We start from the raw sequence: 138,612 nt of genomic DNA on the forward strand, positions 1-138,612 counted from the left end.
AGCGGCTGCCAAAGAGCTTTCCAACGAGGCACGGCTTTCCATCCTGGCTCTTCGAGCGTGGGAGCTGTGGCCAGAGCAGCGGCCCTACCGGAAAATGCTTCGCGGGCTGTCACGGCCGCGCCAGGTGGGCTCCGGTGGCGCCGAGGCTGACGACCGCCGCAAAGCCCGCAGCCCCACGGGCTGTGGGGCCACGCGAGCAGCTGCCAAAGAGCTTTCCAACGAGGCACGGCTTTCCCTCTTGGCCCTTCGGGCGTGGGAGCTGTGGCCAGAGCCGCGGCCCTACCGGAAAATGCTTCGCGGGCTGGCGCGGCGGCGCCACGTGGGCGCCGGTGGCGCCGAGGCTGACGGCCGCCGCAAAGCCCGCAGCCCCACGGGCTGTGGGGCCACGCGAGCGGCTGCCAAAGAGCTTTCCAATGAGGCACGGTTTTCCCTCCTGTCTCTTCGGGCGTGGGAGCTGTGGCCAGAGCCGCGGCCCTACCGGAAAATGCTTCGCAGGCTGGCGCAGCGGCGCCACGTGGGCGCCGGTGGCGCCGAGGCTGACGGCCGCCGCAAAGCCTGCAGCCCCATGGGCTGTGGGGCCACGCGAGCAGCTGCCAAAGAGCTTTCCAACGAGGCACGGCTTTCCATCCTGGCTCTTCGAGCGTGGGAGCTGTGGCCAGAGCAGCGGCCCTACCGGAAAATGCTTCGCGGGCTGTCACGGCCGCGCCAGGTGGGCTCCGGTGGCGCCGAGGCTGACGACCGCCGCAAAGCCCGCAGCCCCACGGCCTGTGGGGCCACGCGAGCAGCTGCCAAAGAGCTTTCCAACGAGGCACGGCTTTCCCTCTTGGCCCTTCGGGCGTGGGAGCTGTGGCCAGAGCCGCGGCCCTACCGGAAAATGCTTCGCGGGCTGGCGCGGAGGCGCCAGGTGGGCGCCAGTGGCGCCGAGTCTGACGGCCGCCGCAAAGCCCGCAGCCCCACGGGCTGTGGGGCCACGCGAGCGGCTGCCAAAGAGCTTTCCAATGAGGCACGGCTTTCCCTCCTGGCTCTTCGGGCGTGGGAGCTGTGGCCAGAGCCGCGGCCCTACCGGAAAATGCTTCGCGGGCTGGCGCGGCCGCGCCACGAGGGCGCCGGTGGCGCCGAGGCTGACGGCCGCCGCAAAGCCCGCAGCCCCACGGGCTGTGGGGCCACGCGAGCGGCTGCCAAAGAGCTTTCCAACGAGGCACGGCTTTCCCTCCTGGCTCTTCGGGCGTGGGAGCTGTGGCCAGAGCCGCGGCCCTACCGGAAAATGCTTCGCAGGCTAGCACAGCGGTGCCATGTGGGCGCCAGTGGCGCCGAGGCTGAAGGCCGCCGCAAAGCCCGCAGCCCCACGGGCTGTGGGGCCATGGGAGCGGCTGCCAAAGAGCTTTCCAACGAGGCACGGTTTTCCCTCCTGTCTCTTCGGGCGTGGGAGCTGTGGCCAGAGCCGCGGCCCTACCGGAAAATGCTTCGCAGGCTGGCGCAGCGGCGCCACGTGGGCGCCGGTGGCGCCGAGGCTGACGGCCGCCGCAAAGCCTGCAGCCCCATGGGCTGTGGGGCCACGCGAGCGGCTGCCAAAGAGCTTTCCAACGAGGCACGGCTTTCCATCCTGGCTCTTCGAGCGTGGGAGCTGTGGCCAGAGCAGCGGCCCTACCGGAAAATGCTTCGCGGGCTGTCACGGCCGCGCCAGGTGGGCTCCGGTGGCGCCGAGGCTGACGACCGCCGCAAAGCCCGCAGCCCCACGGGCTGTGGGGCCACGCGAGCAGCTGCCAAAGAGCTTTCCAACGAGGCACGGCTTTCCCTCTTGGCCCTTCGGGCGTGGGAGCTGTGGCCAGAGCCGCGGCCCTACCGGAAAATGCTTCGCGGGCTGGCGCGGCGGCGCCACGTGGGCGCCGGTGGCGCCGAGGCTGACGGCCGCCGCAAAGCCCGCAGCCCCACGGGCTGTGGGGCCACGCGAGCAGCTGCCCAAGAGCTTTCCAACGAGGCACGGCTTTCCCTCCTGGCTCTTCGGGCGTGGGAGCTGTGGCCAGAGCCGCGGCCCTACCGGAAAATGCTTCGCGGGCTGGCGCGGCGGCGCCACGTGGGCGCCGGTGGCGCCGAGGCTGACGGCCGCCGCAAAGCCCGCAGCCCCACGGGCTGTGGGGCCACGCGAACGGCTGTCAAAAAGCTTTCCAACAAGGCACGGCTTTCCCTCCTGGCTCTTCGGGCGTGGGAGCTGTGGCCAGAGCCGCGGCCCTACCGGAAAAAGCTTCGCAGGCTGGCGCGGCGGCGCCACGTGGGCGCTGGTGGCGCCGAGGCTGAAGGCCGCCGCAAAGCCCGAAGCCCCACGGGCTGTGGGGCCACGCGAGCAGCTGCCAAAGAGCTTTCCAACGAGGCACGGCTTTCTCTCCTGGCTCTTCGGGCGTGGGAGCTGTGGCCAGAGCCGCGGCCCTACCGGAAAATGCTTCGCGGGCTGGCGCGGAGGCGCCAGGTGGGCGGCGGTGGCGCCGAGGCTGACGGCTGCCGCAAAGCCCGCAGCCCCACGGGCTGTGGGGCCACGCGAGCGGCTGCCAAAGAGCTTTCCAACGAGGCACGGCTTTCCCTCCTGGCTCTTCGGGCGTGGGAGCTGTGGCCAGAGCCGCGGCCCTACCGGAAAATGCTTCGCAGGCTGACGCAGCGGAGCAAGGTGGGCGCCGGTGGCGCCGAGGCTGACGGCCGCCGCAAAGCCCGCATCCCCACGGGCTGTGGGGCAACGCGAGCGGCTGCCAAAGAGCTTTCCAACGAGGCACGGCTTTCTCTCCTGGCGCTTCGGGCGTGGAAACTGTGGCCAGAGCCACGGCCCTACTAGAAAATGCTTCGCAGCCTGGCGCGGAGGTGCCAGGTGGGCGCCGGTGGGGCCGAGGCTGACGGTCGCCGCACAGCCTGCAGCCCCACGGGCTGCGGGGCCACGCGAGCGGCTGCCAAAGAGCTTTCCAACGAGGCATGGCTTTCCCTCCTGGCTCTTCGGGCGTGGGAGCTGTGGCCAGAGCCGCGGCCCTACCGGAAAATGCTTCGCGGGCTGGCGCGGAGGCGCCAGGTCGGCGCCAGTGGCGCCGAGGCTGACGGCCGCCGCAAAGCCCGCAGCCCCACGGGCTGTGGGGCCACGCGAGCAGCTGCCAAAGAGCTTTCCAACGAGGCACGGCTTTCCCTCCTTGGTCTTCGGGCGTGGGAGCTGTGGCCAGAGCCGCGGCCCTACCGGAAAATGCTTCGCGGGCTGGCGCGGAGGCGCCAGGTAGGCGCCAGTGGCGCCGAGGCTGATGGCCGCCGTAAAGCCCGCAGCCCCACGGGCTGTGGGGCCACGCGAGCGGCTGCCAAAGAGCTTTCAAACGAGGCATGGCTTTCCCTCCTGGCTCTTCGGGCGTGGGAGCTGTGGCCAGAGCCGCGGCCCTACCGGAAAATGCTTCGCGGGCTGGCGCGGCCGTGCCACGAGGGCGCCGGTGGCGCCGAGGCTGACGGCCGCCGCAAAGCCCGCAGCCCCACGGGCTGTGGGGCCATGCGAGCGGCTGCCAAAGAGCTTTCCAATGAGGCACGGCTTTCCCTCCTGGCTCTTCGGGCGTGGGAGCTGTGGCCACAGCCGCGGCCCTACCGGAAAATGCTTCGCAGGCTAGCACAGCGGCGCCAGGTGGGCGCCGGTGGCGCCGAGGCTGAAGGCCGCCGCAAAGCCCGCAGCCCCACGGGCTGTGGGGCCATGGGAGCGGCTGCCAAAGAGCTTTCCAACGAGGCACGGCTTTCCCTCCTGGCTCTTCGGGCTTGGGAGCTGTGGCCAGAGCAGCGGCCCTACCGGAAAATGCTTCGCGGGCTGTCACGGCCGCGCCAGGTGGGCTCCGGTGGCGCAGAGGCTGACGGCCGCCGCAAAGCCCGCAGCCCCACGGGCTGTGGGGCCACGCGAGCGGCTGCCAAAGAGCTTTCCAACGAGGCACGGCTTTCCCTCCTGGCTCTTCGGGCGTGGGAGCTGTGGCCAGAGCCGCGGCCCTACCGGAAAATGCTTCGCAGGCTGGCGCGGCGGCGCCAAGTGGGCGCCGGTGGCGCCGAGACTGACGGCCGCCGCAAAGCCCGCAGCCCCACGGGCTGTGGGGCCACGCGAACAGCTGCCAAAGAGCTTTCCAACGAGGCATGGCTTTCCCTCCTGCCTCTTCGGGCGTGGAAGCTGTGGCCAGAGCCACGGCCCTACCGGAAAATGCTTCGCAGCCTGGCGCGGCCGCGCCAGGTGGGCGCCGGTGGTTCCGAGGCTGACGGCCGCCGCAAAGCCCGCAGCCCCACGGGCTGTGGGGCAACGCGAGCGGCTGCCAAAGAGCTTTCCAACGAGGCACGGCTTTCTCTCCTGGCTCTTCGGGCGTGGGAGCTGTGGCCAGAGCCACGGCCCTACTAGAAAATGCTTCGCAGCCTGGCGCGGAGGTGCCAGGTGGGCGCCGGTGGGGCCGAGGCTGACGGCCGCCGCACAGCCTGCAGCCCCACGGGCTGTGGGGCCACGCGAGCGGCTGCCAAAGAGCTTTCCAGCGAGGCATGGCTTTCCCTCCTGGCTCTTCGGGCGTGGGAGCTGTGGCCAGAGCAGCGGCCCTACCGGAAAATGCTTCGCGGGCTGTCACGGCCGCGCCAGGTGGGCTCCGATGGCGCAGAGGCTGACGACCGCCGCAAAGCCCGCAGCCCCAAGGGCTGTGGGGCCACGCGAGCAGCTGCCAAAGAGCTTTCCAACGAGGCACGGCTTTCCCTCCTGGCTCTTTGGGCGTGGGAGCTGTGGCCAGAGCCGCGGCCCTACCGGAAAATGCTTCGCAGGCTGGCGAGGCAGCGCCAGGTGGGCGCCGGTGGCGCCGAGGCTGACGGCCGCCGCAAAGCCCGCAGCCCCACGGGCTGTGGGGCCACGCGAGCGGCTGCCAAAGAGCTTTCCAACGAGGCACGGCTTTCCCTCCTGGCTCTTTGGGCGTGGGAGCTGTGGCCAGAGCCGCGGCCCTACCGGAAAATGCTTCGCGGCCTGGCGCGGAGTCGCCAGGTGGGCGCCGGAGGCGCCGAGGCTGACGGCCGCCGCAAAGCCCGCAGCCCCACGGGCTGTGGGGCCACGCGAGCGGCTGCCAAAGAGCTTTCCAACGAGGCACGGCTTTCCCTCCTGGCTCTTCGGGCGTGGGAGCTGTGGCCAGAGCCGCGGCCCTACCGGAAAATGCTTCGCAGGCTGGCGCGGCCGCGCCAGGTGGGCGCCGGTGGCGCCGAGGCTGACGGCCGCCGCAAAGCCCGCAGCCCCACGGGCTGTGGGGTTACGCGAGCAGCTGCCAAAGAGCTTTCCAACGAGGCACGGCTTTCCCTCCTGGCTCTTCGGGCGTGGGAGCTGTGGCCAGAGCCGCGGCCCTACCCGAAAATGCTTCGCGGCCTGTCGCGGAGGCGCCAGGTGGGCGCCGGAGGCGCCGAGGCTGACGGCCGCCGCAAAGCCCGCAGCCCCACGGGCTGTGGGGCCACGCGAGCAGCTGCCAAAGAGCTTTCCAACGAGGCACGGCTTTCCCTCCTGGCTCTTCGGGCGTGGGAGCTGTGGCCAGATCCGCGGCCCTACCAGAAAATGCTTCGCAGGCTGGCGCGGCCGCGCCACGTGGGCGCCGGTGGCGCCGAGGCTGACGGCCGCCGCAAAGCCCGCAGCCCCACGGGCTGTGGGGCCACGCGAGTAGTTGCCAAAGAGCTTTCCAACGAGGCACGGCTTTCCCTCCTGGCTCTTCGGGCGTGGGAGCTGTGGCCAGAGCCGCGGCCCTACCGGAAAATGCTTCGCAGGCTGGCGCAGCTGCGCCAGGTGGGCGCCGGTGGCGCCGAGGCTGACGGCCGCCGCAAAGCCCGCAGCCCCACGGGCTGTGGGGCCACGCGAGCGGCTGCCAAAGAGCTTTCCAACGAGGCATGGCTTTCCCTCCTGGCTCTTCGGGCGTGGGAGCTGTGGCCAGAGCCGCGGCCCTACCGGAAAATGCTTCGCGGGCTGGCGCGGCCGTGCCACGAGGGCGCCGGTGGCGCCGGGGCTGACGGCCGCCACAAAGCCCGCAGCCCCACGGGCTGTGGGGCCATGCGAGCGGCTGCCAAAGAGCTTTCCAATGAGGCACGGCTTTCCCTCCTGGCTCTTCGGGCGTGGGAGCTGTGGCCAGAGCCGCGGCCCTACCGGAAAATGCTTCGCGGGCTGGCGCGGCCGCGCCACGAGGGCGCCGGTGGCGCCGAGGCTGACGGCCGCCGCAAAGCCCGCAGCCCCACGGGCTGTGGGGCCACGCGAGCGGCTGCCAAAGAGCTTTCCAACGAGGCACGGCTTTCCCTCCTGGCTCTTCGGGCGTGGGAGCTGTGGCCAGAGCCGCGGCCCTACCGGAAAATGCTTCGCAGGCTAGCACAGCGGCGCCAGGTGGGCGCCGGTGGCGCCGAGGCTGAAGGCCGCCGCAAAGCCCGCAGCCCCACGGGCTGTGGGGCAACGCGAGCGGCTGTCAAAGAGCTTTTCAACGAGGCACGGCTTTCTCTCCTGGCTCTTCGGGCGTGGAAACTGTGGCCAGAGCCACGGCCCTACTAGAAAATGCTTCGCAGCCTGGCGCGGAGGTGCCAGGTGGGCGCCGGTGGGGCCGAGGCTGACGTCCGCCGCACAGCCTGCAGCCCCACGGGCTGTGGGGCCACGCGAGCGGCTACCAAAGAGCTTTCCAACGAGGCATGGCTTTCCCTCCTGGCTCTTCGGGCGTGGGAGCTGTGGCCAGAGCCGCGGCCCTACCGGAAAATGCTTCGCAGGCTGGCGCGGCCCCGCCAGGTGGGCGCCGGTGGCGACGAGGCTGACGGCCGCCGCAAAGCCCGCAGCCCCACGGGCTGTGGGGCCACGCGAGCGGCTGCCAAAGAGCTTTCCAACGAGGCACGGCTTTCCCTCCTGGCTCTTCGGGCGTGGGAGCTGTGGCCAGAGCCGCGGCCCTACCGGAAAATGCTTCGCAGGCTGGCGCGGCGGCGCCAAGTGGGCGCCGGTGGCGCCGAGACTGACGGCCGCCGCAAAGCCCGCAGCCCCACGGGCTGTGGGGCCACGCGAACAGCTGCCAAAGAGCTTTCCAACGAGGCATGGCTTTCCCTCCTGCCTCTTCGGGCGTGGAAGCTGTGGCCAGAGCCACGGCCCTACCGGAAAATGCTTCGCAGCCTGGCGCGGCCGCGCCAGGTGGGCGCCGGTGGTTCCGAGGCTGACGGCCGCCGCAAAGCCCGCAGCCCCACGGGCTGTGGGGCAACGCGAGCGGCTGCCAAAGAGCTTTCCAACGAGGCACGGCTTTCTCTCCTGGCTCTTCGGGCGTGGGAGCTGTGGCCAGAGCCACGGCCCTACTAGAAAATGCTTCGCAGCCTGGCGCGGAGGTGCCAGGTGGGCGCCGGTGGGGCCGAGGCTGACGGCCGCCGCACAGCCTGCAGCCCCACGGGCTGTGGGGCCACGCGAGCGGCTGCCAAAGAGCTTTCCAGCGAGGCATGGCTTTCCCTCCTGGCTCTTCGGGCGTGGGAGCTGTGGCCAGAGCAGCGGCCCTACCGGAAAATGCTTCGCGGGCTGTCACGGCCGCGCCAGGTGGGCTCCGATGGCGCAGAGGCTGACGACCGCCGCAAAGCCCGCAGCCCCAAGGGCTGTGGGGCCACGCGAGCAGCTGCCAAAGAGCTTTCCAACGAGGCACGGCTTTCCCTCCTGGCTCTTTGGGCGTGGGAGCTGTGGCCAGAGCCGCGGCCCTACCGGAAAATGCTTCGCAGGCTGGCGAGGCAGCACCAGGTGGGCGCCGGTGGCGCCGAGGCTGACGGCCGCCGCAAAGCCCGCAGCCCCACGGGCTGTGGGGCCACGCGAGCGGCTGCCAAAGAGCTTTCGAACGAGGCACGGCTTTCCCTCCTGGCTCTTTGGGCGTGGGAGCTGTGGCCAGAGCCGCGGCCCTACCGGAAAATGCTTCGCGGCCTGGCGCGGAGTCGCCAGGTGGGCGCCGGAGGCGCCGAGGCTGACGGCCGCCGCAAAGCCCGCAGCCCCACGGGCTGTGGGGCCACGCGAGCGGCTGCCAAAGAGCTTTCCAACGAGGCACGGCTTTCCCTCCTGGCTCTTCGGGCGTGGGAGCTGTGGCCAGAGCCGCGGCCCTACCGGAAAATGCTTCGCAGGCTGGCGCGGCCGCGCCAGGTGGGCGCCGGTGGCGCCGAGGCTGACGGCCGCCGCAAAGCCCGCAGCCCCACGGGCTGTGGGGTTACGCGAGCAGCTGCCAAAGAGCTTTCCAACGAGGCACGGCTTTCCCTCCTGGCTCTTCGGGCGTGGGAGCTGTGGCCAGAGCCGCGGCCCTACCCGAAAATGCTTCGCGGCCTGTCGCGGAGGCGCCAGGTGGGCGCCGGAGGCGCCGAGGCTGACGGCCGCCGCAAAGCCCGCAGCCCCACGGGCTGTGGGGCCACGCGAGCAGCTGCCAAAGAGCTTTCCAACGAGGCACGGCTTTCCCTCCTGCCTCTTCGGGCGTGGGAGCTGTGGCCAGATCCGCGGCCCTACCAGAAAATGCTTCGCAGGCTGGCGCGGCCGCGCCACGTGGGCGCCGGTGGCGCCGAGGCTGACGGCCGCCGCAAAGCCCGCAGCCCCACGGGCTGTGGGGCCACGCGAGTAGTTGCCAAAGAGCTTTCCAACGAGGCACGGCTTTCCCTCCTGGCTCTTCGGGCGTGGGAGCTGTGGCCAGAGCCGCGGCCCTACCGGAAAATGCTTCGCAGGCTGGCGCAGCTGCGCCAGGTGGGCGCCGGTGGCGCCGAGGCTGACGGCCGCCGCAAAGCCCGCAGCCCCACGGGCTGTGGGGCCACGCGAGCGGCTGCCAAAGAGCTTTCCAACGAGGCATGGCTTTCCCTCCTGGCTCTTCGGGCGTGGGAGCTGTGGCCAGAGCCGCGGCCCTACCGGAAAATGCTTCGCGGGCTGGCGCGGCCGTGCCACGAGGGCGCCGGTGGCGCCGGGGCTGACGGCCGCCGCAAAGCCCGCAGCCCCACGGGCTGTGGGGCCATGCGAGCGGCTGCCAAAGAGCTTTCCAATGAGGCACGGCTTTCCCTCCTGGCTCTTCGGGCGTGGGAGCTGTGGCCAGAGCCGCGGCCCTACCGGAAAATGCTTCGCGGGCTGGCGCGGCCGCGCCACGAGGGCGCCGGTGGCGCCGAGGCTGACGGCCGGCGCAAAGCCCGCAGCCCCACGGGCTGTGGGGCCACGCGAGCGGCTGCCAAAGAGCTTTCCAACGAGGCACGGCTTTCCCTCCTGGCTCTTCGGGCGTGGGAGCTGTGGCCAGAGCCGCGGCCCTACCGGAAAATGCTTCGCAGGCTAGCACAGCGGCGCCAGGTGGGCGCCGGTGGCGCCGAGGCTGAAGGCCGCCGCAAAGCCCGCAGCCCCACGGGCTGTGGGGCCACGCGAGCGGCTGTCAAAGAGCTTTTCAACGAGGCACGGCTTTCTCTCCTGGCTCTTCGGGCGTGGAAACTGTGGCCAGAGCCACGGCCCTACTAGAAAATGCTTCGCAGCCTGGCGCGGAGGTGCCAGGTGGGCGCCGGTGGGGCCGAGGCTGACGTCCGCCGCACAGCCTGCAGCCCCACGGGCTGTGGGGCCACGCGAGCGGCTACCAAAGAGCTTTCCAACGAGGCATGGCTTTCCCTCCTGGCTCTTCGGGCGTGGGAGCTGTGGCCAGAGCCGCGGCCCTACCGGAAAATGCTTCGCAGGCTGGCGCGGCCCCGCCAGGTGGGCGCCGGTGGCGACGAGGCTGACGGCCGCCGCAAAGCCCGCAGCCCCACGGGCTGTGGGGCCACGCGAGCCGCTGCCAAAGAGCTTTCCAACGAGGCACGGGTTTCCCTCCTTGGTCTTCGGGCATGGGAGCTGTGGCCAGAGCCGCGGCCCTACCGGAAAATGCTTCGCGGGCTGGCGCGGAGGCGCCAGGTGGGCGCCAGTGGCGCCGAGGCTGACGGCCGCCGCAAAGCCCGCAGCCCCACGGGCTGTGGGGCCACGCGAGCAGCTGCCAAAGAGCTTTCCAACGAGGCATGGCTTTCCCTCCTGGCTCTTCGGGCGTGGGAGCTGTGGCCAGAGCCGCGGCCCTACCGGAAAATGCTTCGCGGGCTGGCGCGGCCGTGCCACGAGGGCGCCGGTGGCGCCGAGGCTGACGGCCGCCGCAAAGCCCGCAGCCCCACGGGCTGTGGGGCCATGCGAGCGGCTGCCAAAGAGCTTTCCAATGAGGCACGGCTTTCCCTCCTGGCTCTTCGGGCGTGGGAGCTGTGGCCAGAGCCGCGGCCCTACCGGAAAATGCTTCGCGGGCTGGCGCGGCCGCGCCACGAGGGCGCCGGTGGCGCCGAGGCTGACGGCCGCCGCAAAGCCCGCAGCCCCACGGGCTGTGGGGCCACGCGAGCGGCTGCCAAAGAGCTTTCCAACGAGGCACGGCTTTCCCTCCTGGCTCTTCGGGCGTGGGAGCTGTGGCCAGAGCCGCGGCCCTACCGGAAAATCATAGAATCATAGAATCATAGAATTGTTGAGGTTGGAAGGGACCTTTAAGATCATCGAGTCCAACCTTTAGCCTACCCTGACAAGAGCCACTTCTAAACCATGTCCCTCAGTGCCCCATCTACCCTTTTTTTAAACACCTCCAGAGATGGTGAATCCACCACCTCCCTGGGCAGCCTATTCCAATGTTTAATAACCCTTTCAGTGAAAAAATGTCTCCTAATATCTAATCTAAACCTCCCCTGACGTAACTTGAACCCGTTTCCCCTCGTCCTATCACTTGTCACCAGGGAGAAGAGGTCAGCCCCCATCTCTCTACAACCTCCTTTCACGTAGTTGTAGAGGGTGATAAGGTCTCCCCTCAGCCTCCTCTTCTCCAGGCTAAACAACCCCAGCTCCCTCAGTCGTTCCTCATAAGGTTTGTCCTCCAGGCCCCTCACCAGCTTTGTAGCCCTTCTCTGGACACGCTCCAACACCTCAATGTCCCTCCTGTAGCGAGGGGCCCAAAACTGAACGCAGTACTCGAGGTGGGGCCTCACCAGTGCCGAGTACAGGGGGATGATCACTTCCCTAGTCCGGCTCACCACACTATTCCTGATACAGGCTAGGATGCTGTTGGCCTTCTTGGCCACCTGGGCACACTGCTGGCTCATATTCAGCCGGCTGTCAACCAACACTCCCAAGTCCTTTTCTGTCGAGCTGCTTTCAAGCCATTCTGCCCCAATCCTGTAGCGCTGCATGGGGTTGTTGTGACCCAAGTGCAGGACCCGGCACTTGGCCTTGTTGAACCTCATACCATTGGTCACAGCCCATCGGTCCAGCCTGTCCAGATCCCTCTGCAGAGCTAACCTACCCTCAAGCAGATCAACACGCCCGCCCAGTTTAGTGTCATCTGCGAACTTACTGAGGGTGCATTCAATCCCTTCATCCAGATCATTGATAAAGATATTAAAGAGAACCGGCCCCAGCACCGAACCCTGGGGGACACCACTTGTGACTGGACACCAACTGGATTTAACTCCATTTACCACCACTCTCTGGGCACGGCCATCCAGCCAGTTTTTTACCCAGCGCAGAGTACACCTGTCCAGGCCATGAGCAGCCAGTTTCTCCAGGAGAATGCTGTGGGAAACAGTGTCAAAAGCTTTGCAAAAATCCAAGTAGATAACATCCACAGCTTTTCCCTCATCCACTAAGTGGGTCACCTTATCATAGAAGGATATTAGGTTTGATAGGCATGACCTGCCCTTCACAAACCCATGCTGACTGGGCCTGATCACCCTGTTCTCCTGCATGTGCCGTGTAATGGCACTGAGGAGGATCTGTTCCATGACCTTCCCAGGCACCGAGGTCAGACTGACTGGCCTGTAGTTCCCCGGATCCTCCTTCCGGCCCTTCTTGTGGATGGGTGTCACATTTGCTAACCTCCAGTCAGCTGGGACCTCTCCGGTTGTCCAGGACTGCTCATAAATGATACCAAGTGGCCCGGCGAGCACCTCCGCCAGCTCTTTCAATACCCTTGGGTGGATCCCATCCGGCCCCATAGATTTGTTCACCTCCAGGTGCTGAAGCAGGTCCCTCACCATTTCCCTTTGGATTAGAGGGGCTTCAGTCTGCTCCCCATCCCTGTCTTCTAGTTCAGGGGTCTGGGTGCTCAGGGAACAACTGGTCCTACTGCTAAAGACTGAGGCAAAGACTTCATTAAGTACCTCAGCCTTTTCCTCATCCTTGGTCACTATGTTGCCGGCCCCATCTACTAGAGGACAGAGATAATCCTTAGTCCTCTTCCTATTGCTTTCCCTCCTGGCTCTTCGGGCGTTGAAGCTGTGGCCAGAGCCGCGGCCCTACCGGAAAATGCTTCGCAGGCTGGCACAGCGGCGCCAGGTGGGCGCTGGTGGCGCCGAGGCTGACGGCCGCCGCAAAGCCCGCAGCCCCACGGGCTGTGGGGCCACGCGAGCGGCTGCCAAAGAGCTTTCCAACGAGGCACGGCTTTCCCTCCTGGCTCTTTGGGCGTGGGAGCTGTGGCCAGAGCCGCGACCCTACCGGAAAATGCTTCGCAGGCTGGCGCGGCGGCGCCGGGTGGGCGCCGGTGGCGCCGAGGCTGACGGCCACCGCAAAGCCCGCAGCCCCACGGGCTGTGGGGCCACGCGAGCGGCTGCCAAAGAGCTTTCCAACGAGGCACGGCTTTCCCTCCTGGCTCTTCGGGCGTGGGAGCTGTGGCCAGAGCCGCGGCCCTACCGGAAAATGCTTCGCAGGCTGGCACAGCGGCGCCAGGTGGGCGCCGGTGGCGCCGAGGGTGACGGCCGCCGCAAGGCCCGCAGCCCCACGGGCTGTGGGGCCACGCGAGCGGCTGCCAAAGAGCTTTCCAACGAGGCACGGCTTTCCCTCCTGGCTCTTCGGGCGTGGGAGCTGTGGCCAGAGCCGCGGCCCTACCGGAAAATGCTTCGCAGGCTGGCGCGGCGGCGCCAGGTGGGCGCCGGTGGCGTCGAGGCTGACGGCCACCGCAAAGCCCGCAGCCCCACGGGCTGTGGGGCCACGCGAGCGGCTGCCAAAGAGCTTTCCAACGAGGCACGGCTTTCCCTCCTGGCTCTTCGGGCGTTGAAGCTGTGGCCAGAGCCGCGGCCCTACCGGAAAATGCTTCGCAGGCTGGCACAGCGGCGCCAGGTGGGCGCTGGTGGCGCCGAGGCTGACGGCCGCCGCAAAGCCCGCAGCCCCACGGGCTGTGGGGCCACGCGAGCGGCTGCCAAAGAGCTTTCCAACGAGGCACGGCTTTCCCTCCTGGCTCTTTGGGCGTGGGAGCTGTGGCCAGAGCCGCGACCCTACCGGAAAATGCTTCGCAGGCTGGCGCGGCGGCGCCGGGTGGGCGCCGGTGGCGCCGAGGCTGACGGCCACCGCAAAGCCCGCAGCCCCACGGGCTGTGGGGCCACGCGAGCGGCTGCCAAAGAGCTTTCCAACGAGGCACGGCTTTCCCTCCTGGCTCTTCGGGCGTGGGAGCTGTGGCCAGAGCCGCGGCCCTACCGGAAAATGCTTCGCAGGCTGGCGCGGCAGCGCCACGTGGGCGCCGGTGGCGCCGATGCTGACAGCCGCCGCAAAGCCCGCAGCCCCACGGGCTGTGGGGCCACGGTAGCAGCTGCCAAAGAGCTTTCCAACCAGGCACGGCTTTCCCTCCTGGCTCTTCGGGCGTTGGAGCTGTGGCCAGAGCCGCGGCCCTACCGGAAAACACTTCGCAGTCTGGCGCGGCGGCGCCAGGTGGGCGCCGGTGGCGCCGAGGCTGACGGCCGCCGCAAAGCCCGCAGCCCCACGGGCTGTGGGGCCACGCGAGCGGCTGCCAAAGAGCTTTCCAACGAGGCACGGCTTTCTCTCCTGGCTCTTCGGGCGTTGCAGCTGTGGCCAGAGCCGCGGCCCTACCGGAAAATGCTTCGCAGGCTGGCGCAGCAGCGCCACGTGGGCGCCGGTGGCGCCGATGCTGACGGCCGCCGCAAAGCCCGCAGCCCCACGGGCTGTGGGGCCACACGAGCAGCTGCCAAAGAGCTTTCCAACGAGGTACGGCTTTCTCTCCTGGCTCTTCGGGCGTGGGAGCTGTGGCCAGAGCCGCGGCCCTACCGGAAAATGCTTTGCAGGCTGGCGCAGCCGCGCCAGGTGGGCGCCGGTGGCGCCGAGGCTTACGGCTGCCGCAAAGCCCGCAGCCCCACGGGCTGTGGGGCCACGCGAGCAGCTGCCAAAGAGCTTTCCAACGAGGCACAGCTTTCCCTCCTGGCTCTTCGGGCGTGGGAGCTGTGGCCAGAGTTGCGGCCCTACCAGAAAATGCTTCGCAGGCTGGCGCGGCCGCGCTAGGTGGGCACCGGTGGCGCTGAGGCTGACGGACGCCGCAAAGCCCGCAGCCCCACGGGCTGTGGGGCCACGCGAGCAGCTGCCAAAGAGCTTTCCAACGAGGCACGGCTTTCCCTCCTGGCTCTTCGGGCGTGGGAGCTGTGGCCAGAGCCGCGACCCTACCGGAAAATGCTTCGCAGGCTGGCGCGGCGGCGCCAGGTGGGCGCCGGTGGCGCCGAGGCTGACGGCCACCGCAAAGCCCGCAGCCCCACGGGCTGTGGGGCCACGCGAGCGGCTGCCAAAGAGCTTTCCAACGAGGCACGGCTTTCTCTCCTGGCTCTTCGGGCGTGGGAGCTGTGGCCAGAGCCGCGGCCCTACCAGAAAATGCTTCGCAGGCTGGCGCGGCAGCGCCACGTGGGCGCCGGTGGCGCCGATGCTGACGGCCGCCGCAAAGCCCGCAGCCCCACGGGCTGTGTGGCCACGGTAGCAGCTGCCAAAGAGCTTTCCAACGAGGCACGGCTTTCTCTCCTGGCTCTTCGGGCGTTGCAGCTGTGGCCAGAGCCGCGGCCCTACCGGAAAATGCTTCGCAGGCTGGCGCAGCAGCGCCACGTGGGCGCCGGTGGCGCCGATGCTGACGGCCGCCGCAAAGCCCGCAGCCCCACGGGCTGTGGGGCCACACGAGCAGCTGCCAAAGAGCTTTCCAACGAGGCACGGCTTTCTCTCCTGGCTCTTCGGGCGTGGGAGCTGTGGCCAGAGCCGCGGCCCTACCGGAAAATGCTTTGCAGGCTGGCGCAGCCGCGCCAGGTGGGCGCCGGTGGCGCCGAGGCTTACGGCTGCCGCAAAGCCCACAGCCCCATGGGCTGTGGGGCCACGCGAGCAGCTGCCAAAGAGCTTTCCAACGAGGCACAGCTTTCCCTCCTGGCTCTTCAGGCGTGGGAGCTGTGGCCAGAGTTGCGGCCCTACCAGAAAATGCTTCGCAGGCTGGCGCGGCCGCGCTAGGTGGGCACCGGTGGCGCTGAGGCTGACGGCCGCCGCAAAGCCCGCAGCCCCACGGGCTTTGGGGCCACGCGAGCAGCTGCCAAAGAGCTTTCCAACGAGGCACGGCTTTCCCTCCTGGCTCTTCGGGCGTGGGAGCTGTGGCCAGAGCCGCGGCCGTACCGGAAAATGCTTCGCAGGCTGGCACAGCGGCGCCAGGTGGGCGCCGGTGGCGCCGAGGCTGACGGCCGCCGCAAGGCCCGCACCCCCACGGGCTGTGGGGCCACGCGAGCGGCTGCCAAAGAGCTTTCCAACGAGGCACGGCTTTCCCTCCTGGCTCTTCGGGCGTGGGAGCTGTGGCCAGAGCCGCGGCCCTACCAGAAAATGCTTCGCAGGCTGGCGCGGTGGCGCCAGGTGGGCGCCAGTGGCGCCGAGGCTGACGGCCGCCGCAAAGCCCGCAGCCCCACGGGCTGTGGGGCCACACGAGCAGCTGCCAAAGAGCTTTCCAACGAGGCACGGCTTTCTCTCCTGGCTCTTCGGGCGTGGGAGCTGTGGCCAGAGCCGCGACCCTACCGGAAAATGTTTCGCAGGCTGGCGCGGCCGCGCCAGGTGGGCGCCGGTGGCGCCGAGGCTGACGGCCGCCGCAAAGCCCGCAGCCCCACGGGCTGTGGGGCCACACGAGCAGCTGCCAAAGAGCTTTCCAACGAGGCACGGCTTTCCCTCCTGGCTCTTCGGGCGTGGGAGCTGTGGCCAGAGCCGCGACCCTACCGGAAAATGCTTCGCAGGCTGGCGCGGCCGCGCCAGGTGGGCGCCGGTGGCGCCGAGGCTGACGGACGTCGCAAAGCCCGCAGCCCCACGGGCTGTGGGGCCATGCGAGCGGCTGCCAAAGAGCTTTCCAACGAGGCACGGCTTTCCCTCCTAGCTCTTCGGGCGTGGGAGCTGTGGCCAGAGCCGCGGCCCTACCAGAAAATGCTTCGCAGGCTGGCGCGGCAGCGCCACGTGGGCGCCGGTGGCGCCGATGCTGACGGCCGCCGCAAAGCCCGCAGCCCCACGGGCTGTGGGGCCACGGTAGCAGCTGCCAAACAGCTTTCCAACTAGGCACGGCTTTCCCTCCTGGCTCTTCGGGCGTGGGAGCTGTGGCCAAAGCCGCGGCCCTACCGGAAAATGCTTCGCAGGCTGGCGCGGCGGCGACACGTGGGCGCCGGTGGCGCCGAGGCTGACGGCCGCCGCAAAGCCCGCAGCCCCACGGGCTGTGGGGCCATGCGAGCGGCTGCCAAAGAGCTTTCCAACTAGGCACGGCTTTCCCTCCTGGCTCTTCGGGCGTTGCAGCTGTGGCCAGAGCCGCGGCCCTACCGGAAAATGCTTCGCAGGCTGGCGCGGCGGCGCCAAGTGGGCGCCGGTGGCGCCGAGGCTGACGGCCGCCGCAAAGCCCGCAGCCCCACAGGCTGTGGGGCCACGCGAGCGGCTGCCAAACAGCTTTCCAACGAGGCACGGCTTTCCCTCCTGGCTCTTTGGGCGTGGGAGCTCTGGCCAGAGCCGCGACCCTACCGGAAAATGCTTCGCAGGCTGGCGCGGCCGCGCCAGGTGGGCGCCGGTGGCGCCGAGGCTGACGGCCACCGCAAAGCCCGCAGCCCCACGGGCTGTGGGGCCACGCGAGCGGCTACCAAAGAGCTTTCCAACGAGGCACGGCTTTCCCTCCTGGCTCTTTGGGCGTGGGAGCTGTGGCCAGAGCCGCGACCCTACCGGAAAATGCTTCGCAGGCTGGCGCGGTGGCGCCACGTTGGCGCCGGTGGCGCCGAGGCTGACGGCCGCCGCAAAGCCCGCAGCCCCACGGGCTGTGGGGCCACGCGAGCGGCTGCCAAAGAGCTTTCCAACGAGGCACGGCTTTCCCTCCTGGCTCTTCGAGCGTGGGAGCTGTGGCCAGAGCCGCGGCCCTACCGGAAAATGCTTCGCAGGCTGGCACAGCGGCGCCAGGTGGGCGCCGGTGGCGCCGAGGCTGACGGCCGCCGCAAGGCCCGCAGCCCCACGGGCTGTGGGGCCACGCGAGCGGCTGCCAAAGAGCTTTCCAACGAGGCACGGCTTTCCCTCCTGGCTCTTCGGGCGTGGGAGCTGTGGCCAGAGCCGCGGCCCTACCGGAAAATGCTTCGCAGGCTGGCGCGGTGGCGCCACGTGGGTGCCGGTGGTGCCGAGGCTGACGGCCGCCGCAAAGCCCGCAGCCCCACGGGCTGTGGGGCCACGCGAGCAGCTGCCAAAGAGCTTTCCAACGAGGCACGGCTTTCCCTCCTGGGTCTTCGGGCGTGGGAGCTGTGGCCAGAGCCGCGGCCGTACCGGAAAATGCTTCGCAGGCTGTCACGGCCGCGCCAGGTGGGCGCCGGTGGCGCCGAGGCTGACGGCCGCTGCAAAGCCCGCAGCCCCACGGGCTGTGGGGCCACGCGAGCAGCTGCCAAAGAGCTTTCCAACGAGGCACGGCTTTCCCTCCTGGCTCTTCGGGCGTGGGAGCTGTGGCCAGAGCCGCGACCCTACCGGAAAATGCTTTGCAGGCTGGCGCGGCCACGCGAGTTGGGCGCCGGTGGCGCCGATGCTGAAGGCCGCCGCAAAGCCCGCAGCCCCACGGGCTGTGGGGCCACGCGAGCAGCTGCCAAAGAGCTTTCCAACGAGGCACGGCTTTCCCTCCTGGCTCTTCGGGCGTGGGAGCTGTGGCCAGAGCCGCGACCCTACCGGAAAATGCTTCGCAGGCTGGCGCGGCCACGCGAGTTGGGCGCCGGTGGCGCCGATGCTGAAGGCCGCCGCAAAGCCCGCAGCCCCACGGGCTGTGGGGCCACGCGAGCGCCTGCCAAAGAGCTTTCCAACAAGGCACGGCTTTCCCTCCTGGCTCTTCGGGCATGGGAGCTGTGGCCAGAGCCGCGGCCCTACCGGAAAATGCTTCGCAGGCTGGCACAGCGGCGCCACGTGGGCGCCGGTGGCGCCGAGGCTGACGGCCGCCGCAAAGCCCGCAGCCCCACGGGCTGTGGGGCCACGCGAGCAGCTGCCAAAGAGCTTTCCAACGAGGCACGGCTTTCCCTCCTGGCTCTTTGGGCGTGGGAGCTCTGGCCAGAGCCGCGACCCTACCGGAAAATGCTTCGCAGGCTGGCGCGGCCGCGCCAGGTGGGCGCCGGTGGCGCCGAGGCTGACGGCCACCGCAAAGCCCGCAGCCCCACTGGCTGTGGGGCCACGCGAGCGGCTACCAAAGAGCTTTCCAACGAGGCACGGCTTTCCCTCCTGGCTCTTCGGGCGTGGGAGCTGTGGCCAGAGCCGCGACCCTACCGGAAAATGCTTCGCAGGCTGGCGCGGCCGCGCGAGTTGGGCGCCGGTGGCGCCGATGCTGAAGGCCGCTGCAAAGCCCGCAGCCCCACGGGCTGTGGGGCCACGCGAGAAGCTGCCAAAGAGCTTTCCAACGAGGCACGGCTTTCCCTCCTGGCTCTTCGGGCGTGGTAGCTGTGGCCAGAGCCGCGGCCCTACCGGAAAATGCTTTGCAGGCTGGCGCGGCGGCGCCAGGTGGGCGCCGGTGGCGCCGAGGCTGACGGCCGCCGCAAAGCCCGCAGCCCCACGGGCTGTGGGGCCACGCGAGCGGCTGCCAAAGAGCTTTCCAACGAGGCACGGCTTTCTCTCCTGGCTCTTCGTGCGTTGCAGCTGTGGCCAGAGCCGCGGCCCTACCGGAAAATGCTTCGCAGGCTGGCGCAGCAGCGCCACGTGGGCGCCGGTGGCGCCGATGCTGACGGCCGCCGCAAAGCCCGCAGCCCCACGGGCTGTGGGGCCACACGAGCAGCTGCCAAAGAGCTTTCCAACGAGGCACGGCTTTCTCTACTGGCTCTTCGGGCGTGGGAGCTGTGGCCAGAGCCGCGGCCCTACCGGAAAATGCTTTGCAGGCTGGCGCAGCCGCGCCAGGTGGGCGCCGGTGGCGCCGAGGCTTACGGCTGCCGCAAAGCCCGCAGCCCCACGGGCTGTGGGGCCACGCGAGCAGCTGCCAAAGAGCTTTCCAACGAGGCACAGCTTTCCCTCCTGGCTCTTCGGGCGTGGGAGCTGTGGCCAGAGTTGCGGCCCTACCAGAAAATGCTTCGCAGGCTGGCGCGGCCGCGCTAGGTGGGCACCGGTGGCGCTGAGGCTGACGGCCGCCGCAAAGCCCGCAGCCCCACGGGCTGTGGGGCCACGCGAGCAGCTGCCAAAGAGCTTTCCAACGAGGCACGGCTTTCCCTCCTGGCTCTTCGGGCGTGGGAGCTGTGGCCAGAGCCGCGGCCCTAGCGGAAAATGCTTCGCAGGCTGGCACAGCGGCGCCAGGTGGGCGCCGGTGGCGCCGAGGCTGACGGCCGCCGCAAGGCCCGCAGCCCCACGGGCTGTGGGGCCACGCGAGCGGCTGCCAAAGAGCTTTCCAACGAGGCACGGCTTTCCCTCCTGGCTCTTCGGGCGTGGGAGCTGTGGCCAGAGCCGCGGCCCTACCAGAAAATGCTTCGCAGGCTGGCGCGGTGGCGCCAGGTGGGCGCCGGTGGCGCCGAGGCTGACGGCCGCCGCAAAGCCCGCAGCCCCACGGGCTGTGGGGCCACACGAGCAGCTGCCAAAGAGCTTTCCAACGAGGCACGGCTTTCTCTCCTGGCTCTTCGGGCGTGGGAGCTGTGGCCAGAGCCGCGGCCCTACCGGAAAACACTTCGCAGTCTGGCGCAGCGGCGCCAGGTGGGCGCCGGTGGCGCCGAGGCTGACGGCCGCCACAAAGCCCGCAGCCCCACGGGCTGTGGAGCCACGCGAGCGGCTGCCAAAGAGCTTTCCAACGAGGCACGGCTTTCCCTCCTGGCTCTTCGGGCGTGGGAGCTGTGGCCAGAGCCGCGACCCTACCGGAAAATGCTTCGCAGGCTGGCGCGGCGGCGCCAGGTGGGCGCCGGTGGCGCCGAGGCTGACGGCCACCGCAAAGCCCGCAGCCCCACGGGCTGTGGGGCCACGCGAGCGTCTGCCAACGAGCTTTCCAACGAGGCACGGCTTTCCCTCCTGGCTCTTCGGGCGTGGGAGCTGTGGCCAGAGCCGCGGCCCTACCGGAAAATGCTTCGCAGGCTGGCGCGGCGGCGACATGTGGGCGCCGGTGTCGCCGAGGCTGACGGCCGCCGCAAAGCCCGCAGCCCCACGGGCTGTGGGGCCACGCGAGCAGCTGCCAAAGAGCTTTCCAACGAGGCACGGCTTTCCCTCCTGGCTCTTCGGGCGTGGGAGCTGTGGCCAGAGCCGCGGCCCTACCAGAAAATGCTTCGCAGGCTGGCGCGGCAGCGCCACGTGGGCGCCGGTGGCGCCGATGCTGACGGCCGCCGCAAAGCCCGCAGCCCCACGGGCTGTGGGGCCACGGTAGCAGCTGCCAAAGAGCTTTCCAACGAGGCACGGCTTTCTCTCCTGGCTCTTCGGGCGTTGCAGCTGTGGCCAGAGCCGCGGCCCTACCGGAAAATGCTTCGCAGGCTGGCGCAGCAGCGCCACGTGGGCGCCGGTGGCGCCGATGCTGACGGCCGCCGCAAAGCCCGCAGCCCCACGGGCTGTGGGGCCACACGAGCAGCTGCCAAAGAGCTTTCCAACGAGGCACGGCTTTCTCTCCTGGCTCTTCGGGCGTGGGAGCTGTGGCCAGAGCCGCGGCCCTACCGGAAAATGCTTTGCAGGCTGGCGCAGCCGCGCCAGGTGGGCGCCGGTGGCGCCGAGGCTTACGGCTGCCGCAAAGCCCACAGCCCCACGGGCTGTGGGGCCACGCGAGCAGCTGCCAAAGAGCTTTCCAACGAGGCACAGCTTTCCCTCCTGCCTCTTCGGGCGTGGGAGCTGTGGCCAGAGTTGCGGCCCTACCAGAAAATGCTTCGCAGGCTGGCGCGGCCGCGCTAGGTGGGCACCGGTGGCGCTGAGGCTGACGGCCGCCGCAAAGCCCGCAGCCCCACGGGCTGTGGGGCCACACGAGCAGCTGCCAAAGAGCTTTCCAACGAGGCACGGCTTTCCCTCCTGGCTCTTCGGGCGTGGGAGCTGTGGCCAGAGCCGCGACCCTACCGGAAAATGCTTCGCAGGCTGGCGCGGCCGCGCCAGGTGGGCGCCGGTGGCGCCGAGGCTGACGGACGTCGCAAAGCCCGCAGCCCCACGGGCTGTGGGGCCATGCGAGCGGCTGCCAAAGAGCTTTCCAACGAGGCACGGCTTTCCCTCCTAGCTCTTCGGGCGTGGGAGCTGTGGCCAGAGCCGCGGCCCTACCAGAAAATGCTTCGCAGGCTGGCGCGGCAGCGCCACGTGGGCGCCGGTGGCGCCGATGCTGACGGCCGCCGCAAAGCCCGCAGCCCCACGGGCTGTGGGGCCACGGTAGCAGCTGCCAAAGAGCTTTCCAACTAGGCACGGCTTTCCCTCCTGGCTCTTCGGGCGTGGGAGCTGTGGCCAAAGCCGCGGCCCTACCGGAAAATGCTTCGCAGGCTGGCGCGGCGGCGACACGTGGGCGCCGGTGGCGCCGAGGCTGACGGCCGCCGCAAAGCCCGCAGCCCCACGGGCTGTGGGGCCATGCGAGCGGCTGCCAAAGAGCTTTCCAACTAGGCACGGCTTTCCCTCCTGGCTCTTCGGGCGTTGCAGCTGTGGCCAGAGCCGCGGCCCTACCGGAAAATGCTTCGCAGGCTGGCGCGGCGGCGCCAGGTGGGCGCCGGTGGCGCCGAGGCTGACGGCCGCCGCAAAGCCCGCAGCCCCACAGGCTGTGGGGCCACGCGAGCGGCTGCCAAACAGCTTTCCAACGAGGCACGGCTTTCCCTCCTGGCTCTTTGGGCGTGGGAGCTCTGGCCAGAGCCGCGACCCTACCGGAAAATGCTTCGCAGGCTGGCGCGGCCGCGCCAGGTGGGCGCCGGTGGCGCCGAGGCTGACGGCCACCGCAAAGCCCGCAGCCCCACGGGCTGTGGGGCCACGCGAGCGGCTACCAAAGAGCTTTCCAACGAGGCACGGCTTTCCCTCCTGGCTCTTCGGGCGTGGGAGCTGTGGCCAGAGCCGCGACCCTACCGGAAAATGCTTCGCAGGCTGGCGCGGCCGCGCGAGTTGGGCGCCGGTGGCGCCGATGCTGAAGGCCGCCGCAAAGCCCGCAGCCCCACGGGCTGTGGGGCCACGCGAGCGGCTGCCAAAGAGCTTTCCAACGAGGCACGGCTTTCCCTCCTGGCTCTTCGGGCGTGGGAGCTGTGGCCAGAGCCGCGGCCCTACCGGAAAATGCTTCGCAGGCTGGCGCGGTGGCGCCACGTGGGTGCCGGTGGCGCCGAGGCTGACGGCCGCCGCAAAGCCCGCAGCCCCACGGGCTGTGGGGCCACGCGAGCGGCTGCCAAAGAGCTTTCCAACGAGGCACGGCTTTCCCTCCTGGCTCTTCGGGCGTGGGAGCTGTGGCCAGAGCCGCGGCCCTACCGGAAAATGCTTCGCAGGCTGGCGCGGCCGCGCCAGGTGGGCGACGTTGGCGCCGAGGCTGACGGCCACCGCAAAGCCCGCAGCCCCACGGGCTGTGGGGCCACGCGAGCGGCTGCCAAAGAGCTTTCCAACGAGGCACGGCTTTCCCTCCTGGCTCTTCGGGCGTTGAAGCTGTGGCCAGAGCCGTGGCCCTACCGGAAAATGCTTCGCAGGCTGGCGCGGCCGCGCCAGGTGGGCGCCGGTGGCGCCGAGGCTGACGGCCGCCGCAAGGCCCGCAGCCCCACGGGCTGTGGGGCCACGCGAGCGGCTGCCAAAGAGCTTTCCAACGAGGCACGGCTTTCCCTCCTGGCTCTTCGGGCGTGGGAGCTGTGGCCAGAGCCGCGGCCCTACCAGAAAATGCTTCGCAGGCTGGCGCGGCAGCGCCACGTGGGCGCCGGTGGCGCCGATGCTGACGGCCGCCGCAAAGCCCGCAGCCCCACGGGCTGTGGGGCCACGGTAGCAGCGGCCAAAGAGCTTTCCAACTAGGCACGGCTTTCCCTCCTGGCTCTTCGCGCGTGGGAGCTGTGGCCAGAGCCGCGGCCCTACCGCAAAACGCTTCGCAGGCTGGCGCGGCGGCGACATGTGGGCGCCGGTGTCGCCGAGGCTGACGGCCGCCGCAAAGCCTGCAGCCCCACGGGCTGTGGGGCCACGCGAGCAGCTGCCAAAGAGCTTTCCAACGAGGCACGGCTTTCTCTCCTGGCTCTTCGGGCGTGGGAGCTGTGGCCAGAGCCGCGGCCCTACCAGAAAATGCTTCGCAGGCTGGCGCGGCAGCGCCACGTGGGCGCCGGTGGCGCCGATGCTGACGGCCGCCGCAAAGCCCGCAGCCCCACGGGCTGTGGGGCCACGGTAGCAGCTGCCAAAGAGCTTTCCAACGAGGCATGGCTTTCTCTCCTGGCTCTTCGGGCGTTGCAGCTGTGGCCAGAGCCGCGGCCCTACCGGAAAATGCTTCGCAGGCTGGCGCGGTGGCGCCACGTGGGTGCCGGTGGTGCCGAGGCTGACGGCCGCCGCAAAGCCCGCAGCCCCACGGGCTGTGGGGCCACACGAGCAGCTGCCAAAGAGCTTTCCAACGAGGCACGGCTTTCTCTCCTGGCTCTTCGGGCGTGGGAGCTGTGGCCAGAGTTGCGGCCCTACCAGAAAATGCTTCGCAGGCTGGCGCGGCCGCGCTAGGTGGGCACCGGTGGCGCTGAGGCTGACGGCCGCCGCAAAGCCCGCAGCCCCACGGGCTTTGGGGCCACTCGAGCAGCTGCCAAAGAGCTTTCCAACGAGGCACGGCTTTCCCTCCTGGCTCTTCGGGCATGGGAGCTGTGGCCAGAGCCGCGGCCCTAGCGGAAAATGCTTCGCAGGCTGGCACAGCGGCGCCAGGTGGGCGCCGGTGGCGCCGAGGCTGACGGCCGCCGCAAGGCCCGCACCCCCACGGGCTGTGGGGCCACGCGAGAGGCTGCCAAAGAGCTTTCCAACGAGGCACGGCTTTCCCTCCTGGCTCTTCGGGCGTGGGAGCTGTGGCCAGAGCCGCGGCCCTACCAGAAAATGCTTCGCAGGCTGGCGCGGTGGCGCCAGGTGGGCGCCGGTGGCGCCGAGGCTGACGGCCGCCGCAAAGCCCGCAGCCCCACGGGCTGTGGGGCCACACGAGCAGCTGCCAAAGAGCTTTCCAACGAGGCACGGCTTTCTCTCCTGGCTCTTCGGGCGTGGGAGCTGTGGCCAGAGCCGCGGCCCTACCGGAAAATGCTTCGCAGGCTGGCGCGGCCGCGCCAGGTGGGCGCCGGTGGCGCCGAGGCTGACGGCCGCCGCAAAGCCCGCAGCCCCACGGGCTGTGGGGCCACGCGAGCGGCTGCCAAAGAGCTTTCCAACGAGGCACGGCTTTCCCTCCTGGCTCTTCGGGCGTGGGAGCTGTGGCCAGAGCCGCGGCCCTACCGGAAAATGCTTCGCAGGCTGGCGCGGCGGCGCCAGGTGGGCGCCGGTGTCGCCGAGGCTGACGGCCGCCGCAAAGCCCGCAGCCCCACGGGCTGTGGGGCCACGCGAGCAGCTGCCAAAGAGCTTTCCAAGGAGGCACGGCTTTCCCTCCTGGCTCTTCGGGCGTGGGAGCTGTGGCCAGAGCCGCGACCCTACCGGAAAATGCTTCGCAGGCTGGCGCGGCCGCGCCAGGTGGGCGCCGGTGGCGCCGAGGCTGACGGACGTCGCAAAGCCCGCAGCCCCACGGGCTGTGGGGCCATGCGAGCGGCTGCCAAAGAGCTTTCCAACGAGGCACGGCTTTCCCTCCTAGCTCTTCGGGCGTGGGAGCTGTGGCCAGAGCCGCGGCCCTACCAGAAAATGCTTCGCAGGCTGGCGCGGCAGCGCCACGTGGGCGCCGGTGGCGCCGATGCTGACGGCCGCCGCAAAGCCCGCAGCCCCACGGGCTGTGGGGCCACGCGAGCAGCTGCCAAAGAGCTTTACAACTAGGCACGGCTTTCCCTCCTGGCTCTTCGGGCGTGGGAGCTGTGGCCAAAGCCGCGGCCCTACCGGAAAATGCTTCGCAGGCTGGCGCGGCGGCGACACGTGGGCGCCGGTGGCGCCGAGGCTGACGGCCGCCGCAAAGCCCGCAGCCCCACGGGCTGTGGGGCCATGCGAGCGGCTGCCAAAGAGCTTTCCAACTAGGCACGGCTTTCCCTCCTGGCTCTTCGGGCGTTGCAGCTGTGGCCAGAGCCGCGGCCCTACCGGAAAATGCTTTGCAGGCTGGCGCGGCGGCGCCAAGTGGGCGCCGGTGGCGCCGAGGCTGACGGCCGCCGCAAAGCCCGCAGCCCCACAGGCTGTGGGGCCACGCGAGCGGCTGCCAAAGAGCTTTCCAACGAGGCACGGCTTTCCCTCCTGGCTCTTCGGGCGTGGGAGCTGTGGCCAGAGCCGCGGCCCTACCAGAAAATGCTTCGCAGGCTGGCGCGGCCGCGCCAGGTGGGCGACGTTGGCGCCGAGGCTGACGGCCACCGCAAAGCCCGCAGCCCCACGGGCTGTGGGGCCACGCGAGCGGCTGCCAAAGAGCTTTCCAACGAGGCACGGCTTTCCCTCCTGGCTCTTCGGGCGTTGAAGCTGTGGCCAGAGCCGTGGCCCTACCGGAAAATGCTTCGCAGGCTGGCGCGGCCGCGCCAGGTGGGCGCCGGTGGCGCCGAGGCTGACGGCCGCCGCAAGGCCCGCAGCCCCACGGGCTGTGGGGCCACGCGAGCGGCTGCCAAAGAGCTTTCCAACGAGGCACGGCTTTCCCTCCTGGCTCTTCGGGCGTGGGAGCTGTGGCCAGAGCCGCGGCCCTACCAGAAAATGCTTCGCAGGCTGGCGCGGCAGCGCCACGTGGGCGCCGGTGGCGCCGATGCTGACGGCCGCCGCAAAGCCCGCAGCCCCACGGGCTGTGGGGCCACGGTAGCAGCTGCCAAAGAGCTTTCCAACTAGGCACGGCTTTCCCTCCTGGCTCTTCGGGCGTGGGAGCTGTGGCCAGAGCCGCGGCCCTACCGCAAAACGCTTCGCAGTCTGGCGTGGCGGCACCAGGTGGGCGCCGGTGGCGCCGAGGCTTACGGCCGCCGCAAAGCCCGCAGCCCCACGGGCTGTGGGGCCACGCGAGCGGCTGCCAAAGAGCTTTCCAACGAGGCACGGCTTTCCCTCCTGGCTCTTCGGGCGTGGGAGCTGTGGCCAGAGCCGCGGCCCTAGCGGAAAATGCTTCGCAGGCTGGCGCGGTGGCGCCACGTGGGTGCCGGTGGTGCCGAGGCTGACGGCCGCCGCAAAGCCCGCAGCCCCACGGGCTGTGGGGCCACGCGAGCGGCTGCCAAAGAGCTTTCCAACGAGGCATGGCTTTCCCTCCTGGCTCTTCGGGCGTGGGAGCTGTGGCCAGAGCCGCGGCCCTACCAGAAAATGCTTCGCAGGCTGGCGCGGCAGCGCCACCTGGGCGCCGGTGGCGCCGATGCTGACGGCCGCCGCAAAGCCCGCAGCCCCACGGGCTGTGGGGCCACGGTAGCAGCTGCCAAAGAGCTTTCCAACTAGGCACGGCTTTCCCTCCTGGCTCTTCGGGCGTTGGAGCTGTGGCCAGAGCCGCGGCCCTACCAAAAAACGCTTCGCAGTCTGGCGCGGCGGCGCCAGGTGGGCGCCGGTGGCGCCGAGGCTGACGGCCGCCGCAAAGCCCGCAGCCCCACGGGCTGTGGGGCCACGCGAGCTGCTGCCAAAGAGCTTTCCAACGAGGCACGGCTTTCCCTCCTGGCTCTTCGGGCGTGGGAGCTGTGGCCAGAGCCGCGGCCCTACCGGAAAATGCTTCGCAGGCTGGCGCGGCAGCGCCACGTGGGCGCCGGTGGCGCCGATGCTGACAGCCGCCGCAAAGCCCGCAGCCCCACGGGCTGTGGGGCCACGGTAGCAGCTGCCAAAGAGCTTTCCAACTAGGCACGGCTTTCCCTCCTGGCTCTTCGGGCGTGGGAGCTGTGGCCAGAGCCGCGGCCCTACCGGAAAACACTTCGCAGTCTGGCGCGTCGGCGCCAGGTGGGCGCCGGTGGCGCCGAGGCTGACAGCCGCCGCAAAGCCCGCAGCCCCACGGGCTGTGGGGCCACGCGAGCGGCTGCCAAAGAGCTTTCCAACGAGGCACGGCTTTCCCTCCTGGCTCTTCGGGCGTGGGAGCTGTGGCCAGAGCCGCGGCCCTACCGGAAAATGCTTCGCAGGCTGGCGCGGCGGCGCCAGGTGGGCCACGGTGGCGCCGAGGCTGACGGCCGCCGCAAAGCCCGCAGCCCCACGGGCTGTGGGGCCACGCGAGCGGCTGCCAAAGAGCTTTCAAACGAGGCACGGCTTTCCCTCCTGGCTCTTCGGGCGTGGGAGCTGTGGCCAGAGCCGCGGCCCTACCGGAAAATGCTTCGCAGGCTGGCGCGGCGGCGACACGTGGGCGCCGGTGTCGCCGAGGCTGACGGCCGCCGCAAAGCCCGCAGCCCCACGGGCTGTGGGGCCACGCGAGCAGCTGCCAAAGGGCTTTCCAACGAGGCACGGCTTTCTCTCCTGGCTCTTCGGGCGTGGGAGCTGTGGCCAGAGCCGCGGCCCTACCGGAAAATGCTTCGCACGCTGGCGCGGCGGCGCCAGGTGGGCGCCGGTGGCGGCGAGGCTGACGGCCGCCGCAAGGCCCGCAGCCCCACGGGGTGTGGGGCCACGCGAGCGGCTGCCAAAGAGCTTTCCAACGAGGCACGGCTTTCCCTCCTGGCTCTTCGGGCGTGGGAGCTGTGGCCAGAGCCGCGGCCCTACCAGAAAATGCTTCGCAGGCTGGCGCGGCAGCGCCACGTGGGCGCCGGTGGCGCCGATGCTGACGGCCGCCGCAAAGCCCGCAGCCCCACGGGCTGTGGGGCCACGGTAGCAGCTGCCAAAGAGCTTTCCAACTAGGCACGGCTTTCCCTCCTGGCTCTTCGGGCGTTGGAGCTGTGGCCAGAGCCGCGGCCCTACCAAAAAACGATTCGCAGTCTGGCGCGGCGGCGCCAGGTGGGCGCCAGTGGCTCCGAGGCTGACGGCCGCCGCAAAGCCCGCAGCCCCACGGGCTGTGGGGCCACACGAGCAGCTGCCAAAGAGCTTTCCAACGAGGCACGGCTTTCTCTCCTGGCTCTTCGGGCGTGGGAGCTGTGGCCAGAGCCGCAACCCTACCGGAAAATGCTTCGCAGGCTGGCGCGGCCGCGCCAGGTGAGCGCCGGTGGCGCCGAGGCTGACGGCCGCCGCAAAGCCCGCAGCCCCACGGGCTGTGGGGCCACGCGAGCGGCTGCCAAAGAGCTTTCCAATGAGGCACGGCTTTCCCTCCTGGCTCTTCGGGCGTGGGAGCTGTGGCCAGAGCCGCGGCCCTACCGGAAAATGCTTCGCAGGCTGGCGCGGCGGCGCCAGGTGGGCGCCGGTGGCGCCGAGGCTGACGGCCGCCGCAAAGCCCGCAGCCCCACGGGCTGTGGGGCCACACGAGCAGCTGCCAAAGAGCTTTCCAACGAGGCACGGCTTTCCCTCCTGGCTCTTCGGTCGTGGGAGCTGTGGCCAGAGCCGCGACCCTACCGGAAAATGCTTCGCAGGGTGGCGCGGCGGCGCCAGGTGGGCGCCGGTGGCGCCGAGGCTGACGGACGTCGCAAAGCCCGCAGCCCCACGGGCTGTGGGGCCATGCGAGCGGCTGCCAAAGAGCTTTCCAATGAGGCACGGCTTTCCCTCCTGGCTCTTCGGGCGTGGGAGCTGTGGCCAGAGCCGCGGCCCTACCAAAAAAAGCTTCGCAGTCTGGCGCGGCGGCGCCAGGTGGGCGCCGGTGGCGCCGAGGCTGACGGCCGCTGCAAAGCCCGCAGCCCCACGGGCTGTGGGGCCACGCGAGCAGCTGCCAAAGAGCTTTCCAACGAGGCACGGCTTTCCCTCCTGGCTCTTCGGGCGTGGGAGCTGTGGCCAGAGCCGCGGCCCTACCGGAAAATGCTTCGCAGGCTGGCGCGGCAGCGCCACGTGGGCGCCGGTGGCGCCGATGCTGACAGCCGCCGCAAAGCCCGCAGCCCCACGGGCTGTGGGGCCACGGTAGCAGCTGCCAAAGAGCTTTCCAACTAGGCACGGCTTTCCCTCCTGGCTCTTCGGGCGTTGGAGCTGTGGCCAGAGCCGCGGCCCTACCGGAAAACACTTCGCAGTCTGGCGCGTCGGCGCCACGTCGGCGCCGGTGGCGCCGAGGCTGACGGCCGCCGCAAAGCCCGCAGCCCCACGGGCTGTGGGGCCACGCGAGCGGCTGCCAAAGAGCTTTCCAACGAGGCACGGCTTTCCCTCCTGGCTCTTCGGGCGTGGGAGCTGTGGCCAGAGCCGCGACCCTACCGGAAAATGCTTCGCAGGCTGGCGCGGCGGCGCCAGGTGGGCGCCGGTGTCGCCGAGGCTGACGGCCGCCGCAAAGCCCGCAGCCCCACGGGCTGTGGGGCCACGGTAGCAGCTGCCAAAGAGCTTTCAAACGAGGCACGGCTTTCCCTCCTGGCTCTTCGGGCGTGGGAGCTGTGGCCAGAGCCGCGGCCCTACCCGAAAATGCTTCGCAGACTGGCGAGGCGGCGACACGTGGGCGCCGGTGTCGCCGAGGCTGACGGCCGCCGCAAAGCCCGCAGCCCCACGGGCTGTGGTGCCACGCGAGCAGCTGCCAAAGAGCTTTCCAACGAGGCACGGCTTTCTCTCCTGGCTCTTCGGGCGTGGGAGCTGTGGCCAGAGCCGCGGCCCTACCGGAAAATGCGTCGCACGCTGGCGCGGCGGCGCCAGGTGGGCGCCGGTGGCGCCGAGGCTGACGGCCGCCGCAAGGCCCGCAGCCCCACGGGGTGTGGGGCCACGCGAGCGGCTGCCAAAGAGCTTTCCAACGAGGCACGGCTTTCCCTCCTGGCTCTTCGGGCGTGGGAGCTGTGGCCAGAGCCGCGGCCCTACCAGAAAATGCTTCGCAGGCTGGCGCAGCAGCGCCACGTGGGCGCCGGTGGCGCCGATGCTGAAGGCCGCCGCAAAGCCCGCAGCCCCACGGGCTGTGGGGCCACGGTAGCAGCTGCCAAAGAGCTTTCCAACGAGGCACGGCTTTCCCTCCTGGCTCTTCGGGCGTTGGAGCTGTGGCCAGAGCCGCGGCCCTACCAAAAAACGCTTCGCAGTCTGGCGCGGCGGCGCCAGGTGGGCGCCGGTGGCGCCGAGGCTGACGGCCGCCGCAAAGCCCGCAGCCCCACGGGCTGTGGGGCCACGCGAGCAGCTGCCAAAGAGCTTTCCAACGAGGCACGGCTTTCCCTCCTGGCTCTTCGGGCGTGGGAGCTGTGGCCAGAGCCGCGGCCCTACCGGAAAATGCTTCGCAGGCTGGCGCGGTGGCGCCAGGTGGGCGCCAGTGGCGCCGAGGCTGACGGCCGCCGCAAAGCCCGCAGCCCCACGGGCTGTGGGGCCACACGAGCAGCTGCCAAAGAGCTTTCCAACGAGGCACGGCTTTCTCTCCTGGCTCTTCGGGCGTGGGAGCTGTGGCCAGAGCCGCGACCCTACCGGAAAATGCTTCGCAGGCTGGCGCGGCCGCGCCAGGTGGGCGCCGGTGGCGCCGAGGCTGACGGACGTCGCAAAGCCCGCAGCCCCACGGGCTGTGGGGCCATGCGAGCGGCTGCCAAAGAGCTTTCCAACGAGGCACGGCTTTCCCTCCTAGCTCTTCGGGCGTGGGAGCTGTGGCCAGAGCCGCGGCCCTACCAGAAAATGCTTCGCAGGCTAGCGCGGCAGCGCCACGTGGGCGCCGGTGGCGCCGATGCTGACGGCCGCCGCAAAGCCCGCAGCCCCACGGGCTGTGGGGCCACGGTAGCAGCTGCCAAAGAGCTTTCCAACTAGGCACGGCTTTCCCTCCTGGCTCTTCGGGCGTGGGAGCTGTGGCCAGAGCCGCGGCCCTACCGGAAAATGCTTCGCAGGCTGGCGCGGCGGCGACACGTGGGCGCCGGTGGCGCCGAGGCTGACGGCCGCCGCAAGGCCCGCAGCCCCACGGGCTGTGGGGCCATGCGAGCGGCTGCCAAAGAGCTTTCCAACTAGGCACGGCTTTCCCTCCTGGCTCTTCGGGCGTTGCAGCTGTGGCCAGAGCCGCGGCCCTACCGGAAAATGCTTCGCAGGCTGGCGCGGCGGCGCCAAGTGGGCGCCGGTGGCGCTGAGGCTGACGGCCGCCGCAAAGCCCGCAGCCCCACGGGCTGTGGGGCCACGCGAGCGGCTGCCAAAGAGCTTTCCAACAAGGCACGGCTTTCCCTCCTGGCTCTTCGGGCGTGGGAGATGTGGCCAGAGCCACGGCCCTACCAGAAAATGCTTCGCAGGCTGGCGCGGCCGCGCCAGGTGGGCGCCGTTGGCGCCGAGGCTGACGGCCACCGCAAAGCCCGCCGCCCCACGGGCTGTGGGGCCACGCGAGCGGCTGCCAAAGAGCTTTCCAACGAGGCACGGCTTTCCCTCCTGGCTCTTCGGGCGTTGAAGCTGTGGCCAGAGCCGTGGCCCTACCGGAAAATGCTTCGCAGGCTGGCGCGGCCGCGCCAGGTGGGCGCCGGTGGCGCCGAGGCTGACGGCCGCCGCAAGGCCCGCAGCCCCACGGGCTGTGGGGCCACGCGAGCGGCTGCCAAAGAGCTTTCCAACGAGGCACGGCTTTCCCTCCTGGCTCTTCGGGCGTGGGAGCTGTGGCCAGAGCCGCGGCCCTACCGGAAAGTGCTTCGCAGGCTGGCGCGGTGGCGCCACGTGGGTGCCGGTGGCGCCGAGGCTGACGGCCGCCGCAAAGCCCGCAGCCCCACGGGCTGTGGGGCCACGCGAGCGGCTGCCAAAGAGCTTTCCAACGAGGCACGGCTTTCCCTCCTGGCTCTTCGGGCGTGGGAGCTGTGGCCAGAGCCGCGACCCTACCGGAAAATGCTTCGCAGGCTGGCGCGGCCGCGCCAGGTGGGCGCCGGTTGCGCCGAGTCTGACGGACGTCGCAAATCCCGCAGCCCCACGGGCTGTGGGGCCACGGTAGCAGCTGCCAAAGAGCTTTCCAACTAGGCACGGCTTTCCCTCCTGGCTCTTCGGGCGTGGGAGCTGTGGCCAGAGCCGCGGCCCTACCGCAAAACGCTTCGCAGTCTGGCGCGGCGGCACCAGGTGGGCGCCGTTGGCGCCGAGGCTGACGGCCGCCGCAAAGCCCGCAGCCCCACGGGCTGTGGGGCCACGCGAGCGGCTGCCAAAGGGCTTTCCAACGAGGCACGGCTTTCCCTCCTGGCTCTTCGGGCGTGGGAGCTGTGGCCAGAGCCGCGGCCCTACCAGAAAATGCTTCGCAGGCTGGCGCGGCCGCGCCAGGTGGGCGCCGTTGACGCCGAGGCTGACGGCCACCGCAAAGCCCGCAGCCCCACGGGCTGTGGGGCCACGCGAGCGGCTGCCAAAGAGCTTTCCAACGAGGCACGGCTTTCCCTCCTGGCTCTTCGGGCGTTGAAGCTGTGGCCAGAGCCGTGGCCCTACCGGAAAATGCTTCGCAGGCTGGCGCGGCCGCGCCAGGTGGGCGCCGGTGGCGCCGAGGCTGACAGCCGCCGCAAGGCCCGCAGCCCCACGGGCTGTGGGGCCACGCGAGCGGCTGCCAAAGAGCTTTCCAACGAGGCATGGCTTTCCCTCCTGGCTCTTCGGGCGTGGGAGCTGTGGCCAGAGCCGCGGCCCTACCGGAAAATGCTTCGCAGGCTGGCGCGGTGGCGCCACATGGGTGCCGGTGGCGCCGAGGCTGACGGCCGCCGCAAAGCCCGCAGCCCCACGGGCTGTGGGGCCACGCGAGCGGCTGCCAAAGAGCTTTCCAACGAGGCACGGCTTTCCCTCCTGGCTCTTCGGGCGTGGGAGCTGTGGCCAGAGCCGCGACCCTACCGGAAAATGCTTCGCAGGCTGGCGCGGCCGGGCCAGGTGGGCGCCGGTGGCGCCGAGGCTGACGGACGTCGCAAATCCCGCAGCCCCACGGCCTGTGGGGCCACGGTAGCAGCTGCCAAAGAGCTTTCCAACTAGGCACGGCTTTCCCTCCTGGCTCTTCGGGCGTGGGAGCTGTGGCCAGAGCCGCGGCCCTACCGCAAAACGCTTCGCAGTCTGGCGCGGCGGCACCAGGTGGGCGCCGGTTGCGCCGAGGCTGACGGCCGCCGCAAAGCCCGCAGCCCCACGGGCTGTGGGGCCACGCGAGCGGCTGCCAAAGAGCTTTCCAACGAGGCACGGCTTTCCCTCCTGGCTCTTCGGGCGTGGGAGCTGTGGCCAGGCCGCGGCCCTAGCGGAAAATGCTTCGCAGGCTGGCGCGGTGGCGCCACGTGGGTGCCGGTGGCGCCGAGGCTGACGGCCGCCGCAAAGCCCGCAGCCCCACGGGCTGTGGGGCCACGCGAGCGGCTGCCAAAGAGCTTTCCAACGAGGCACGGCTTTCCCTCCTGGCTCTTCGGGCGTGGGAGCTGTGGCCAGAGCCGCGACCCTACCGGAAAATGCTTCGCAGGCTGGCGCGGCCGCGCCAGGTGGGCGCCGGTGGCGCCGAGGCTGACGGCCGCCGCAAAGCCCGCAGCCCCACGGGCTGTGGGGCCACGCGAGCGGCTGCCAAAGAGCTTTCCAACGAGGCACGGCTTTCCCTCCTGGCTCTTCGGGCGTGGGAGCTGTGGCCAGAGCCGCGGCCCTACCGGAAAATGCTTCGCAGGCTTGCGCGGCCGCGCCAGGTGGGCGCCGGTGGCGCCGAGGCTGACGGCCGCCGCAAAGCCCGCAGCCCCACGGGCTGTGGGGCCACGCGAGCGGCTGCCAAAGAGCTTTCCAATGAGGCACGGCTTTCCCTCCTGGCTCTTCGGGCGTGGGAGCTGTGGCCAGAGCCGCGGCCCTACCGGAAAATGCTTCGCAGGCTGGCGCGGCGGCGCCAGGTGGGCGCCGGTGTCGCCGAGGCTGACGGCCGCCGCAAAGCCCGCAGCCCCACGGGCTGTGGGGCCACGGTAGCAGCTGCCAAAGAGCTTTCAAACGAGGCACGGCTTTCCCTCCTGGCTCTTCGGGCGTGGGAGCTGTGGCCAGAGCCGCGGCCCTAGCGGAAAATGCTTCGCAGACTGGCGAGGCGGCGACACGTGGGCGCCGGTGTCGCCGAGGCTGACGGCCGCCGCAAAGCCCGCAGCCCCACGGGCTGTGGTGCCATGCGAGCAGCTGCCAAAGAGCTTTCCAACGAGGCACGGCTTTCTCTCCTGGCTCTTCGGGCGTGGGAGCTGTGGCCAGAGCCGCGGCCCTACCGGAAAATGCGTCGCACGCTGGCGCGGCGGCGCCAGGTGGGCGCCGGTGTCGCCGAGGCTGACGGCCGCCGCAAGGCCCGCAGCCCCACGGGGTGTGGGGCCACGCGAGCGGCTGTCAAAGAGCTTTCCAACGAGGCACGGCTTTCCCTCCTGGCTCTTCGGGCGTGGGAGCTGTGGCCAGAGCCGCGGCCCTACCGGAAAATGCTTCGCAGGCTGGCGCAGCAGCGCCACGTGGGCGCCGGTGGCGCCGATGCTGACGGCCGCCGCAAATCCCGCAGCCCCACGGGCTGTGGGGCCACGGTAGCAGCTGCCAAAGGGCTTTCCAACGAGGCACGGCTTTCCCTCCTGGCTCTTCGGGCGTTGGAGCTGTGGCCAGAGCCGCGGCCCTACCAAAAAACGCTTCGCAGTCTGGCGCGGCGGCGCCAGGTGGGCGCCGGTGGCGCCGAGGCTGACGGCCGCCGCAAAGCCCGCAGCCCCACGGGCTGTGGGGCCACGCGAGCAGCTGCCAAAGAGCTTTCCAACGAGGCACGGCTTTCCCTCCTGGCTCTTCGGGCGTGGGAGCTGTGGCCAGAGCCGCGGCCCTACCGGAAAATGCTTCGCAGGCTGGCGCGGTGGCGCCAGGTGGGCGCCAGTGGCGCCGAGGCTGACGGCCGCCGCAAAGCCCGCAGCCCCACGGGCTGTGGGGCCACACGAGCAGCTGCCAAAGAGCTTTCCAACGAGGCACGGCTTTCTCTCCTGGCTCTTCGGGCGTGGGAGCTGTGGCCAGAGCCGCGACCCTACCGGAAAATGCTTCGCAGGCTGGCGCGGCCGCGCCAGGTGGGCGCCGGTGGCGCCGAGGCTGACGGACGTCGCAAAGCCCGCAGCCCCACGGGCTGTGGGGCCATGCGAGCGGCTGCCAAAGAGCTTTCCAACGAGGCACGGCTTTCCCTCCTAGCTCTTCGGGCGTGGGAGCTGTGGCCAGAGCCGCGGCCCTACCAGAAAATGCTTCGCAGGCTAGCGCGGCAGCGCCACGTGGGCGCCGGTGGCGCCGATGCTGACGGCCGCCGCAAAGCCCGCAGCCCCACGGGCTGTGGGGCCACGGTAGCAGCTGCCAAAGAGCTTTCCAACTAGGCACGGCTTTCCCTCCTGGCTCTTCGGGCGTGGGAGCTGTGGCCAGAGCCGCGGCCCTACCGGAAAATGCTTCGCAGGCTGGCGCGGCGGCGACACGTGGGCGCCGGTGGCGCCGAGGCTGACGGCCGCCGCAAGGCCCGCAGCCCCACGGGCTGTGGGGCCATGCGAGCGGCTGCCAAAGAGCTTTCCAACTAGGCACGGCTTTCCCTCCTGGCTCTTCGGGCGTTGCAGCTGTGGCCAGAGCCGCGGCCCTACCGGAAAATGCTTCGCAGGCTGGCGCGGCGGCGCCAAGTGGGCGCCGGTGGCGCCGAGGCTGACGGCCGCCGCAAATCCCGCAGCCCCACGGGCTGTGGGGCCACGCGAGCGGCTGCCAAAGAGCTTTCCAACGAGGCACGGCTTTCCCTCCTGGCTCTTCGGGCGTGGGAGATGTGGCAAGAGCCGCGGCCCTACCAGAAAATGCTTCGCAGGCTGGCGCGGCCGCGCCAGGTGGGCGCCGTTGGCGCCGAGGCTGACGGCCACCGCAAAGCCCGCAGCCCCACGGGCTGTGGGGCCACGCGAGCGGCTGCCAAAGAGCTTTCCAACGAGGCACGGCTTTCCCTCCTGGCTCTTCGGGCGTGGGAGCTGTGGCCAGAGCCGCGGCCCTACCGGAAAATGCTTCGCAGGCTGGCGCGGCGGCGCCACGTGGGTGCCGGTGGCGCCGAGGCTGACGGCCACCGCAAAGCCCGCAGCCCCACGGGCTGTGGGGCCACGGTAGCAGCTGCCAAAGAGCTTTCCAACGAGGCACGGCTTTCCCTCCTGGCTCTTCGGGCGTTGGAGCTGTGGCCAGAGCCGCGGCCCTACCAAAAAACGCTTCGCAGTCTGGCGCGGCGGCGCCAGGTGGGCGCCGGTGGCGCCGAGGCTGACGGCTGCCGCAAAGCCCGCAGCCCCACGGGCTGTGGGGCCACGCGAGCAGCTGCCAAAGAGCTTTCCAACGAGGCACGGCTTTCCCTCCTGGCTCTTCGGGCGTGGGAGCTGTGGCCAGAGCCGCGGCCCTACAGGAAAATGCTTTGCAGGCTGGCGCGGCAGCGCCACGTGGGCGCCGGTGGCGCCGATGCTGACAGCCGCCGCAAAGCCCGCAGCCCCACGGGCTGTGGGGCCACGGTAGCAGCTGCCAAAGAGCTTTCCAACCAGGCACGGCTTTCCCTCCTGGCTCTTCGGGCGTTGGAGCTGTGGCCAGAGCCGCGGCCCTACCGGAAAACACTTCGCAGTCTGGCGCGGCGGCGCCAGGTGGGCGCCAGTGGCGCCGAGGCTGACGGCCGCCGCAAAGCCCGCAGCCCCACGGGCTGTGGGGCCACGCGAGCGGCTGCCAAAGAGCTTTCCAACGAGGCACGGCTTTCCCTCCTGGCTCTTCGGGCGTGGGAGCTGTGGCCAAAGCCGCGACCCTACCGGAAAATGCTTCGCAGGCTGGCGCGGCAGCGCCAGGTGGGCGACGGTGGCGCCGAGGCTGACGGCCACCGCAAAGCCCGCAGCCCCACGGGCTGTGGGGCCACGCGAGCGGCTGCCAAAGAGCTTTCAAACGAGGCACGGCTTTCCCTCCTGCCTCTTCGGGCGTGGGAGCTGTGGCCAGAGCCGCGGCCCTACCGGAAAATGCTTCGCAGGCTGGCGCGGCGGCGACATGTGGGCGCCGGTGTCGCCGAGGCTGACGGCCGCCGCAAAGCCCGCAGCCCCACGGGCTGTGGGGCCACGGTAGCAGCTGCCAAAGAGCTTTCCAACTAGGCACGGCTTTCCCTCCTGGCTCTTCGGGCGTTGCAGCTGTGGCCAGAGCCGCGGCCCTACCGGAAAATGCTTCGCAGGCTGGCGCAGCAGCGCCACGTGGGCGCCGGTGGCGCCGATGCTGACGGCCGCCGCAAAGCCCGCAGCCCCACGGGCTGTGGGGCCACACGAGCAGCTGCCAAAGAGCTTTCCAACGAGGCACGGCTTTCTCTCCTGGCTCTTCGGGCGTGGGAGCTGTGGCCAGAGCCGCGGCCCTACCGGAAAATGCTTTGCAGGCTGGCGCAGCCGCGCCAGGTGGGCGCCGGTGGCGCCGAGGCTTACGGCTGCCGCAAAGCCCGCAGCCCCACAGGCTGTGGGGCCACGCGAGCAGCTGCCAAAGAGCTTTCCAACGAGGCACAGCTTTCCCTCCTGGCTCTTCGGGCATGGGAGCTGTGGCCAGAGTTGCGGCCCTACCAGAAAATGCTTCGCAGGCTGGCGCGGCCGCGCTAGGTGGGCACCATTGGCGCTGAGGCTGACGGCCGCCGCAAAGCCCGCAGCCCCACGGGCTGTGGGGCCACGCGAGCAGCTGCCAAAGAGCTTTCCAACGAGGCACGGCTTTCCCTCCTGGCTCTTCGGGCGTGGGAGTTGTGGCCAGAGCCGCGGCCCTAGCGGAAAATGCTTCGCAGGCTGGCACAGCGGCGCCAGGTGGGCGCCGGTGGCGCCGAGGCTGACGGCCGCCGCAAGGCCCGCAGCCCCACGGGCTGTGGGGCCACGCGAGCGGCTGCCAAAGAGCTTTCCAACGAGGCACGGCTTTCCCTCCTGGCTCTTCGGGCGTGGGAGCTGTGGCCAGAGCCGCGGCCCTACCAGAAAATGCTTCGCAGGCTGGCGCGGTGGCGCCAGGTGGGCGCCAGTGGCGCCGAGGCTGACGGCCGCCGCAAAGCCCGCAGCCCCACGGGCTGTGGGGCCACACGAGCAGCTGCCAAAGAGCTTTCCAACGAGGCACGGCTTTCTCTCCTGGCTCTTCGGGCGTGGGAGCTGTGGCCAGAGCCGCGACCCTACCGGAAAATGCTTCGCAGGCTGGCGCGGCCGCGCCAGGTGGGCGCCGGTGGCGCCGAGGCTGACGGCCGCCGCAAAGCCCGCAGCCCCACGGGCTGTGGGGCCACGCGAGCGGCTGCCAAAGAGCTTTCCAACGAGGCACGGCTTTCCCTCCTGGCTCTTCGGGCGTGGGAGCTGTGGCCAGAGCCGCGGCCCTACCGGAAAATGCTTCGCAGGCTGGCGCGGCCGCGCCAGGTGGGCGCCGGTGGCGCCGAGGCTGACGGCCGCCGCAAAGCCCGCAGCCCCACGGGCTGTGGGGCCACACGAGCAGCTGCCAAAGAGCTTTCCAACGAGGCACGGCTTTCCCTCCTGGCTCTTCGGGCATGGGAGCTGTGGCCAGAGCCGCGGCCCTACCGGAAAATGCTTCGCAGGCTGGTGCGGCCGCGCCAGGTGGGCGCCGGTGGCGCCGAGGCTGACGGACGTCGCAAAGCCCGCAGCCCCACGGGCTGTGGGGCCATGCGAGCGGCTGCCAAAGAGCTTTCCAACGAGGCACGGCTTTCTCTCCTGGCTCTTCGGGCGTGGGAGCTGTGGCCAGAGCCGCGGCCCTACCAGAAAATGCTTCGCAGGCTGGCGCGGCAGCGCCACGTGGGCGCCGGTGGCGCCGATGCTGACGGCCGCCGCAAAGCCCGCAGCCCCACGGGCTGTGGGGCCACGGTAGCAGCTGCCAAAGAGCTTTCCAACGAGGCACGGCTTTCCCTCCTGGCTCTTCGGGCGTGGGAGCTGTGGCCAGAGCCGCGGCCCTACCGGAAAATCCTTCGCAGGCTGGCGCGGCAGCGCCACGTGGGCGCCGGTGGCGCCGATGCTGACAGCCGCCGCAAAGCCCGCAGCCCCACGGGCTGTGGGGCCACGGTAGCAGCTGCCAAAGAGCTTTCCAACCAGGCACGGCTTTCCCTCCTGGCTCTTCGGGCGTTGGAGCTGTGGCCAGAGCCGCGGCCCTACCGGAAAACACTTCGCAGTCTGGCGCGGCGGCGCCAGGTGGGCGCCAGTGGCGCCGAGGCTGACGGCCGCCGCAAAGCCCGCAGCCCCACGGGCTGTGGGGCCACGCGAGCGGCTGCCAAAGAGCTTTCCAACGAGGCACGGCTTTCCCTCCTGGCTCTTCGGGCGTGGGAGCTGTGGCCAGAGCCGCGACCCTACCGGAAAATGCTTCGCAGGCTGGCGCGGCCGCGCCAGGTGGGCGACGGTGGCGCCGAGGCTGACGGCCACCGCAAAGCCCGCAGCCCCACGGGCTGTGGGGCCACGCGAGCGGCTGCCAAAGAGCTTTCAAACGAGGCACGGCTTTCCCTCCTGGCTCTTCGGGCGTGGGAGCTGTGGCCAGAGCCGCGGCCCTACCGGAAAATGCTTCGCAGGCTGGCGCGGCGGCGACATGTGGGCGCCGGTGTCGCCGAGGCTGATGGCCGCCGCAAAGCCCGCAGCCCCACGGGCTGTGGGGCCACGGTAGCAGCTGCCAAAGAGCTTTCCAACTAGGCACGGCTTTCCCTCCTGGCTCTTCGGGCGTGGGAGCTGTGGCCAGAGCCGCGGCCCTACCGGAAAATGCTTCGCAGGCTGGCGCAGCAGCGCCACGTGGGCGCCGGTGGCGCCGATGCTGACGGCCGCCGCAAAGCCCGCAGCCCCACGGGCTGTGGGGCCACGCGAGCAGCTGCCAAAGAGCTTTCCAACGAGGCACAGCTTTCCCTCCTGGCTCTTCGGGCATGGGAGCTGTCGCCAGAGTTGCGGCCCTACCAGAAAATGCTTCGCAGGCTGGCGCGGCCGCGCTAGGTGGGCACCATTGGCGCTTAGGCTGACGGCCGCCGCAAAGCCCGCAGCCCCACGGGCTGTGGGGCCACGCGAGCAGCTGCCAAAGAGCTTTCCAACGAGGCACGGCTTTCCCTCCTGGCTCTTCGGGCGTGGGAGCTGTGGCCAGAGCCGCGGCCCTAGCGGAAAATGATTCGCAGGCTGGCACAGCGGCGCCAGGTGGGCGCCGGTGGCGCCGAGGCTGACGGCCGCCGCAAGGCCCGCAGCCCCATGGGCTGTGGGGCCACGCGAGCGGCTGCCAAAGAGCTTTCCAACGAGGCACGGCTTTCCCTCCTGGCTCTTCGGGCGTGGGAGCTGTGGCCAGAGCCGCGGCCCTACCAGAAAATGCTTCGCAGGCTGGCGCGGTGGCGCCAGGTGGGCGCCAGTGGCGCCGAGGCTGACGGCCGCCGCAAAGCCCGCAGCCCCACGGGCTGTGGGGCCACACGAGCAGCTGCCAAAGAGCTTTCCAACGAGGCACGGCTTTCTCTCCTGGCTCTTCGGGCGTGGGAGCTGTGGCCAGAGCCGCGACCCTACCGGAAAATGCTTCGCAGGCTGGCGCGGCCGCGCCAGGTGGGCGCCGGTGGCGCCGAGGCTGACGGCCGCCGCAAAGCCCGCAGCCCCACGGGCTGTGGGGCCACGCGAGCGGCTGCCAAAGAGCTTTCCAACGAGGCACGGCTTTCCCTCCTGGCTCTTCGGGCGTGGGAGCTGTGGCCAGAGCCGCGGCCCTACCAGAAAATGCTTCGCAGGCTGGCGCGGCGGCGCCAGGTGGGCGCCGGTGTCGCCGAGGCTGACGGCCGCCGCAAAGCCCGCAGCCCCACGGGCTGTGGGGCCACACGAGCAGCTGCCAAAGAGCTTTCCAACGAGGCACGGCTTTCCCTCCTGGCTCTTCGGGCGTGGGAGCTGTGGCCAGAGCCGCGACCCTACCGGAAAATGCTTCGCAGGCTGGTGCGGCCGCGCCAGGTGGGCGCCGGTGGCGCCGAGGCTGACGGACGTCGCAAAGCCCGCAGCCCCACGGGCTGTGGGGCCATGCGAGCGGCTGCCAAAGAGCTTTCCAACGAGGCACGGCTTTCCCTCCTAGCTCTTCGGGTGTGGGAGCTGTGGCCAGAGCCGCGGCCCTACCAGAAAATGCTTCGCAGGCTGGCGCGGCAGCGCCACGTGGGCGCCGGTGGCGCCGATGCTGACGGCCGCCGCAAAGCCCGCAGCCCCACGGGCTGTGGGGCCACGGTAGCAGCTGCCAAAGAGCTTTCCAACTAGGCACGGCTTTCCCTCCTGGCTCTTCGGGCGTGGGAGCTGTGGCCAGAGCCGCGGCCCTACCGCAAAACGCTTCGCAGTCTGGCGCGGCGGCACCAGGTGGGCGCCGGTGGCGCCGAGGCTGACGGCCACCGCAAAGCCCGCAGCCCCACGGGCTGTGGGGCCACGCGAGCGGCTGCCAAAGAGCTTTCCAACGAGGCACGGCTTTCCCTCCTGGCTCTTCGGGCGTTGAAGCTGTGGCCAGAGCCGTGGCCCTACCGGAAAATGCTTCGCAGGCTGGCGCGGCCGCGCCAGGTGGGCGCCGGTGGCGCCGAGGCTGACGGCCGCCGCAAGGCCCGCAGCCCCACGGGCTGTGGGGCCACGCGAGCGGCTGCCAAAGAGCTTTCCAACGAGGCACGGCTTTAGCTCCTGGCTCTTCGGGCGTGGGAGCTGTGGCCAGAGCCGCGACCCTACCGGAAAATGCTTCGCAGACTGGCGCGGCCGCGCCAGGTGGGCGCCGGTGGCGCCGAGGCTGACGGACGTCGCAAATCCCGCAGCCCCACGGGCTGTGGGGCCACGGTAGCAGCTGCCAAAGAGCTTTCCAACTAGGCACGGCTTTCCCTCCTGGCTCTTCGGGCGTGGGAGCTGTGGCCAGAGCCGCGGCCCTAGCGGAAAATGCTTCGCAGGCTGGCGCGGTGGCGCCACGTGGGTGCCGGTGGCGCCGAGGCTGACGGCCGCCGCAAAGCCCGCAGCCCCACGGGCTGTGGGGCCACGCGAGCGGCTGCCAAAGGGCTTTCCAACGAGGCACGGCTTTCCCTCCTGGCTCTTCGGGCGTGGGAGCTGTGGCCAGAGCCGCGGCCCTACCAGAAAATGCTTCGCAGGCTGGCGCGGCCGCGCCAGGTGGGCGCCGTTGGCGCCGAGGCTGACGGCCACCGCAAAGCCCGCAGCCCCACGGGCTGTGGGGCCACGCGAGCGGCTGCCAAAGAGCTTTCCAACGAGGCACGGCTTTCCCTCCTGGCTCTTCGGGCGTTGAAGCTGTGGCCAGAGCCGTGGCCCTACCGGAAAATGCTTCGCAGGCTGGCGCGGCCGCGCCAGGTGGGCGCCGGTGGCGCCGAGGCTGACGGCCGCCGCAAGGCCCGCAGCCCCACGGGCTGTGGGGCCACGCGAGCGGCTGCCAAAGAGCTTTCCAACGAGGCACGGCTTTCCCTCCTGGCTCTTCGGGCGTGGGAGCTGTGGCCAGAGCCGCGACCCTACCGGAAAATGCTTCGCAGGCTGGCGCGGCCGCGCCAGGTGGGCGCCGGTGGCGCCGAGGCTGACGGACGTCGCAAATCCCGCAGCCCCACGGCCTGTGGGGCCACGGTAGCAGCTGCCAAAGAGCTTTCCAACTAGGCACGGCTTTCCCTCCTGGCTCTTCGGGCGTGGGAGCTGTGGCCAGAGCCGCGGCCCTACCGCAAAACGCTTCGCAGTCTGGCGCGGCGGCACCAGGTGGGCGCCGGTTGCGCCGAGGCTGACGGCCGCCGCAAAGCCCGCAGCCCCACGGGCTGTGGGGCCACGCGAGCGGCTGCCAAAGAGCTTTCCAACGAGGCACGGCTTTCCCTCCTGGCTCTTCGGGCGTGGGAGCTGTGGCCAGAGCCGCGGCCCTAGCGGAAAATGCTTCGCAGGCTGGCGCGGTGGCGCCAGGTGGGTGCCGGTGGCGCCGAGGCTGACGGCCGCCGCAAAGCCCGCAGCCCCACGGGCTGTGGGGCCACGCGAGCGGCTGCCAAAGAGCTTTCCAACGAGGCACGGCTTTCCCTCCTGGCTCTTCGGGCGTGGGAGCTGTGGCCAGAGCCGCGGCCCTACCGGAAAATGCTTCGCAGTCTGGCGCGGAGGCGCCACGTGGGTGCCGGTGGCGCCGAGGCTGACGGCCACCGCAAAGCCCGCAGCCCCACGGGCTGTGGGGCCACGGTAGCAGCTGCCAAAGAGCTTTCCAACGAGGCACGGCTTTCCCTCCTGGCTCTTCGGGCGTTGGAGCTGTGGCCAGAGCCGCGGCCCTACCAAAAAACGCTTCGCAGTCTGGCGCGGCGGCGCCAGGTGGGCGCCGGTGGCGCCGAGGCTGACGGCTGCCGCAAAGCCCGCAGCCCCACGGGCTGTGGGGCCACGCGAGCAGCTGCCAAAGAGCTTTCCAACGAGGCACGGCTTTCCCTCCTGGCTCTTCGGGCGTGGGAGCTGTGGCCAGAGCCGCGGCCCTACAGGAAAATGCTTTGCAGGCTGGCGCGGCAGCGCCACGTGGGCGCCGGTGGCGCCGATGCTGACAGCCGCCGCAAAGCCCGCAGCCCCACGGGCTGTGGGGCCACGGTAGCAGCTGCCAAAGAGCTTTCCAACCAGGCACGGCTTTCCCTCCTGGCTCTTCGGGCGTTGGAGCTGTGGCCAGAGCCGCGGCCCTACCGGAAAACACTTCGCAGTCTGGCGCGGCGGCGCCAGGTGGGCGCCAGTGGCGCCGAGGCTGACGGCCGCCGCAAAGCCCGCAGCCCCACGGGCTGTGGGGCCACGCGAGCGGCTGCCAAAGAGCTTTCCAACGAGGCACGGCTTTCCCTCCTGGCTCTTCGGGCGTGGGAGCTGTGGCCAAAGCCGCGACCCTACCGGAAAATGCTTCGCAGGCTGGCGCGGCAGCGCCAGGTGGGGGACGGTGGCGCCGAGGCTGACGGCCACCGCAAAGCCCGCAGCCCCACGGGCTGTGGGGCCACGCGAGCGGCTGCCAAAGAGCTTTCAAACGAGGCACGGCTTTCCCTCCTGCCTCTTCGGGCGTGGGAGCTGTGGCCAGAGCCGCGGCCCTACCGGAAAATGCTTCGCAGGCTGGCGCGGCGGCGACATGTGGGCGCCGGTGTCGCCGAGGCTGACGGCCGCCGCAAAGCCCGCAGCCCCACGGGCTGTGGGGCCACGGTAGCAGCTGCCAAAGAGCTTTCCAACTAGGCACGGCTTTCCCTCCTGGCTCTTCGGGCGTTGCAGCTGTGGCCAGAGCCGCGGCCCTACCGGAAAATGCTTCGCAGGCTGGCGCAGCAGCGCCACGTGGGCGCCGGTGGCGCCGATGCTGACGGCCGCCGCAAAGCCCGCAGCCCCACGGGCTGTGGGGCCACACGAGCAGCTGCCAAAGAGCTTTCCAACGAGGCACGGCTTTCTCTCCTGGCTCTTCGGGCGTGGGAGCTGTGGCCAGAGCCGCGGCCCTACCGGAAAATGCTTTGCAGGCTGGCGCAGCCGCGCCAGGTGGGCGCCGGTGGCGCCGAGGCTTACGGCTGCCGCAAAGCCCGCAGCCCCACAGGCTGTGGGGCCACGCGAGCAGCTGCCAAAGAGCTTTCCAACGAGGCACAGCTTTCCCTCCTGGCTCTTCGGGCATGGGAGCTGTGGCCAGAGTTGCGGCCCTACCAGAAAATGCTTCGCAGGCTGGCGCGGCCGCGCTAGGTGGGCACCATTGGCGCTGAGGCTGACGGCCGCCGCAAAGCCCGCAGCCCCACGGGCTGTGGGGCCACGCGAGCAGCTGCCAAAGAGCTTTCCAACGAGGCACGGCTTTCCCTCCTGGCTCTTCGGGCGTGGGAGTTGTGGCCAGAGCCGCGGCCCTAGCGGAAAATGCTTCGCAGGCTGGCACAGCGGCGCCAGGTGGGCGCCGGTGGCGCCGAGGCTGACGGCCGCCGCAAGGCCCGCAGCCCCACGGGCTGTGGGGCCACGCGAGCGGCTGCCAAAGAGCTTTCCAACGAGGCACGGCTTTCCCTCCTGGCTCTTCGGGCGTGGGAGCTGTGACCAGAGCCGCGGCCCTACCAGAAAATGCTTCGCAGGCTGGCGCGGTGGCGCCAGGTGGGCGCCAGTGGCGCCGAGGCTGACGGCCGCCGCAAAGCCCGCAGCCCCACGGGCTGTGGGGCCACGCGAGCGGCTGCCAAAGAGCTTTCCAACGAGGCACGGCTTTCTCTCCTGGCTCTTCGGGCGTGGGAGCTGTGGCCAGAGCCGCGACCCTACCGGAAAATGCTTCGCAGGCTGGCGCGGCCGCGCCAGGTGGGCGCCGGTGGCGCCGAGGCTGACGGCCGCCGCAAAGCCCGCAGCCCCACGGGCTGTGGGGCCACGCGAGCGGCTGCCAAAGAGCTTTCCAACGAGGCACGGCTTTCCCTCCTGGCTCTTCGGGCGTGGGAGCTGTGGCCAGAGCCGCGGCCCTACCGGAAAATGCTTCGCAGGCTGGCGCGGCGGCGCCAGGTGGGCGCCGGTGTCGCCGAGGCTGACGGCCGCCGCAAAGCCCGCAGCCCCACGGGCTGTGGGGCCACACGAGCAGCTGCCAAAGAGCTTTCCAACGAGGCACGGCTTTCCCTCCTGGCTCTTCGGGCGTGGGAGCTGTGGCCAGAGCCGCGGCCCTACCGGAAAATGCTTCGCAGGCTGGTGCGGCCGCGCCAGGTGGGCGCCGGTGGCGCCGAGGCTGACGGACGTCGCAAAGCCCGCAGCCCCACGGGCTGTGGGGCCACACGAGCGGCTGCCAAAGAGCTTTCCAACGAGGCACGGCTTTCCCTCCTAGCTCTTCGGGCGTGGGAGCTGTGGCCAGAGCCGCGGCCCTACCAGAAAATGCTTCGCAGGCTGGCGCGGCAGCGCCACGTGGGCGCCGGTGGCGCCGATGCTGACGGCCGCCGCAAAGCCCGCAGCCCCACGGGCTGTGGGGCCATGCGAGCGGCTGCCAAAGAGCTTTCCAACGAGGCACGGCTTTCCCTCCTGGCTCTTCGGGCGTGGGAGCTGTGGCCAGAGCCGCGGCCCTACCGGAAAATCCTTCGCAGGCTGGCGCGGCAGCGCCACGTGGGCGCCGGTGGCGCCGATGCTGACAGCCGCCGCAAAGCCCGCAGCCCCACGGGCTGTGGGGCCACGGTAGCAGCTGCCAAAGAGCTTTCCAACCAGGCACGGCTTTCCCTCCTGGCTCTTCGGGCGTTGGAGCTGTGGCCAGAGCCGCGGCCCTACCGGAAAACACTTCGCAGTCTGGCGCGGCGGCGCCAGGTGGGCGCCAGTGGCGCCGAGGCTGATGGCCGCCGCAAAGCCCGCAGCCCCACGGGCTGTGGGGCCACGCGAGCGGCTGCCAAAGAGCTTTCCAACGAGGCACGGCTTTCCCTCCTGGCTCTTCGGGCGTGGGAGCTGTGGCCAGAGCCGCGACCCTACCGGAAAATGCTTCGCAGGCTGGCGCGGCCGTGCCAGGTGGGCGACGGTGGCGCCGAGGCTGACGGCCACCGCAAAGCCCGCAGCCCCACGGGCTGTGGGGCCACGCGAGCGGCTGCCAAAGAGCTTTCAAACGAGGCACGGCTTTCCCTCCTGGCTCTTCGGGCGTGGGAGCTGTGGCCAGAGCCGCGGCCCTACCGGAAAATGCTTCGCAGGCTGGCGCGGCGGCGACATGTGGGCGCCGGTGTCGCCGAGGCTGATGGCCGCCGCAAAGCCCGCAGCCCCACGGGCTGTGGGGCCACGGTAGCAGCTGCCAAAGAGCTTTCCAACTAGGCACGGCTTTCCCTCCTGGCTCTTCGGGCGTTGCAGCTGTGGCCAGAGCCGCGGCCCTACCGGAAAATGCTTCGCAGGCTGGCGCAGCAGCGCCACGTGGGCGCCGGTGGCGCCGATGCTGACGGCCGCCGCAAAGCCCGCAGCCCCACGGGCTGTGGGGCCACGCGAGCAGCTGCCAAAGAGCTTTCCAACGAGGCACAGCTTTCCCTCCTGGCTCTTCGGGCATGGGAGCTGTCGCCAGAGTTGCGGCCATACCAGAAAATGCTTCGCAGGCTGGCGCGGCCGCGCTAGGTGGGCACCATTGGCGCTGAGGCTGACGGCCGCCGCAAAGCCCGCAGCCCCACGGGCTGTGGGGCCACGCGAGCAGCTGCCAAAGAGCTTTCCAACGAGGCACGGCTTTCCCTCCTGGCTCTTCGGGCGTGGGAGCTGTGGCCAGAGCCGCGGCCCTAGCGGAAAATGATTCGCAGGCTGGCACAGCGGCGCCAGGTGGGCGCCGGTGGCGCCGAGGCTGACGGCCGCCGCAAGGCCCGCAGCCCCATGGGCTGTGGGGCCACGCGAGCGGCTGCCAAAGAGCTTTCCAACGAGGCACGGCTTTCCCTCCTGGCTCTTCGGGCGTGGGAGCTGTGGCCAGAGCCGCGGCCCTACCAGAAAATGCTTCGCAGGCTGGCGCGGTGGCGCCAGGTGGGCGCCAGTGGCGCCGAGGCTGACGGCCGCCGCAAAGCCCGCAGCCCCACGGGCTGTGGGGCCACACGAGCAGCTGCCAAAGAGCTTTCCAACGAGGCACGGCTTTCTCTCCTGGCTCTTCGGGCGTGGGAGCTGTGGCCAGAGCCGCGACCCTACCGGAAAATGCTTCGCAGGCTGGCGCGGCCGCGCCAGGTGGGCGCCGGTGGCGCCGAGGCTGACGGCCGCCGCAAAGCCCGCAGCCCCACGGGCTGTGGGGCCACGCGAGCGGCTGCCAAAGAGCTTTCCAACGAGGCACGGCTTTCCCTCCTGGCTCTTCGGGCGTGGGAGCTGTGGCCAGAGCCGCGACCCTACCGGAAAATGCTTCGCAGGCTGGCGCGGCCGCGCCAGGTGGGCGCCGGTGGCGCCGAGGCTGACGGCCGCCGCAAAGCCCGCAGCCCCACGGGCTGTGGGGCCACGCGAGCGGCTGCCAAAGAGCTTTCCAACGAGGCACGGCTTTCCCTCCTGGCTCTTCGGGCGTGGGAGCTGTGGCCAGAGCCGCGGCCCTACCGGAAAATGCTTCGCAGGCTGGCGCGGCGGCGCCAGGTGGGCGCCGGTGTCGCCGAGGCTGACGGCCGCCGCAAAGCCCGCAGCCCCACGGGCTGTGGGACCACACGAGCAGCTGCCAAAGAGCTTTCCAACGAGGCACGGCTTTCCCTCCTGGCTCTTCGGGCGTGGGAGCTGTGGCCAGAGCCGCGGCCCTACCGGAAAATGCTTCGCAGGCTGGTGCGGCCGCGCCAGGTGGGCGCCGGTGGCGCCGAGGCTGACGGACGTCGCAAAGCCCGCAGCCCCACGGGCTGTGGGGCCACACGAGCGGCTGCCAAAGAGCTTTCCAACGAGGCACGGCTTTCCCTCCTAGCTCTTCGGGCGTGGGAGCTGTGGCCAGAGCCGCGGCCCTACCAGAAAATGCTTCGCAGGCTGGCGCGGCAGCGCCACGTGGGCGCCGGTGGCGCCGATGCTGACGGCCGCCGCAAAGCCCGCAGCCCCACGGGCTGTGGGGCCATGCGAGCGGCTGCCAAAGAGCTTTCCAACGAGGCACGGCTTTCCCTCCTGGCTCTTCGGGCGTGGGAGCTGTGGCCAGAGCCGCGGCCCTACCGGAAAATCCTTCGCAGGCTGGCGCGGCAGCGCCACGTGGGCGCCGGTGGCGCCGATGCTGACAGCCGCCGCAAAGCCCGCAGCCCCACGGGCTGTGGGGCCACGGTAGCAGCTGCCAAAGAGCTTTCCAACCAGGCACGGCTTTCCCTCCTGGCTCTTCGGGCGTTGGAGCTGTGGCCAGAGCCGCGGCCCTACCGGAAAACACTTCGCAGTCTGGCGCGGCGGCGCCAGGTGGGCGCCAGTGGCGCCGAGGCTGATGGCCGCCGCAAAGCCCGCAGCCCCACGGGCTGTGGGGCCACGCGAGCGGCTGCCAAAGAGCTTTCCAACGAGGCACGGCTTTCCCTCCTGGCTCTTCGGGCGTGGGAGCTGTGGCCAGAGCCGCGACCCTACCGGAAAATGCTTCGCAGGCTGGCGCGGCCGCGCCAGGTGGGCGACGGTGGCGCCGAGGCTGACGGCCACCGCAAAGCCCGCAGCCCCACGGGCTGTGGGGCCACGCGAGCGGCTGCCAAAGAGCTTTCAAACGAGGCACGGCTTTCCCTCCTGGCTCTTCGGGCGTGGGAGCTGTGGCCAGAGCCGCGGCCCTACCGGAAAATGCTTCGCAGGCTGGCGCGGCGGCGACATGTGGGCGCCGGTGTCGCCGAGGCTGATGGCCGCCGCAAAGCCCGCAGCCCCACGGGCTGTGGGGCCACGGTAGCAGCTGCCAAAGAGCTTTCCAACTAGGCACGGCTTTCCCTCCTGGCTCTTCGGGCGTTGCAGCTGTGGCCAGAGCCGCGGCCCTACCGGAAAATGCTTCGCAGGCTGGCGCAGCAGCGCCACGTGGGCGCCGGTGGCGCCGATGCTGACGGCCGCCGCAAAGCCCGCAGCCCCACGGGCTGTGGGGCCACGCGAGCAGCTGCCAAAGAGCTTTCCAACGAGGCACAGCTTTCCCTCCTGGCTCTTCGGGCATGGGAGCTGTCGCCAGAGTTGCGGCCCTACCAGAAAATGCTTCGCAGGCTGGCGCGGCCGCGCTAGGTGGGCACCATTGGCGCTGAGGCTGACGGCCGCCGCAAAGCCCGCAGCCCCACGGGCTGTGGGGCCACGCGAGCAGCTGCCAAAGAGCTTTCCAACGAGGCACGGCTTTCCCTCCTGGCTCTTCGGGCGTGGGAGCTGTGGCCAGAGCCGCGGCCCTAGCGGAAAATGATTCGCAGGCTGGCACAGCGGCGCCAGGTGGGCGCCGGTGGCGCCGAGGCTGACGGCCGCCGCAAGGCCCGCAGCCCCATGGGCTGTGGGGCCACGCGAGCGGCTGCCAAAGAGCTTTCCAACGAGGCACGGCTTTCCCTCCTGGCTCTTCGGGCGTGGGAGCTGTGGCCAGAGCCGCGGCCCTACCAGAAAATGCTTCGCAGGCTGGCGCGGTGGCGCCAGGTGGGCGCCAGTGGCGCCGAGGCTGACGGCCGCCGCAAAGCCCGCAGCCCCACGGGCTGTGGGGCCACACGAGCAGCTGCCAAAGAGCTTTCCAACGAGGCACGGCTTTCTCTCCTGGCTCTTCGGGCGTGGGAGCTGTGGCCAGAGCCGCGACCCTACCGGAAAATGCTTCGCAGGCTGGCGCGGCCGCGCCAGGTGGGCGCCGGTGGCGCCGAGGCTGACGGCCGCCGCAAAGCCCGCAGCCCCACGGGCTGTGGGGCCACGCGAGCGGCTGCCAAAGAGCTTTCCAACGAGGCACGGCTTTCCCTCCTGGCTCTTCGGGCGTGGGAGCTGTGGCCAGAGCCGCGACCCTACCGGAAAATGCTTCGCAGGCTGGCGCGGCCGCGCCAGGTGGGCGCCGGTGGCGCCGAGGCTGACGGCCGCCGCAAAGCCCGCAGCCCCACGGGCTGTGGGGCCACGCGAGCGGCTGCCAAAGAGCTTTCCAACGAGGCACGGCTTTCCCTCCTGGCTCTTCGGGCGTGGGAGCTGTGGCCAGAGCCGCGGCCCTACCGGAAAATGCTTCGCAGGCTGGCGCGGCGGCGCCAGGTGGGCGCCGGTGTCGCCGAGGCTGACGGCCGCCGCAAAGCCCGCAGCCCCACGGGCTGTGGGGCCACACGAGCAGCTGCCAAAGAGCTTTCCAACGAGGCACGGCTTTCCCTCCTGGCTCTTCGGGCGTGGGAGCTGTGGCCAGAGCCGCGACCCTACCGGAAAATGCTTCGCAGGCTGGTGCGGCCGCGCCAGGTGGGCGCCGGTGGCGCCGAGGCTGACGGACGTCGCAAAGCCCGCAGCCCCACGGGCTGTGGGGCCATGCGAGCGGCTGCCAAAGAGCTTTCCAACGAGGCACGGCTTTCCCTCCTAGCTCTTCGGGTGTGGGAGCTGTGGCCAGAGCCGCGGCCCTACCAGAAAATGCTTCGCAGGCTGGCGCGGCAGCGCCACGTGGGCGCCGGTGCTGACGGCCGCCGCAAAGCCCGCAGCCCCACGGGCTGTGGGGCCACGGTAGCAGCTGCCAAAGAGCTTTCCAACTAGGCACGGCTTTCCCTCCTGGCTCTTCGGGCGTGGGAGCTGTGGCCAGAGCCGCGGCCCTACCGCAAAACGCTTCGCACGCTCGCGCGGCGGCGCCAGGTGGGCGCCGGTGGCGCCGAGGCTGACGGCCGCCGCAAGGCCCGCAGCCCCACGGGGTGTGGGGCCACGCGAGCGGCTGCCAAAGAGCTTTCCAACGAGGCACGGCTTTCCCTCCTGGCTCTTCGGGCGTGGGAGCTGTGGCCAGAGCCGCGGCCCTACCGGAAAATGCTTCGCACGCTGGCGCGGCGGCGCCAGGTGGGTGCCGGTGGCGCCGAGGCTGACGGCCGCCGCAAGGCCCGCAGCCCCACGGGGTGTGGGGCCACGCGAGCGGCTGCCAAAGAGCTTTCCAACGAGGCACGGCTTTCCCTCCTGGCTCTTCGGGCGTGGGAGCTGTGGCCAGAGCCGCGGCCCTACCAGAAAATGCTTCGCAGGCTGGCGCGGCAGCGCCACGTGGGCGCCGGTGGCGCCGATGCTGACGGCCGCCGCAAAGACCGCAGCCCCACGGGCTGTGGGGCCACGGTAGCAGCTGCCAAAGAGCTTTCCAACTAGGCACGGCTTTCCCTCCTGGCTCTTCGGGCGTTGGAGCTGTGGCCAGAGCCGCGGCCCTACCAAAAAACGCTTCGCAGTCTGGCGCGGCGGCGCCAGGTGGGCGCCGGTGGCGCCGAGGCTGACAGCCGCCGCAAAGCCCGCAGCCCCACGGGCTGTGGGGCCACGCGAGCAGCTGCCAAAGAGCTTTCCAACGAGGCACGGCTTTCCCTCCTGGCTCTTCGGGCGTGGGAGCTGTGGCCAGAGCCGCGGACCTACCGGAAAATGCTTCGCAGGCTGGCGCGGTGGCGCCAGGTGGGCGCCAGTGGCGCCGAGGCTGACGGCCGCCGCAAAGCCCGCAGCCCCACGGGCTGTGGGGCCACACGAGCAGCTGCCAAAGAGCTTTCCAACGAGGCACGGCTTTCCCTCCTGGCTCTTCGGGCGTGGGAGCTGTGGCCAGAGCCGCGACCCTACCGGAAAATGCTTCGCAGGCTGGCGCGGCAGCGCCAGGTGGGCGCCGGTGGCGCCGAGGCTGACGGCCGCCGCAAAGCCCGCAGCCCCACGGGCTGTGGGGCCACGCGAGCGGCTGCCAAAGAGCTTTCCAACGAGGCACGGCTTTCCCTCCTGGCTCTTCGGGCGTGGGAGCTGTGGCCAGAGCCGCGGACCTACCGGAAAATGCTTCGCAGGCTGGCGCAGCAGCGCCACGTGGGCGCCGGTGGCGCCGATGCTGACGGCCGCCGCAAAGCCCGCAGCCCCACGGGCTGTGGGGCCACACGAGCAGCTGCCAAAGAGCTTTCCAACTAGGCACGGCTTTCCCTCCTGGCTCTTCGGGCGTTGCAGCTGTGGCCAGAGCCGCCGCCCTACCGGAAAATGCTTCGCAGGCTTGAGCAGCAGCGCCACGTGGGCGCCGGTGGCGCCGATGGTGACGGCCGCCGCAAAGCCCGCAGCCCCACGGGCTGTGGGGCCACGGTAGCAGCTGCCAAAGAGCTTTCAAACGAGGCATGGCTTTCCCTCCTGGCTCTTCGGGCGTGGGAGCTGTGGCCAGAGCCGCGGCCCTAGCGGAAAATGCTTCGCAGACTGGCGAGGCGGCGACACGTGGGCGCCGGTGTCGCCGAGGCTGACGGCCGCCGCAAAGCCCGCAGCCCCACGGGCTGTGGGGCCACGCGAGCAGCTGCCAAAGAGCTTTCCAACGAGGCACGGCTTTCTCTCCTGGCTCTTCGGGCGTGGGAGCTGTGGCCAGAGCCGCGGCCCTACCGGAAAATGCTTCGCACGCTGGCGCGGCGGCGCCAGGTGGGCGCCGGTGGCGCCGAGGCTGACGGCCGCCGCAAGGCCCGCAGCCCCACGGGGTGTGGGGCCACGCGAGCAGCTGCCAAAGGGCTTTCCAACGAGGCACGGCTTTCCCTCCTGGCTCTTCGGGCGTGGGAGCTGTGGCCAGAGCCGCGGCCCTACCGGAAAACGCTTCGCAGGCTGGCGCGGCGGCACCAGGTGGGCGCCGGTGGCGCCGAGGCTGACGGCCGCCGCAAAGCCCGCAGCCCCACGGGCTGTGGGGCCACGCGAGCGGCTGCCAAAGAGCTTTCCAACGAGGCACGGCTTTCCCTCCTGGCTCTTCGGGCGTGGGAGCTGTGGCCAGAGCCGCGGCCCTAGCGGAAAATGCTTCGCAGGCTGGCGCGGTGGCGCCACGTGGGTGCCGGTGGTGCCGAGGCTGACGGCCGCCGCAAAGCCCGCAGCCCCACGGGCTGTGGGGCCACGCGAGCGGCTGCCAAAGAGCTTTCCAACGAGGCACGGCTTTCCCTCCTGGCTCTTCGGGCGTGGGAGCTGTGGCCAGAGCCGCGGCCCTACCAGAAAATGCTTCGCAGGCTGGCGCGGCAGCGCCACGTGGGCGCCGGTGGCGCCGATGCTGACGGCCGCCGCAAAGCCCGCAGCCCCACGGGCTCTGCGGCCACGGTAGCAGCTGCCAAAGAGCTTTCCAACTAGGCACGGCTTTCCCTCCTGGCTCTTCGGGCGTTGGAGCTGTGGCCAGAGCCGCGGCCCTACCAAAAAACGCTTCGCAGTCTGGCGCGGCGGCGCCAGGTGGGCACCGGTGGCGCCGAGGCTGACGGCCGCCGCAAAGCCCGCAGCCCCACGGGCTGTGGGGCCACGCGAGCAGCTGCCAAAGAGCTTTCCAACGAGGCACGGCTTTCCCTCCTGGCTCTTCGGGCGTGGGAGCTGTGGCCAGAGCCGCGGCCCTACCAGAAAATGCTTCGCAGGCTGGCGCGGCAGCGCCACGTGGGCGCCGGTGGCGCCGATGCTGACGGCCGCCGCAAAGCCCGCAGCCCCACGGGCTGTGGGGCCACGGTAGCAGCTGCCAAAGAGCTTTCCAACTAGGCACGGCTTTCCCTCCTGGCTCTTCGGGCGTTGGAGCTGTGGCCAGAGCCGCGGCCCTACCAAAAAACGCTTCGCAGTCTGGCGCGGCGGCGCCAGGTGGGCACCGGTGGCGCCGAGGCTGACGGCCGCCGCAAAGCCCGCAGCCCCACGGGCTGTGGGGCCACGCGAGCAGCTGCCAAAGAGCTTTCCAACGAGGCACGGCTTTCCCTCCTGGCTCTTCGGGCGTGGGAGCTGTGGCCAGAGCCGCGGCCCTACCGGAAAATGCTTCGCAGGCTGGCGCGGCCGCGCCAGGTGGGCGACGGTGGCGCCGAGGCTGACGGCCGCCGCAAAGCCCGCAGCCCCACGGGCTGTGGGGCCACACGAGCAGCTGCCAAAGAGCTTTCCAACGAGGCACGGCTTTCTCTCCCGGCTCTTCGGGCGTGGGAGCTGTGGCCAGAGCCGCGACCCTACCAAAAAATGCTTCGCAGGCTGGCGCGGCAGCGCCAGGTGGGCGCCGGTGGCGCCGAGGCTGACGGCCGCCGCAAAGCCCGCAGCCCCACGGGCTGTGGGGCCACGCGAGCGGCTGCCAAAGAGCTTTCCAACGAGGCACGGCTTTCCCTCCTGGCTCTTCGGGCGTGGGAGCTGTGGCCAGAGCCGCGGACCTACCGGAAAATGCTTCGCAGGCTGGCGCAGCAGCGCCACGTGGGCGCCGGTGGCGCCGATGCTGACGGCCGCCGCAAAGCCCGCAGCCCCACGGGCTGTGGGGCCACACGAGCAGCTGCCAAAGAGCTTTCCAACTAGGCACGGCTTTCCCTCCTGGCTCTTCGGGCGTTGCAGCTGTGGCCAGAGCCGCCGCCCTACCGGAAAATGCTTCGCAGGCTTGAGCAGCAGCGCCACGTGGGCGCCGGTGGCGCCAAGGCTGACGGCCGCCGCAAAGCCCGCAGCCCCACGGGCTGTGGGGCCACGGTAGCAGCTGCCAAAGAGCTTTCCAACGAGGCACGGCTTTCCCTCCTGGCTCTTCGGGCGTTGGAGCTGTGGCCAGAGCCGCGGCCCTACCAGAAAATGCTGCGCAGGCTGGCGCGGCGGCGCCACGTGGGCGCCGGTGGCGCCGAGGCTGACGGCCGCCGCAAAGCCCGCTGCCCCACGGGCTGTGGGGCCACGGTAGCAGCTGCCAAAGAGCTTTCCAACGAGGCACGGCTTTCCCTCCTGGCTCTTCGGGCGTTGGAGCTGTGGCCAGAGCCGCGGCCCTACCGGAAAACACTTCGCAGTCTGGCGCGTCGGCGCCAGGTGGGCGCCGGTGGCGCCGAGGCTGACAGCCGCCGCAAAGCCCGCAGCCCCACGGGCTGTGGGGCCACGCGAGCGGCTGCCAAAGAGCTTTCCAACGAGGCACGGCTTTCCCTCCTGGCTCTTCGGGCGTGGGAGCTGTGGCCAGAGCCGCGGCCCTACCGGAAAATGCTTCGCAGGCTGGCGCGGCCGCGCCAGGTGGGCGACGGTGGCGCCGAGGCTGACGGCCGCCGCAAAGCCCGCAGCCCCACGGGCTGTGGGGCCACGGTAGCAGCTGCCAAAGAGCTTTCAAACGAGGCATGGCTTTCCCTCCTGGCTCTTCGGGCGTTGCAGCTGTGGCCAGAGCCGCCGCCCTACCGGAAAATGCTTCGCAGGCTGGAGCAGCGGCGCCACGTGGGCGCCGGTGGCGCCGATGCTGACGGCCGCCGCAAAGCCCGCAGCCCCACGGGCTGTGGGGCCACACGAGCAGCTGCCAAAGAGCTTTCCAACGAGGCACGGCTTTCTCTCCCGGCTCTTCGGGCGTGGGAGCTGTGGCCAGAGCCGCGGCCCTACCGGAAAATGCTTTGCAGGCTGGCGCAGCCGCGCCAGGTGGGCGCCGGTGGTGCCGAGGCTGACGGCTGGCGCAAAGCCCGCAGCCCGACGGGCTGTGGGGCCACTCGAGCAGCTGCCAAAGAGCTTTCCAACGAGGCACAGCTTTCCCTCCTGGCTCTTCGGGCGTGGGAGCTGTGGCCAGAGTTGCGGCCCTACCAGAAAATGCTTCGCAGGCTGGCGCGGCCGCGCTAGGTGGGCACCGGTGGCGCTGAGGCTGACGGCCGCCGCAAAGCCCGCAGCCCCACGGGCTGTGGGGCCACGCGAGCGGCTGCCAAAGAGCTTTCCAACGAGGCACGGCTTTCCCTCCTGGCTCTTCGGGCGTGGGAGCTGTGGCCAGAGCCGCGGCCCTACCGGAAAATGCTTCGCAGGCTGGCGCGGCCGCGCCAGGTGGGCGCCGGTGGCGCCGAGGCTGACGGACGCCGCAAGGCCCGCAGCCCCACGGGCTGTGGGGCCACGCGAGCGGCTGCCAAAGAGCTTTCCAACGAGGCACGGCTTTCCCTCCTGGCTCTTCGGGCGTGGGAGCTGTGGCCAGAGCCGCGGCCCTACCGCAAAACGCTTCGCAGTCTGGCGCGGCGGCGCCAGGTGGGCGCCGGTGGCGCCGAGGCTGACGGCCGCCGCAAAGCCCGCAGCCCCACGGGCTGTGGGGCCACGCGAGCGGCTGCCAAAGAGCTTTCCAACGAGGCACGGCTTTCCCTCCTGGCTCTTCGGGCGTGGGAGCTGTGGCCAGAGCCGCGGCCCTAGCGGAAAATGCTTCGCAGGCTGGCGCGGTGGCGCCACGTGGGTGCCGGTGGTGCCGAGGCTGACGGCCGCCGCAAAGCCCGCAGCCCCACGGGCTGTGGGGCCACGCGAGCGGCTGCCAAAGAGCTTTCCAACGAGGCACAGCTTTCCCTCCTGGCTCTTCGGGCGTGGGAGCTGTGGCCAGAGCCGCGGCCCTACCAGAAAATGCTTCGCAGGCTGGCGCGGCAGCGCCACGTGGGCGCCGGTGGCGCCGATGCTGACGGCCGCCGCAAAGCCCGCAGCCCCACGGGCTGTGGGGCCACGGTAGCAGCTGCCAAAGAGCTTTCCAACTAGGCACGGCTTTCCCTCCTGGCTATTCGGGCGTGGGAGCTGTGGCCAGAGCCGCGGCCCTACCGGAAAATGCTTCGCAGGCTGGCGCAGCAGCGCCACGTGGGCGCCGGTGGCGCCGATGCTGACGGCCGCCGCAAAGCCCGCAGCCCCACGGGCTGTGGGGCCACACGAGCAGCTGCCAAAGAGCTTTCCAACTAGGCACGGCTTTCCCTCCTGGCTCTTCGGGCGTTGCAGCTGTGGCCAGAGCCGCCGCCCTACCGGAAAATGCTTCGCAGGCTGGAGCAGCGGCGCCACGTGGGCGCCGGTGGCGCCGATGCTGACGGCCGCCGCAAAGCCCGCAGCCCCACGGGCTGTGGGGCCACACGAGCAGCTGCCAAAGAGCTTTCCAACGAGGCACGGCTTTCTCTCCCGGCTCTTCGGGCGTGGGAGCTGTGGCCAGAGCCGCGGCCCTACCGGAAAATGCTTTGCAGGCTGGCGCAGCCGCGCCAGGTGGGCGCCGGTGGTGCCGAGGCTGACGGCTGGCGCAAAGCCCGCAGCCCGACGGGCTGTGGGGCCACTCGAGCAGCTGCCAAAGAGCTTTCCAACGAGGCACAGCTTTCCCTCCTGGCTCTTCGGGCGTGGGAGCTGTGGCCAGAGTTGCGGCCCTACCAGAAAATGCTTCGCAGGCTGGCGCGGCCGCGCTAGGTGGGCACCGGTGGCGCTGAGGCTGACGGCCGCCGCAAAGCCCGCAGCCCCACGGGCTGTGGGGCCACGCGAGCGGCTGCCAAAGAGCTTTCCAACGAGGCACGGCTTTCCCTCCTGGCTCTTCGGGCGTGGGAGCTGTGGCCAGAGCCGCGGCCCTACCGGAAAATGCTTCGCAGGCTGGCGCGGCCGCGCCAGGTGGGCGCCGGTGGCGCCGAGGCTGACGGACGCCGCAAGGCCCGCAGCCCCACGGGCTGTGGGGCCACGCGAGCGGCTGCCAAAGAGCTTTCCAACGAGGCACGGCTTTCCCTCCTGGCTCTTCGGGCGTGGGAGCTGTGGCCAGAGCCGCGGCCCTACCGCAAAACGCTTCGCAGTCTGGCGCGGCGGCGCCAGGTGGGCGCCGGTGGCGCCGAGGCTGACGGCCGCCGCAAAGCCCGCAGCCCCACGGGCTGTGGGGCCACGCGAGCGGCTGCCAAAGAGCTTTCCAACGAGGCACGGCTTTCCCTCCTGGCTCTTCGGGCGTGGGAGCTGTGGCCAGAGCCGCGGCCCTAGCGGAAAATGCTTCGCAGGCTGGCGCGGTGGCGCCACGTGGGTGCCGGTGGTGCCGAGGCTGACGGCCGCCGCAAAGCCCGCAGCCCCACGGGCTGTGGGGCCACGCGAGCGGCTGCCAAAGAGCTTTCCAACGAGGCACAGCTTTCCCTCCTGGCTCTTCGGGCGTGGGAGCTGTGGCCAGAGCCGCGGCCCTACCAGAAAATGCTTCGCAGGCTGGCGCGGCAGCGCCACGTGGGCGCCGGTGGCGCCGATGCTGACGGCCGCCGCAAAGCCCGCAGCCCCACGGGCTGTGGGGCCACGGTAGCAGCTGCCAAAGAGCTTTCCAACTAGGCACGGCTTTCCCTCCTGGCTATTCGGGCGTGGGAGCTGTGGCCAGAGCCGCGGCCCTACCGGAAAATGCTTCGCAGGCTGGCGCAGCAGCGCCACGTGGGCGCCGGTGGCGCCGATGCTGACGGCCGCCGCAAAGCCCGCAGCCCCACGGGCTGTGGGGCCACACGAGCAGCTGCCAAAGAGCTTTCCAATGAGGCACGGCTTTCCCTCCTGGCTCTTCGGGCGTTGCAGCTGTGGCCAGAGCCGCCGCCCTACCGGAAAATGCTTCGCAGGCTGGAGCAGCGGCGCCACGTGGGCGCCGGTGGCGCCGATGCTGACGGCCGCCGCAAAGCCCGCAGCCCCACGGGCTGTGGGGCCACACGAGCAGCTTCCAAAGAGCTTTCCAACGAGGCACGGCTTTCTCTCCCGGCTCTTCGGGCGTGGGAGCTGTGGCCAGAGCCGCGGCCCTACCGGAAAATGCTTTGCAGGCTGGCGCAGCCGCGCCAGGTGGGCGCCGGTGGTGCCGAGGCTGACGGCTGGCGCAAAGCCCGCAGCCCCACGGGCTGTGGGGCCACTCGAGCAGCTGCCAAAGAGCTTTCCAACGAGGCACAGCTTTCCCTCCTGGCTCTTCGGGCGTGGGAGCTGTGGCCAGAGTTGCGGCCCTACCAGAAAATGCTTCGCAGGCTGGCGCGGCCGCGCTAGGTGGGCACCGGTGGCGCTGAGGCTGACGGCCGCCGCAAAGCCCGCAGCCCCACGGGCTGTGGGGCCACGCGAGCGGCTGCCAAAGAGCTTTCCAACGAGGCACGGCTTTCCCTCCTGGCTCTTCGGGCGTGGGAGCTGTGGCCAGAGCCGCGGCCCTACCGGAAAATGCTTCGCAGGCTGGCGCGGCCGCGCCAGGTGGGCGCCGGTGGCGCCGAGGCTGACGGACGCCGCAAGGCCCGCAGCCCCACGGGCTGTGGGGCCACGCGAGCGGCTGCCAAAGAGCTTTCCAACGAGGCACGGCTTTCCCTCCTGGCTCTTCGGGCGTGGGAGCTGTGGCCAGAGCCGCGGCCCTAGCGGAAAATGCTTCGCAGGCTGGCACAGCGGCGCCACGTGGGCGCCGGTGGCGCCGAGGCTGACGGCCGCCGCAAGGCCCGCAGCCCCACGGGCTGTGGGGCCACGCGAGCGGCTGCCAAAGAGCTTTCCAACTAGGCACGGCTTTCCCTCCTGGCTCTTCGGGCGTGGGAGCTGTGGCCAGAGCCGCGGCCCTAGCGGAAAATGCTTCGCAGGCTGGCGCGGTGGCGCCACGTGGGTGCCGGTGGTGCCGAGGCTGACGGCCGCCGCAAAGCCCGCAGCCCCACGGGCTGTGGGGCCACGCGAGCGGCTGCCAAAGAGCTTTCCAACGAGGCACGGCTTTCCCTCCTGGCTCTTCGGGCGTGGGAGCTGTGGCCAGAGCCGCGGCCCTACCGGAAAATGCTTCGCAGGCTGGCGCGGTGGCGCCACGTGGGTGCCGGTGGCGCCGAGGCTGACGGCCGCCGCAAAGCCCGCAGCCCCACGGGCTGTGGGGCCACGCGAGCGGCTGCCAAAGAGCTTTCCAACGAGGCACGGCTTTCCCTCCTGGCTCTTCGGGCGTGGGAGCTGTGGCCAGAGCCGCGACCCTACCGGAAAATGCTTCGCAGGCTGGCGCGGCCGCGCCAGGTGGGCGCCGGTGGCGCCGAGGCTGACGGACGTCGCAAATCCCGCAGCCCCACGGGCTGTGGGGCCACGGTAGCAGCTGCCAAAGAGCTTTCCAACTAGGCACGGCTTTCCCTCCTGGCTCTTCGGGCGTGGGAGCTGTGGCCAGAGCCGCGGCCCTACCGCAAAACGCTTCGCAGTCTGGCGTGGCGGCACCAGGTGGGCGCCGGTGGCGCCGAGGCTGACGGCCGCCGCAAAGCCCGCAGCCCCACGGGCTGTGGGGCCACGCGAGCGGCTGCCAAAGAGCTTTCCAACGAGGCACGGCTTTCCCTCCTGGCTCTTCGGGCGTGGGAGCTGTGGCCAGAGCCGCGGCCCTACCGGAAAATGCTTCGCAGGCTGGCGCAGCAGCGCCACGTGGGCGCCGGTGGCGCCGATGCTGACGGCCGCCGCAAAGCCCGCAGCCCCACGGGCTGTGGGGCCACGGTAGCAGCTGCCAAAGAGCTTTCCAACTAGGCACGGCTTTCCCTCCTGGCTCTTCGGGCGTTGGAGCTGTGGCCAGAGCCGCGGCCCTACCAAAAAACGCTTCGCAGTCTGGCGCGGCGGTGCCAGGTGGGCGCCGGTGGCACCGAGGCTGACGGCCGCCGCAAAGCCCGCAGCCCCACGGGCTGTGGGGCCACACGAGCAGCTGCCAAAGAGCTTTCCAACGAGGCACGGCTTTCCCTCCTGGCTCTTCGGGCGTGGGAGCTGTGGCCAGAGCCGCGGCCCTACCAGAAAATGCTTCGCAGGCTGGCGCGGCAGCGCCACGTGGGCGCCTGTGGCGCCGATGCTGACGGCCGCCGCAAAGCCCGCAGCCCCACGGGCTGTGGGGCCACGGTAGCAGCTGCCAAAGAGCTTTCCAACGAGGCACGGCTTTCCCTCCTGGCTCTTCGGGCGTTGCAGCTGTGGCCAGAGCCGTGGCCCTACCGGAAAATGCTTCGCAGGCTGGCGCGGCCGCGCCAGGTGGGCGCCGGTGGCGCCGAGGCTGACGGCCGCCGCAAAGCCCGCAGCCCCACGGGCTGTGGGGCCACGCGAGCGGCTGCCAAAGAGCTTTCCAACGAGGCACGGCTTTCTCTCCTGGCTCTTCGGGCGTGGGAGCTGTGGCCAGAGCCGTGGCCCTACCGGAAAATGCTTCGCAGGCTGGCGCGGCCGCGCCAGGTGGGCGCCGGTGGTGCCGAGGCTGAAGGCCGCCGCAAGGCCCGCAGCCTCACGGGCTGTGGGGCCACGCGAGCGGCTGCCAAAGAGCTTTCCAACGAGGCACGGCTTTCCCTCCTGGCTCTTCGGGCGTGGGAGCTGTGGCCAGAGCCGCGGCCCTACCGGAAAATGCTTCGCAGGCTGGCGCGGTGGCGCCACGTGGGTGCCGGTGGCGCCGAGGCTGACGGCCGCCGCAAAGCCCGCAGCCCCACGGGCTGTGGGGCCACGCGAGCGGCTGCCAAAGAGCTTTCCAACGAGGCACGGCTTTCCCTCCTGGCTCTTCGGGCGTGGGAGCTGTGGCCAGAGCCGCGACCCTACCGGAAAATGCTTCGCAGGCTGGCGCGGCCGCGCCAGGTGGGCGCCGGTGGCGCCGAGGCTGATGGACGTCGCAAATCCCGCAGCCCCACGGGCTGTGGGGCCACGGTAGCAGCTGCCAAAGAGCTTTCCAACGAGGCACGGCTTTCCCTCCTGGCTCTTCGGGCGTGGGAGCTGTGGCCAGAGCCGCGACCCTACCGGAAAATGCTTCGCAGGCTGGCGCGGCAGCGCCACGTGGGCGCCGGTGGCGCCGATGCTGACGGCCGCCGCAAAGCCCGCAGCCCCACGGGCTGTGGGGCCACGGTAGCAGCTGCCAAAGAGCTTTCCAACTAGGCACGGCTTTCCCTCCTGGCTATTCGGGCGTGGGAGCTGTGGCCAGAGCCGCGGCCCTACCGGAAAATGCTTCGCAGGCTGGCGCAGCAGCGCCACGTGGGCGCCGGTGGCGCCGATGCTGACGGCCGCCGCAAAGCCCGCAGCCCCACGGGCTGTGGGGCCACACGAGCAGCTGCCAAAGAGCTTTCCAACGAGGCACGGCTTTCCCTCCTGGCTCTTCGGGCGTTGCAGCTGTGGCCAGAGCCGCCGCCCTACCGGAAAATGCTTCGCAGGCTGGAGCAGCGGCGCCACGTGGGCGCCGGTGGCGCCGATGCTGACGGCCGCCGCAAAGCCCGCAGCCCCACGGGCTGTGGGGCCACACGAGCAGCTTCCAAAGAGCTTTCCAACGAGGCACGGCTTTCTCTCCCGGCTCTTCGGGCGTGGGAGCTGTGGCCAGAGCCGCGGCCCTACCGGAAAATGCTTTGCAGGCTGGCGCAGCCGCGCCAGGTGGGCGCCGGTGGTGCCGAGGCTGACGGCTGGCGCAAAGCCCGCAGCCCCACGGGCTGTGGGGCCACTCGAGCAGCTGCCAAAGAGCTTTCCAACGAGGCACAGCTTTCCCTCCTGGCTCTTCGGGCGTGGGAGCTGTGGCCAGAGTTGCGGCCCTACCAGAAAATGCTTCGCAGGCTGGCGCGGCCGCGCTAGGTGGGCACCGATGGCGCTGAGGCTGACGGCCGCCGCAAAGCCCGCAGCCCCACGGGCTGTGGGGCCACGCGAGCGGCTGCCAAAGAGCTTTCCAACGAGGCACGGCTTTCCCTCCTGGCTCTTCGGGCGTGGGAGCTGTGGCCAGAGCCGCGGCCCTACCGGAAAATGCTTCGCAGGCTGGCGCGGCCGCGCCAGGTGGGCGCCGGTGGCGCCGAGGCTGACGGACGCCGCAAGGCCCGCAGCCCCACGGGCTGTGGGGCCACGCGAGCGGCTGCCAAAGAGCTTTCCAACGAGGCACGGCTTTCCCTCCTGGCTCTTCGGGCGTGGGAGCTGTGGCCAGAGCCGCGGCCCTAGCGGAAAATGCTTCGCAGGCTGGCACAGCGGCGCCAGGTGGGCGCCGGTGGCGCCGAGGCTGACGGCCGCCGCAAGGCCCGCAGCCCCACGGGCTGTGGGGCCACGCGAGCGGCTGCCAAAGAGCTTTCCAACGAGGCACGGCTTTCCCTCCTGGCTCTTCGGGCGTGGGAGCTGTGGCCAGAGCCGCGGCCCTAGCGGAAAATGCTTCGCAGGCTGGCGCGGTGGCGCCACGTGGGTGCCGGTGGTGCCGAGGCTGACGGCCGCCGCAAAGCCCGCAGCCCCACGGGCTGTGGGGCCACGCGAGCGGCTGCCAAAGAGCTTTCCAACGAGGCACGGCTTTCCCTCCTGGCTCTTCGGGCGTGGGAGCTGTGGCCAGAGCCACGGCCCTACCAGAAAATGCTTCGCAGGCTGGCGCGGTGGCGCCACGTGGGCGCCGGTGGCGCCGAGGCTGACGGCCGCCGCAAAGCCCGCAGCCCCACGGGCTGTGGGGCCACGGTAGCAGCTGCCAAAGAGCTTTCCAACTAGGCACGGCTTTCCCTCCTGGCTCTTCGGGCGTGGGAGCTGTGGCCAGAGCCGCGGCCCTACCGGAAAATGCTTCGCAGGCTGGCGCGGCGGCGACACGTGGGCGCCGGTGGCGCCGAGGCTGACGGCCGCCGCAAGGCCCGCAGCCCCACGGGCTGTGGGGCCATGCGAGCGGCTGCCAAAGAGCGTTCCAACTAGGCACGGCTTTCCCTCCTGGCTCTTCGGGCGTTGCAGCTGTGGCCAGAGCCGCGGCCCTAGCGGAAAATGCTTCGCAGGCTGGCGCGGCGGCGCCAAGTGGGCGCCGGTGGCGCCGAGGCTGACGGCCGCCGCAAAGCCCGCAGCCCCACGGGCTGTGGGGCCACGCGAGCGGCTGCCAAAGAGCTTTCCAACGAGGCACGGCTTTCCCTCCTGGCTCTTCGGGCGTGGGAGCTGTGGCCAGAGCCGCGGCCCTACCGGAAAATGCTTCGCAGGCTGGCGCGGTGGCGCCACGTGGGTGCCGGTGGCGCCGAGGCTGACGGCCGCCGCAAAGCCCGCAGCCCCACGGGCTGTGGGGCCACGCGAGCGGCTGCCAAAGAGCTTTCCAACGAGGCACGGCTTTCCCTCCTGGCTCTTCGGGCGTGGGAGCTGTGGCCAGAGCCGCGGCCCTACCGGAAAATGCTTCGCAGGCTGGCGCGGTGGCGCCACGTGGGTGCCGGTGGCGCCGAGGCTGACGGCCGCCGCAAAGCCCGCAGCCCCACGGGCTGTGGGGCCACGCGAGCGGCTGCCAAAGAGCTTTCCAACGAGGCACGGCTTTCCCTCCTGGCTCTTCGGGCGTGGGAGCTGTGGCCAGAGCCGCGACCCTACCGGAAAATGCTTCGCAGGCTGGCGCGGCCGCGCCAGGTGGGCGCCGGTGGCGCCGAGGCTGACGGACGTCGCAAATCCCGCAGCCCCACGGGCTGTGGGGCCACGGTAGCAGCTGCCAAAGAGCTTTCCAACTAGGCACGGCTTTCCCTCCTGGCTCTTCGGGCGTGGGAGCTGTGGCCAGAGCCGCGGCCCTACCGCAAAACGCTTCGCAGTCTGGCGTGGCGGCACCAGGTGGGCGCCGGTGGCGCCGAGGCTGACGGCCGCCGCAAAGCCCGCAGCCCCACGGGCTGTGGGGCCACGCGAGCGGCTGCCAAAGAGCTTTCCAACGAGGCACGGCTTTCCCTCCTGGCTCTTCGGGCGTGGGAGCTGTGGCCAGAGCCGCGGCCCTACCAGAAAATGCTTCGCAGGCTGGCGCAGCAGCGCCACGTGGGCGCCGGTGGCGCCGATGCTGACGGCCGCCGCAAAGCCCGCAGCCCCACGGGCTGTGGGGCCACGGTAGCAGCTGCCAAAGAGCTTTCCAACGAGGCACGGCTTTCCCTCCTGGCTCTTCGGGCGTTGGAGCTGTGGCCAGAGCCGCGGCCCTACCAAAAAACGCTTCGCAGTCTGGCGCGGCGGTGCCAGGTGGGCGCCGGTGGCGCCGAGGCTGACGGCCGCCGCAAAGCCCGCAGCCCCACGGGCTGTGGGGCCACACGAGCAGCTGCCAAAGAGCTTTCCAACGAGGCACGGCTTTCCCTCCTGGCTCTTCGGGCGTGGGAGCTGTGGCCAGAGCCGCGGCCCTACCAGAAAATGCTTCGCAGGCTGGCGCGGCAGCGCCACGTGGGCGCCTGTGGCGCCGATGCTGACGGCCGCCGCAAAGCCCGCAGCCCCACGGCCTGTGGGGCCACGGTAGCAGCTGCCAAAGAGCTTTCCAACGAGGCACGGCTTTCCCTCCTGGCTCTTCGGGCGTGGGAGCTGTGGCCAGAGCCGCGGCCCTACCGGAAAATGCTTCGCAGGCTGGCGCGGCGGCGCCATGTGGGCGCCGGTGGCGCCGAGGCTGACGGCCGCCGCAAGGCCCGCAGCCCCACGGGCTGTGGGGCCATGCGAGCGGCTGCCAAAGAGCTTTCCAACTAGGCACGGCTTTCCCTCCTGGCTCTTCGGGCGTTGCAGCCGTGGCCAGAGCCGCGGCCCTACCGCAAAATGCTTCGCAGGCTGGTGCGGCGGCGCCAAGTGGGCGCCGGTGGCGCCGAGGCTGACGGCCGCCGCAAAGCCCGCAGCCCCACGGGCTGTGGGGCCACGCGAGCGGCTGCCAAAGAGCTTTCCAACGAGGCACGGCTTTCTCTCCTGGCTCTTCGGGCGTGGGAGCTGTGGCCAGAGCCGTGGCCCTACCGGAAAATGCTTCGCAGGCTGGCGCGGCCGCGCCAGGTGGGCGCCGGTGGTGCCGAGGCTGAAGGCCGCCGCAAGGCCCGCAGCCTCACGGGCTGTGGGGCCACGCGAGCGGCTGCCAAAGAGCTTTCCAACGAGGCACGGCTTTCCCTCCTGGCTCTTCGGGCGTGGGAGCTGTGGCCAGAGCCGCGGCCCTACCGGAAAATGCTTCGCAGGCTGGCGCGGTGGCGCCACGTGGGTGCCGGTGGCGCCGAGGCTGACGGCCGCCGCAAAGCCCGCAGCCCCACGGGCTGTGGGGCCACGCGAGCGGCTGCCAAAGAGCTTTCCAACGAGGCACGGCTTTCCCTCCTGGCTCTTCGGGCGTGGGAGCTGTGGCCAGAGCCGCGACCCTACCGGAAAATGCTTCGCAGGCTGGCGCGGCCGCGCCAGGTGGGCGCCGGTGGCGCCGAGGCTGATGGACGTCGCAAATCCCGCAGCCCCACGGGCTGTGGGGCCACGGTAGCAGCTGCCAAAGAGCTTTCCAACTAGGCACGGCTTTCCCTCCTGGCTCTTCGGGCGTGGGAGCTGTGGCCAGAGCCGCGGCCCTACCGCAAAACGCTTCGCAGGCTGGCGCGGCGGCACCAGGTGGGCGCCGGTGGCGCTGAGGCTGACGGCCGCCGCAAAGCCCGCAGCCCCACGGGCTGTGGGGCCACGCGAGCGGCTGCCAAAGAGCTTTCTAACGAGGCATGGCTTTCCCTCCTGGCTCTTCGGGCGTGGGAGCTGTGGCCAGAGCCGCGGCCCTAGCGGAAAATGCTTCGCAGGCTGGCGCGGTGGCGCCACGTGGGTGCCGGTGGTGCCGAGGCTGACGGCCGCCGCAAAGCCCGCAGCCCCACGGGCTGTGGGGCCACGCGAGCGGCTGCCAAAGAGCTTTCCAACGAGGCACGGCTTTCCCTCCTGGCTCTTCGGGCGTGGGAGCTGTGGCCAGAGCCGCGGCCCTACCAGAAAATGCTTCGCAGGCTGGCGCGGCGGCGCCAGGTGGGCGCCGGTGGCGCCGAGGCTGACGGCCGCCGCAAAGCCCGCAGCCCCACGGGCTGTGGGGCCACGCGAGCAGCTGCCAAAGAGCTTTCCAACGAGGCACGGCTTTCCCTCCTGGCTCTTCGGGCGTGGGAGCTGTGGCCAGAGCCGCGGCCCTACCGGAAAATGCTTCGCAGGCTGGCGCGGTGGCGCCAGGTGGGCGCCAGTGGCGCCGAGGCTGACGGCCGCCGCAAAGCCCGCAGCCCCACGGGCTGTGGGGCCACACGAGCAGCTGCCAAAGAGCTTTCCAACGAGGCACGGCTTTCTCTCCTGGCTCTTCGGGCGTGGGAGCTGTGGCCAGAGCCGCGACCCTACCGGAAAATGCTTCGCAGGCTGGCGCGGCCGCGCCAGGTGGGCGCCGGTGGCGCCGAGGCTGACGGCCGCCGCAAAGCCCGCAGCCCCACGGGCTGTGGGGCCACGCGAGCGGCTGCCAAAGAGCTTTCCAACGAGGCACGGCTTTCCCTCCTGGCTCTTCGGGCGTGGGAGCTGTGGCCAGAGCCGCGGCCCTACCGGAAAATGCTTCGCAGGCTGGCGCGGCGGCGCCAGGTGGGCGCCGGTGGCGCCGAGGCTGACGGCCGCCGCAAAGCCCGCAGCCCCACGGGCTGTGGGGCCACACGAGCAGCTGCCAAAGAGCTTTCCAACGAGGCACGGCTTTCCCTCCTGGCTCTTCAAGCGTGGGAGCTGTGGCCAGAGCCGCGACCCTACCGGAAAATGCTTCGCAGGCTGGCGCGGCCGCGCCAGGTGGGCGCCGGTGGCGCCGAGGCTGACGGACGTCGCAAATCCCGCAGCCCCACGGGCTGTGGGGCCACGGTAGCAGCTGCCAAAGAGCTTTCCAACTAGGCACGGCTTTCCCTCCTGGCTCTTCGGGTGTGGGAACTGTGGCCAGAGCCGCGGCCCTACCGCAAAACGCTTCGCAGTCTAGCGCGGCGGCACCAGGTGGGCGCCGGTGGCGCCGAGGCTGACGGCCGCCGCAAAGCCCGCAGCCCCACGGGCTGTGGGGCCACGCGAGCAGCTGCCAAAGAGCTTTCCAACGAGGCACGGCTTTCCCTCCTGGCTCTTCGGGCGTGGGAGCTGTGGCCAGAGCCGCGGCCCTACCGGAAAATGCTTCGCAGGCTGGCGCGGTGGCGCCAGGTGGGCGCCAGTGGCGCCGAGGCTGACGGCCGCCGCAAAGCCCGCAGCCCCACGGGCTGTGGGGCCACACGAGCAGCTGCCAAAGAGCTTTCCAACGAGGCACGGCTTTCTCTCCTGGCTCTTCGGGCGTGGGAGCTGTGGCCAGAGCCGCGACCCTACCAGAAAATGCTTCGCAGGCTGGCGCGGCAGCGCCACGTGGGCGCCGGTGTCGCCGATGCTGACGGCCGCCGCAAAGCCCGCAGCCCCACGGGCTGTGGGGCCACGGTAGCAGCTGCCAAAGAGCTTTCCAACTAGGCACGGCTTTCCCTCCTGGCTCTTCGGGTGTGGGAGCTGTGGCCAGAGCCGCGGCCCTACCGGAAAATGCTTCGCAGGCTGGCGCGGCGGCGACACGTGGGCGCCGGTGGCGCCGAGGCTGACGGCCGCCGCAAGGCCCGCAGCCCCACGGGCTGTGGGGCCACACGAGCAGCTGCCAAAGAGCTTTCCAACTAGGCACGGCTTTCCCTCCTGGCTCTTCGGGCGTTGCAGCTGTGGCCAGAGCCGCGGCCCTACCGGAAAATGCTTCGCAGGCTGGCGCGGCCGCGCCAGGTGGGCGCCGGTGGCGCCGAGGCTGACGGCCGCCACAAAGCCCGCAGCCCCACAGGCTGTGGGGCCACGCGAGCGGCTGCCAAAGAGCTTTCCAACGAGGCATGGCTTTCCCTCCTGGCTCTTCAGGCGTTGAAGCTGTGGCCAGAGCCGTGGCCCTACCGGAAAATGCTTCGCAGGCTGGCGCGGCCGCGCCAGGTGGGCGCCGGTGGCGCCGAGGCTGACGGTCGCCGCAAGGCCCGCAGCCCCACGGGCTGTGGGGCCACGCGAGCGGCTGCCAAAGAGCTTTCCAACGAGGCACGGCTTTCCCTCCTGGCTCTTCGGGCGTGGGAGCTGTGGCCAGAGCCGCGGCCCTACCGGAAAATGCTTCGCAGGCTGGCGCGGTGGCGCCACCTGGGTGCCGGTGGCGCCGAGGCTGACGGCCGCCGCAAAGCCCGCAGCCCCACGGGCTGTGGGGCCACGCGAGCGGCTGCCAAAGAGCTTTCCAACGAGGCACGGCTTTCCCTCCTGGCTCTTCGGGCGTGGGAGCTGTGGCCAGAGCCGCGGCCCTACCGGAAAATGCTTCGCAGGCTGGCGCGGCGGCGCCAGGTGGGCGACGGTGGCGCCGAGGCTGACGGCCGCCGCAAAGCCCGCAGCCCCACGGGCTGTGGGGCCACGCGAGCGGCTGCCAAAGAGCTTTCCAACGAGGCACGGCTTTCCCTCCTGGCTCTTCAGGGGTGGGAGCTGTGGCCAGAACCGCGACCCTACCGGAAAATGCTTCGCAGGCTGGCGCGGCCGCGCGAGTTGGGCGCCGGTGGCGCCGATGCTGAAGGCCGCCGCAAAGCCCGCAGCCCCACGGGCTGCGGGGCCACGCGAGCAGCTGCCAAACAGCTTTCCAAAGAGGCACGGCTTTCCCTCCTGGCTCTTCGGGCGTGGGAGCTGTGGCCAGAGCCGCGGCCCTACCGGAAAATGCTTCGCAGGCTGGCGCGGCAGCGCCACGTGGGCGCCGGTGGCGCCGATGCTGACGGCCGCCGCAAGGCCCGCAGCCCCACGGGCTGTGGGGCCACGGTAGCAGCTGCCAAAGAGCTTTACAACTAGGCACGGCTTTCCCTCCTGGCTCTTCGGGCGTTGGAGCTGTGGCCAGAACCGCGGCCCTACCGCAAAACGCTTCGCAGTCTGGCGCGGCGGCGCCAGGTGGGCGCCGGTGGCGCCGAGGCTGACGGCCGCCGCAAAGCAGGCAGCCCCACGGGCTGCGGGGCCATGCGAGCGGCTGCCAAAGAGCTTTCCAACGAGGCACGGCTTTCCCTCCTGGCTCTTCGGGCGTGGGAGCTGTGGCCAGAGCCGCGGCCCTACCGGAAAATGCTTCGCAGGCTGGCGCGGCCGCGCCACGTGGGTGCCGGTGGCGCCGAGGCTGACGGCCGCCGCAAAGCCCGCAGCCCCACGGGCTGTGGGGCCACGCGAGCGGCTGCCAAAGAGCTTTCCAACGAGGCACGGCTTTCCCTCCTGGCTCTTCGGGCGTGGGAGCTGTGGCCAGAGCCGCGGCCCTACCGGAAAATGCTTCGCAGGCTGGCGCGGTGGCGCCACGTGGGTGCCGGTGGCGCCGAGGCTGACGGCCGCCGCAAAGCCCACAGCCCCACGGGCTGTGGGGCCACGGTAGCAGCTACCAAAGAGCTTTCCAACGAGGCACGGCTTTCCCTCCTGGCTCTTCGGGCGTGGGAGCTGTGGCCAGAGCCGCGGCCGTACCGGAAAATGCTTCGCAGGCTGGCGCGGCCGCGCGAGTTGGGCGCCGGTGGCGCCGATGCTGACGGCCGCCGCAAAGCCCGCAGCCCCACGGGCTGTGGGGCCACGCGAGCAGCTGCCAAAGAGCTTTCCAACGAGGCACGGCTTTCCCTCCTGGCTCTTCGGGCATGGGAGCTGTGGCCAGAGCCGCGGCCCTACCGGAAAATGCTTCGCAGGCTGGCACAGCGGCGCCACGTGGGAGCCGGTGGCGCCGAGGCTGACGGCCGCCGCAAAGCCCGCAGCCCCACGGGCTGTGGGGCCACGCGAGCAGCTGCCAAAGAGCTTTCCAACGAGGCACGGCTTTCTCTCCTGGCTTTTCGGGCGTGGGAGCTGTGGCCAGAGCCGCGGCCCTACCAGAAGATGCTTCGCAGGCTGGCGCGGCGGCGCCAGGTGGGCGCCGGTGTCGCCGATGCTGACGGCCGCCGCAAAGCCCGCAGCCCCACGGGCTGTGGGGCCACACGAGCAGCTGCCAAAGAGCTTTCCAACGAGGCACGGCTTTCTCTCCTGGCTTTTCGGGCGTGGGAGCTGTGGCCAGAGCCGCGGCCCTACCGGAAAATGCTTCGCAGGCTGGCGCGGCCGCGCCACGTGGGCGCCGGTGGCGCCGAGGCTGACGGCCGCCGCAAAGCCCGCAGCCCCACGGGCTTTGGGGCCACGCGAGCGGCTGCCAAAGAGCTTTCCAACGAGGCACGGCTTTCCCTCCTGGCTCTTCGGGCGTGGGATCTGTGGCCAGAGCCGCGGCCCTACCGGAAAATGCTTCGCAGGCTGGCACAGCGGCGCCAGGTGGGCGCCGGTGGCGCCGAGGCTGACGGCCGCCGCAAAGCCCGCAGCCCCACGGGCTTTGGGGCCACGCGAGCGGCTGCCAAAGAGCTTTCCAACGAGGCACGGCTTTCCCTCCTGGCTCTTCGGGCGTGGGATCTGTGGCCAGAGCCGCGGCCCTACCGGAAAATGCTTCGCAGGCTGGCGCGGCGGCGCCACGTGGGCGCCGGTGGCGCCGAGGCTGACGGCCGCCGCAAAGCCCGCAGCCCCACGGGCTGTGGGGCCACGCGAGCGGCTGCCAAAGAGCTTTCCAACGAGGCACGGCTTTCCCTCCTGGCTCTTCGGGCGTGGGAGCTGTGGCCAGAGCCGCGGCCCTACCAGAAAATGCTTCGCAGGCTGGTGCGGCCGCGCCAGGTGGGCGCCGGTGGCGCCGAGGCTGACGGCCGCCGCAAAGCCCGCAGCCCCACGGGCTGTGGGGCCACGCGAGCGGCTGCCAAAGAGCTTTCCAACGAGGCACGGCTTTCCCTCCTGGCTCTTCGGGCGTTGAAGCTGTGGCCAGAGCCGCGGCCCTACCGGAAAATGCTTCGCAGGCTGGCGCGGCCGCGCCAGGTGGGCGCCGGTGGCGCCGAGGCTGACGGCCGCCGCAAGGCCTGCAGCCCCACGGGCTGTGGGGCCACGCGAGCGGCTGCCAAAGAGCTTTCCAACGAGGCACGGCTTTCCCTCCTGGCTCTTCGGGTGTGGGAGCTGTGGCCAGAGCCGCGGTCCTACCGGAAAATGCTTTGCAGGCTGGCGCGGTGGCGCCACGTGGGTGCCGGTGGCGCCGAGGCTGACGGCCGCCGCAAAGCCCACAGCCCCACGGGCTGTGGGGCCACGCGAGCAGCTGCCAAAGAGCTTTCCAACGAGGCACGGCTTTCCCTCCTGGCTCTTCGGGCATGGGAGCTGTGGCCAGAGCCGCGGCCCTACCGGAAAATGCTTCGCAGGCTGGCACAGCGGCGCCACGTGGGCGCCGGTGGCGCCGAGGCTGACGGCCGCCGCAAAGCCCGCAGCCCCACGGGCTGTGGGGCCACGCGAGCAGCTGCCAAAGAGCTTTCCAACGAGGCACGGCTTTCCCTCCTGGCTTTTCGGGCGTGGGAGCTGTGGCCAAAGCCGCGGCCCTACCAGAAGATGCTTCGCAGGCTGGCGCGGCGGCGCCAGGTGGGCGCCGGTGTCGCCGATGCTGACGGCCGCCGCAAAGCCCGCAGCCCCACGGGCTGTGGGGCCACACGAGCAGCTGCCAAAGAGCTTTCCAACGAGGCACGGCTTTCTCTCCTGGCTTTTCGGGCGTGGGAGCTGTGGCCAGAGCCGCGGCCCTACCGGAAAATGCTTCGCAGGCTGGCGCGGCCGCGCCACGTGGGCGCCGGTGGCGCCGAGGCTGACGGCCGCCGCAAAGCCCGCAGCCCCACGGGCTTTGGGGCCACGCGAGCGGCTGCCAAAGAGCTTTCCAACGAGGCACGGCTTTCCCTCCTGGCTCTTCGGGCGTGGGATCTGTGGCCAGAGCCGCGGCCCTACCGGAAAATGCTTCGCAGGCTGGCACAGCGGCGCCAGGTGGGCGCCGGTGGCGCCGAGGCTGACGGCCGCCGCAAAGCCCGCAGCCCCACGGGCTGTGGGGCCATGCGAGCGGCTGCCAAAGACCTTTCCAACGAGGCACGGCTTTCCCTCCTGGCTCTTCGGGCGTGGGAGCTGTGGCCAGAGCCGCGGCCCTACCGGAAAATGCTTCGCAGGCTGGCGCGGCGGCGCCACGTGGGCGCCGGTGGCGCCGAGGCTGACGGCCGCCGCAAATCCCGCAGCGCCACGGGCTTTGGGGCCACGCGAGCGGCTGCCAAAGAGCTTTCCAACGAGGCACGGCTTTCCCTCCTGGCTCTTCGGGCGTGGGATCTGTGGCCAGAGCCGCGGCCCTACCAGAAAATGCTTCGCAGGCTGGCGCGGCAGCGCCACGTGGGCGCCGGTGGCGCCGAGGCTGACGGCCGCCGCAAAGCCCGCAGCCCCACGGCCTGTGGGGCCACGCGAGCGGCTGCCAAAGAGCTTTCCAACGAGGCACGGCTTTCCCTCCTGGCTCTTCGGGCGTGGGAGCTGTGGGCAGAGCCGCGGCCCTACCAGAAAATGCTTCGCAGGCTGGTGCGGCCGCGCCAGGTGGGCGCCGGTGGCGCCGAGGCTGACGGCCGCCGCAAAGCCCGCAGCCCCACGGGCTGTGGGGCCACGCGAGCGGCTGCCAAAGAGCTTTCCAACGAGGCACGGCTTTCCCTCCTGGCTCTTCGGGCGTTGAAGCTGTGGCCAGAGCCGCGGCCCTACCGGAAAATGCTTCGCAGGCTGGCGCGGCGGCGCCAGGTGGGCGCCGGTGGCGCCGAGGCTGACTGCCGCCGCAAAGCCCGCAGCCCCACGGGCTGTGGGGCCACGCGAGCGGCTGCCAAAGAGCTTTCCAACGAGGCACGGCTTTCCCTCCTGGCTCTTCGGGTGTGGGAGCTGTGGCCAGAGCCGCGGCCCTAGCGGAAAATGCTTCGCAGGCTGGCGCGGTGGCGCCACGTGGGTGCCGGTGGCGCCGAGGCTGACGGCCGCCGCAAAGCCCGCAGCCCCACGGGCTGTGGGGCCACGCGAGCGGCTGCCAAAGAGCTTTCCAACGAGGCACGGCTTTCCCTCCTGGCTCTTCGGGCGTGGGAGCTGTGGCCAGAGCCGCGGCCCTACCGGAAAATGCTTCGCAGGCTGGCGCGCTGGCGCCACGTGGGTGCCGGTGGCACCGAGGCTGACGGCCGCCGCAAAGCCCGCAGCCCCACGGGCTGTGGGGCCACACGAGCGGCTGCCAAAGAGCTTTCCAACGAGGCACGGCTTTCCCTCCTGGCTCTTCGGGCGTGGGAGCTGTGGCCAGAGCCGCGGCCCTACCGGAAAATACTTCGCAGGCTGGCGCGGCGGCGCTAGGTGGGCGCCGGTGGCGCCGAAGCTGACGGCCGCCGCAAAGCCCGCAGCCCCACGGGCTGTGGGGCCACACGAGCAGCTGCCAAAGAGCTTTCCAACGAGGCACGGCTTTCTCTCCTGCCTTTTCGGGCGTGGGAGCTGTGGCCAGAGCCGCGGCCCTACCCGAAAATGCTTCGCAGGCTGGCGCGGCGGCGCCAGGTGGGCGCCGGTGGCGCCGAGGCTGACGGCCGCCGCAAAGCCCGCAGCCCCACGGGCTGTGGGGCCACACGAGCAGCTGCCAAAGAGCTTTCCAACGAGACACGGCTTTCTCTCCTGGCTTTTCGGGCGTGGGAGCTGTGGCCAGAGCTGCGGCCCTACCGGAAAATGCTTCGCAGGCTGGCGCGGCCGCGCCAGGTGGGCGCCGGTGGCGCCGAGGCTGACGGCCGCCGCAAAGCCCGCAGCCCCACGGGCTTTGGGGCCACGCGAGCGGCGGCCAAAGAGCTTTCCAACGAGGCACGGCTTTCCCTCCTGGCTCTTCGGGCGTGGGATCTGTGGCCAGAGCCGCGGCCCTACCGGAAAATGCTTCGCAGGCTGGCGCGGCGGCGACAGGTGGGCGACGGTGGCGCCGAGGCTGACGGCCGCCGCAAAGCCCGCAGCCCCACGGGCTGTGGGGCCACGCGAGCGGCTGCCAAAGAGCTTTCCAACGAGGCACGGCTTTCCCTCCTGGCTCTTCGGGCGTGGGAGCTGTGGCCAGAGCCGCGGCCCTACCGGAAAATGCTTCGCAGGCTGGCGCGGCCGCGCCACGTGGGCGCCGGTGGCGCCAAGGCTGACGGCCGCCGCAAATCCCGCAGCCCCACGGGCTTTGGGGCCACGCGAGCGGCTGCCAAAGAGCTTTCCAACGAGGCACGGCTTTCCCTCCTGGCTCTTCGGGCGTGGGATCTGTGGCCAGAGCCGCGGCCCTACCGGAAAATGCTTCGCAGGCTGGCGCGGCGGCGCCAGGTGGGCGCCGGTGGCGCCGAGGCTGACGGCCGCCGCAAAGCCCGCAGCCCCACGGGCTGTGGGACCACGCGAGCGGCTGCCAAAGAGCTTTCCAACGAGGCACGGCTTTCCCTCCTGGCTCTTCGGGCGTGGGAGCTGTGGCCAGAGCCGTGGCCCTACCGGAAAATGCTTCGCAGGCTGGCGCGGCCGTGCGAGTTGGGCGCCGGTGGCGCCGATGCTGAAGGCCGCCGCAAAGCCCGCAGCCCCACGGGCAATGGGGCCACACGAGCAGCTGCCAAAGAGCTTTCCAACGAGGCACGGCTTTCCCTCCTGGCTCTTCGGGCGTGGGATCTGTGGCCAGAGCCGCGGCCCTACCGGAAAATGCTTCGCAGGCTGGCGCGGCAGCGCCACGTGGGCGCCGGTGGCGCCGATGCTGACGGCCGCCGCAAGGCCCGCAGCCCCACGGGCTGTGGGGCCACGGTAGCAGCTGCCAAAGAGCTTTACAACTAAGCACGGCTTTCCCTCCTGGCTCTTCGGGCGTTGGAGCTGTGGCCAGAACCGCGGCCCTACCGCAAAACGCTTCGCAGTCTGGCGCGGCGGCGCCAGGTAAGCGCCGTTGGCGCCGAGGCTGACGGCCGCCGCAAAGCCCGCAGCCCCACGGGCTGCGGGGCCACGCGAGCGGCTGCCAAAGAGCTTTCCAACGAGGCACGGCTTTCCCTCCTGGCTCTTCGGGCGTGGGAGCTGTCGCCAGAGCCGCGGCCCTACCGGAAAATGCTTCCCAAGCTGGCGCGGCCGCGCCAGTTGGGCGCCGGTGTCGCCGATGCTGACGGCCGCCGCAAAGCCCGCAGCCCCACGGGCTGTGGGGCCACACGAGCAGCTGCCAAAGAGCTTTCCAACGAGGCACGGCTTTCCCTCCTGGCTCTTCGGGCGTGGGAGCTGTGGCCAGATCCGCGGCCCTACCGGAAAATGCTTCGCACGCTGGCGCGGCGGCGACACGTGGGCGCCGGTGTCGCCGAGGCTGACGGCCGCCGCAAGGCCCGCAGCCCCACGGGGTGTGGGGCCACGCGAGCGGCTGCCAAAGAACTTTCCAACGAGGCACGGCTTTCCCTCCTGGCTCTTCGGGCGTGGGAGCTGTGGCCAGAGCCGCGACCCTACCGGAAAATGCTTCGCAGGCTGGCGCGGCCGCGCCAGGTGGGCGCCGGTGGCGCCGAGGCTGACGGCCGCCGCAAAGCCCGCAGCCCCACGGGCTGTGGGGCCACGCGAGCGGCTGCCGAAGAGCTTTCCAACGAGGCACGGCTTTCCCTCCTGGCTCTTCGGGCGTGGGAGCTGTGGCCAGAGCCGCGGCCCTACCAGAAAATGCTTCGCAGGCTGGCGCGACCGCGCTAGGTGGGCACCGGTGGCGCTGAGGCTGACGGCCGCCGCAAAGCCCGCAGCCCCACGGGCTGTGGGGCCACGCGAGCGGCTGCCAAAGAGCTTTCCAACGAGGCACGGCTTTCCCTCCTGGCTCTTCGGGCGTGGGAGCTGTGGCCAGAGCCGCGGCCCTACCGGAAAATGCTTCGCAGGCTGGCGCGGCGGCGCCAGGTGGGCGCCGGTGACGCCGAGGCTGACTGCCGCCGCAAAGCCCGCAGCCCCACGAGCTGTGGGGCCACACGAGCAGCTGCCAAAGAGCTTTCCAACGAGGCACGGCTTTCCCTCCTGGCTCTTCGGGCGTGGGAGCTGTCGCCAGAGCCGCGGCCCTACCGGAAAATGCTTCGCAGGCTGGCGCGGCGGCGCCAGGTGGGCGCCGGTGGCGCCGAGGCTGACGGCCGCCGCAAAGCCCGCAGCCCCACGGGCTGTGGGGCCACGGTAGCAGCTGCCAAAGAGCTTTCCAACTAGGCACGGCTTTCCCTCCTGGCTCTTCGGGCGTTGGAGCTGTGGCCAGAGCCGCGGCCCTACCAAAAAACGCTTCACAGTCTGGCGCGGCGGCACCAGGTGGGCGCCGGTGGCGCCGAGGCTGATGGCCGCCGCAAAGCCCGCAGCCCCACAGGCTGTGGGGCCACGCGAGCAGCTGCCAAAGAGCTTTCCAACGAGGCACGGCTTTCCCTCCTGGCTCTTCGGGCGTGGGAGCTGTGGCCAGAGCCGCGGCCCTACCGGAAAATGCTTCGCAGGCTGGCGCGGCCGCGCGAGTTGGGCGCCGGTGGCGCCGATGCTGACGGCCGCCGCAAAGCCCGCAGCCGCACGGGCTGTGGGGCCACGCGAGCAGCTGCCAAAGAGCTTTCCAACGAGGCACGGCTTTCCCTCCTGGCTCTTCGGGCGTAGGAGCTGTGGCCAGAGCCGCGGCCCTACCGGAAAACACTTCACAGTCTGGCGCGGCGGCGCCAGGTGGGCGCCGGTGGCGCCGAGGCTGACGGCCGCCGCAAAGCCCGCAGCCCCACGGGCTGTGGGGCCACGCGAGCGGCTGCCAAAGAGCTTTCCAACGAGGCACGGCTTTCCCTCCTGCCTCTTCGGGCGTGGGAGCTGTGGCCAGAGCCGCGGCCCTAACGGAAAATGCTTCGCAGGCTGGCGCGGTGGCGCCACGTGGGTGCCGGTGGCGCCGAGGCTTACGGCCACCGCAAAGCCCGCAGCCCCACGGGCTGTGGGGCCACGCGAGCAGCTGCCAAAGAGCTTTCCAACGAGGCACGGCTTTCCCTCCTGGCTCTTCGGGCGTGGGAGCTGTGGCCAGAGCCGCGACCCTACCGGAAAATGCTTCGCAGGCTGGCGCGGCCGCGCCAGGTGGGCGCCGGTGGCGGCGAGGCTGACGGCCGCCGCAAAGCCCGCAGCCCCACGGGCTGTGGGGCCACGCGAGCAGCTGCCAAAGAGCTTTCCTACGAGGCACGGCTTTCCCTCCTGGCTCTTCGGGCGTGGGAGCTGTGGCCAGAGCCGCGGCCCTACCGCAAAATGCTTCGCAGCCTGGCGCGGCCGCGCCACGTGGGCGCCGGTGGCGCCGAGGCTGACGGCTACCGCAAAGCCCGCAGCCCCACGGGCTGTGGGGCCACGCGAGCGGCTGCCAAAGAGCTTTCCAACGAGGCACGGCTTTCCCTCCTGGCTCTTCGGGCGTGGGAGCTGTGGCCAGAGCCGCGGCCCTACCGGAAAATGCTTCGCAGGCTGGCGCGGCGGCGCCACGTGAGTGCCGGTGGCGCTGAGGCTGACGGCCGCCGCAAAGCCCGCAGCCCCACGGGCTGTGGGGCCACGCGAGCGGCTGCCAAAGAGCTTTCCAAGGAGGCACGGCTTTCCCTCCTGGCTCTCCGGGTGTGGGAGCTGTGGCCAGAGCCGCGGCCCTACCGGAAAATGCTTCGCAGGCTGGTGAGGCGGCGCGACGTTGGTGCCGGTGGCGCCGAGGCTGACGGCCGCCGCAAAGCCCGCAGACCCACGGGCTGTGGGGCCACGCGAGCAGCTGCCAAAGAGCTTTCCAACGAGGCACGGCTTTCCCTCCTGGCTCTTCGGGCGTGGGAGCTGTGGCCAGAGCCGCGGCCCTACCGGAAAATGCTTCGCAGGCTGGCGCGGCAGCGCCATGTGGGCGCCGGTGGCGCCGAGGCTGACGGCCGCCGCAAAGCCCGCAGCCCCACGGGCTGTGGGGCCACGCGAGCGGCTGCCAAAGAGCTTTCCAACGAGGCACGGCTTTCCCTCCTGGCTCTTCGGGCGTGGGAGCCGTGGCCAGAGCCGCGGCCCTACTGGAAAATGCTTCGCAGGCTGGCGCGGCGGCGCGACGTTGGTGCCGGTGGCGCCGAGGCTGACGGTCGCCGCAAAGCCCGCAGCCCCACGGCCTGTGGGGCCACACGAGCGGCTGCCAAAGAGCTTTCCAACGAGGCACGGCTTTCCCTCCTGGCTCTTCGGGCGTCGGAGGTGTGGCCAGAGCCGCGGCCCTACCGGAAAATGCTTCGCAGGCTGGCGCGGCGGCGCGACGTGGGCGCCGGGTGCGCCGAGGCTGACGGCCGCCGCAAAGCCCGCAGCCCCACGGGCTGTGGGGCCACACGAGCGGCTGCCAAAGAGCTTTCCAAGGAGGCATGGCTTTCCCTCCTGGCTCTTCAGGCGTGGGAGCTATGGCCAGAGCCGCGGCCCTACTGGAAAATGCTTCGCAGGCTGGCGCGGCGGCGCGACGTTGGTGCCGGTGGCGCCGAGGCTGACGGCCGCCGCAAAGCCCGCAGCCCCACGGCCTGTGGGGCCACGCGAGCGCCTGCCAAAGAGCTTTCCAACGAGGCACGGCATTCCCTCCTGGCTCTTCGGGCGTGGGAGCTGTGGCCAGAGCCGCGGCCCTACCGGAAAATGCTTCGCAGGCTGGCGCGGCGGATCCAGGTGGGCGCCGGTGGCGCCGAGGCTGACGGCCGCCGCAAAGCCCGCAGCCCCACGGGCTGTGGGGCCACGCGAGCAGCTGCCAAAGAGCTTTCCAACGAGGCACGGCTTTCCCTCCTGGCTCTTCGGGCGTGGGAGCTGTGGCCAGAGCCGCGGCCCTACCGGAAAATGCTTCGCAGGCTGGCGCGGTGGCGCCACGTGGGCGCCGGTGGCGCCGAGGCTGACGGCCGCCGCAAAGCCCGCAGCCCCACGGGCTGCGGGGCCACGCGAGCGGCTGCCAAAGAGCTTTCCAACGAGGCATGGCTTTCCCTCCTGGCTCTTCGGGCGTGGGAGCTGTGGCCAGAGCCGCGGCCCTACCGTAAAATGCTTCGCAGGCTGGCGCGGAGGCGCCACGTGAGTGCCAGTGGCGCTGAGGCTGACGGCCGCCGCAAAGCCCGCAGCCCCACGGGCTGTGGGGCCACGCGAGCGGCTGCCAAAGAGCTTTCCAATGAGGCACGGCTTTCCCTCCTGGCTCTCCAGGTGTGGGAGCTGTGGCCAGAACCGCGGCCCTACCGGAAAATGCTTCGCAGGCTGGTGAGGCGGCGCCAGGTAGGCGCCAGTGGCGCCGAGGCTGACGGCCGCCGCAAAGCCCGCAGCCCCACGGGCTGTAGGGAAACGCGAGCGGCTGCCAAAGAGCTTTCCAACGAGGCACGGCTTTCCCTCCTGGCTCTTCGGGCGTGGGAGCTGTGGCCAGAGCCCTGGCCCTACCGGAAAATGCTTCGCAGGCTGGGGCGGCGGCGCCACGTGGGCGCCGGTGCCGCCGTGGCTGACGGCCGCCGCAAAGCCCGCAGCCCCACGGGCTGTGGGGCCACGCGAGCAGCTGCCAAAGAGCTTTCCAACGAGGCACGGCTTTCCCTCCTGGCTCTTCGGGCGTCGGAGGTGTGGCCAGAGCCGCGGCCCTACCGGAAAATGCTTCGCAGGCTGGCGCGGCAGCGCCATGTGGGCGCCGGTGGCACCGAGGCTGACGGCCGCCGCAAAGCCCGCAGCCCCACGGGCTGTGGGGCCACGCGAGCGGCTGCCAAAGAGCTTTCCAACGAGGCACGGCTTTCCCTCCTGGCTCTTCGGGCGTGGGAGCTGTGGCCAGAGCCCTGGCCCTACCGGAAAATGCTTCGCAGGCTGGGGCGGCGGCGCCACGTGGGTGCCGGTGGCGCCGAGGCTGACGGCCGCCGCAAAGCCCGCAGCCCCACGGGCTGTGGGGCCACGCGAGCAGCTGCCAAAGAGCTTTCCAACGAGGCACGGCTTTCCCTCCTGGCTCTTCGGGCGTGGGAGCTATGGCCAGAGCCGCGGCCCTACCGGAAAATGCTTCGCAGGCTGGCACGGCGGCGCCACGTGGGCGCCGGTGGCGCTGAGGCTGACGGCCGCCGCAAAGCCCGCAGCCCCACGGGCTGTGGGGCCACGCGAGCGGCTGCCAAAGAGTTTTCCAACGAGGCACGGCTTTCCCTCCTGGCTCTTCGGGCGTGGGAGCTGTGGCCAGAGCCGCGGCCCTACCGGAAAATGCTTCGCAGGCTGGCGCGGCGGCCCCACGTGAGTGCCGGTGGCGCTGAGGCTGACGGCCGCCGCAAAGCCCGCAGCCCCACGGGCTGTGGGGCCACGCGAGCAGCTGCCAAAGAGCTTTCCAATGAGTCACGGCTTTCCCTCCTGGCTCTCCGGGTGTGGGAGCTGTGGCCAGAGCCGCGGCCCTACCGGAAAATGCTTCGCAGGCTGGCGCGGCAGCGCCATGTGGGCGCCGGTGGCGCCGAGGCTGACGGCCGCCGCAAAGCCCGCAGCCCCACGGGCTGTGGGGCCACGCGAGCGGCTGCCAAAGAGCTTTCCAACGAGGCACGGCTTTCCCTCCTGGCTCTTCGGGCGTGGGAGCTGTGGCCAGAGCCGCGGCCCTACCGGAAAATGCTTCGCAGGCTGGCGCGGCGGCGCCACGTGAGTGCCGGTGGCTCCGAGGCTGACGGCCGCCGCAAAGCCCGCAGCCCCACGGGCTGTGGGGCCACGCGAGCAGCTGCCAAAGAGCTTTCCACTGAGGCACGGCTTTCCCTCCTGGCTCTCCGGGTGTGGGAGCTGTGGCCAGAACCGCAGCCCTACCCGAAAATGCTTCGCAGGCTGGTGAGGCGGCGCCAGGTAGGCGCCAGTGGCGCCGAGGCTGACGGCCGCCGCAAAGCCCGCAGCCCCACGGGCTGTGGGGCCACGCGAGCGGCTGCCAAATAGCTTTCCAACGAGGCACGGCTTTCCCTCCTGGCTCTTCGGGCGTGGGAGCTGTCGCCAGAGCCGCGGCCCTACCGGAAAATGCTTCGCAGGCTGGCGCGGCGGCGCCATGTGGGCGCCGGTGGCGCCGAGGCTGACGGCCGCCGCAAAGCCCGCAGACCCACGGGCTGTAGGGAAACGCGAGCGGCTGCCAAAGAGCTTTCCAACGAGGCACGGCTTTCCCTCCTGGCTCTTCGGGCCTGGGAGCTGTCGCCAGAGCCGCGGCCCTACCGGAAAATGCTTCGCGGGCTGGCGCAGCGGCGCCAGGTGGGCGCCGGTGGCGCCGAGGCTGACGGACGCCGCAAAGCCTGCAGCCCCACGGGCTGTGGGGCCACGCGAGCGGCTGCCAAAGAGCTTTCCAACGAGGCACGGCTTTCCCTCTGGCTCTTCGGGCGTGGGAGCTGTCGCCAGAGCCGCGGCCCTACTGGAAAATGCTTCGCAGGCTCGTGCGGCGGCACCACCTCGGGCTGCGGGCTTTCCTACTGCCTTCAGAGTCTCACAGCCACCCTTTCCCACTTGGCACCACGCCAGCCTCTAGCATTTCTATTATTAAGTCAAGAGAGTGTACGACTTAACATTATACAGAGCGCTACACATCAATACATGCTCAAATTAAGCATAGCCACTGGAAAAATGGGCAATACAGTGCCATCGTATGTTAGCAAGTGTCACGTCTCATTGAAGACAATGACAGAGCGATACAACGTCAAGCGTAACCCAGTACTGGGCCGTGCCAGGCAATACGCCGTCACAGAATCACCAGTAGAGAAGTTCGCAACGGAGTGCAGTCTTACGATAGAATCTCTAAAGCCACCGTTAAGCCAGTGACAGGCGGTACAATGCCACACGTTACAGTATACAGGGCAGTACAACCCGATTCGCAGACAAATAAATTAGAGCAAATTACAAGACTCCCAATACAGTACAGTACAATGCCAGACAGTCTCAGATGTCGGTCAAGACAATGCCAGGGCAACGCAGTGCAAGACATAACGTTATACAGGTCAGTACAAGGCAATACGCAGTCAAATGAAGAACAGTAAACTACAATACCCAAACCACACTGGCAAACAACGGCAAACAATCACACATGTCGGTCGAGACAATGACAACGCGAGACAGAACACCGTGCAGGGCAGCGCAAGGCAGTACACAGTCAAATAAAGAACAGCTGACCAGAAAACCCGCACTACGCTGCCGTACGATCTCAAAACATCGCGGAGGGCAGTCAAGGCAATTACAGGGCAAGACCAAGCACTACATCGCAGTACACAAGGCAGTACAAGGCAATACTCAGTCAAATAAATAACAGACAGTCAAAAAATTCACAGTGCAGTGAATTCACACGGGTCAGATGGCAACCAAAAGAAGGACAGGGCAATACAAGGCGAGAGGTAACCCAATACGGGGCTGGACAAGGCAATATGCAGTTGTGGCAGGTGGAGCGATTCACTTCAGTCCTGAGAGAAGTAGAGAAACATTTAGAAACATCAACACAGTGTTTCGACAAAGGCAGCAGTGAACGTAACATCCCTTTACCAGGTTCCGTGGCCACGTACCCCAGATAATTTATTGCACAGGGGCCAGGGTCAGACGAGCTGTTAGGGAGACCCTCCCGTTGAGCCACAACCCCCTTGCTTTCTAAACTCCTTCTTGAAGAGCAGTCTAAGTGCGGCTGGATCCAATTCCTAGCCCTGGACTTGGGCAACAGTTCACCTCTAAAGGACTGTATCCGCGCCATCAACCCTTTATATCACTGAGCTAAGGCTACGAGGTTTAGCGTGGTATTAGTCACTTACCGAGACTCTGTTGCGGCAAGGGATCTCTCAGCCTTGAGGAGCAGAACCTGAAGCAAGCGTCCCCGCTCAAGGGCACATCCTGGTGCTATGACAGACTATGACAGGCAATACTATGACAGGGCAATACAATGCAAGACGTAACTTTACACAGGGCAGTACAAGGCCAATACACAGTCAAATAGGGAATGACCGATCACAAAATTGATGCACGGTCAAATAGAGTACAACAGCCTAAGAAGCCCTCAATACAGTGCCTGTCAACGCCAGAATACATCAGATGGCTCGCAGCACGGTGAGAGGGCAATACGACGCAAGACTTAGGAAAATACAGGGCAGTACAAAGCAATACGTAGTCAAATATAGAACAGCCGATCAAAAACACCCTCAGTTCGGTGCGGTACAACCCCAGAGAGTGTAAAAGGACAGTTAAGACTATTTCATGGCAACACAACGCACAACGTAACACAATACAGGTTGCTACAACACAATACAGAATAATATAGGAAACAACCCATCAAAACGCCACAATACGGTGCAGTACGATCCCACACGGTCTCGGGTGGCAGTCAAGACAACTATAGGGCGACACGATCCAAGATGCAACATTACACGACAGAGTAGAACTGAAGACGCAGTCAACTAAATACCAACCAATTAGAAGAACCGCAATACAGTGTGGGAGAAAACAAAAATAAATGGAGATGCCAGTCAAGACAATGACAGAGCAATACAAGGCAAGAAATAACGCAATACAGGGCAGTACAGTGAAATACACGGTCAAATAAATAACTGATTAAGTATCCCGCAATACCGTGCGATGCAATGCCAAAACGTGTGAGACAGCAGTCGAGGCAGTGACAGAGCTATACAATGGAAGACATAACGCAGGGCTGTACAACACCAAAATGTATCAGATGGCACTCAGAACAATAACATGGCGATACAATGCAAGCCGCAACACAATACAAGGTGGTAACAAGGCAATACACGGTCAAACACAGACTAGCGAATAAAACCTGCACAATACGGATCGCTGCAATCCCAGAACATCTAAAGTGACAGTGAACGGAATGACGGGGCAGTACAATGCAAGATACAACACTAGACAGGGCAATACGCATTCAAATAACGCAAAACCGATTAAAAAACCCACAATACACACCAGTACAATGCCGGAACAGATCAGATGGCAGTCCGGGCAAATAGAGGACAATACAATGCCAAACGTGACGCCATACCGGGCCGGGCAAGGCAATACGCAGTTGTGGCAGGCCGAGCGGCTAGCTTCGCTTCTAAGAGAGAAGCGGTGAAACATTCAGAAACATCAACACAGTGATTCTCCAAAGGCAGCAGCGCATGTGACGGCGCTTTACCAGATTCCATATGGCCACGCACCCCGGATTATTTACTGCCTAGGGGCCAGGGTCAGACGAGCTGTCAGGGAGACCCTCCCGTTAAGTCACGAGGCTCGGAAAGGACCCCCTTGCTTTCTAAACTCCTTCTCAGAGAGGAGTCTAGGTGCGGCTGGATCCAATTCCTAGCTCGGAAAGGACCCCCTTGCTTTCTAAACTCCTTCTCAGAGAGGAGTCTAGGTGCGGCTGGATCCAATTCCTAGCTCGGAGAGGACCCCCTTGCTTTCTAAACTCCTTCTCCGAGAGGAGTCTAGGTGCGGCTGGATCCAATTCCTAGCCCCGGACTTGGGCAACGGTTCACCTCTAAAGGATTATGTCTGTGCCGTCAACCCTTTACATGGCTCATAAAAAAACAGCTGATGAAGGAAGTGACAATATGGTGGCCTACAACGGCAGAATAGATCAGATGACAATCAAGACAACAACAGAGCAATACAATGGAAGACGTAACACCACACGGGGCCGGACAAGGCAATACACAGCCACATCAGAACCCATGAGAGACATCACACTACAGTCCAGACCTAGGACAGATTCTCTAACGTGACCGTCAAGACAACAGGGCAATGCAATGCAAGATGTAACACAGGCCATATGCAGTTGTGGCGGGCGCAATGATAAAATTCACTCCTAAGAGAGAGGTAGAGAAACATTAACAAACATAACAGTGATTCACTAAAGGTAGCAGCGCACGTGATGGCACTTTACCAGATTGCACGGCCACGCACCCCGGGTCATTTCCTGCCTCGGGGCCAGGGTCCGACACGCTGTCTGGGAGACCCTCCTGTTGAGTCACGAGGCTCGGAAAGGACCCCCTTGCTTTCTAAACTCCTTCTCCGAGAGGAGTCTAGGTGCGGCTGGATCCCATCCTCGCCCCGGACTTGGGCAACGGTTCACCTCTAAAGGATCATATCTGCGTGATCAAACCCTTTGTATCGCTCAGCTAAGATGGCAAAGTCTGGCATGCTGTTAGTCACTTACCCAGAATCTGTTGCGGCAAGGCTTCTCTCAACCTAGAGGAGCAGAACCTTAAGTGAGTGTCCCCGGGAAATGCTGGCAAACAGGCCGCTGCCTTGCAAGAAAGCTCCAAGGGCTCTTGGTCTGTCCGCTAGGTCTATAGCAAGCTAACTGACTCACAGTGTCTTGACTCTGGTGCCAGCCACCCCACAAAGTTCAAGTGCCACTCGTAGCGACTCCTGCTGGTCGTTATAGCTCGAGCAGCAGCCTGGAGGAAAAAGGGGGGTGACATCGCAACAGCGGTCAAATACAGAACAACCGGTTAAAAATTGCACAATACTGTGCCAGAGACTCTAAAATAACTGGCAAGACAACGACAGGGCAACCCCATGCAAGATCTAACCTTACACAGGGCAGTACAAGGCAACATACAATCAAATGCAGAGCAGACAATGAAAGAATTGACGGTACGGTGCCATACAACGGTAGAATATATCAGATGTCGGTCACCACAATGACAGAGCAATACAAGGCAAGACGTAACGCGATACGGGGCCCTACCAGGCGACACAGTCAAGGAAACAACAACCCATGAAAGAATTCACAATACAGCGCGGTCCTAGGACGGAACGTGTAAAATGACCGTCGAGACAGTGACAGGGCAATACAATGCAAGACACAACACCATACCAGGTGGTAACAAGGCAACATGCAGCCAAACGAAGAACAACCGATTAAGAAACCCAGCATACGTTCAACTGTAATACCAGAAAAGATCAGAAGGCAGTCAAGACAACGACAGCACACTATAACATGAGAAGTAACACAATACACAGCAGTACAAGGCATTACACAGTCAAATAAAGAAGAACCGATTAAAAACCACACAATACAGTGCGGTGCGATGCCAGAGTGGATCAGAAGGCAGTCGAGACTATGACGGGGCAATATAATGCAAGATGTTACACAATACAGGGCGGTACAAGGCATTAGGAAGCCAGATGAAGAACAACCGATTAAAAAACCCGCAATACAGCGTGGTACGAGGCCCGAACAGATCAGAAGGCAGTCAAGGCTACGACGGGGCAATATAACACGAGACATAACGCAATAGAGGGCGGTACAAGGCATTACACAGTCAAAGAACAACCGATTAAAAAAAAAAAACAAACCACGCAACACGGTGTGGTACGATGCCAGAATAGATCACAGAGCAATCAAGAGCGTGACGGGGCAACACGATGCGAAACCGATACTGAGTGAGGCGGAGCAATACTATTTCAAATATACAAGAACATAGTACGGAACCAAATTCTTAAGCGTACGACACAAGACCATCTCAAATGGCAGTCAAGGAAGTTACTGAGCAACGTAATCCCGATTTGCACAAAATGGTGCCATCAGGCACCATCACGTCCATCAACACTAAGTTGTACTGCAATATCCCCCGCATCACACGCGCCGTACCCTTCTGCTCACCTGCTCCGCATGGATTCCGGGTTTGGACTTTGTGGCACACTCTGGTTCTGGCACCTAAAACACCTAAGACACACAATATTACTGTTGAGCTTACGGGAAACCACCACCCCCATGCGCTACCTCTCTGCTACCCAGCTCACCTCCAACGCTCGTCCGGCTCCGGATGCCTGCGGCGCCTGCAAAACCAAAGACAAACACTCCCCTGAGCCGCAATGTAGCACTGGGCTATTAGACGCCAACGTGTCCACAACCGCCTCACTTGCTGGGACTACTCAGTGGGCGTGCAGCATCGCCCCTCTGACCCTGCATGTCACACCAACCGAAGAAACACACGCCGAGATACTGCCCAAAACCCTACCAAATTCCCCATCTCCCACTCCCTCACCTTGCCCGCCCATCCTCCCCCGAGGCATGCAACCTGAAGGCTCGCAAACCACCCATAAAACCCAACAGACATGGGTTGCTTTAAAACTTGAAAGTTGCTCCCTCTGAGGCAGATGTGATAAGGTCAGCAGCGGCGGGTGGGCTGAAGTGACTGACTCATCCCCATCCCCACATCCCATGTCATTCATTGCTTCAAAACTTCAAATTGGAAAGAACCAATACATACAGTACTCAGAGCCACATCTTCTCTCTAATACCACGTGCTGACTCACCTTCTTACATTGCTCTCCTCTCCTACGCTGCCCCGCCAAGCTTGTCCTGTTGCATCTGCAAGAACGACATCAGAGAAATCACCCTGAGGCAGAGCAATAGAGTCATAACAACAAAAAGTCTTGCACCTTTTTACAAATACCATCTAAGGTCCAAATACAACCGTACACAAAGAAAATTACAAAAAAAAAAATCCGCACCAAAACCAGCTGTACCCTCTTCCACATGAACTCTTCTTCACTGCTGCTGTATTGCCTTCCCAACATGCCTCTGCTCTTCCCAAACAAAACAGAAGAGGTGTCTACACAGCCTCCCAATGGCTACCCTGAGATAACTCTAACACCTTTGCCCCGATCTACTGGGATTCATGTACTACATATAGACTCTCCACAGGATTCCGCCCACCCTGGACACTACGTGCCCAGGCAGGGCAGCCCCGAGCCAAACACTCACGGTTACGGACAGACACTACACGGAACGCTACGAACGACACGCCTCAAAGATGAGAGAAAACTCTCAGCAAGAAAGATGACACGGGGACCAAAGTCACCGTCGTGCAAGAAAATCTGTGGGATCGTGATGATGTCAACATGAAGACGCTCTACGGAACCCCCTGAAGCAAACTGTAGAACGTGATGGTACGTAATAAGAATGGACTGTTGAGCCCGCTAAGATGGACGTGCAGGAAGTCTGGCTTCAAGACCTAAGAACGTAACGACGCAGGGAAGAACTCCCAGACGTGGAAGTGGGCCGTCCAGAAACTTCCGAGAGGCAAGATTGATGCACGCTTTAAGATGCTAACGCAAGAAGAGCATCAGATGAATGGTGCTACGCCCACAGGCCCAAGCATTCGAGACCCTAAGGATGACGCCCAGGGCCCCACGTCGTGCTCCTGGAGCTCAAAGATGACCTCGAGACCCAAGAAGGGGCGAAGATACACAACACAGACCACATGAACGACATGACAACACGCACGGGCTGGAACTGCCCTGCCCGGGACACGCTAGCGTCACACTGAGCAGTAAGCAACATCCTTTACCTTCCTAAATATGACTGTGCCCCGGGACAGCCCTCGCCACTACGCTAACGTCAAAGACCCCATTTTGCAATTGTCCACCTCGGCCCCTCTCCGGCGCCTGACTGTCAACTTAGCTTTTGGAGGGCCAGGCATCTGAATCCTTCTTCGATGCGGTCCGCAAAAAACCAGCCATCCGATACATTTCCGCAGTCACCAGGTTCCTCCTCTTCCTCTGCAAAAGGAAAATAAAACATAATCCCAGAGGCCGCCACAGCACCAGCAATAAGCATCCTGAGAGGAGATGCCAACCTCTTCGACGACACGCTCAGCCTCCCGAATGCCGTGGCGTTCTGCTTGCCCGCTCTGCGCCGATTCCGGAGTCCGAGGCTGCAATGATAGTTATTCACAGCACCTAAGAGACCAAGAAACACAACATTACCACTGCGCTTCTGCCAAACCGCCACACCATCAACTCCTATCTTCTGTCTTCATTCACATGAAAAAAAAAGTACCCAATTGTATTCATAGAGGCGCCAGTCACATCTTCCCTCTAATGCCACATGCCGAGCCACCTCCGTACAGCGCTCCTCTCGGCTCCCCTACGTCACCCTGCACATCTCATCTCTCGGCATCTAAAAAGAGAAAAAAAAAATCCAACATTACCCCGATGCAGAGCGATAGCTTAATTCCAAAGGTCTTGTTTCTACTTCGGAACACTGTTCAATTAGATCCAACTACAGCCTGCCATCAAAAAAAAAAAAAAAACACAGAAAAAGCCCACAAACATTACACCCCACACAAAGCAGCCTGAACATCTTTGAGATACTGTGTCCTTCACTGACTGTGAACAGCCTCTCTGACTTGGCTCTGCTTATGCCAACACCCACTAATAAAACACCCACGCACCCAACCTACTGAGAGCAAATTAATTCCAGATGACTACCCAACCTTTGCCTCGGTCTCCACAGATCCACATATTAACTGTAGACTCTCGTCACTATTCTGCCTGCCCTGGACTCTACACACCCGGGCAGGGGGGCTCCGAGCCAGACACACACACAAGCACAGACCAACACTACACAAAACGCTAAAAACAACGCATCTCAAGGATGAGAGAAAACTCTCAAGCAAGAAGGATGACACCCAGACGGAAGTCACCGTCGGGCAAGACGACCTGGAGACCGTGGTGGTGATGTGAAGAGGCTCTATGGAAGCCCCTGAAACAGAGTGTAGGACATCATCATCTGTGATAAGAAGGGACTGTCAAGACTGATAAGATGTATGCGGGGGAAGCCTGGCTTCAAGACCTAAGAACATAATGACATAGGGAAGAAGTCCCAGTTGTAGACACGGGCCATCCGGAAACTTCCAAGACGCAAGACCAATGCAAGCTTTAAGCTTCTAACGCAAGACGACCAGCAGCCGAATGGTGCTATGCCCATGGGTGCAGGTGTTCGAGACCCTAGGGATGGCGCCTGAGGCGCCATGCCGTGCTCCTGGAGCTTAAAGACGACCTCGAGACCCGAGAAAGGTCTAAGACACAGAACACGGACCACACGAAAGACAACAACACACACAGGCTGGAACCACCCTGCCCGGGAATGCCGAACAGTAAGCCGCATCCCTTACGTGCCTAAAGGAGACTGCCCTCCAGGACAAACCTCTCCCCTACGCCAACTTCAAAGACACCTTTTTGCAATTCTCAACCTCGTCCCCTCTCGAGCGCCAGTCTCTCAACTTAGCTTTTGGAGGGCCAGGGGTCCGAATCCATCCTTGAGGCAGTCCACAGAAAACAGCCATCCAGTACGTTCCTGTGGTCACCAGCTTCCTCCTCTTCCTCTGCAAAAGGAAAAGAAAAAAAAAAGTTATCCCAAAAGCAGTCACAGCACCAGCAATAAGCATCCTGAGAGGAGATGCCAACCTCTTCCACAACACCCTCAGCCTCATGAACACCGAGGCATTCTGCTCGCCCGCTCAGCGCCAATTCCAGAGTCTGACGCTGCGGCAACAGTTATTCACGGCACCTAAGATACCAAGAAACACAGCATTACCACTGCGCTACTGCCAAACCACCAGTCCCGTGCTCCTCCTCGATACTATCTGGCTCGCCTCAAATGCGAGAGCCTAGAGCACACCAGTCTCCGACGACACCCGAACCCATCTGCAAAACCTGTCCAAGAAGGACTCATGAACCCGGCTACCTTTTCTAGCCCTCCCCCAGTGCCAAAACTTTAGAAACCCCTTCTCTTCTCCCTGAGCTGCCAGGGAAGGAGCCCCACTTCTTCCCCATAGATCCCACCCTTTATTTGCCAGCCCGAACACCCGGCATTGGACACTTCTCAAGAGCCACTCTTCCCAGCCTCTCCCTGCGTCCCACCACCACCTCCTATCTTCTGTCTTCCCACGGACTCTGGGCTCTGCTGCAGACCCACAGAGTCAGTGAAGCCCTGATCTGACCTATACCAGGGGCCTGCCACAAGCCGCAAAGGCTCCAGGGACACGGCAAAACCCTGAGCACGGTGGGGGAAGGTGACAAGGCACCCCACATCCTGAAATACGTTATGCTTTATGGCCCTGCTGCTTTCCTGAGAAATGTGGAAACTCCATCTACAGCTGCAGACAAGGTGCTCACCCAGTCCCTGCAAAGTAATCTCATCATCTGCCCGATTGAGACAAATTCTATTGGCATCTTATCTGGGATACAGCAAAGCTAGTGGGGAAAAAAAAAAAAAACACAAACAAGAAAGTTCCGTCTTCAATACAGTCAGGGATTCCAGGAAAATGCGCCATGCCTGGAAGAGAGAAAACCATACCCTTAAACTATCTCACCGCCCCCTAAGACTCATTACCACGCGACTCACCTGAAAAACCACAAGGAAGAGAACCGGCACATGAGGCCGCTCTCTACTATACACGCTGCCAAACCTCACCTGGTCCTGAAGGTCTTGCCACCTCCAGCTTCTTACCTGCTATTCTCTAAATGGGATAACATCTCCACCCAAGGAGCTGAGCCGCCTCCAAAGCTGCAATCGACTGAAGGACAGGCAGAGCTCTGACCCTGGAGACACCTGGTAGCAGAATGAGCTGCCCCAGCAGAGGCTGTGGGTTATATACCCCGGGCCCCGCCCAACGCCCTTCCCACCAGCACCTGGGAAAGGGCCTGGCTGACCTCCACAAGGCATAGAGCCTGCCAGAGGAAAAGCTGCTCCTTTCCTCACAGGCCTGAGAAGTACAGCATGCAAAACACCAAAACGGAGAAAGCGACCCTTAGAGGAACGGACAATATGTGCTCTTTTATTACAACTACATCAACTGTGTCAGCAACAGGGCCCGGTAGGTAAGTAAACTTAATTAAACTTCTGCAGGGCGTAGACATAAAGAGAAAGACATCATCCTAACCTAAATAGGCCAGAAGATCATGAAGCACAATAACAATATTTTTATCAAGACTCAATGTGCTTTAGTTTCCTTGTAAAAGAAACCCCACAACGAGTCATACAGCATTTCTAGCAAGACGACGCATATTATCCGACTTCTGCCAGAACTGTGTTCTGGATCGGACCGACAGACAGAGTGCAAGCAGAGGCTTGTGTGCCGCCTGTAATGCAGTGGCTGAGAAAGAACCAAGGCTTGGGGCCGCCGCTCTCCTCGGCCGAGTCTGCTCCGGGGCCCTGTCTGTCATCATTGCTGTTGTGCCTTAGGCCATGCAGTAAAACAAGTGACACATGCTCCCTTTTAACTTCTCTCCTGAGGCAGAAAAGAACAAGAGAGAGAGACTTAGGGACTGAAAGATAAACTGAACTGTAATGAAATCTTAACAGCAAAATAATACCAAGAAAAGACAACAGTAACAAGAAAACAATTAAATATATACAGGACATACACAACCCGGTACAGAGCTCCCAGGATGACCGCTGCTTCACTGGCAAAGTCCGGAACCAGACTCCGTGACAGACCGGAACCAGACTCCGTGACAGACCGGAACCAGACTCCGGACCTGGTTGCATAAATGCACGGATCGAGGTCAAAGGACAATGAACAGACAGAGGAGTCTTCAGAGGCCAGACAACAGGTACCGACCCCTTTGATCCCTCCGCTTTTATACTGAGCGTGATGAGGATGGGATGGAATACCCTATCAGTCCGATTCGGGTCACCGGTCCTGTCTACTCTTCACTATGGGTACAACCCCTCTACGCTTTTCTGCTTCCAACCCTCCAACAGGGCATATATAAAAGTTAGCTGGGCTGTGCTGTTGTAGGAATAAGTATAAGCAAGAGCCTCTCTGCACGGCATCCCTTCGCATTAAGTGTAAATATAAGTTCTTGGTGCTCTGAAGGCAGATACTACCTGAAAAATACGTCATTATTTTCAGAGAGTTCACTTCATTGGAAGAGACTTGCCTGAAAAGTAAAGTGACTGCAAACAACACCAGTTCTGTTGTACCTCAGACCAGCACTTCCACACATGGCTACGTAACCTCACATTCACATGAAAAAAAGAAGAAGTGGCCAAATGTATTCATGGAGCCGCCGGTCACATCTTCCCTTTAAGACCTCGGGCTCAGCCACCTTTGTCCTGCACCCCCATCAGCTCCCCTGTGTATCCCTGGCCACCTCATCTCTCTGCATCCGAAAAAAAAAGCAACACACCAACATCAAACATTACCCTAATGCAGAGCAGTAGCTTAATTCCAAAGGTCTTGTTTCTACTTAGGAACCCTGTTCACATAAGTCCAACTACAGCCTGTCATCCAAAGAAGAGACGCCTGCAAACATTACACCCCACACAATGCAGGTTTACCATCTTTGAGATACTGTCCCCTTCACTAGCCATGAACACCCTCTCCAACTTGTCTCCGCTTATGCCAGCGCCCACTAATGAAACACCCGTCCACACAGCCTCTCGAAAGCTAATCAATTCGAGACGACTGAGCAACCTTTGCCTGGGTCTAGACAGATCCTCATATTCAGTACAGACTGCTGTCGTGATTCTGCCTACCCTGGACGCTACACACCCAGGCAGGGCAGCCCCAAGCCAAACACACACAGACTGACGCTACACAGAACACAACAAACGACGCGCCTCAAGGATGAGAGAAAACTCTCAGCAAGAAGGATGACACCGGGACCAAAGTCATCGTCGGGCAAGACAGCCTGCAGGACTGTGATGGAGACAATGTGAAGAGGCTCCACAGAACCCCCTGAAACAAAGTGTAGAACTTCACAGTTCCTGAGAAGGGACTGTTGAGCCTGACAAGATGGACACACAGGAAGCCTAGCTTCAAGACCTAAGAACTTAACGACACAGGGAAGAAGCCCCAGTCGCTGACGCGGGCCATCCAGAAAGTTCCAAGATGCAAGACCGATGCACGCTTTAAGATGCTAATGCAAGAAGAGAGGCAGACGGTTGGTGCTACGCCCACGGGTGCAGGTGTTCGACACCATAAGGATGGCACCCAATGCACATTCCGTGCTCCTGGAGCTTAAAGATGATCTCAAGACCCAAAAAAAGGGTCTAGGATGCAAAACACAGACCACACGAACGGCACGACAACACACACAGGCTGCAACTGCCCTGCCTAGGATGCGCTAACATCACACTGGACAGTAAGCTACATTGTTTACCTGCCCAAAGGAGACTGTGCCCCAGAACAGCCCTCCCCCCTACACTAACGTCAAAGACCCCATTACACAATTGTCAGCCTCCACCCCTCTCCAGTGCTGGTCTCTCAACTTAGCTTTTGGAGGGCTAGCATCTGATTCCATCCTCGACATAGTCCACAAAACACAAACATCCGATACGTTCCTGCAGTCACCGGCTTACTCTTCCTCTGCAAAAGGAAAAGGAAAAGAGAAAGTCATCACAAAAGCAGCCACAACACCAGCAATAAGCATCCTGAGAGGAGATGATGACCTCCTCCACAAAACCCCTCAAGCCTCCTGAATGCTGATGCAGTCTGATTGCCTGCTCCACACAGATTCTAGAGTCGGATGCTGTAGCGACAGTTATTCACGGCACCTAAGATACCAAGAAACACAGCATTTGCACTGCGCTTCTGCCAAACCACCAGTCCTGTGCTCCTCCTCAATACTATCTGTCTTGCCTCAAATGCGAGAGCCTAGAGCAGACTAGATACCATCAACAACCAAACCAAACAAATGCTCCCTACAAAACTAAAGATATGGGGGGAAAAAAAAAAAAAAAAGATAACATACAACTCCACTTTCTATGGCAACCACCCTTACATTGAGAAGTCTTACCTCTGATGTCTTACCTATGCTAGTTTAAACGCTAAAACAAGCCTTCCCAAACAGCTGCACAAGCTCCAAAACAACACTTAAGAAGCTCCAGAGCTCTGACCCTGGAAAAGACCAGCAGCAGAACAAGGTCCTGCCCTGAAGCTGTGGCTCATATACCCCGGGCCCCACCTGAGGCCCTCAGGCCCCACCCACCACCTTTCCCACAATCCCCTGGGTAAAGGGTGGGGCCAACCCCCAGAAGCATAAAAGCACCTGAAGGTGCAGCAGGTGTTGTTATTCGCTTTAAGTTTACTATTTACAAAGTAGTGAAGAGTGACCCTTGATAGAAAAAGCCTTATCTGCTCCTCCCTTGCAGCTACACCTATTGCATCAATGACATGTCCAGGTGAGCAATTAAGTTATTTTTTTATGGAATGTAAATAGAAAAAAAATAAACATCAGACTTATCTCTATAGAAAAGTAGCTTATTCAATGCAATGATAACATTATTATTAAAATTTATGTACCTGAGTGTCCTTCAAAAAAAAAATACAAACCCAAACGCAATCTATTACTATGGGATCATTCCTTATTTCTAGCAAGACCGTGTGTGTACTAACGAACTTCTGCCAGAACCCCTTTTTGGATGGGAGTGAATAACAAAACAGAATCAGATTCTATGAGAAAACTTTCTCAAAAACATTTTCCTCTGTGAAATAAGTTATTTATTGTAAATTGCTAGCAATTTAAAGTCATATTGATAATCTCATTTTGACTTGTTACTCAACAGCACTACTTGAGTCCCAAAATACAGAAAGCAACAAAAAAGCATGGAATTACAAGTCATGTATTTCCTGAACCTGCATAAAGCACCCTAATTAACATCTAAGTAGCTAGAACAAAAACAAACTTATATACATAAACTCATATTTTACAATAGGTATAAAAATGAGAAATTCTTCTTTATTTCAATGCCTCATGCCCATATAGACAGGTTTTATTCCATTTTTAAACACACATTCCCCCCATGAATTTTCAGGCATTTTTAGGTTGTGAACTGCCTCTTTTGGGGGGGACCCAGTGTGACAACCCACACCCCCCCGGAAAAGGTCTTCTTTTGACTTAGAAATACCATCTGGAGTACAATTACAGCCTGACATTAAAAAAAAAAAAACAAACTACACAAGCATCACACCCCACACAAAGCAGCTTTAACATCTTTGAGATGCAGTCTGCTTCACTACTGCTGAACAGCCCCTCCCACATAGCTCTGCTCATCCCAAAAAAACCCTTAATTAAAGAGCTGCCCACACCACCTGCTGATGGCTAACTTGATGGGAGTTGACTGTACCACCTTGGCCTCAACAGTCTCATTAGATCAATGTATTAACCATATACTCTTACTGCTGTTCCCCCTACCCCTGACTCTACAGCCCCAGGCAGCGCAGCTCCAAGCCAAACACACCCACGTGCAGCCCAACACCACACAGCACTAGAGACAACGTGACTCCAAGATGAGAGAAAACTCTCCACAAGAAGAGCGACTTTCAGACAAGAGACGCTGTCGGGCAAGAAGAGCGACAGGGCTGCAGCGCTGACACGACCAGGCTCTACAGCCAAGCCATAAAAGAGTCAAAGGTAACGGACCATTCCAAGAAGTTCCTGTCAAAATGGAGATGACGTATGTGCAGGAAGCATGGCTTCAAGACCCGAGAACGTAAGGATGCAGGGAAGAAATCCCAGTGTGTAACAGCAGGTGGCTAGAACTGCTAGGGCTCAGAGAAGAGAGCTGCTCAGGCAGCCGGGAACGACGCTGCAGAAGAGGACCATTCAGAAACTCCTGAGAGGCAAGTCCTATCTGCACTTTAAAATTGTTATGCAAGAAAAGAAGTGCCCATTGGGCACTCTGCCAATTAGCACAGGCATTTGAGACCCTACAGGTGGTGCCCGAGGCACATGCTGTGCTCCTTGAGTGCAAAGAGAAATAAGGACACCAAAACTTAAGGAAAGTCCAAGACACAGAAGACAGAGCACACAAACTACACAACCAAAGACACAGGCCAGAACTGCCCTGCCCAGCACACACTAGCTTTGTGCTGAAAAGTAACCCACTCCCTTTACCTACTCAGAGGAGACTGCTCCCGCATAGCCCTCTGCTCTAGCCTGACTTTAAAACTCCTCCCTGAAACTGTCAACCTTGGCCCCCCTCCAGCACCTGTCCCTCTACTTCGCTTTCAGAGGGCCAGTGGTCTGAATTCATCCTTGACAAAAAAAAACACAACAAACAGCTAACTGATGTGTTCCTGCAGTCACCATGTTCCTCTTCATCAGCAAAACAAAAAGAAATCACAGCTCCAGCAGTGACCACCATGACAGTAGATGCCAACCTCTTCCACAACACCCTCATCCTCAGAGGTGCCATGGCAATCCACTCACCTGCTTCACGTCGATTCCAGTCGGAGGCTGCAGCAACAGTTATTTATGGCACCTAAGATACCAACAAACACAAAATTACCATTGCATTTCTGCAAAATCATCAGTCCCGTGCTCCTCCTCCACACTGTCCAGCTCACCTCAAATGCAAGAGACTAGAACAGACCAGACGCTGTCGACACCCAAATCCAAATGCAAAACCGATATGACAGAGACTGATGAACCCACCTCCTTTTCCTAGCCAGCCCCCAGCGCCAAAACTTTAGAAACCCCTTCTCTTCTCCTCAACCGTCAGGGAAGGAGCCTCACTTCTTCCTGACAGCTCCCATCCTGTATTTGCAACCCTGAACCCCCTACACCGGCTGCTTCTCAGGAGCAGCTCTTCTGAGCTGTGCCCTGCGTTTGGCAGGCACCTCCTATCTTCTGTCTTCCCACAGACTCTGGGCTCTGCATCAGACCCACAAAACAAATAATGTCCTGACACAATCTATGAGGGGCCTGCTGCCCGCTGCAAAAACTCTAGGTACACCGTGGCACTCCATGGGCAACGGGGAAAGGTGATGAGCCATGCCATACCCTGAACGACGCTATGCCTTACATCCCTGCTGCTTTCTTGAGAAATGCTAGTGCCATATATGCAGATGCATACAAAACGCTCACCCTAACCCCCATAAGATAATCTCATCATCAACCCAATTAAGAGAAACAATATCAGCAATTTACACAGCATACTGCAAAACTGGTGAAAAACCCACAGTTCTATCTTCAATAAAGTCAGAAATTCTAGGAAAATGCAGTGCTCCTAGAACAAAGAAAAGCATACTATTAAACCATCTGGGCACCCCTTAAACACTCATCACAAAGTTATGACCCGAAAAAAAAAGGAGCATACCAGTCAACTTTCTACCATACAGGCAGCTGGATGTTTACTGCTCCCGAAGGTCTCAGCTCAGCCTTCTCACCTCTGCCTCCCTAAATGCCGAAACACGCCTGCCCAAACAGCTGAGCCTGTCCCAAAGCTGCAGCAAAGCGAGGGACCAGCAGAGCACCCACCCCACGGGGCCCAGCAGCAGAATGAGCTCCTGAGCCCGGGCTGGGGCTCAGGTACCCCGGGCCCCGCCCACCGCCCTCAGGCCCCGCCCACCGCCCTTCCCACAATCCCCTGGGAAAGGGGCAGGGCCAACCCCCAGAAGACGTGAAGGCGGGTGGCAGCGGGAGCAGCAGCTTCACTTCTCCTGCCTTAAGTTCCCAGCAGGCGAAGCACCTCCCCTTTTTATTTCCATTTGGGACTAACCTCTGGTGATTCTCTTACCGCTTTTGTGTGATTTCTGTCCAGTTGTTGCTGTGGAGAAGAGAGCTCTGCAGGGGTTGCATTATTTTTGCGATCTTCAGATATTTTTGTGGTTAACTGATAATCGTGTTTTATCGTTTTGGAAGGGTGTTGGAAGCATATGATTTCCAGAAGACTTATGAGCATTTACGGGCTCCTGGAGGACTAAAGTGCCATAGAGACGCGCATCGGAGGACTGAGGGGGCACTTCCGGGATCCTGGAGGACCGAAGTGCCACGGAGACGCGCGTCGGAGGACTGAGGGGGCACTTCCGGGGTCGTGGAGGACCGAAGTGCCACGGAGACGCGCGTCGGAGGACTGAGGGGGCACTTCCGGGGTCCTGGAGGACCGCGGGGTCACGTAGATGGAAACCCGGAAAACTGCCGGGCACTGACGGGGCCGCGGTAACGCGTAAGAGCTGATGCGGAGGGGCCGATGGCCGCTCTGGAGGCCGGGCGGGCGGCACCGATGCCGCTCCAGGTGGCGCGGAGCTCGCCAGAGTCCCGGCGGTCCTGGTTCGCCCTCCGGCCGCCGCTCTCTTGAGACTGCGGCCGGACGGGCCTCCGCGAAGCCGCGCCTGCGCACGAGCTGCGGAACCCACGCGGCGCCGGCGGCGGGGGCCGAGGGGGGCCGGGAGGCGCGGGCACTGCGCATGCGCCGCCCCCCACCTGCAGGACGCGCCTTCAGCCGCCAGGCGGCAGCACCCGCTCCGGTATTGACACACATCTGTACGTTTAGGGAATTTACGTTGCCCATTTCCTACGTTAACGCTTTTGATACCGAATATCTATTTAGGCTGTCTGCCTACACACCTAGTTTGACACTAATATCTTTTTATAAACGCATCTAAGTATTTTTATATTCTAGGATCTTTCATATAACACAGAATCACAGAATCCTTAGAGACAGAGGTTTTTATTTTGAACTTTTACATACATAATTTATATATATGTATATTTCTCATTCCCTATTTCAATGCATCCTGCCCATAGTTACAGGTTTTCACATTTTTTAATGCATCCCAAGAATTTTCAGACATTCTGGGGCCGCGACCCACTTCTTTTGGGGGGGCAACTCCACGTAACCCCCCCCCATCTCCCACTCACCTGCTCCTCTGCTGCATCATCGCTGCCCCAGTGACATCGGGGTGCCCCAAATGACACCATCACCCCCCAAGACACACACACACAGACACCCTTCTATTCACCCCAAAAAAAGGCTTAAAACGCCCAGACCCAGGGCTGGCCCCTTCTCCTCAGGGGGGCTCCGCCACCGGCTGCAAACCTGGGCTGGGGCATCTCTCGAGCAGCACGAGACGCCTACGACGAGGCACCTGGAAAACAAAAATCCCCAATTATAGCTCAGCATCCCAAAAAAACAGCACAGAAGAGAGCAGAGGAATTCCGTCAGACGGAGGGACGGGACAGGAGCTGGGGAAACAGCTCAGCTCGAAATACAGCACAGCCTTCAAAAGCCAGCGCCATTTGAACTCTTAAAAGTCAGGATTAAGACTAATCAGTGCCATTTTGAACACGTTCTTAGCATAAGGGCGAACCCTCCGGCTGGTGCTGGGAAACACCTGGCCCTTTCCCTTTCACTGAGAAGGTGTGCATGAAGTTTACATCCACCCAGTGAAAATACTTACCCTGTGAAAGTACTTGGCTTTCCTTCGGCGCTAATTTAACTTGCACAGCTGTGAACGGATACTATTAAACTATCCGTCTCCAAAATACACAGCTATGATTTGACCACGGGGGGTTTTTTGTGTGCTACACGAGGAGGAGGAGGGACATCGGGGCAGCGGCGCTGCCCGAGAGAGACACTACTGGCTGCCGGGAAAAGGCGGCACTGAAAGCCAGACAGAAGTACTTCAGAGCACTCTGCCAAAAAAACGGGGGGAAAACCGCGTAACATTCAGTTGTCTCTCCTTTTAAACATTTCGAACAAATACCTAACTGCCCAGGTACACCTCATAAATTGTACACTACAGCCGTTTAGGCGGCTGCAGTTTAAACTACGCAAGTCAGTTTGTCGATTATACAACTCTCACTTTTTTTTTTTTAGCTTCATTTAACATAGAAAAATCAGTGAGAGAAAAAACTCCTCCAAATGGTTTTACTTTTGGGGGCGGGGAATCAAATCGCCGGCGCCGCGATCCGTAGGGCTACCAAAAAGGACCGGCAGATTCGCAAATGCTTTTGGCTGTGCTGAAGGCGCAGAGGAACGCGTTTTTATGGTATCTCGACTGTTCCAACCGAGAACCCAAAGGCCGGCGATGCCAGCAACTGGGGGGAGACGCGCGGCACTTGGGCCTGCGGAAGGAAATGAACTTCCTCCCGAGGTTACAGAAAAAGGACATTGTTGAAGCCGTAACTCACCAAAACCACAACCAAAACCACAGGATTCGCCGTCACGAGTTAAACGCTGCTGATGCTTCACGGCAAAGCCTGGAGAACACAGAGAGGCGATGCCCGTTTGTCCCGTTTTGTCCATGTCTCCTCTTTGACCTCAATCGCCTTTAGGACAGATGCCAGTATCTCAGTGAGGTTTTCGAGTACCGCTGTGAAATATTTTAAAGACTTATTGACTGAGAAAGCATAAAGTTTTCATCGTGAAAGCAAAGCCTGCTTCTTCTGGACATGTGAACTCTTAGAAACAGTTCCTTCCCTCTTCTAGTACAGAATTATTTTCACAGTATCGTTTGACAGTGAGCACCCAGAAAGAGAAGAATATGCTTTCAGGAAGAGAAAAATAAATGGAGGGAAGTAAGCTTTGCAGAGGCGTAACGTGCTCCAGGACAGACTTTATTTTGTTTTTAGGATTGTGAGGGACGGACTGTAAATTCCCTGCCGAGGGGCAGGAGCCCCTCCAAGCCTTCAGTGGAACGCCTCAAACACTCGCAAGGAAATAAATAACGCAGGCCTGGCCTTCAAACAGCTGATGAGGCTCACACTTCTGGCGGCTGAAAGTGTGGGAGAACTGTCTTGTGAAGACAGGTCGGTTCTGCCACTCGTGCCGTGAGCTCGCTCGTTCTCAGTTCTCGAGGCCGTTGTGTCCCATGAGTGACCTTTGCTTCATTATCCGCGAAACGCACGTGAAAGCGCACGCCCTGCATGTGCTAATGAAGATTACAGAGATCACGCTAAACATGTGTGACCATGGCACTCGTCTCTCCACCCAAATCATGGCACACGTCACCGGGGAGAAGGGAGAAACCTGAGCTGAGCCCGTCCTCAGCAAGGAGGGCGGACCGTGCTGATTCAGCAAACGTAAAAGGGGAAAATAAGTGCCCCGAGGGAACAAAAAAGAAACAAAAGAAATAGATAGTGCCTGGGAAGATTCTTCCCAAGAAAGAAGAAGATTATGCCTGGGAAGAATCCCTGAAAAAGACGCTGGAACCAGGACCCGCGATCTCTTTATCTCTGTCTTTTTCTCTGTCTTTTCCTCTCTCTGTCCCTCAGTTTCTCTTTTCTCTTGGAATTGTTAAGTAACAGTTAGAGCTGTGAAGTGATGACCTTAAGATGACCTTAAGTACGACCTTAAGCACCGCTTGCCATAAGTTGTCCTACACCTGGTGTTAACTAACACAATGTACACCCCAACACCTGCCATAATTTTTTATATACCTAACCAATTATCGTGGGCTTGTTAAGATCTATACTAACCATTTTGGTAAGCTAATAAATGTTTCTGTATGGACCTTGAGATTTATCTCACCTTAGTCCGTGCCGCTGAGAATTTACAAATCTGAAGTCACTTACCCTCCCCTCTTTCCTGACAGCGGGAAGCGACAAGGATTTTGTTAAAATATTTCACAGAAAAACTATAGGAGGAGTGCTGGCACATCCTTCCCGTTAACTTCAGAGTCCACACTACAAGTACCTCAGGAAAAAAGCAGACGCGCATCGCAGACGCACCTCGTACTCGCAGAGCACTCCGGATTCTTTCCGTCTGTCCTGTACCATCACGGCAGAAGGAAGGGCGACCACGGAGAAACGCTGGCAGCTGGAATTCTGCCAAGACAGGAAAAAAACTTCTGGCGTAAAGCTAAGTGGCAATCTAAAGCGTCCTTCTTTCGTGAAGGTCTGTGAAGACTGCAGCCAACGGAGGCTCCTGACGAGTGGGACACGGCCCCAAAGCCTGGGACTCACCGCAGCTCCTGCTTTCAGCGCTGCCCACAGAATTTTCCAGTTCAGGTGCCTCTCTCTTTCTCTGTCCCTTCCTCTTCTGCAGCGCTGGTCACTTGACCATCCTCCACCTAAGAGAACACAGCGGTGTCTTACAGCTCTTGCGATATGAAGCTTCCCAGATGTGCAGCCTTGCACGCACACAACCCTTCCCCATGGCCATACCGTGATTTTGGATACGCGTACGGACCCTGCGGTACATATCAGCAATCTGGTCTGCTGAGGACAACTCAGAGGGGACCCTTCCTCACCCAGAAATGCTTGGCTGTCTCTTCCCTGCCGCAGGAAGCACCTTCTGGCTCAATCACCTTGATGTTGTTCTCTGGCTGTTTCACGTTTTTCAAGCATCTTAAGCTTCACCCACAGCAGCTCCTGTTCAAAGCCAGTAAACGTCCACCAGTCCCAGGTCGCCCACACCAGGAGGGAGAACGGGGCTGAACGGAGACAGCCCAGGCAAGTCTGTGGCAAAGGCAGCCCACGACAACCCCGGGGAGGAGCGGACAACCGCGGCCTCCGGGAGAGAAAGAGAAGGGGCAGCAGTTCCCCGACCACTCGCCCCAGCGGGAGCCCCCCCTGCAGCAGGAGCTCCTGGAGACGCTGCTTTCCCCACCCGGATGCTCCTGGCACCTGCATCGAGAGGCGACCAAGCGCAGCCAGGGGCGGCCGCCGCTGTCGGGAACAGGACGGGGGGAGGACATCTGCCGGCAGTGCCTCGGCTGGGGAGGAGGGCCGGGGCCCGTCTCCTCGCAAAGGCACAGGGAGCGGGGGGGCTGCGGGCCCGGGAGCGGAGGGACGCCGGCCCGGGAGCAGGGGGGGGCCGGCCCGGGAGCCCGGGGACGCGGGGGGAGAACCGTCCCGATGGGGGGGGACGAGAGGGGGGGAGGGAGAGGGGGTCCGAGCCTGAGGACGCGGGGCGGGGGGCCGGGGCCGGGGCCGGGGCCAGCCTGGGAGCCCGAGGACGGGACGCGGGGGGGGAACCGTCCCGGGAGCGGGGGGGTCCGAGCCGGAGGACGGCGGGGGTGGGGCCGGGGCCGGGCTGGGAGCCCGGGGACGCGGGGGGGGGGACGCGGGGAGGGGGGGAACCGTCCCGGGAGCGGGGGGGGGTCCGTCCCGGGAGCGGGGGCCGCCTACCATCCTCCCGCCCGACGGAAACGCGGCCGGCAGACGCCGCTCCCCACGTGACCGCCCGGAAGTAACGTACCGGAAAATCCTTCGCAGGCTGGCGCGGCGGCCCCACGAGGGCGCCTGTGGCGCCGAGGCTGACGGCCGCCGCAAAGCCCGCAGCCCCACGGGCTGTGGGGCTACGCGAGCGGCTGCCAAAGAGCTTTCCAACGAGGCACGGCTTTCCCTCCTGGCTCTTCGGGCGTGGGAGCTGTGGCCAGAGCCGCGGCCCTACCCGAAAATGCTTCGCGGGCTGGCTCAGCGGCACCAGGTGGGCGCCGGTGGCGCCGAGGCTGACGGCCGCCGCAAAGCCCGCAGCCCCACGGGCCGTGGGGCCACGCGAGCGGCTGCCAAAGAGCTTTCCAACGAGGCACGGCTTTCCCTCCTGGCTCTTCGGGCGTGGGAGCTGTGGCCAGAGCCGCAGCCCTACCGGAAAATGCTTCGCAGGCTGGTGCGGCGGCGCGACGTTGGTGCCGGTGGCGCCAAGGCTGACGGTCGCCGCAAAGCCCGCAGCCCCACGGGCTGTGGGGCCACGCGAGCGGCTGCCAAAGAGCTTTCCAACGAAGCATGGCTTTCCCTCTCTGCCCTTCAGGGGTGGGTGCTGTCGCCAGAGCCGCGGCCCTACCGGAAAACGCTTCGCAGGCTGGTGCGGCGGCGCCACGTGGGCGCCGCTGGCGGCGAGGCTGACGTCTGCCGCAAAACCCGCAGTCCCACGGGCTGTTTTGCCAGGTGAGCGGCTGCCAAAGAGCTTTCCAAAGAGGCATGGCTTTCCTTCCCTGCCCTTCAGGCGTGGGAACTGTCGCCAGAGCCGCGTCCCTACCGGAAAATACTTCGCAGGCTGGCGCGGCGGTGGCACGTGGGCGCCGGTGGCGCCGAGGCTGACGTCCGCCGCAAAGCCCGCAGCCCCATGGGCTGTGGGGCCACGCGAGCGGCTGCCAAAGAGCTTTCCAACGAGGCACGGCTTTCCCTCCTGGCTCTTCGGGCGTGGGAGCTGTCGCCATAGCCGCGGCCCTACCGGAAAATGCTTCGCAGGCTGGTGCGGCCGAGCCACGTGGGCGCCGGTGGCGCCGAGGCTGACGGCCGCCGCAAAGCCCGCAGCCCCACGGGCTGTGGGGCCACGCGAGCGGCTGCCAAAGAGCTTTCCAACGAGGCATGGCTTTCCCTCCTGGCTCTTCGGGCTTGGGAGCTGTCGCCAGAGTCACGGCCCTACCGGAAAATGCTTCGCAGGCTGTCGCGGCTGCACCTGGTGGGCGCCGGTGGCGGGGAGGCTGACGGCCGCCGCAAAGCCTGCAGCCCCACGGGCTGTTTTGCCAGGTGAGCGGCTGCCAAATAGCTTTCCAACGAGGCATGGCTTTCCCTCTCTGCCCTTCAGGGGTGGGTGCTGTCGCCAGAGCCGCGGCCCTACCGCAAAACGCTTCGCAGGCTGGTGCGGCGGCACCATGTGGGCGCCGGTGGCGCCGAGTCTGACGGCCGCCGCAAAGCCCGCAGCCCCACGGGCTGTTTTGCCAGGTGAGCGGCTGCCAAAGAGCTTTCCAACGAGGCACGGCTTTCCCTCCTAGCTCTTTGGGCGTGGGAGCTGTCGCCAGAGCCGCGGCCCTACCGGAAAATGCTTCGCAGGCTGGCGCGGCGGCGCCATGTGGGCGCCGGTGACGGCGAGGCTGACGGCCGCCGCAAAGCCCGCAGCCCCACGGGCTGTGGGGCCACGCGAGCGGCTGCCAAAGAGCTTTCCAACGAGGCATGGCTTTCCCTCCCTGACCTTCAGGCGTGGGAGCTGTCGCCAGAGCCGCGGCCCTACCGGAAAATGCTTCGCAGGCTGGCGGGGCTGCACCTGGTGGGCGCCGGTGGCACCGAGGCTGACGGCCGCCGCAAAGCCCGCAGCCCCACGGGCTGTGGGGCCACGCGAGAGGCTGCCAAAGAGCTTTCCAAAGAGGCATGGCTTTCCTTCCCTGCCCTTCAGGCGTGGGAACTGTCGCAAGAGCCGCGGCCCTACCGGAAAATACTTCACAGGCTGGCGCGGCGGTGCCACGTGGGCGCCGGTGGCGCCGAGGCTGACGGCCGCCGCAAGGCCCGTAGCCCCATGGTCTGTGGGGCCACGCGAGAGGCTGTCAAAGAGCTTTCCAACGAGGCACGGCATTCCCTCCTGGCTCTTCGGGCGTGGGAGCTGTAGCCAGAGCCGCGGCCCTACCGGAAAATGCTTCGCAGGCTGGCGCGGCTGCACCTGGTGGGGGCTGGTGGCGGGGAGGCTGACGGCCGCCACAAAGCCCGCAGCCCCACGGGCTGTGGGGCCACGCGAGCGGCTGCCAAAGAGCTTTCCAACGAGGCACGGCATTCCTTCCCTGATCTTCGGGCGTGGGAGCTCTCGCCAGAGTCGCGACCCTACCGGAAAATGCTTCGCAGACTGGTGCGGCGGCGCTACGTGGGCGCCTGTGGCGGCGATGCTGACGGCCGCCGCAAAGCCCGCAGCCCCACGGGCTGTGGGGCCACGCGAGCGGCTGCCAAAGAGCTTTCCAACGAGGCATGGCTTTCCCTCCTGGCTCTTCGGGCGTGGGAGCTGTCGCCAGAGCCGCGGCCCTACCGGAAAATGCTTCACAGGCTGGGGCGGTGGCGCCACGTGGGCGCCGGTGGCGCCGAGGCTGACGGCCGCCGTAAAGCCCGTAGCCCCACGGGCTGTGGGGCCACGCGAGCGGCTGCCAAAGAGCTTTCCAACGAGGGACGGCTTTCCCTCCTGGCTCTTCGGGCTTGGGAGCTGTCGTCAGAGCCGCAGCCCTACCGGAAAATGCTTTGCAGGCTGGCGCGGCGGCGCCACGTGGGCGCCGGTGGTGCCAAGGCTGACGGCCGCCGCAAAGCCCGCAACCCCACGGGCTGTGGGGCCACGCGAGCGGCTGCCAAAGAGCTTTCCAACGAGGCACAGCTTTCCCTCCTGGCTCTTCGGGCGTGGGAGCTGTCGCCATAGCCGTGGCCCTACCGGAAAATGCTTCGCAGGCTGGTGCGGCCGAGCCACGTGGGCGCCGGTGGCGCCGAGGCTGACGGCCGCCGCAAAGCCCGCAGCCCCACGGGCTGTGGGGCCACGCGAGCGGCTGCCAAAGAGCTTTCCAACGAGGCATGGCTTTCCCTCCTGGCTCTTCGGGCTTGGGAGCTGTCGCCAGAGTCACGGCCCTACCGGAAAATGCTTCGCAGGCTGTCGCGGCTTCACCTGGTGGGCGCCGGTGGCGGGGAGGCTGACGGCCGCCGCAAAGCCCGCAGACCCACGGGCTGTGGGGCCACGCGAGCGGCTGCCAAATAGCTTTCCAACGAGGCATGGCTTTCCCTCTCTTCCCTTCAGGGGTGGGTGCTGTCGCCAGAGCCGCGGCCCTACCGGAAAACGCTTCGCAGGCTGGTGCGGCGGCGCCATGTGGGCGCCGGTGGCGCCGAGTCTGACGGCCGCCGCAAAGCCCGCAGCCCCACGGGCTGTTTTGCCAGGTGAGCGGCTGCCAAAGAGCTTTCCAACGAGGCACGGCTTTCCCTCCTGGCTCTTTGGGCGTGGGAGCTGTCGCCAGAGCCGCGGCCCTACCGGAAAATGCTTCGCAGGCTGGCGCGGCGGCGCCATGTGGGCGCCGGTGACGGCGAGGCTGACGGCCGCCGCAAAGCCCGCAGCCCCACGGGCTGTGGGGCCACGCGAGCGGCTGCCAAAGAGCTTTCCAACGAGGCATGGCTTTCCCTCCCTGCCCTTTAGGCGTGGGAGCTGTCGCCAGAGCCGCGGCCCTACCGGAAAATGCTTCGCAGGCTGGCGGGGCTGCACCTGGTGGGCGCCGGTGGCACCGAGGCTGACGGCCGCCGCAAAGCCCGCAGCCCCACGGGCTGTGGGGCCACGCGAGAGGCTGCCAAAGAGCTTTCCAAAGAGGCATGGCTTTCCTTCCCTGCCCTTCAGGCGTGGGAACTGTCGCCAGAGCCGCGGCCCTACCGGAAAATACTTCACAGGCTAGCGCGGCGGTGCCACGTGGGCGCCGGTGGCAACGAGGCTGACGGCCGCCGCAAAGCCCGCAGCCCCACGGGCTGTGGGGCCACGCGAGAGGCTGCCAAAGAGCTTTCCAACGAGGCACGGCTTTCCCTCCTGGCTCTTCGGGCGTGGGAGCTGTCGCCAGAGCCGCGGCCCTACCAGAAAATGCTTCGCAGGCTGGTACGGCGGTGCCACGTGGGCGCCGGTGGCGCCGAGGCTGACGGCCGCCGCAAGGCCCGTAGCCCCATGGGCTGTGGGGCCACGCGAGAGGCTGTCAAAGAGCTTTCCAACGAGGCACGGCATTCCCTCCTGGCTCTTCAGGCGTGGGAGCTGTAGCCAGAGCCGCGGCCCTACCGCAAAATGCTTCGCAGGCTGGCGCGGCTGCACCTGGTGGGCGCTGGTGGCGGCGAGGCTGACGGCCGCCGCAAAGCCCGCAGCCCCACGGGCTGTGGGGCCACGCGAGCGGCTGCCAAAGAGCTTTACAACGAGGCACGGCATTCCTTCCCTGATCTTCGGGCGTGGGAGCTCTCGCCAGAGTCGCGACCCTACCGGAAAATGCTTCGCAGACTGGTGCGTCGGTGCTACGTGGGCGCCTGTGGCGGCGATGCTGACGGCCGCCGCAAAGCCCGCAGCCCCACGGGCTGTGGGGCCACGCGAGCGGCTGCCAAAGAGCTTTCCAACGAGGCATGGCTTTCCCTCCTGGCTCTTCGGGCGTGGGAGCTGTCGCCAGAGCCGCGGCCCTACCGGAAAATGCTTCGCAGGCTGGGGCGGTGGCGCCACGTGGGCGCCGGTGGCGCCGAGGCTGACGGCCGCCGTAAAGCCCGCAGCCCCACGGGCTGTGGGGCCACGCGAGCGGCTGCCAAAGAGCTTTCCAACGAGGCACGGCTTTCCCTCCTGGCTCTTCGGGCTTGGGAGCTGTCGTCAGAGCCGCAGCCCTACCGGAAAATGCTTTGCAGGCTGGCGCGGCGGCGCCACGTGGGCGCCGGTGGTGCCAAGGCTGACGGCCGCCGCAAAGCCCGCAACCCCACGGGCTGTGGGGCCACGCGAGCGGCTGCCAAAGAGCTTTCCAACGAGGCACGGCTTTCCCTCCTGGCTCTTCGGGCGTGGGAGCTGTCGCCATAGCCGCGGCCCTACCGGAAAATGCTTCGCAGGCTGGTGCGGCATAGCCACGTGGGCGCCGGTGGCGCCGAGGCTGACGGCCGCCGCAAAGCCCGCAGCCCCACGGGCTGTTTTGCCAGGTGAGCGGCTGCCAAAGAGCTTTCCAACGAGGCATGGCTTTCCCTCCTGGCTCTTCGGGCTTGGGAGCTGTCGCCAGAGTCACGGCCCTACCGGAAAATGCTTCGCAGGCTGTCGCGGCTGCACCTGGTGGGCGCCGGTGGCGGGGAGGCTGACGGCCGCCGCAAAGCCCGCAGCCCCACGGGCTGTGGGGCCACGCGAGCGGCTGCCAAAGAGCTTTCCAACGAGGCATGGCTTTCCCTCTCTGCCCTTCAGGGGTGGGTGCTGTCGCCAGAGCCGCGGCCCTACCGGAAAACGCTTCGCAGGCTGGTGCGGCGGCGCCATGTGGGCGCCGGTGGTGCCGAGTCTGACGGCCGCCGCAAAGCCCGCAGCCCCACGGGCTGTTTTGCCAGGTGAGCGGCTGCCAAAGAGCTTTCCAACGAGGCACGGCTTTCCCTCCTAGCTCTTTGGGCGTGGGAGCTGTCGCCATAGCCGCGGCCCTACCGGAAAATGCTTCGCAGGCTGGCGCGGCGGCGCCATGTGGGCGCCGGTGACGGCGAGGCTGACGGCCGCCGCAAAGCCCGCAGCCCCACGGGCTGTGGGGCCACGCGAGAGGCTGCCAAAGAGCTTTCCAAAGAGGCATGGCTTTCCTTCCCTGCCCTTCAGGCGTGGGAACTGTCGCCAGAGCCGCGGCCCTACCGGAAAATACTTCGCAGGCTGGCGCGGCGGTGCTACGTGGGCGCCGGTGGCGACGAGGCTGACGTCCGCCGCAAAGCCCGCAGCCCCACGGGCTGTGGGGCCACGCGAGAGGCTGTCAAAGAGCTTTCCAACGAGGCACGGCTTTCCCTCCTGGCTCTTCGGGTGTGGGAGCTGTTGCCAGAGCCGCGGCCCTACCGGAAAATGCTTCGCAGGCTGGCGCGGCTGCACCTGGTGGGCGCTGGTGGCGGGGAGGCTGACGGCCGCCACAAAGCCCGCAGCCCCACGGGCTGTGGGGCCACGCGAGCGGCTGCCAAAGAGCTTTACAACGAGGCACGGCATTCCTTCCCTGATCTTCGGGCGTGGGAGCTCTCGCCAGAGTCGCGACCCTACCGGAAAATGCTTCACAGACTGGTGCGGCGGCGCCATGTGGGCGCCGGTGGCGGCGAGGCTGACGGCCGCCGCAAAGCCCGCAGCCCCACGGGCTGTGGGGCCACGCGAGCGGCTGCCAAAGAGCTTTCCAACGAGGCACGGCTTTCCCTCCTGGCTCTTCGGGCATGGGAGCTGTCGCCAGAGCCGCGGCCCTACCAGAAAATGCTTCGCAGGCTGGTACGGCGGCGCCACGTGGGCGCCGGTGGCGGGGAGGCTGACGGCCGCCGCAAAGCCCGTAGCCCCATGGTCTGAGGGGCCACGCCAGAGGCTGCCAAAGAGCTTTCCAACGAGGCACGGCTTTCCCTCCTGGCTCTTCGGGCATGGGAGGTGTCGCCAGAGCCGCGGCCCTACCGGAAAATGCTTCGCAGGCTGTCTCGGCTGCACCTAGTGGGCGCCAGTGGCGGGGAGGCTGACGGCCGCCACAAATCCCGTAGCCCCACGGGCTGTGGGGCCATGCGAGCGGCTGCCAAAGAGCTTTCCAACGAGGCATGGCTTTCCCTCCTGGCTCTTCGTGCTTGGGAGCTGTCGCCGGAGCCACGGCCGTACCGGAAAATGCTTCACAGGCTGGCGCGGCGGCGATACGTGGGCGCCGGTGGTGCCGAGGCTGACGTCCGCCGCAAAGCCCGCAGCCCCACGGGCTGTTTTGCCAGGTGAGCGGCTGCCAAAGAGGTTTCCAACGAGGCACGGCTTTCCCTCCTGGCTCTTCGGGCATGGGAGGTGTCGCCAGAGCCGCGGCCCTACCGGAAAATGCTTCGCAGGCTGTCTCGGCTGCACCTGGTGGGCGCCGGTGGCGGGGAGGCTGACGGCCGCCACAAAGCCCGTAGCCCCACGGGCTGTGGGGCCACGCCAGAGGCTGCCAAAGAGCTTTCCAACGAGGCATGGCTTTCCCTCCTGGCTCTTCGTGCTTGGGAGCTGTCGCCAGAGCCGCGGCACTACCAGAAAATGCTTCGCAGGCTGGCGCGGCGGCGATACGTGGGTGCCGGTGGCGCCGAGGCTGACGGCCGCCGCAAAGCCCGCAGCCCCACGGGCTGTGGGGCCAAGCGAGGGGCTGCCAAAGAGATTTCCAACGAGGCACGGCTTTCCCTCCTGGCTCTTCGGCCGTGGGAGGTGTGGCCAGAGCCGCGGCCCTACCGGAAAATGTTTCGCAGGCTGGTGCAGCAGCGCCACGTAAGCGCCGGTGGCGTCGAGGCTGACGGCCGCCACAAAGCCCGCAGCCCCACGGGCTGTGGGGCCACGCCAGCGGCTGCCAAAGAGCTTTCCAACGAGGCACGGCTTTCCCTCCTAGGTCTTCGGGCGTGGGAGCTGTGGCCAGAGCCGCGGCCCTACCGGAAAAAGCTTCGCAGGCTGGCGCGGTGGCACCACGTGGGTGCCGGTGGCGCCGAGGCTGACGGCCGCCGCAAAGCCCGCAGCCCCACGGGCTGTTTTGCCAGGTGAGCGGCTGTCAAAGAGCTTTCCAACGAGGCATGGCTTTCCCTCCTGGTTCTTTGGGCGTGGGAGCTGTTGCCAGAGCCACGGCCCTACCGGAAAATGCTTCGCAGGCTGGCGCGGCTGCACCTGGTGGGCGCCGGTTGCAGGGAGGCTGACGGACGCCACAAAGCCCGCAGCCCCACGGCCTGTGGGGCCACGCGAGCGGCTGCCAAAGAGCTTTCCAACGAGGCATGGCTTTCCCTCCTGGCTCTTCGTGACTGGGAGCTGTGGCCAGAGCCGCGGCCCTACCAGAAAATGCTTCGCAGGCTGGCGCGGCGGCGCCACGTGGGCGCCGGTGGCGCCGAGGCTGACGGCCGCCGCAAAGCCCGCAGCCCCACGGGCTGTGGGGCCATGCGAGCGGCTGCCAAAGTGCTTTCCAACGAGGCATGGCTTTCCCTCCTGGCTCTTCGTGATTGGGAGCTGTCGCCAGAGCCGCGGCCCTACCAGAAAATGCTTCGCAGGCTGGCGCGGCGGCGCCACGTGGGCGCCGGTGGCGCCGAGGCTGACGGCCGCCGCAAAGCCCGCAGCCCCACGGGCTGTGGGGCCACGCGAGCGGCTGCCAAAGAGCTTTCCAACGAGGCATGGCTTTCCCTCCTGGCTCTTCGGGCGTGGGAGCTGTGGACAGAGCCGCGGCCCTACCGGAAAATGCTTCGCAGGCTGGCGCGGCTGCACCTGGTGGGCGCCGGTGGCGGGGAGGCTGACGGCCGCCGCAAAGCCCGCAGCCCCACGGGCTGTGGGGCCATGCGAGCGGCTGCCAAAGAGCTTTCCAACGAGGCATGGCTTTCCCTCCCTCCTCTTCGGGCTTGGGAACTGTCGTGAGAGTCGCGGCCCTACCAGAAAATGCTTCGCAGGCTGGCGCGGCTGCACCTGGTGGGCGCCGGTGGCGCCAAGGCTGACGGCCGCCGCAAAGCCCGCAGCCCCACGGGCTGTGGGGCCACGCGAGCGGCTGCCAAAGAGCTTTCAACGAGGCATGGCTTTCCCTCCTGGCTCTTCGAGCTTGGAAGCTGTCGCCAGAGCCGCGGCCCTACCGGAAAATGCTTCGCAGGCTGGCGCGGCTGCACCTGGTGGGCGCCGGTGGCACCGAGGCTGACGGCCGCCGCAAAGCCCGCAGCCCCACGGGCTGTGGGGTCATGCGAGCGGCTGCCAAAGAGCTTTCCAACGAGGCATGGGTTTCCCTCCTGGCTCTTCGTGATTGGGAGGTGTGGCCAGAGCCGCGGCCCTACCGGAAAATGCTTCGCAGGCTGGCACGGCGGCGCCATGTGGGCACCGGTGGCGCCGAGGCTGACGGCCGCCGCAAAGCCCGCAGCCCCACGGGCTGTGGGGCCACGCGAGCGGCTGCCAAAGAGCTTTCCAACGATGCACGGCTTTCCCTCCTGGCTCTTCGGGCGTGGGAGCTGTGGCCAGAGCCGCGGCCCTACTGGAAAATGCTTCGCAGGCTGGCGCGGCGGCGCGACGTGGGTGCCGGTGGTGCCAAGGCTAACGGCCGCCGCAAAGCCCGCAGCCCCACGGGCTGTGGGGCCACGTGAGCGGCTGCCAAAGTGCTTTCCAACGAGGCACAGCTTTCCCTCCTGACTCTTCGGGTGTGGGAGCTGTGGCCAGAGCCGCGGCCCTACCGGAAAATGCTTCGCAGGCTGGTGCGGCGGCGCCACGTGGGCGCCGGTGGCGCCAAGGCTGACGGCCGCCGCAAAGCCCGCAGCCCCACGGGCTGTGGGGCCATGCGAGCGGCTGCCAAAGAGCTTTCCAACGAGGCACGGCTTTCCCTCCTGGCTCTTCGGGCGTGGGAGCTGTCGCCATAGCCGCGGCCATACCGGAAAATGCTTCGCAGGCTGTCGCCCCTGCACCTGGTGGGCGCCGGTGGCGGGGAGGCTAACGGCCGCCACAAAGCCCGCAGCCCCACGGGCTGTGGGGCCACGCGAGCGGCTGCCAAAGAGCTTTCCAACGAGGCACGGCTTTCCCTCCTGGCTCTTCGGGCGTGGGAGCTGTCGCCATAGCCGCGGCCCTACCGGAAAATGCTTCGCAGGCTGGTGCGGCGGCGCCACGTGGTCGCCGGTGACGCCGAGTCTGATGGCCGCCGCAAAGCCCGCAGCCCCACGGGCTGTGGGGCCACGCGAGCGGCTGCCAAAGAGCTTTCCAACGAGGCACGGCTTTCCCTCCTAGCTCTTCGTGCTTGGGAGCTGTCGTCAGAACCGCAGCACTACCAGAAAATGCTTTGCAGGCTGGCGCGGCGGCGCCACGTGGGCGCCGGTGGCGCCTAGGCTGATGGCCGCCGCAAAGCCCGCAGCCCCACGGCCTGTGGGGCCACGCGAGCGGCTGCCAAAGAGCTTTCCAACGAGGCACGGCTTTCCCTCCTGGCTCTTCGGGCGTGGGAGCTGTCGCCAGAGTCACGGCCCTACCGGAAAATGCTTCGTAGGCTGTCGCAGCTGCACCTGGTGGGCGCCGGTGGCGCCGAGGCTGACGGCCGCCGCAAAGCCCGCAGCCCCACGGGCTGTGGGGCCACGCGAGCAGCTGCCAAAGAGCTTTCCAACGAGGCACGGCTTTCCCTCCTGGCTCTTCGGGCGTGGGAGCTGTCGACAGAGCCGCGGCCCTACCGGAAAATGCTTCGCAGGCTGGTGCGGCGGCGCCACGTGGGCGCCGGTGGCGGCGAGGCTGACGTCCGCCGCAAAGCCCGCAGCCCCACGGGCTGTGGGGCCACGCAAGCGGCTGCCAAAGAGCTTTCAAACGAGGCACGGCTTTCCCTCCTGGCTCTTCGAGCGTGGGAGCTGTCGCCAGAGTCGCGGCCCTATCGGAAAATGCTTCGCAGGCTGGCGCGGCTGTACCTGGTGGGCGCCGGTGGCACCAAGGCTGACGGCCGCCGCAAAGCCCGCAGCCCCACGCGCTGTTTTGCCAGGTGAGCGGCTGCCAAAGAGCTTTCCAACGAGGCACGGCTTTCCCTCCTGGCTCTTCGGGCGTGGGAGCTGTGGCCAGAGCCGCGGCCCTACCGGAAAATGCTTCGCAGGCTGGTGCGGTGGCGCCACGTGGGTGCCGGTGGCGGCGAGGCTGACGGCCGCCGTAAAGCCCGCAGCCCCACGGGCTGTGGGGCCACGCGAGCGGCTGCCAAAGAGCTTTCCAACGAGGCATGGCTTTCCCTCCTGGCTCTTCGGGCGTGGGAGCTGTGGACAGAGCCGCGGCCCTACCGGAAAATGCTTCGCAGGCTGGCGCGGCTGCACCTGGTGGGCGCCGGTGGCGAGGAGGCTGACGGCCGCCGCAAAGCCCGCAGCCCCACGGGCTGTGGGGCCATGCGAGCGGCTGCCAAAGAGCTTTCCAACGAGGCATGGCTTTCCCTCCCTCCTCTTCGGGCTTGGGAACTGTCGTGAGAGTCGCGGCCCTACCAGAAAATGCTTCGCAGGCTGGCGCGGCTGCACCTGGTGGGCGCCGGTGGCGCCAAGGCTGAAGGCCGCCGCAAAGCCCGCAGCCCCACGGGCTGTGGGGCCACGCCAGAGGCTGCCAAAGAGCTTTCAACGAGGCATGGCTTTCCCTCCTGGCTCTTCGTGCTTGGAAGCTGTCGCCAGAGCCGCGGCCCTACCGGAAAATGCTTCGCAGGCTGGCGCGGCTGCACCTGGTGGGCGCCGGTGGCACCGAGGCTGACGGCCGCCGCAAAGCCCGCAGCCCCACGGGCTGTGGGGTCATGCGAGCGGCTGCCAAAGAGCTTTCCAACGAGGCATGGGTTTCCCTCCTGGCTCTTCGTGATTGGGAGATGTGGCCAGAGCCGCGGCCCTACCGGAAAATGCTTCGCAGGCTGGCACGGCGGCACCACGTGGGCGCCGGTGGCGCCGAGGCTGACGGCCGCCGCAAAGCCCGCAGCCCCACGGGCTGTGGGGCCACGCGAGCGGCTGCCAAAGAGCTTTCCAACGATGCACGGCTTTCCCTCCTGGCTCTTCGGGCGTGGGAGCTGTGGCCAGAGCCGCGGCCCTACCGGAAAATGCTTCGCAGGCTGGCGCGGCGGCGCGACGTGGGTGCCGGTGGTGCCAAGGCTAACGGCCGCCGCAAAGCCCGCAGCCCCACGGGCTGTGGGGCCACGCGAGCGGCTGCCAAAGTGCTTTCCAACGAGGCACGGCTTTCCCTCCTGGCTCTTCGGGTGTGGGAGCTGTGGCCAGAGCCGCGGCCCTACCGGAAAATGCTTCGCAGGCTGGTGCGGCGGCGCCACGTGGGCGCCGGTGGCGCCAAGGCTGACGGCCGCCGCAAAGCCCGCAGCCCCACGGGCTGTGGGGCCATGCGAGCGGCTGCCAAAGAGCTTTCCAACGAGGCACGGCTTTTCCTCCTGGCTGTTCGGGCGTGGGAGCTGTCGCCATAGCCGCGGCCATACCGGAAAATGCTTCGCAGGCTGTCGCCCCTGCACCTGGTGGGCGCCGGTGGCGGGGAGGCTAACGGCCGCCACAAAGCCCGCAGCCCCACGGGCTGTGGGGCCACGCGAGCGGCTGCCAAAGAGCTTTCCAACGAGGCACGGCTTTCCCTCCTGGCTCTTCGGGCGTGGGAGCTGTCGCCAGAGCCGCGGCCCTACCGGAAAATGCTTCGCAGGCTGGTGCGGCGGCGCCACGTGGTCGCCGGTGACGCCGAGTCTGACGGCCGCCGCAAAGCCCGCAGCCCCACGGGCTGTGGGGCCACGCGAGCGGCTGCCAAAGAGCTTTCCAACGAGGCACGGCTTTCCCTCCTAGCTCTTCGTGCTTGGGAGCTGTCGTCAGAACCGCAGCACTACCAGAAAATGCTTTGCAGGCTGGCGCGGCGGCGCCACGTGGGCGCCGGTGGCGCCTAGGCTGATGGCCGCCGCAAAGCCCGCAGCCCCACGGGCTGTGGGGCCACGCGAGCGGCTGCCAAAGAGCTTTCCAACGAGGCACGGCTTTCCCTCCTGGCTCTTCGGGCGTGGGAGCTGTGGCCAGAGTCACGGCCCTACCGGAAAATGCTTCGTAGGCTGTCGCAGCTGCACCTGGTGGGCGCCGGTGGCGCCGAGGCTGACGGCCGCCGCAAAGCCCGCAGCCCCACGGGCTGTGGGGCCACGCGAGCAGCTGCCAAAGAGCTTTCCAACGAGGCACGGCTTTCCCTCCTGGCTCTTCGGGCGTGGGAGCTGTCGACAGAGCCGCGGCCCTACCGGAAAATGCTTCGCAGGCTGGTGTGGCGGCGCCACGTGGGCGCCGGTGGCGGCGAGGCTGACGTCCGCCGCAAAGCCCGCAGCCCCACGGGCTGTGGGGCCACGCAAGCGGCTGCCAAAGAGCTTTCAAACGAGGCACGGCTTTCCCTCCTGGCTCTTTGTGCTTGGGAGCTGTCCCCAGAGTCGCGGCACTACCGGAAAATGCTTCGCAGGCTGGCGCAGCTGCACCTGGTGGACGCCGGTGGCAGGGAGGCTGATGGCCGCCACAAAGCCCGCAGCCCCACGGGCTGTGGGGCCACGCGAGCGGCTGCCAAAGAGCTTTCCAACGAGGCACGGCATTCCCTCCCTGCTCTTCGGGCGTGGGAGCTGTCGCCAGAGTCGCGGCCCTATCGGAAAATGCTTCGCAGGCTGGCGCGGCTGCACCTGGTGGGCGCCGGTGGCACCAAGGCTGACGGCTGCCGCAAAGCCCGCAGCCCCACGCGCTGTTTTGCCAGGTGAGCGGCTGCCAAAGAGCTTTCCAACGAGGCACGGCTTTCCCTCCTGGCTCTTCAGGCGTGGGAGCTGTGGCCAGAGCCGCGGCCCTACCAGAAAATGCTTCGCAGGCTGGTGCGGTGGCGCCACGTGGGTGCCGGTGGCGGCGAGGCTGATGGCCGCCATAAAGCCCGCAGCCCCACGGGCTGTGGGGCCACGCGAGCGGCTGCCAAAGAACTTTCCAACGAGGCATGGCTTTAACTCCTGGCTCTTCGGGCGTGGGAGCTGTGGCCAGAGCCGCGGCCCTACCGGAAAATGCTTCGCAGGCTGGTGCGGCGGCGCCACGTGGGCGCCGGTGGCGGGGAGGCTGATGGCCGCCACAAAGCCCGCAGCCCCACGGGCTGTGGAGCCACGCGAGCGGCTGCCAAAGAGCTTTCCAACGAGGCACGGCTTTCCCTGCTAGCTCTTTGTGCTTGGGAGCTGTCCCCAGAGCCGCGGCCCTACCGGAAAATGCTTCGCAGGCTGGCGCGGCTGCACCTGGTGGGCGCCGGTGGCACCGAGGCTGACGGCCGCCACAAAGCCCGCAGCCCCACGGGCTGTGGGGCCACGCGAGCGGCTGCCAAATAGCTTTCCAATGAGGCACGGCATTCCCTCCGTGCTCTTTGGGCGTGGGAGCTGTCGCCAGAATCACGGCCCTACCGGAAAATGCTTCGCAGGCTGGCGCGCCTGCACCTGGTGGGCGCCGGTGGCGGGGAGGCTGATGGCCGCCACAAAGCCCGCAGCCCCACGGGCTGTGGGGCCACGCGAGCGGCTGCCAAAGAGCTTTCCAACGAGGCACGGCTTTCCCTCCTGGCTCTTCGTGCTTGGGAGCTGTCGTCAGAGCCGCAGCCCTACCGGAAAATGCTTTGCAGGCTGGCGCGGCGGCGCCACGTGGGCGCCGGTGGCGCCAAGGCTGATGGGCGCCGCAAAGTCCGCAGCCCCACGGGCTGTGGGGCCACGCGAGCGGCTGCCAAAGAGCTTTCCAACGAGGCACGGCTTTCCCTCCTGGCTCTTCGGGCGTGGGAGCTGTCGCCAGAGTCACGGCCCTACCGGAAAATGCTTCGCAGGCTGTCGCGGCTGCACCTGGTGGGCGCCGGTGGCGGGGAGGCTGACGGCCGCCACAAAGCCCGCAGCCCCACGGGCTGTGGGGCCACGCGAGCGGCTGCCAAAGAGCTTTCCAAGGAGGCACGGCTTTCCCTCCTGGCTCTTCGGGCGTGGGAGCTGTCGCCAGAGCCGCGGCCCTACCGGAAAATGCTTCGCAGGCTGGTGCGGCGGCGCCACGTGGGCGCCGGTGGCGCCGAGTCTGACGGCCGCCGCAAAGCCCGCAGCCCCACGGACTGTGAGGCCACGCGAGCGGCTGCCAAAGAGCTTTCCAACGAGGCATGGCTTTCCCTCCTGGCTCTTCGGGCATGGGAGCTGTCGCCAGAGCCGCGGTCCTACCGGAAAATGCTTTGCAGCCTGGTGCGGCGGTGCCACGTGGGCGCCGGTGGCGCCGAGGCTGACGGTTGCCGCAAAGCCCGCAGCGCCACAGGCTGTGGGGCCACGCGAGCGGCTGCCAAAGAGCTTTCCAACGAGGCACGGCTTTTCCTCCTGGCTGTTCGGGCGTGGGAGCTGTCGCCATAGCCGCGGCCATACCGGAAAATGCTTCGCAGGCTGTCGCCCCTGCACCTGGTGGGCGCCGGTGGCGGGGAGGCTAACGGCCGCCACAAAGCCCGCAGCCCCACGGGCTGTGGGGCCACGCGAGCGGCTGCCAAAGAGCTTTCCAACGAGGCACGGCTTTCCCTCCTGGCTCTTCGGGCGTGGGAGCTGTCGCCAGAGCCGCGGCCCTACCGGAAAATGCTTCGCAGGCTGGTGCGGCGGCGCCACGTGGTCGCCGGTGACGCCGAGTCTGACGGCCGCCGCAAAGCCCGCAGCCCCACGGGCTGTGGGGCCACGCGAGCGGCTGCCAAAGAGCTTTCCAACGAGGCACGGCTTTCCCTCCTAGCTCTTCGTGCTTGGGAGCTGTCGTCAGAACCGCAGCACTACCAGAAAATGCTTTGCAGGCTGGCGCGGCGGCGCCACGTGGGCGCCGGTGGCGCCTAGGCTGATGGCCGCCGCAAAGCCCGCAGCCCCACGGCCTGTGGGGCCACGCGAGCGGCTGCCAAAGAGCTTTCCAACGAGGCACGGCTTTCCCTCCTGGCTCTTCGGGCGTGGGAGCTGTCGCCAGAGTCACGGCCCTACCGGAAAATGCTTCGTAGGCTGTCGCAGCTGCACCTGGTGGGCGCCGGTGGCGCCGAGGCTGACGGCCGCCGCAAAGCCCGCAGCCCCACGGGCTGTGGGGCCACGCGAGCAGCTGCCAAAGAGCTTTCCAACGAGGCATGGCTTTCCCTCCTGGCTCTTCGGGCGTGGGAGCTGTCGACAGAGCCGCGGCCCTACCGGAAAATGCTTCGCAGGCTGGTGCGGCGGCGCCACGTGGGCGCCGGTGGCGGCGAGGCTGACGTCCGCCGCAAAGCCCGCAGCCCCACGGGCTGTGGGGCCACGCAAGCGGCTGCCAAAGAGCTTTCAAACGAGGCACGGCTTTCCCTCCTGGCTCTTTGTGCTTGGGAGCTGTCCCCAGAGTCGCGGCACTACCGGAAAATGCTTCGCAGGCTGGCGCAGCTGCACCTGGTGGACGCCGGTGGCAGGGAGGCTGATGGCCGCCACAAAGCCCGCAGCCCCACGGGCTGTGGGGCCACGCGAGCGGCTGCCAAAGAGCTTTCCAACGAGGCACGGCATTCCCTCCCTGCTCTTCGAGCGTGGGAGCTGTCGCCAGAGTCGCGGCCCTATCGGAAAATGCTTCGCAGGCTGGCGCGGCTGCACCTGGTGGGCGCCGGTGGCACCAAGGCTGACGGCCGCCGCAAAGCCCGCAGCCCCACGCGCTGTTTTGCCAGGTGAGCGGCTGCCAAAGAGCTTTCCAACGAGGCACGGCTTTTCCTCCTGGCTCTTCGGGCGTGGGAGCTGTGGCCAGAGCCGCGGCCCTACCAGAAAATGCTTCGCAGGCTGGTGCGGTGGCGCCACGTGGGTGCCGGTGGCGGCGAGGCTGACGGCCGCCGTAAAGCCCGCAGCCCCACGGGCTGTGGGGCCACGCGAGCGGCTGCCAAAGAACTTTCCAACGAGGCATGGCTTTAACTCCTGGCTCTTCGGGCGTGGGAGCTGTGGCCAGAGCCGCGGCCCTACCGGAAAATGCTTCGCAGGCTGGTGCGGCGGCGCCACGTGGGCGCCGGTGGCGGGGAGGCTGATGGCCGCCACAAAGCCCGCAGCCCCACGGGCTGTGGGGCCACGCGAGCGGCTGCCAAAGAGCTTTCCAACGAGGCACGGCTTTCCCTGCTAGCTCTTTGTGCTTGGGAGCTGTCCCCAGAGCCGCGGCCCTACCAGAAAATGCTTCGCAGGCTGGCGCGGCTGCACCTGGTGGGCGCCGGTGGCACCAAGGCTGACGGCCGCCACAAAGCCCGCAGCCCCACGGGCTGTGGGGCCACGCGAGCGGCTGCCAAATAGCTTTCCAATGAGGCACGGCATTCCCTCCGTGCTCTTTGGGCGTGGGAGCTGTCGCCAGAGTCACGGCCCTACCGGAAAATGCTTCGCAGGCTGGCGCGCCTGCACCTGGTGGGCGCCGGTGGTGGGGAGGCTGATGGCCGCCACAAAGCCCGCAGCCCCACGGGCTGTGGGGCCACGCGAGCGGCTGCCAAAGAGCTTTCCAACGAGGCATGGCTTTGCCTCCTGGCTCTTCGTGCTTGGGAGCTGTCGTCAGAGCCGCAGCCCTACCAGAAAATGCTTTGCAGGCTGGCGCGGCGGCGCCACGTGGGCGCCGGTGGCGCCAAGGCTGATGGGCGCCGCAAAGCCCGGAGCCCCACGGGCTGTGGGGCCACGCGAGCGGCTGCCAAAGAGCTTTCCAACGAGGCACGGCTTTCCCTCCTGGCTCTTCGGGCGTGGGAGCTGTCGCCAGAGTCACGGCCCTACCGGAAAATGCTTCGCAGGCTGTCGCGGCTGCACCTGGTGGGCGCCGGTGGCGGGGAGGCTGACGGCCGCCACAAAGCCCGCAGCCCCACGGGCTGTGGGGCCACGCGAGCGGCTGCCAAAGAGCTTTCCAAGGAGGCACGGCTTTCCCTCCTGGCTCTTCGGGCGTGGGAGCTGTCGCCAGAGCCGCGGCCCTACCGGAAAATGCTTCGCAGGCTGGTGCGGCGGCGCCACGTGGGCGCCGGTGGCGCCGAGTCTGACGGCCGCAGCAAAGCCCGCAGCCCCACGGACTGTGAGGCCACGCGAGCGGCTGCCAAAGAGCTTTCCAACGAGGCATGGCTTTCCCTCCTGGCTCTTCGGGCATGGGAGCTGTGGCCAGAGCCGCGGTCCTACCGGAAAATGCTTTGCAGCCTGGTGCGGCGGTGCCACGTGGGCGCCGGTGGCGGCGAGGCTGACGGTTGCCGCAAAGCCCGCAGCGCCACAGGCTGTGGGGCCACGCGAGCGGCTGCCAAAGAGCTTTCCAACGAGGCACGGCTTTCCCTCCTGGCTCTTCGGGCGTGGGAGCTGTCGCCAGAGCCGCGGCCCTACCGGAAAATGCTTCGCAGGCTGGTGCGGCGGCGCCACGTGGTCGCCGGTGACGCCGAGTCTGACGGCCGCCGCAAAGCCCGCAGCCCCACGGGCTGTGGGGCCACGCGAGCGGCTGCCAAAGAGCTTTCCAACGAGGCACGGCTTTCCCTCCTAGCTCTTCGTGCTTGGGAGCTGTCGTCAGAACCGCAGCACTACCAGAAAATGCTTTGCAGGCTGGCGCGGCGGCGCCACGTGGGCGCCGGTGGCGCCTAGGCTGATGGCCGCCGCAAAGCCCGCAGCCCCACGGCCTGTGGGGCCACGCGAGCGGCTGCCAAAGAGCTTTCCAACGAGGCACGGCTTTCCCTCCTGGCTCTTCGGGCGTGGGAGCTGTGGCCAGAGTCACGGCCCTACCGGAAAATGCTTCGTAGGCTGTCGCAGCTGCACCTGGTGGGCGCCGGTGGCGCCGAGGCTGACGGCCGCCGCAAAGCCCGCAGCCCCACGGGCTGTGGGGCCACGCGAGCAGCTGCCAAAGAGCTTTCCAACGAGGCACGGCTTTCCCTCCTGGCTCTTCGGGCGTGGGAGCTGTCGACAGAGCCGCGGCCCTACCGGAAAATGCTTCGCAGGCTGGTGCGGCGGCGCCACGTGGGCGCCGGTGGCGGCGAGGCTGACGTCCGCCGCAAAGCCCGCAGCCCCACGGGCTGTGGGGCCACGCAAGCGGCTGCCAAAGAGCTTTCAAACGAGGCACAGCTTTCCCTCCTGGCTCTTTGTGCTTGGGAGCTGTCCCCAGAGTCGCGGCACTACCGGAAAATGCTTCGCAGGCTGGCGCAGCTGCACCTGGTGGACGCCGGTGGCAGGGAGGCTGATGGCCGCCACAAAGCCCGCAGCCCCACGGGCTGTGGGGCCACGCGAGCGGCTGCCAAAGAGCTTTCCAACGAGGCACGGCATTCCCTCCCTGCTCTTCGGGCGTGGGAGCTGTCGCCAGAGTCGCGGCCCTATCGGAAAATGCTTCGCAGGCTGGCGCGGCTGCACCTGGTGGGCGCCGGTGGCACCAAGGCTGACGGCCGCCGCAAAGCCCGCAGCCCCACGCGCTGTTTTGCCAGGTGAGCGGCTGCCAAAGAGCTTTCCAACGAGGCACGGCTTTCCCTCCTGGCTCTTCAGGCGTGGGAGCTGTGGCCAGAGCCGCGGCCCTAACAGAAAATGCTTCGCAGGCTGGTGCGGTGGCGCCACGTGGGTGCCGGTGGCGGCGAGGCTGACGGCCGCCGTAAAGCCCGCAGCCCCACGGGCTGTGGGGCCACGCGAGCGGCTGCCAAAGAACTTTCCAACGAGGCATGGCTTTAACTCCTGGCTCTTCGGGCGTGGGAGCTGTGGCCAGAGCCGCGGCCCTACCAGAAAATGCTTCGCAGGCTGGTGCGGCGGCGCCACGTGGGCGCCGGTGGTGGGGAGGCTGATGGCCGCCACAAAGCCCGCAGCCCCACGGGCTGTGGGGCCACGCGAGCGGCTGCCAAAGAGCTTTCCAACGAGGCACGGCTTTCCCTGCTAGCTCTTTGTGCTTGGGAGCTGTCCCCAGAGCCGCGGCCCTACCGGAAAATGCTTCGCAGGCTGGCGCGGCTGCACCTGGTGGGCGCCGGTGGCACCGAGGCTGACGGCCGCCACAAAGCCCGCAGCCCCACGGGCTGTGGGGCCACGCGAGCGGCTGCCAAATAGCTTTCCAATGAGGCACGGCATTCCCTCCGTGCTCTTTGGGCGTGGGAGCTGTCGCCAGAGTCACGGCCCTACCAGAAAATGCTTCGCAGGCTGGCGCGCCTGCACCTGGTGGGCGCCGGTGGCGGGGAGGCTGATGGCCGCCACAAAGCCCGCAGCCCCACGGGCTGTGGGGCCACGCGAGCGGCTGCCAAAGAGCTTTCCAACGAGGCACGGCTTTCCCTCCTGGCTCTTCGTGCTTGGGAGCTGTCGTCAGAGCCGCAGCCCTACCGGAAAATGCTTTGCAGGCTGGCGCGGCGGCGCCACGTGGGCGCCGGTGGCGCCAAGGCTGATGGGCGCCGCAAAGCCCGCAGCCCCACGGGCTGTGGGGCCACGCGAGCGGCTGCCAAAGAGCTTTCCAACGAGGCACGGCTCTCCCTCCTGGCTCTTCGGGCGTGGGAGCTGTCGCCAGAGTCACGGCCCTACCAGAAAATGCTTCGCAGGCTGTCGCGGCTGCACCTGGTGGGCGCCGGTGGCGGGGAGGCTGACGGCCGCCACAAAGCCCGCAGCCCCACGGGCTGTGGGGCCACGCGAGCGGCTGCCAAAGAGCTTTCCAAGGAGGCACGGCTTTCCCTCCTGGCTCTTCGGGCGTGGGAGCTGTCGCCAGAGCCGCGGCCCTACCGGAAAATGTTTCGCAGGCTGGCGCGGCGGCGCCACGTGGGCGCCGGTGGCGCCGAGTCTGACGGCCGCCGCAAAGCCCGCAGCCCCACGGGCTGTGGGGCCATGCGAGCGGCTGCCAAAGAGCTTTCCAACGAGGCACGGCTTTTCCTCCTGGCTGTTCGGGCGTGGGAGCTGTCGCCATAGCCGCGGCCATACCGGAAAATGCTTCGCAGGCTGTCGCCCCTGCACCTGGTGGGCGCCGGTGGCGGGGAGGCTAACGGCCGCCACAAAGCCCGCAGCCCCACGGGCTGTGGGGCCACGCGAGCGGCTGCCAAAGAGCTTTCCAACGAGGCACGGCTTTCCCTCCTGGCTCTTCGGGCGTGGGAGCTGTCGCCAGAGCCGCGGCCCTACCGGAAAATGCTTCGCAGGCTGGTGCGGCGGCGCCACGTGGTCGCCGGTGACGCCGAGTCTGACGGCCGCCGCAAAGCCCGCAGCCCCACGGGCTGTGGGGCCACGCGAGCGGCTGCCAAAGAGCTTTCCAACGAGGCACGGCTTTCCCTCCTAGCTCTTCGTGCTTGGGAGCTGTCGTCAGAACCGCAGCACTACCAGAAAATGCTTTGCAGGCTGGCGCGGCGGCGCCACGTGGGCGCCGGTGGCGCCGAGGCTGATGGCCGCCGCAAAGCCCACAGCCCCACGGCCTGTGGGGCCACGCGAGCGGCTGCCAAAGAGCTTTCCAACGAGGCACGGCTTTCCCTCCTGGCTCTTCGGGCGTGGGAGCTGTCGCCAGAGTCACGGCCCTACCGGAAAATGCTTCGTAGGCTGTCGCAGCTGCACCTGGTGGGCGCCGGTGGCGCCGAGGCTGACGGCCGCCGCAAAGCCCGCAGCCCCACGGGCTGTGGGGCCACGCGAGCAGCTGCCAAAGAGCTTTCCAACGAGGCATGGCTTTCCCTCCTGGCTCTTCGGGCGTGGGAGCTGTCGACAGAGCCGCGGCCCTACCAGAAAATGCTTCGCAGGCTGGTGCGGCGGCGCCACATGGGCGCCGGTGGCGGCGAGGCTGACGTCCGCCGCAAAGCCCGCAGCCCCACGGGCTGTGGGGCCACGCAAGCGGCTGCCAAAGAGCTTTCAAACGAGGCACGGCTTTCCCTCCTGGCTCTTTGTGCTTGGGAGCTGTCCCCAGAGTCGCGGCACTACCGGAAAATGCTTCGCAGGCTGGCGCAGCTGCACCTGGTGGACGCCGGTGGCAGGGAGGCTGATGGCCGCCACAAAGCCCGCAGCCCCACGGGCTGTGGGGCCACGCGAGCGGCTGCCAAAGAGCTTTCCAACGAGGCACGGCATTCCCTCCCTGCTCTTCGGGCGTGGGAGCTGTCGCCAGAGTCGCGGCCCTATCGGAAAATGCTTCGCAGGCTGGCGCGGCTGCACCTGGTGGGCGCCGGTGGCACCAAGGCTGACGGCCGCCGCAAAGCCCGCAGCCCCACGCGCTGTTTTGCCAGGTGAGCGGCTGCCAAAGAGCTTTCCAACGAGGCACGGCTTTTCCTCCTGGCTCTTCGGGCGTGGGAGCTGTGGCCAGAGCCGCGGCCCTACCAGAACATGCTTCGCAGGCTGGTGCGGTGGCGCCACGTGGGTGCCGGTGGCGGCGAGGCTGACGGCCGCCGTAAAGCCCGCAGCCCCACGGGCTGTGGGGCCACGCGAGCGGCTGCCAAAGAGCTTTCCAACGAGGCATGGCTTTAACTCCTGGCTCTTCGGGCGTGGGAGCTGTGGCCAGAGCCGCGGCCCTACCGGAAAATGCTTCGCAGGCTGGTGCGGCGGCGCCACGTGGGCGCCGGTGGCGGGGAGGCTGATGGCCGCCACAAAGCCCGCAGCCCCACGGGCTGTGGGGCCACGCGAGCGGCTGCCAAAGAGCTTTCCAACGAGGCACGGCTTTCCCTGCTAGCTCTTTGTGCTTGGGAGCTGTCCCCAGAGCCGCGGCCCTACCGGAAAATGCTTCGCAGGCTGGCGCGGCTGCACCTGGTGGGCGCCGGTGGCACCGAGGCTGACGGCCGCCACAAAGCCCGCAGCCCCACGGGCTGTGGGGCCACGCGAGCGGCTGCCAAATAGCTTTCCAATGAGGCACGGCATTCCCTCCGTGCTCTTTGGGCGTGGGAGCTGTCGCCAGAGTCACGGCCCTACCGGAAAATGCTTCGCAGGCTGGCGCGCCTGCACCTGGTGGGCGCCGGTGGCGCCAAGGCTGATGGCCGCCACAAAGCCCGCAGCCCCACGGGCTGTGGGGCCACGCGAGCGGCTGCCAAAGAGCTTTCCAACGAGGCACGGCTTTCCCTCCTGGCTCTTCGGGCGTGGGAGCTGTCGCCAGAGCCGCGGCCCTACCGGAAAATGCTTCGCAGGCTGTCGCGGCTGCACCTGGTGGGCGCCGGTGGCGGGGAGGCTGACGGCCGCCACAAAGCCCGCAGCCCCACGGGCTGTGGGGCCACGCGAGCGGCTGCCAAAGAGCTTTCCAAGGAGGCACGGCTTTCCCTCCTGGCTCTTCGGGCGTGGGAGCTGTCGCCAGAGCCGCGGCCCTACCGGAAAATGCTTCGCAGGCTGGTGCGGCGGCGCCACGTGGGCGCCGGTGGCGCCGAGTCTGACGGCCGCCGCAAAGCCCGCAGCCCCACGGACTGTGAGGCCACGCGAGCGGCTGCCAAAGAGCTTTCCAACGAGGCATGGCTTTCCCTCCTGGCTCTTCGGGCATGGGAGCTGTCGCCAGAGCCGCGGTCCTACCGGAAAATGCTTTGCAGCCTGGTGCGGCGGTGCCACGTGGGCGCCGGTGGCGGCGAGGCTGACGGTTGCCGCAAAGCCCGCAGCGCCACGGGCTGTGGGGCCACGCGAGCGGCTGCCAAAGAGCTTTCCAACGAGGCACGGCTTTCCCTCCTGGCTCTTCGGGTGTGGGAGCTGTGGCCAGAGCCGCGGCCCTACCAGAAAATGCTTCGCAGGCTGGCACGGCGGCGCCATGTGGGCGCCGGTGGCGCCGAGGCTGACGGCCGCCGCAATGCCCGCAGCCCCACGGCCTGTGGGGCCATGCGAGCGGCTGCCAAAGAGCTTTCCAACGAGGCACAGCTTTCCCTCCTGGCTCTTCGGGCGTGGGAGCTGTGGCCAGAGCCGCGGCCCTACCGGAAAATGCTTCGCAGGCTGGCGTGGCGGTGCGACGTGGGTGCCGGTGGCGCCGAGGCTGACGGCCGCCGCAAAGCCCGCAGCCCCACAGGCTGTGGGGCCACGCGAGCGGCTGCCAAAGAGCTTTCCAACGAGGCACGGCTTTCCCTCCTGGCTCGTCGAGTGTGGGAGCTGTGGCCAGAGCCCTGGCCCTACCGGAAAATGCTTCGCAGGCTGGGGCGGCGGCACCACGTGGGCGCCGGTGGCGCCGAGGCTGACGGCCGCCGCAAACCCGCACCCCACGGGCTGTAGGGCCACACGAGCGCCTCCAAAGAGCTTTCCAACGAGGCACGGCTTTCCCTCCTGGCTCTTCGGGCGTGGGAGCTGTGGCCAGAGCCGCGGCCCTACCAGAAAATGCTTCGCAGGCTGGCGCGGCAGCGCCACATGGGCGCCGGTGGCGCCGAGGCTGACGGCCGCCGCAAAGCCCGCAGCCCCACGGGCTGTGGGGCCACGCGAGCGGCTGCCAAAGAGCTTTCCAACGAGGCACGGCTTTCCCTCCTGGCTCTTCGGGCGTGGGAGCTGTGGCCAGAGCCGCGGCCCTACCGGAAAATGCTTCGCGGGCTGGCGCAGCGGCGCCAGGTGGGCGCCGGTGGCGCTGAGGCTGACGGCCGCCGCAAAGCCCGCAGCCCCACGGGCTGTGGGGCCACGCGAGCGGCTGCCAAAGAGCTTTCCAACGAGGCACGGCTTTCCCTCTGGCTCTTCGGGCGTGGGAGCTGTCGCCAGAGCCGCGGCCCTACTGGAAAATGCTTCGCAGGCTCGTGCGGCGGCACCACCTCGGGCTGCGGGCTTTCCTACTGCCTTCAGAGTCTCACAGCCACCCTTTCCCACTTGGCACCACGCCAGCCTCTAGCATTTCTATTATTAAGTCAAGAGAGTGTACGACTTAACATTATACAGAGCGCTACACATCAATACATGCTCAAATTAAGCATAGCCACTGGAAAAATGGGCAATACAGTGCCATCGTATGTTAGCAAGTGTCACGTCTCATTGAAGACAATGACAGAGCGATACAACGTCAAGCGTAACCCAGTACTGGGCCGTGCCAGGCAATACGCCGTCACAGAATCACCAGTAGAGAAGTTCGCAACGGAGTGCAGTCTTACGATAGAATCTCTAAAGCCACCGTTAAGCCAGTGACAGGCGGTACAATGCCACACGTTACAGTATACAGGGCAGTACAACCCGATTCGCAGACAAATAAATTAGAGCAAATTACAAGACTCCCAATACAGTACAGTACAATGCCAGACAGTCTCAGATGTCGGTCAAGACAATGCCAGGGCAACGCAGTGCAAGACATAACGTTATACAGGTCAGTACAAGGCAATACGCAGTCAAATGAAGAACAGTAAACTACAATACCCAAACCACACTGGCAAACAATGGCAAACAATCACACATGTCGGTCGAGACAATGACAACGCGAGACAGAACACCGTGCAGGGCAGCGCAAGGCAGTACACAGTCAAATAAAGAACAGCTGACCAGAAAACCCGCACTACGCTGCCGTACGATCTCAAAACATCGCGGAGGGCAGTCAAGGCAATTACAGGGCAAGACCAAGCACTACATCGCAGTACACAAGGCAGTACAAGGCAATACTCAGTCAAATAAATAACAGACAGTCAAAAAATTCACAGTGCAGTGAATTCACACGGGTCAGATGGCAACCAAAAGAAGGACAGGGCAATACAAGGCGAGAGGTAACCCAATACGGGGCTGGACAAGGCAATATGCAGTTGTGGCAGGTGGAGCGATTCACTTCAGTCCTGAGAGAAGTAGAGAAACATTTAGAAACATCAACACAGCGTTTCGACAAAGGCAGCAGTGAACGTAACATCCCTTTACCAGGTTCCGTGGCCACGTACCCCAGATAATTTATTGCACAGGGGCCAGGGTCAGACGAGCTGTTAGGGAGACCCTCCCGTTGAGCCACAACCCCCTTGCTTTCTAAACTCCTTCTTGAAGAGCAGTCTAAGTGCGGCTGGATCCAATTCCTAGCCCTGGACTTGGGCAACAGTTCACCTCTAAAGGATTGTATCCGCGCCATCAACCCTTTATATCACTGAGCTAAGGCTACGAGGTTTAGCGTGGTATTAGTCACTTACCGAGACTCTGTTGCGACAAGGGATCTCTCAGCCTTGAGGAGCAGAACCTGAAGCAAGCGTCCCCGCTCAAGGGCACATCCTGGTGCTATGACAGACTATGACAGGCAATACTATGACAGGGCAATACAATGCAAGACGTAACTTTACACAGGGCAGTACAAGGCCAATACACAGTCAAATAGGGAATGACCGATCACAAAATTGATGCACGGTCAAATAGAGTACAACAGCCTAAGAAGCCCTCAATACAGTGCCTGTCAACGCCAGAATACATCAGATGGCTCGCAGCACGGTGAGAGGGCAATACGACGCAAGACTTAGGAAAATACAGGGCAGTACAAAGCAATACGTAGTCAAATATAGAACAGCCGATCAAAAACACCCTCAGTTCGGTGCGGTACAACCCCAGAGAGTGTAAAAGGACAGTTAAGACTATTTCATGGCAACACAACGCACAACGTAACACAATACAGGTTGCTACAACACAATACAGAATAATATAGGAAACAACCCATCAAAACGCCACAATACGGTGCAGTACGATCCCACACGGTCTCGGGTGGCAGTCAAGACAACTATAGGGCGACACGATCCAAGATGCAACATTACACGACAGAGTAGAACTGAAGACGCAGTCAACTAAATACCAACCAATTAGAAGAACCGCAATACAGTGTGGGAGAAAACAAAAATAAATGGAGATGCCAGTCAAGACAATGACAGAGCAATACAAGGCAAGAAATAACGCAATACAGGGCAGTACAGTGAAATACACGGTCAAATAAATAACTGATTAAGTATCCCGCAATACCGTGCGATGCAATGCCAAAACGTGTGAGACAGCAGTCGAGGCAGTGACAGAGCTATACAATGGAAGACATAACGCAGGGCTGTACAACACCAAAATGTATCAGATGGCACTCAGAACAATAACATGGCGATACAATGCAAGCCGCAACACAATACAAGGTGGTAACAAGGCAATACACGGTCAAACACAGACTAACGAATAAAACCTGCACAATACGGATCGCTGCAATCCCAGAACATCTAAAGTGACAGTGAACGGAATGACGGGGCAGTACAATGCAAGATACAACACTAGACAGGGCAATACGCATTCAAATAACGCAAAACCGATTAAAAAACCCACAATACACACCAGTACAATGCCGGAACAGATCAGATGACAGTCCGGGCAAATAGAGGACAATACAATGCCAAACGTGACGCCATACCGGGCCGGGCAAGGCAATACGCAGTTGTGGCAGGCCGAGCGGCTAGCTTCGCTTCTAAGAGAGAAGCGGTGAAACATTCAGAAACATCAACACAGTGATTCTCCAAAGGCAGCAGCGCATGTGACGGCGCTTTACCAGATTCCATATGGCCACGCACCCCGGATTATTTACTGCCTAGGGGCCAGGGTCAGACGAGCTGTCAGGGAGACCCTCCCGTTAAGTCACGAGGCTCGGAAAGGACCCCCTTGCTTTCTAAACTCCTTCTCAGAGAGGAGTCTAGGTGCGGCTGGATCCAATTCCTAGCTCGGAAAGGACCCCCTTGCTTTCTAAACTCCTTCTCAGAGAGGAGTCTAGGTGCGGCTGGATCCAATTCCTAGCTCGGAGAGGACCCCCTTGCTTTCTAAACTCCTTCTCCGAGAGGAGTCTAGGTGCGGCTGGATCCAATTCCTAGCCCCGGACTTGGGCAACGGTTCACCTCTAAAGGATTATGTCTGTGCCGTCAACCCTTTACATGGCTCATAAAAAAACAGCTGATGAAGGAAGTGACAATATGGTGGCCTACAACGGCAGAATAGATCAGATGACAATCAAGACAACAACAGAGCAATACAATGGAAGACGTAACACCACACGGGGCCGGACAAGGCAATACACAGCCACATCAGAACCCATGAGAGACATCACACTACAGTCCAGACCTAGGACAGATTCTCTAACGTGACCGTCAAGACGACAGGGCAATGCAATGCAAGATGTAACACAGGCCATATGCAGTTGTGGCGGGCGCAATGATAAAATTCACTCCTAAGAGAGAGGTAGAGAAACATTAACAAACATAACAGTGATTCACTAAAGGTAGCAGCGCACGTGATGGCACTTTACCAGATTGCACGGCCACGCACCCCGGGTCATTTCCTGCCTCGGGGCCAGGGTCCGACACGCTGTCTGGGAGACCCTCCTGTTGAGTCACGAGGCTCGGAAAGGACCCCCTTGCTTTCTAAACTCCTTCTCCGAGAGGAGTCTAGGTGCGGCTGGATCCCATCCTCGCCCCGGACTTGGGCAACGGTTCACCTCTAAAGGATCATATCTGCGTGATCAAACCCTTTGTATCGCTCAGCTAAGATGGCAAAGTCTGGCATGCTGTTAGTCACTTACCCAGAATCTGTTGCGGCAAGGCTTCTCTCAACCTAGAGGAGCAGAACCTTAAGTGAGTGTCCCCGGGAAATGCTGGCAAACAGGCCGCTGCCTTGCAAGAAAGCTCAAAGGGCTCTTGGTCTGTCCGCTAGGTCTATAGCAAGCTAACTGACTCACAGTGTCTTGACTCTGGTGCCAGCCACCCCACAAAGTTCAAGTGCCACTCGTAGCGACTCCTGCTGGTCGTTATAGCTCGAGCAGCAGCCTGGAGGAAAAAGGGGGGTGACATCGCAACAGCGGTCAAATACAGAACAACCGGTTAAAAATTGCACAATACTGTGCCAGAGACTCTAAAATAACTGGCAAGACAACGACAGGGCAACCCCATGCAAGATCTAACCTTACACAGGGCAGTACAAGGCAACATACAATCAAATGCAGAGCAGACAATGAAAGAATTGACGGTACGGTGCCATACAACGGTAGAATATATCAGATGTCGGTCACCACAATGACAGAGCAATACAAGGCAAGACGTAACGCGATACGGGGCCCTACCAGGCGACACAGTCAAGGAAACAACAACCCATGAAAGAATTCACAATACAGCGCGGTCCTAGGACGGAACGTGTAAAATGACCGTCGAGACAGTGACAGGGCAATACAATGCAAGACACAACACCATACCAGGTGGTAACAAGGCAACATGCAGCCAAACGAAGAACAACCGATTAAGAAACCCAGCATACGTTCAACTGTAATACCAGAAAAGATCAGAAGGCAGTCAAGACAACGACAGCACACTATAACATGAGAAGTAACACAATACACAGCAGTACAAGGCATTACACAGTCAAATAAAGAAGAACCGATTAAAAACCACACAATACAGTGCGGTGCGATGCCAGAGTGGATCAGAAGGCAGTCGAGACTATGACGGGGCAATATAATGCAAGATGTTACACAATACAGGGCGGTACAAGGCATTAGGAAGCCAGATGAAGAACAACCGATTAAAAAACCCGCAATACAGCGTGGTACGAGGCCCGAACAGATCAGAAGGCAGTCAAGGCTACGACGGGGCAATATAACACGAGACATAACGCAATAGAGGGCGGTACAAGGCATTACACAGTCAAAGAACAACCGATTAAAAAAAAAAAACAAACCACGCAACACGGTGTGGTACGATGCCAGAATAGATCACAGAGCAATCAAGAGCGTGACGGGGCAACACGATGCGAAACCGATACTGAGTGAGGCGGAGCAATACTATTTCAAATATACAAGAACATAGTACGGAACCAAATTCTTAAGCGTACGACACAAGACCATCTCAAATGGCAGTCAAGGAAGTTACTGAGCAACGTAATCCCGATTTGCACAAAATGGTGCCATCAGGCACCATCACGTCCATCAACACTAAGTTGTACTGCAATATCCCCCGCATCACACGCGCCGTACCCTTCTGCTCACCTGCTCCGCATGGATTCCGGGTTTGGACTTTGTGGCACACTCTGGTTCTGGCACCTAAAACACCTAAGACACACAATATTACTGTTGAGCTTACGGGAAACCACCACCCCCATGCGCTACCTCTCTGCTACCCAGCTCACCTCCAACGCTCGTCCGGCTCCGGATGCCTGCGGCGCCTGCAAAACCAAAGACAAACACTCCCCTGAGCCGCAATGTAGCACTGGGCTATTAGACGCCAACGTGTCCACAACCGCCTCACTTGCTGGGACTACTCAGTGGGCGTGCAGCATCGCCCCTCTGACCCTGCATGTCACACCAACCGAAGAAACACACGCCGAGATACTGCCCAAAACCCTACCAAATTCCCCATCTCCCACTCCCTCACCTTGCCCGCCCATCCTCCCCCGAGGCATGCAACCTGAAGGCTCGCAAACCACCCATAAAACCCAACAGACATGGGTTGCTTTAAAACTTGAAAGTTGCTCCCTCTGAGGCAGATGTGATAAGGTCAGCAGCGGCGGGTGGGCTGAAGTGACTGACTCATCCCCATCCCCACATCCCATGTCATTCATTGCTTCAAAACTTCAAATTGGAAAGAACCAATACATACAGTACTCAGAGCCACATCTTCTCTCTAATACCACGTGCTGACTCACCTTCTTACATTGCTCTCCTCTCCTACGCTGCCCCGCCAAGCTTGTCCTGTTGCATCTGCAAGAACGACATCAGAGAAATCACCCTGAGGCAGACCAATAGAGTCATAACAACAAAAAGTCTTGCACCTTTTTACAAATACCATCTAAGGTCCAAATACAACCGTACACAAAGAAAATTACAAAAAAAAAAATCCGCACCAAAACCAGCTGTACCCTCTTCCACATGAACTCTTCTTCACTGCTGCTGTATTGCCTTCCCAACATGCCTCTGCTCTTCCCAAACAAAACAGAAGAGGTGTCTACACAGCCTCCCAATGGCTACCCTGAGATAACTCTAACACCTTTGCCCCGATCTACTGGGATTCATGTACTACATATAGACTCTCCACAGGATTCCGCCCACCCTGGACACTACGTGCCCAGGCAGGGCAGCCCCGAGCCAAACACTCACGGTTACGGACAGACACTACACGGAACGCTACGAACGACACGCCTCAAAGATGAGAGAAAACTCTCAGCAAGAAAGATGACACGGGGACCAAAGTCACCGTCGTGCAAGAAAATCTGTGGGATCGTGATGATGTCAACATGAAGACGCTCTACGGAACCCCCTGAAGCAAACTGTAGAACGTGATGGTACGTAATAAGAATGGACTGTTGAGCCCGCTAAGATGGACGTGCAGGAAGTCTGGCTTCAAGACCTAAGAACGTAACGACGCAGGGAAGAACTCCCAGACGTGGAAGTGGGCCGTCCAGAAACTTCCGAGAGGCAAGATTGATGCACGCTTTAAGATGCTAACGCAAGAAGAGCATCAGATGAATGGTGCTACGCCCACAGGCCCAAGCATTCGAGACCCTAAGGATGACGCCCAGGGCCCCACGTCGTGCTCCTGGAGCTCAAAGATGACCTCGAGACCCAAGAAGGGGCGAAGATACACAACACAGACCACATGAACGACATGACAACACGCACGGGCTGGAACTGCCCTGCCCGGGACACGCTAGCGTCACACTGAGCAGTAAGCAACATCCTTTACCTTCCTAAATATGACTGTGCCCCGGGACAGCCCTCGCCACTACGCTAACGTCAAAGACCCCATTTTGCAATTGTCCACCTCGGCCCCTCTCCGGCGCCTGACTGTCAACTTAGCTTTTGGAGGGCCAGGCATCTGAATCCTTCTTCGATGCGGTCCGCAAAAACCAGCCATCCGATACATTTCCGCAGTCACCAGGTTCCTCCTCTTCCTCTGCAAAAGGAAAATAAAACATAATCCCAGAGGCCGCCACAGCACCAGCAATAAGCATCCTGAGAGGAGATGCCAACCTCTTCGACGACACGCTCAGCCTCCCGAATGCCGTGGCGTTCTGCTTGCCCGCTCTGCGCCGATTCCGGAGTCCGAGGCTGCAATGATAGTTATTCACAGCACCTAAGAGACCAAGAAACACAACATTACCACTGCGCTTCTGCCAAACCGCCACACCATCAACTCCTATCTTCTGTCTTCATTCACATGAAAAAAAAAGTACCCAATTGTATTCATAGAGGCGCCAGTCACATCTTCCCTCTAATGCCACATGCCGAGCCACCTCCGTACAGCGCTCCTCTCGGCTCCCCTACGTCACCCTGCACATCTCATCTCTCGGCATCTAAAAAGAGAAAAAAAAAATCCAACATTACCCCGATGCAGAGCGATAGCTTAATTCCAAAGGTCTTGTTTCTACTTCGGAACACTGTTCAATTAGATCCAACTACAGCCTGCCATCAAAAAAAAAAAACCACAGAAAAAGCCCACAAACATTACACCCCACACAAAGCAGCCTGAACATCTTTGAGATACTGTGTCCTTCACTGACTGTGAACAGCCTCTCTGACTTGGCTCTGCTTATGCCAACACCCACTAATAAAACACCCACGCACCCAACCTACTGAGAGCAAATTAATTCCAGATGACTACCCAACCTTTGCCTCGGTCTCCACAGATCCACATATTAACTGTAGACTCTCGTCACTATTCTGCCTGCCCTGGACTCTACACACCCGGGCAGGGGGGCTCCGAGCCAGACACACACACAAGCACAGACCAACACTACACAAAACGCTAAAAACAACGCATCTCAAGGATGAGAGAAAACTCTCAGCAAGAAGGATGACACCCAGACGGAAGTCACCGTCGGGCAAGACGACCTGGAGACCGTGGTGGTGATGTGAAGAGGCTCTATGGAAGCCCCTGAAACAGAGTGTAGGACATCATCATCTGTGATAAGAAGGGACTGTCAAGACTGGTAAGATGTATGCGGGGGAAGCCTGGCTTCAAGACCTAAGAACATAATGACATAGGGAAGAAGTCCCAGTTGTAGACGCGGGCCATCCGGAAACTTCCAAGACGCAAGACCAATGCAAGCTTTAAGCTTCTAACGCAAGACGACCAGCAGCCGAATGGTGCTATGCCCATGGGTGCAGGTGTTCGAGACCCTAGGGATGGCGCCTGAGGCGCCATGCCGTGCTCCTGGAGCTTAAAGACGACCTCGAGACCCGAGAAAGGTCTAAGACACAGAACACGGACCACACGAAAGACAACAACACACACAGGCTGGAACCACCCTGCCCGGGAATGCCGAACAGTAAGCCGCATCCCTTACGTGCCTAAAGGAGACTGCCCTCCAGGACAAACCTCTCCCCTACGCCAACTTCAAAGACACCTTTTTGCAATTCTCAACCTCGTCCCCTCTCGAGCGCCAGTCTCTCAACTTAGCTTTTGGAGGGCCAGGGGTCCGAATCCATCCTTGAGGCAGTCCACAGAAAACAGCCATCCAGTACGTTCCTGTGGTCACCAGCTTCCTCCTCTTCCTCTGCAAAAGGAAAAGAAAAAAAAAAGTTATCCCAAAAGCAGTCACAGCACCAGCAATAAGCATCCTGAGAGGAGATGCCAACCTCTTCCACAACACCCTCAGCCTCATGAACACCGAGGCATTCTGCTCGCCCGCTCAGCGCCAATTCCAGAGTCTGACGCTGCGGCAACAGTTATTCACGGCACCTAAGATACCAAGAAACACAGCATTACCACTGCGCTACTGCCAAACCACCAGTCCCGTGCTCCTCCTCGATACTATCTGGCTCGCCTCAAATGCGAGAGCCTAGAGCACACCAGTCTCCGACGACACCCGAACCCATCTGCAAAACCTGTCCAAGAAGGACTCATGAACCCGGCTCCCTTTTCTAGCCCTCCCCCAGTGCCAAAACTTTAGAAACCCCTTCTCTTCTCCCTGAGCTGCCAGGGAAGGAGCCCCACTTCTTCCCCATAGATCCCACCCTTTATTTGCCAGCCCGAACACCCGGCATTGGACACTTCTCAAGAGCCACTCTTCCCAGCCTCTCCCTGCGTCCCACCACCACCTCCTATCTTCTGTCTTCCCACGGACTCTGGGCTCTGCTGCAGACCCACAGAGTCAGTGAAGCCCTGATCTGACCTATACCAGGGGCCTGCCACAAGCCGCAAAGGCTCCAGGGACACGGCAAAACCCTGAGCACGGTGGGGGAAGGTGACAAGGCACCCCACATCCTGAAATACGTTATGCTTTATGGCCCTGCTGCTTTCCTGAGAAATGTGGAAACTCCATCTACAGCTGCAGACAAGGTGCTCACCCAGTCCCTGCAAAGTAATCTCATCATCTGCCCGATTGAGACAAATTCTATTGGCATCTTATCTGGGATACAGCAAAGCTAGTGGGGAAAAAAAAAAAAACACAAACAAGAAAGTTCCGTCTTCAATACAGTCAGGGATTCCAGGAAAATGCGCCATGCCTGGAAGAGAGAAAACCATACCCTTAAACTATCTCACCGCCCCCTAAGACTCATTACCACGCGACTCACCTGAAAAACCACAAGGAAGAGAACCGGCACATGAGGCCGCTCTCTACTATACACGCTGCCAAACCTCACCTGGTCCTGAAGGTCTTGCCACCTCCAGCTTCTTACCTGCTATTCTCTAAATGGGATAACATCTCCACCCAAGGAGCTGAGCCGCCTCCAAAGCTGCAATCGACTGAAGGACAGGCAGAGCTCTGACCCTGGAGACACCTGGTAGCAGAATGAGCTGCCCCAGCAGAGGCTGTGGGTTATATACCCCGGGCCCCGCCCAACGCCCTTCCCACCAGCACCTGGGAAAGGGCCTGGCTGACCTCCACAAGGCATAGAGCCTGCCAGAGGAAAAGCTGCTCCTTTCCTCACAGGCCTGAGAAGTACAGCATGCAAAACACCAAAACGGAGAAAGCGACCCTTAGAGGAACGGACAATATGTGCTCTTTTATTACAACTACATCAACTGTGTCAGCAACAGGGCCCGGTAGGTAAGTAAACTTAATTAAACTTCTGCAGGGCGTAGACATAAAGAGA

Source organism: Chroicocephalus ridibundus, chromosome 22, assembly GCF_963924245.1.
Source record: "Chroicocephalus ridibundus chromosome 22, bChrRid1.1, whole genome shotgun sequence".
NCBI classification, from domain to species: domain Eukaryota; kingdom Metazoa; phylum Chordata; class Aves; order Charadriiformes; family Laridae; genus Chroicocephalus; species Chroicocephalus ridibundus.